The 144,179-nt window shown below is 34.1% G+C and overlaps 1 protein-coding gene, 1 non-coding gene and 1 pseudogene across 3 annotated transcripts; 1 reads left to right on the forward strand and 2 right to left on the reverse strand.

Annotated features, from left to right (window-relative positions):
- Positions 1 to 42,885: 42,885 nt before the first annotated feature.
- On the reverse strand, positions 42,886 to 42,988 carry LOC149535443 (U6 spliceosomal RNA). The gene has a single exon (XR_016358289.1). It is a non-coding gene; the product is annotated as a U6 spliceosomal RNA (small nuclear RNA).
- A 1,762-nt stretch (positions 42,989 to 44,750) lies between these two features.
- Positions 44,751 to 113,523, reverse strand: LOC149535444 (uncharacterized). 2 transcript variants are annotated; one of them, XM_089803646.1, is made up of 7 exons: positions 111,862 to 113,523; positions 49,696 to 50,006; positions 49,281 to 49,405; positions 47,866 to 47,911; positions 47,628 to 47,727; positions 47,473 to 47,541; positions 44,751 to 46,167 (listed from the first exon to the last, which is right to left on the reverse strand). In XM_089803646.1, the coding sequence occupies exons 1-7, from the start codon at positions 113,203 to 113,205 to the stop codon at positions 45,109 to 45,111; spliced, it is 3,054 nt and encodes a 1,017-aa protein (XP_089659772.1). In that variant the 5' UTR covers positions 113,206 to 113,523; the 3' UTR covers positions 44,751 to 45,108. The 2 variants fall into 2 exon arrangements, with proteins under 2 accessions (XP_089659772.1, XP_089659771.1); XM_089803645.1 differs by having other exon boundaries at positions 47,866 to 47,920.
- On the forward strand, positions 51,498 to 66,526 carry LOC149535445 (uncharacterized; annotated as a pseudogene).
- Positions 113,524 to 144,179: the final 30,656 nt, after the last annotated feature.

Genomic DNA, 144,179 nt, shown 5'->3' on the forward strand with positions numbered 1-144,179 from the left:
TTATGAAAAGTTACATTGTGTGTACTATATGCAATGTGAGGTTTACTGGTGCTGGGGTTTTGGGTATTGACTTAGCTTTGACCAAATCAGGATGTTTACCAGAGGCTTGGAAGTTTTGTTCTTTGATGATGTTATGGCTTATTTTGGTTATGATTTTTTATACCCAACCATGGTAATGTGTTATGTGTGTTCTATGATGAGTTTTATCTATTGGTGGTTATTGCTTTCTAGTGTTCTTGTGTGAAATTGAGGTGAATGGTGTGACTTATCTCATATAACCTTTGAGTCTTTGATCAGTTATCCTTGATTGCTTCCTAATTGCTTGTATAGGATTGAGGTGATTAAATGTTTTGTTTTTGGTGATGTCATATTAATATGACATGGATTTGGTTTATGTGTACTTTATTTTGGATCAATCCTATTAGGATGATCATATTGGTGGAATCTATGAATATGATCAGTAATATTTTAGTACTTTTGAATTGCTTGTTTAAGAATTGATGAGTGGTTTATAGTCATTTGAGATCTTTTTCTTTTTTTGAACTTAGGATAGGTTATATGTATGTCATGTTGGGAAGTGGCTTGCAATAGAGGTTGATGCCCTAAAGAGGCTAGTGGGTAACCCATTGTAGGTTATTTTAATAAGTGATAACAATTCATTAAATGGGTTTAAAATGAATTAATAAGATATTGGTACCATAGAAAGTCACTAGGGGGTCCAGAGTATTAAAAGACTACCAGGCTAACCTTAGAGCTGACTTGTTAGTATTCCTTGTCTGTATGAAAGGATAATAATTCTACATAGAGACACTAGGGGGTCCGGAGTCTGTAGTAGCTACCAAGGTAACCTTAGAGTTGGCTCATGCAATGACACTTGCCCACTTACATAGTAGATTTTCTATGTGTTTGTGTTTCCTCTGGGATTAGTTGATACTTGTGTCTTGGTACCCTTTGAGATAGTTTCCTTTAGGTAATTCCTTGAACCTAGATGTTGGTTTTGACTTATGTTTTGTTACCATGTTTGGGACTCTAGTTTATCCCCTTAGCATGGTGGGAGTGGGCCATGTAAGTTCCATGAGGTTAAGTGGTAGTGCATTTTCTTATACCATTGAGATCCAACCATTGGATGTCATTGTTGGATGTGTTTGTGTAGATGTTCCTTTTTATATGATCTTGTATTTCTTTAATGGATGGTTATATTCTAAGTGTATTGTATTTGATTTCATAGATCTTATGAGATGATGTAATCTATTTTATGATGTATATTCTTTCAGCCTTTCATACCCTGTGACCTGTATAGTGGATGATTGTGCATTTTGATTATTGCCAAGTGGCATTCAAGATAACTATATATTATTTAAATGGAATGTGTACTTCTACTTATTCTTTAATATGGAGGTGTTATATATTGGTTTTAGTATTAATTAAATTTAAATGTGATTCAACATCACAAAACCCTAAGAGATGTAATTTGTTTATGATGGTTGTTATGTATGTGAGTTAATGCTTTCGCAATTATTTCATCTCTTGTTGTTATCGCTTCTACTATATTATATATGTTGTTGTTAAGTTATTATCTTTTTAAAAAAATGTTTCACAAACTTAGTGAAACTCTAGGTTAATTTCTTTTGGGTTCCCTAGTGGGGCATTGCAAAACTCTCTCAAGTCTAGCTATGACTTCTCCTCTTCATAATTCTAAGAAATATTTTTAGCTCACCATTTCTTTTTGGTAAATTTTGGTTTCATGAATGCACTTGTTTTTTCTATTCTTCGACACATAATAACTCTTATATTCTTTTGGAAGCATCAACTACTACTAATGATTTACAATGAGCTATGTAGTATACTAAAATAAGTTTAGGAACATTTTTTCATAAGAGAAACAAATCCACTTCCATAACCAATTATTGTTGAAGCATCATCAAAGGAGCCAACTATTACCTTTGTTAGGGAAAGCTCTCTATCATTCATTGATTGATCAATAGTATCATATTATATATATAGTCTTGACATATTCATTATCTTCATGCACTTAGAAAATAGTGTCACATTACCCTCTTGAGTCAAGTATGTTGCATAAAAAACAAGATAATACTCTAAACTTCTATCAAAACTTTCATCAATCATTGTGAAAAAAGGACTTTTCAAAGTCTCGTCTATTTGAACTTTCTCAAGGTATCTAAAGATGAAGCCTTCTAACAAATAAAATGATTTGTGTTCATTGTGTTTATTTTTCTTTCTCTACTAGCTTCTTCAATCTCTAAAATGTATTTAGGAATAGACTTTATGCTTTACAAGTAACCAAAGCATCATATTGAAAATTATTGCATCCATTCCATATGCCCCATGGTTTTGTGTCATGTACTTCTTAAAATAATTACATTTTATTACTTTGTTACCATCATGATTAAAATAAATTGACCCAAAAAAATTCAAGCCATTAGAAATTTTCCTTTTACTATTTCCTTTCCTTGACTACTGATATTTGATATTTCTTCAAATTATTATCATGAGATTATACATTTTTATTTAGCAATAAACAACCAAAAAAGACTAGGTGTAAATTATTTCAGCTTATGCCATAATCCTAAGACACAAATGACTGCTCCAATAATGTGAATCCCTTCTATTTTGGACTCCAAGCTAACAAAAGAAGTTACATTGAAATAGAGGTTAATACTAGTTCTCACCTTCCAACCATAAGTGTTTCTCAAAATTCTATCCCTAATCTTTAAGGCCCTCCTAAAAATGAGGTTTCACATTGAAACAAGAAGTATTTACATGCTTACTTTCTTCAATCTTGTTTGCACTATTACCCATCTCCTTGTAGTTTTACATGGACAACTAACTTTGAAATTAGTAGACTCCTCTAGCTTTCCTTAATCATCCCATCTAATCATATTTAATAAATTTTTAATTTAAATTTAAATTTAACACCATATAATTTTCTAAAACATATATTTAATATTCAAACAATCTAATAAAACATATTCTCAACTAACTTATATTATTATCTATTCACTTAATCTAACAATTACAACTATAGTTGGAAATTGAAATAGAGATTCATCATGTTTGATACATTCCTCTATCTTTACTTAACCAATATATCTAATCACATTCACTATTTTTTAATAAATATTTAAATTTCCCAACATTCAAAGTAATGTTGATACTTATTTGATAGGAAGACAAGGAAAATGATTGTAGCAATGAGGAGCGATGGATGCATGCTGGGCTAGGGCTTAATCTCTAGTCCTGTGTTTATTGTTTGTCTTTTTGCTCATATTCTTGCCTATCTTTTTGGATTGATGGTTGTTGGACAAAGTTAGTGTGGGTTCTGAATTTTGGAGAGCATGTGCAAACATTTTTGGATTGGGGTTTATATTGTTTTCATGGCAAGGCCTGTGATTTCTTCTATGCTAGTGAGGACAAATGGTTCTTCTCCAATGATGCATGCAACAAGATCTAAATCATTTTATTCAACAGAGAGCTCCAAGATGAAAAATTTAATGGTTTCTTTTCGCATAGCCATGATCACCCTATTCTAGTTATTCCTCTAGCGGTAGTGATGGAGGACATTGAATATTGGACTAAGCATTCTTTGATATGAAAATTTCTTGGAATCCATATTTCATTATCTACTCTTGAGGCACGGATCCATCACTCATGGCAGGTGGATGGAGATATGGAGATCATGCTGGCTGGAAATAGCTATTCTTTTGTTGTATTCCCATGCATGTTTGATCATGATCATATTTTTGAAGGAGGGCCTTATTTCTACAACCACGTGGGGTTATTTTTCAAACCATGGCATTCAAGATTTAATTCTATTCAGGATCTCCCTTCAACAGTGCCATTTTGGGTTCACTTTCCTTAGCTTCCCCTGGAATCCTGGCGAGAAGAAATCCTCCATCAAATTGTTTCTTTGCTAGGAAAGAAAACTATGATTGCACATCAATCCCTTGATAAAAAGGTTATTTCTTTTCCTAGAATTTGTGTTGAAATTTTTTTGAATAACCCATTACCAAATTCTTTGGAAATTTGTCTTGGGGCTTCTTCCTGGGTGTAGCAGCTAGATTATGAATCCCTCCCTTTCTGATGCCAGATATGTCATGAGTATGGTCATTTACAGCATCAATGTCCTTGCAACTTAACTTCCAAAGGAGTGGATGGTTCTACAGTTGGCAATGGTGGTGGTCTGGTAGATGTTGTAGGGAAAGAACAAGCTCAAACGAATAATACAACTAATGGGAAGAATCAACCAGATACTATAGGAAAGGGAAAGGCTCAAATCCAAGATAATGATGGATTTACCCCCTGCTCACCCATGAGCTAAGAGGCGTAGTCAGAAGATGCCTTTGAAAGATTAACAATCTGATTCAAGTTTTAATCACTTTGAGGTGTTGGATAGTATGGTTGTAGAGATGGGTATTCCTCCTAATATCTCTCTAACCCAGTTTTCCTAGATGAGGGACTTTCACCTCATGATGCATGTGGGGCATCCGAGGTTGTGGTACACCAAAAATGTGAGGTCCCTATATCTCCTAACTCAAATGCTCTAGTGACACTTATGATGTTGGAGGATAATGACATTGTTTTGGTATACTTTCTTAAGGATTTTCTAGCATCTAGTAAGGGTAAGGGGTCTCCTCTCCCCTTGGAGTTGATGCATAGATCCTTTAAGTGGATCTCCTATACTCCTCTAAGGAGTGGGAACAAAATAGACCAAGAGAAGATTAAACTCATAGGAGATATATTGATAGAGTCTAGGTTAGTGAAACCATTGGATGCTCATTTTCCCCATTCTAATTTGATATTTTTTGCCACAACCAAATGAGAATAGTGTAAAATCCTCTTTTCTTATTGGTAGTCTTCAAATGTTGGTAAACCATTTATTCTTGTTAGGTATGTATGTATCTAGGTGCCAGCTACAATGAGAGACCCAATTGGACACTCAAAACTATCATCATATACTTGATGACATATCAATTTTTTCTTAGGCTCCACACATCTAGCTAGCTTATACTTAGTATATTCATCATTAACATCAAGTGTAATAACAACATAAATATGTCCTACAAGATAAGATAAATTATATAAATAATAATGACATGTGTACATAAATATATAATATATTAATGACATGTGCTTGAATTATATTAATGACATGTACATAAATAAATAATATAAATTGAAGCATGATTATAATAAAATTTACTTTAATTGTGTACACTAGGTTGTATGAGGTCTACAATACGGCCATAGTCTTATGATGCAAATGTAACATTTGGGCCCTCATTTAATATATCATCTTCAATATGTGTTTCATTAGTTGCGAATGATTTATGTTTCCAATCTTCAACCCATTACGTATTCTCACATTCTTCTCACTCACCTACAAGACAAAACTGACAAAAACAAGCAAACTGCCTAGTCCATATAGTCCAAGTGTTAGAATCCAAACTCCTAAATAAATGTCATTTAGCTGACCCACTAATTATCTCACAATCATATCTTGAAAGGATATTCTCCTCTTTAACTAGGCCAAAGAAATGTCTGATTGTAGAGTTCTAACTTGATCATGTGTATAAATATTTGTTACACCATTCCACAATGTCATATGCATTTTTGAATTTGGCTTTTTCCTCAAATTTAAATTTCTCTCCACAAAGGGTTATCTTCACACATGCACCGGGACCATCATGTTCTCCTTTACCATGTCCAGCCTCAAAAAAACTCCACATATGTTGGATATTAGTTTGACTATGTGTCCTATTCAACCGATAGAACATTCTAGCATTCTTGAATTGTCATGTACAATTATTTGACCATATCCAATGTTGTTTCATTTGAATTTTTCTCTCTTAAATTATCATAAAATACCTTGAATTAATACTCAAAAAACTTAGATGAATGAATGTTATTATCACTCATATAGAAATGGTACTCTCACAATATTTTTCAATCCTCCTCTGTACTATCAAGTGCATGCCTATAAAATATATGAACAAAAATTGCTACTTACATTGAATTGTAATATTGTGCTTGTACCTCATCTTGGGGTGCAAGTGTGTAGTTCTTTGCAAAGTCAAAAACTAAAAGTATAGTACCAAGTGGAAACATATTCTTACATATGTAAAATTTTCCATCAAGTTATCTAGCATATTGAGAGTGTTTAACATCTTTTTATATAATCACACTCTTAAACTCATCCATATATACATAAGAGTAGAAGCAAGGAGTTGGGTCTCAATTCTATGGAAGTCAGTGGATTGAGACCATGATCTTTTAAAAATGGGTACCCGTTTTTTTAAAATGGGTACCCATTTTAGGCTTAGGTGCCCGATCCGAAATTTAAAAAATGGGCACCTATTTTTTATTAAATCAGGTACCCATTTTTTATTTTCAAAAAATGAGTACCCATTTTTGAAAACATAAAAAATATGTATTTTTTAGAAACGGGTACTCGTTTCTAAAAATTTTAAATTTTGTTTTTTTGGGGGGTATTTTATATGTCAATTTAACTTTTTCAATATGAGTACCCATTTTTTGAATTTAAATAATGGGAACCCATTTCTTACAACATTGGTCAAAATTTTTTTCTCCTACCTCAAATTTTGGTTCGAGATAGGCTTGGTGAGACCAAGCCTATGCCTTAACCTCTCAAGATTTTCTAAGGCATTGATTAACAGATTCACGCCTTGCCATAATTTTTAGAGGGAAAAAATCCATTAAAACTCTCATTGTCTTGATTTCAGTAATATAAATTTTATAGTGCTATGATTTTATCTACTATTTTTGCATTATTTTTTAATGAAAGGTGGTACCTAAATGTAAAATAGTAAAGTTCACTAAAACTTAAATAATTTTTTTATTTTATAAATTTTTTTAAATTAATTTATATGTCATCAATCTACATACAATTCTTTTAAGGTTAAAAAAAAATTTGAAAAAAGTGAAATTTTGATCAAATTATGGTGTCCGTACACGAGAGGTTTTAAAATTTACCTTTGTAGCCAATTAATAATTAATAAAAAAATATTCGATTAAAAATAAAGGAAAAATATTGTCATCAATCTTAGGTGTATTAGGTAACTCCCTTTAAAAGAATTTATGAAAATTTATTTTTTTGTATCAAATTATGGTGTCCATACACGAGTGTGGTATGGTCCTGAAATAGGCATTTTCAAAAAGTGGTTTTTAAAAATTCATATCAAAAACAAAATCTATCATATGGATATACAAATAAATTACATATTCAAAAACTAGATTTCGAACACAAAAAAATTTAAGTTCTGAAGTTTCTTATATTCAATCTCTAAATGCCTCAAATTTTGACATCAATTGACAAGAAATTTCAAAAATAGGAAAAACACTTCCACTTTTTGCCCAAAAGTGAGACCCAACTTCTTGCACTTACCCATAACAACTAACTTTATCTATAAATAGATCACACCTTCTTCCAATCTTCCCATCCTTCAATGGATATTCAATAGTTTTGAATCTTTTAACATCAACTAATTGTTGTCCAAAAGTAGTCAAAGAATTTTCATGTAAACATTCATCTAAAAAAGCAAGATTTCCACACATATCACATGTACTAGAAAGACATGCATTGAAAAGAAAATATTGGTCATGAGGTGGCTTACAAAACAAACTTGTTATGAAATCCTTTGTAGTTTGAGGTAGTATTTTTATACCACATTCCTGCAACATTTCTTTACTATGCATGGTACTATGTATAGATTGAAATACATCATAATGGTAATAAAATAGAACATGAGTTTTACAACATGTGATTCTTTCCTTGTTAGTCCTTACATACCATGGTTTACACTTTTCAAAAGATCTTTGACTAATAGTAATAGTTAACACCTTATCATCTAAAAAATTTCTAAAGAATTCAGTTTGAGTCATGTCCAAAAGGTGTTTAGGATGTGGATCACATATTTTTTAGCCAACTCTCAAATTAAGAACAACTCATGAATTAGGTGACACTCTTGTATTATCATGGCAAAAAAATTCAACCAAACTTTTAACTTCACTATTAGGTTTCATATTAGATCTTAGGAGTCTACCACTAGAAGTCCACAAGCTATTTGTTGGATCACATTCAAAGTTAACCCTTCTCTTTATAGCTCTTTCTAAAGTTTTACGACACACATTAAAATATCCACTTATGTTACTAATCAATATTTTGTCAATAGTTGATTTGTTAACTAAAGATGTTATTGCTCATTATGTTGCATGCTTATCTTTACAGTGACTTCTCTTTCCAATAACATTAAAGGCAGTAGTAATAGTGGATATAAAAAAATTTAAAGACTCATTTTTATTCTTGGGTTTTGCATACATTCACAACATTTTCATTGTTTTTTGCATTTTAGACAGTTTAATTAAATGCAACATCAACTGGCATTGAAACCCAAATTTCTTATTATGAAAAAATTGTCTATATAATATATTAGCATGTGTCCTAATTTGTCTCCATGAAACCAATCCATAAAGATTAGCTAGCACATCATTAGAAAAATTAAAATTATGTTCACACACTTCAGTATCATTCAAACATGTTTGTTCTATACCTAGTGTTTCCATGTCTACATTCATATAATTGTTGTTTTCAAATGGCATTTCATTTTCAATGTTATTTAGAATTTGAATCTCATTTTCATTTTTTCTTGGTATTTCTTTTGGGGCTTGCATTTCTATCAAATTTTTTTGTGCATGATCATTTAACAATCCATTCTCATGAAGAAAACCTAAACCATTTAAATCATAACCTACTACAAAATCACCAATTTCATCATGAGAATAAACTTGAGGGTTTGGAGACACTTGTATTGAATGTTTGATTAGAATGTGCACCTAAATCTCCTTGTATTGGGTTCTCATCTTCAGCATCTCCATCCATCGTGGTATCCTCAATGTCTTTATCTTCAGAAACAATATTTAAAATCAAAGACTCAATATTGCTCAACTCTCTAATTCTTTGTCTTCTCTCTCATTGATGTTGTGCTTCATTCAATTTGTTTGTTGCAATCTCCTCATTTGTTAGAACTTTTATTTTCTTCTTTCTCCATGTTTGCACCAACTTTGAATCTAAATTAATCAAAGCTTGCAAATTGTAGAAGATGACAAGAAAACATAATAATGTGACAAAAATTTGTTGTTGTAGCTCGAAACTATCAATCAATCATTGTGTAACACCCTACTCGAAAACTCAAAAGAAATAAACCTAATATGTTACAAAGTTTACTAAACTAATTTTTTAAAGTTTAAACAACATCAAAGTAACAATAATTTGGAAGCAATATATACATACACATCAAGAACACATAATCAATTACAATTATAGTTTCAATTCCTCAAGGGTTTCTTCACGTTGAATCACATTTAAGAAAATTTTATTAATAAGTTTAAGTCTTTATTACAATTTCCATAATCATAAAATGAATAAACACATACATAGTCATATAATAAAATGCATAAGTACAACTAATAATATGAAAACGCATCTAATGAATAACATTTACTGCACACGTTACAAGGTATGTAAAAATAGGTACAACTACATCAATATACAATACAATATCTCGTAGGATCTCAAAACACATGATACTTAGATACATCAAATGAATAGAAGTCTTTAAGATAAGAGGAAGAATGATAATGGTACTATTGTATCAAGGAGCATCTAACATCTATCAATTTGAGGGCAATCCAAATGGTAAGAATACACTACCTGCCAACCACATGGTCACCTAATTAGGCTCCCACTCCCACCATGTAGGAGATAATGTATAATCCACATACAGATAATCAAATCATAAAAGAATCCTAGGCAAGGAATACTAATAGCCAAAACTACCTCAAGGGTAACACAAACTACTCAAGAAAAAGAGATAATCAAAATTGAAAGGACACCCATTCTAATACTAGCATCTCATACCAAGTCAATATACAAATACCAAGACCAAAAATATACGACCACCTCAAAATCAATGTCAAGTTTCATAAACACAATTATCAACAGATAACAATTGTCATCAATAAAAGTAGACTATTAATCACTAAGTCTAACAATAAAAACATCACTAATGAATAAGTGATCATTCATTAATAAAAGTCAATCGTCAACAGTAAATGACATCCAACCAATCAATGAGTAACAACTCACAATAAATGCACCATCAAAAGTAATATCCACAAGTACACCACTAGAGAAAAATATTTAAAAAAATATGAAAGAGACTCAAGCTACATACTATGGAGTGTCATCACATAGCCAACTCTAAGGTTACCCTGGTAGTCTCTCAAGACCCCAGCCCCCTAGTGACTCTATGTGGAACCAAAATACTCTCTCATGATGATGAGAAAATTAGTCATAACTCTCAAAGTATCATCTTCATCTCATCCTTAGTCTATGCAAGCACTCAAGGCATGGATGAGGAAAAAGCTCTAACTTATCTTTTTAGTGTGTCTAAAGGAAAAGGGCTAGGTAAGACATTTTAATTACTATGTTATCACTTGTTACACAACTTACAATGAGTTACTCTGGTAGCCACTTTGGACCCTGGCCCTCATTGCAAGCCACTCTCATAGACATGCACCTAGACTACCTTCTCAAAAATCACAAATCAAAATAGTGTCCCATACCACAAGAGTAATATTGACCAAATTTGGTTCCTAAAAGGGCAACCCAAAAAATTAACATTGGTTCTCAAAATCCAAGTCCTCATAAATGCTCAATAGAATAAAGCTCATAAAACATAAATCTCAAATCAAATCATAAATTTTATCATGACATCCATTCAAATAATCATAAAAGAAATCTCAAAAAATGCCCCTAGTTCACATCTTAACTTGGCCAACTAAACAACCCACAAAGAAAAACCACCATGAAAACAAACATCACAAGACTATAAGTAAAATATTAGAAAACATAATTTTTAGCCACATGATTTAATTCTACCAATTTCTCTTGTCTAGTATGTGTCATAAGGATGTGTTTAGAAATAAAGTAAGAATATATATGTTCTTAGCTTTGTTTTCTGGGTAGATTGTGTTACAATTTTTGCATCAACGTTTTGGATCACACTCTGTGATCCATCAAAAATGTTGATGCAAAAATTGTAACACAATCTACCCAGAAAACACAGCTAAGAATTCTAATGGATTGTGGAAAACTACTATCTACAATATATATGTTAGTATAAATTTTTATGCTAATATACTTATATAAAACAATAAGTATTTAAATATCCAATCTTTTTGTGCATAGAAAATATCATGCAATATTATCATGTTATTAATTTAAATAATCTTAAAACATAAATAATTTAATTAATAACATAAATATGTTAGTGTAGTTTTTTATTTTTCCTATTTTGCTAGGTTTTTCCTACACTTTTAATAATCTCGCTTAGGTTAATAAAGCATGTCTTATTAGGTGAATGGTTGTGAGGTGTCACCTTCCTACATGTGAGCATCCATTAGCTATCTTGGGAAGATACTTTGCTATCTTTAGTCCGATAGATGGTTGCTCCTCATTGGTTGGTGTTGCCACCTCCTCCCTCTTCCTAGCCTATATAAGCATGCTACCTGGCTTGTATTTGTATCTCTTGTTTTTGCATCTTTTAATACTATTTTTCTTCCAGCATTTGCATTACTCTCTTAGAGACTAACTCTATGATGCTATTTTGATTTTGTATCATTTGCATTCATAGTTTAGATATTTATTCTTTGCACTAGTTTTCTGGGTTATTAATCTTATCAGATTCTAACATGGTATCAAAGCTTTTCTATGTGCAAGAGTAGATTTTAGTTTCCGTATTTGAGAGATTCAAGGGGGGGCTAATAAAATTTATTGTAGTTTTTTGAAATATGAAGTATGCTCTTCTCTTGCATCTTTGGATGATCTTGAGAATCAGAAAAGTTTTGACAAAAATGGTTTTTCTCTAAGGTTTCAATCTCAAATCTGACAACCAACTTGCATATTTGAAGTTTTCAATCAGTATTGCAGGTTTCAGCATACCATTGATGGACTTAGGAAGCTGATCTAGCATTTGCATGTCATATTTTGGTTGCTGGGGTCATTTTTTAATTTTTGGAGCCATTTTTTAGTGTTAAAGGTGTCCAATTTACACTACAGCAGCATCTTCTGTACATCAAAAAGAAAAACACTTTCTCGGATTTTGTTCGCAGCCCCAAAAAGCCATTTGGGTATCTTTTAGATGTTGCATGCAAGCTGTATATTTTACAGAATCAAGCATGTAAAGCTACAGCCATACCCCTCTTTGTTTGCAGTCGCAGATTTGAACGCAGTTTTCAAATGTCTCATTCTTGCTCATACAGACTCCGATTTTGATGATTCTTGTTATGAACTTGGCTATTTTTTTGTGCTCTATCCATTAGTGGAGTTGTTTTTTAATTTTCATGCATGAATTCTTCAAAAATTGCAGATTCTCAGCCGTGACTGTGCATAGTTCTCGTTTTGGAAACTTCGGAGGATCATAACTTTCTCATATGACCTCGTATCAAGGAGATTCTTTTTTTGAAAGTGCATGATTTTTTGAGTAGATCGCAGTGGTGCTATTTTTTTCCTTGATTATTGTGCCCAAGTTTCACTTTTAGCATATGCTCTTCATGAGGAGGCCCTGTTGGTTTTTTTCTCTGTAACTTGAGCATACAGACATATTTTTTCGATCTAAAAAATGCATCAGAAAGCTGGTTCCGAGACGAAGATGATGGTATAGGTGGTTTTTATTTTTGCTGCAATCTGGTTGCCTATTTTGGCAGTCAAAGCCAGATGTTCTATTTTGCCTTCCGAGAGCCATATCTCACTCATTTGGACTCTTTTCTGAGCTTGCCAGATATCGTTGGAAAGCTAGTTCTGTGAGTTATTCAATTGCAGAGGTCTTTTATCCAGATTTTGCTCCAGGTTCTTTCTCCTTTGAGTTTTTCACTTTCGCACTCTAGCGAATTACTTGGATTCTACAGTTCCTGGAATCTCTTCTTCTGTTCTTTTGGCTCACTCTTCTTTCTGACTTCTGAGCATTGTATGCTTCTATTTTATTGCATTCCTTTTTCTGTAAACACACTGAGATAAAGTGCCTGCTTTTGCATATCTAGGATCTTGTACACCTTGTGTTTGTTTGTACTCGCACTCAGTTATAAAGTGCCATGGGGGGTCATGATGTTTTGCCATTTTGTGCTCATCCACCTTTGTCAAGTGAATTTTTCTTCCATGACATTAGCCCATGCAGTGTGTCGGCGACACCGCCCTTTATCCTGTGTTTGTACTTCTATTGCACTATTGGTGTTCCTGATTCTTCTTCTTGCAAATGTTTTTGGCATTACGTTTCAATGTTCTTGTCATGCCTCTCCCTGTTCAGCATTATGGGGGGGTTCACCTATTGGCTCTATTACTTCTTTGGTTCGATTGAGTGATCTACGTATTCAGTTTTTGTTCCTATGTACTAGGTGGATGCAGTGGCTAGGCACCTATGCATTTCGATGAGATGGTTCATCTACTATATAGACACTCATTCATTCCTACCTTTGGAGGTCACCTCTTCGATTGATCAGCTCTTCAGACTTTGTCTTCTCTACCTGGTCATGCACTATTTCAATGGGGGTTCCAACAGTTTCTTCTAACAGTGTTTGCAGCTTCATGCTTCAGAGATCCTTCATGCTCTTTTTTGTTCCTCTCTTTGGGACATTTCCTAGATTGGAGGCTTAGTTTCTTTCATCCAGTTCTTTTTCTTGTATTGGGTACCTAATCAGGCCTTGTTGCCGAGACCCATTTTTCTGCTTTCATAGCTTTGCTAGGTTAGCATCCACCTAAGCTTCGCTTATGGGGGTGGTTAGTGTAGTTTTTTATTTTTTCTATTTTGCTAGGTTTTTCCTACACTTTTAATAATCTCGCTTAGGTTAATAAAGCATGTCTTATTAGGTGAATGGTTGTGAGGTGTCACCTTCCTACATGTGAGCATCCATTAGCTATCTTGGGAAGATACTTTGCTATCTTTAGTCTAATAGATGGTTGCTCCTCATTGGTTGGTGTTGCCACCTCCTCCCTCTTCCTAGCCTATATAAGCATGCTACATGGCTTGTATTTGTATCTCTTATTTTTGCATCCTCTTAATGTTATTTTGCTTCCAGCATTTGCGTTACTCTCTTGGAGACTAACTCTATGATGCTATTTTGATTTTGTATCATTTGCAATCATAGTTTAGATAATTATTCTTTGCACTAGTTTTCTGGGTTATTAATCTTATCAGATTCTAACAAAATATATATTATTAGATTAAATATTAATATCAATTTCATATCTAAAATATTAATTTAGTATTTATTTAATTCCAATATTAACAATTAATTTTCTTTTAATTCATAATACAAATAGAGATAAAATTATAAATTTAATTTAATTATTTATAATTTCTTTCATAAAGTCAAATAGTTATTAACTAAATGATTAAAAAGTGAGCTCTACCACTTCTCTTCAAATATAATAAAATTTTAAATATTTATTTATTAACCTCCCTCTTACATTAATAAATATAAAATCATTTATATGCAACTAAGAGTTTAATTAGACTTACATAATTACTAATGCTAACATCCACTTTAACTAAATGTATAATATTTATTTATTTATTAAAATTAATAAAAATAATAATTTTTTATTTTTTTTAAATAAATAAATCTAAAAATTATATTATATTTTTATAAAATAAAAATAAATATGTAATTAGTATTTTCTAATGTCTTTAATCTCTCAAATCATGCAACCATATTATACTTAGTTTTCTATTTTTAGCTTATTTGTTTTCACATACATGTAACCATACTATACTTACTTTCTATTTTTAGTATATTTATTTTCACATGCATGCATAAGTTTAGTTATAACATGATTTCCTCTCAATTAATCTTTTTTTTCTAATTCCAATAAATTTTGTAATTAAATTATTTTAGATGTAAGAAAAATATTCATCTATATTTAGAAAATTTATGATAATCACATAGTTCTAATGACAAAATTAAAGTTGAAACCTAAACTGTTCAATTTGTTATTTTATTCCAATTTTTTATAATTAAATTTTTCCTATATTAAAATGGAGTTTATAAGAATACAGTCACAATAATTTTCTACAGTTTTTCTATAATTTTCCTTAGCCAAGTTTTCTTGATTAATAAGTTTTTCCTTTTCAAAATCTACAACATAATTTGTTATTCAACAATCAATACAGTAAATTAATAAGCAATATGCAAACACTCGGGAAGACATGAAGTAGACAAATTTTTTTATAAAATTCTACAATGAGCTTTCAAATCCTACCTTAAAACCACAGCTAAAATCTAAAACAATCTATGAACGCGTGCAAATCTTGACCCCTTGAAACTTTCAATAATTATTTTGATCCAATTCTAAATTTTGCTCTCCAAAACCTGTGTATTTACAAAATGAGCTCTAAATCTCTGATAAAGTGTTCTCCCCTAAATTGGGGCTCTAATTATGCAATCACGAGAAGGAACTCACTGATCAATTACTATTTATTACTTTATTACCTTTTACTTTTCATGCACAACTCTTTTAGATATTTAATTACAAAATATTTTAATTTAAATAATTAGATTTCTCTTTTTAATTAATTTTTGAAGCGTTTTTAATAATATATTTATTAATCTAATTAATAACATAATTTAGAGTTTATTATTAAAATAAAATTTCTAAATAATTATCATTAAATTAAATAAATATAACTATGTCACAATTAGAACTATAACTTCTTCTTTTTTAATCAAAAAATAATTGAAGCCTAGATTAATTATTATTATTTGTTGGAATTAATTATTATTATATGTTAAGCAAAGGTAGATTCAAACCCAAGACCTCCCACATGAGAGGCTCCCAAGCTACCATTGCATTGTAGGCTTTTGCCTAATTAGAACTGTAACTTTATCTTTAAATTTCATTCTTTTATATTTTATTTTCCTCCAATTTATTAATTAGTGCAAGCACTAATTAAAGTATAGTTTATTATTTAAATTAATAATAATAATAAAAGCACATTGTTTAAATGCAACTCTAATTTAATTATTATTAAATAAATAATTATAATAAAGCAATATTTAATATTTAATATTTTTAATATTTTAATTCTCTTTTTGTCCAACTTATTAAATTAAATTTTTTTAAACTAAAGTCCATATTTAATTAATTTATAATTAATTAAATATCATCATATTCTAATTTCTTTTTAACCAATTTTCTAAATTTAGACTTCTAAATTAAGACTTTTAAATTAAAGTACATATTTAATTAGTTTTTTTAATTAATTAAATATTTTCATACTTTAACATTTTCTTTTTAATCAAATAATATATAATTATATGATTAACCCAAATATTATAATTAAATTATTTACCAAATAAATCACATAGCGAAATCCACATAAAAGAAACATTATCGAAACTCAAAATCAAACAACATAAACAAAGATAAACTCATGGGTTTAAAAAGGGCGAAAAGTCAAATACATGTCCTTCTCAAGACAAGTAATTAGGCTATGGTTGGGATTGGACCTAAACATTATCCCCCCATTCTTACCATTGAGTTATTGTGATAGAGCACACTCATCCTAGCAATTCAAGGAAGTCGATGTGTGGTACCTAAATTTTGCATAAAAGACGAGCATGTACATGTATATAAATATATCCAAACTAAACAAGAAATGGTAAGAAGTTGTACATCGTGTAGATCCTGACTAGCAAGTGACTATGACTCCCTCCCTTAACCACATCAAACACAAAAAATAGAAAGATAAAATAGACACACACACCATACACATGCAAGTATGGGATAAGTATCATAATATTTATAAGTCAAACATCAATACTCAAATAAAATAATGCATTGTTAGAAATATAAAGTAATCATCATTAAAGCATTATCTAACATTGCTATGAAAGAAATTACATTTATTAACTACAAATCATTAAAGCATCATTAATACACAGTAACCATATTCATTAAACAACACATGAAATATAGTCAACTAAGTAATTATTTATTGATATACATGTAATCCAAGTCATGAAATTATTTCATAATTATAAATCCAATACCCTTTAAACTAACACATGCATAAAATAGGCATAAAAAGAGTTTGGTAAATATAATATAGAAAAGTAAACTATAGGTGGGCACTACACATTGCAATGATTGTTAAGTCCTTTTTTGGTCATCTTTTGGGGCCCAATGGGTACTTAAGAATCAAGAGCCTAATTCCTAAATTAGGTGCCCAATTCTTACAATGGCTAAATTAGAATCGAGCACCTGATTTTTGAATTGAGAATCGGGTGCTCAATTCTAAAGCCATGGGTAGGAATTTCCCTTTGGCATCAGGTTTTGTCTTAGGGAAGGCATGGTACAAGCTTGGTGGTACCAAGTCTATGTCTTTATGTATCAAATTTTGACTAAGGCAATTATTCAACAATTTCAGGCATTATCATAATTTTTGTAGGGTCTTCCTCATTGAATTTTTTGACAAAAAAAAACTCATTATAGGTCTTACTAATCTGATTTCAAAAATGTAAACTTTATAGTGTTATGACTTCATTTTCTATTTTTGTATTATTTAGTAATCAAAAGTGTCACTTAAACATAAAATAGTGAGATTCACTAAAACTTTAATAACTTTTTTATTTTTCATATTTGTTAAATTATTTTAAATTTCATCAATCTGCACAAAATGAAGTTTTAAAAAATATCTAAAATAAATAAATTTTGATTAAATTATGGTGTCTATACATGAGAGGTTTTAGAAATGAGCTTAATCATCAATTAAAAATTAATTATAAAAAAATCACTAAAAAATTAAAGAAGAATATTCTCATCAATATTTGGTGTGTCAGGTAACTTCTTTCAAAAGGATTCACAAAAATTTATTTATTTGTGTCAAATTATAGTGTTCGTACACGAGTGTGGTATGGTCCTAAAACAAGCATTTTTTAAAAAGTGGTTTTTAAATATCCATGCCAAAAAAAAATCTATCATATGGGTATACAAATAAATGACATATTCAAAAAGGAGATTTTGAGCACTACACTTTTTATTTCTGAAGCTTTTTAATATTTAATCTCTAAATGCCTCAAATTTTGTTATCAATTGACAAGATATTTCAAAAATGGGAAAAAAAAAACTTCCACTTTTTGGCCTAAAGTGAGATCCAATTTCTTTCACTGACCCTAATACTCACCACCATTATCAAATCTAAAACATTTTAATCTCTTACTAGTCTCATTTTCAACCAAGCGTTTGCATTTCTTTAAAGTTTGAAATGCATCATATCTTTGTCTAAGGAAATAAACCCATACTTTTCTAGTTGCATCATCAATAAATATAACATAATAATGAGAGCCACCAAGGGAAGATACATGAGTTTGTTCCCATACATCTGTATGCACAAGCTCTAATTTCTCTTTTTTCTTTTCCTTCTCACTCTTCACAAAATTCACTCTCTTTTATTTTCCATGCACACAACTTTCATAGAAATCCATATTGACACATCTCAAACCTGATAAAACTTTCTTTGAAGGAAGTAATTTCATACCTTTCTCACTCATGTGCCCAAGTCTATTGTGTCATAGTGTTTAATCTGAATCTACAACAATTGTTTGTTCTCCTTGCTCAATTGTAGCAATTGTTCCTCAATGTTCATTTTTCTCTGAAACAATCAAACTAGAAGGAACAATATGACTTGTACAAAGATATAAGGTAAGTACTTTCACACCTTTTTCTACTACAAGGGACCCTTTTGAAACCTTCCAATTTTTATCATTAAAATTAACTACGCAACCCTCATCACCAAGTTTTCCTATTGAAATTAAATTCCTAGTCAGACTCGAAACATGTCTTACCTCATGTAGTAGCCAATAATTCTCATTCTACAACTTAATCTTAACTTTTTCCTTTCCATCAATCTAATAGAGTTCATTATCCCCCAAATAAACAAGCCCAAAATCCCCTTGGACATAATCAATAAAATAACCTCTATAGGGTGCAACATGAAATATAGCCCTAGAATCTAAAACCCATGAATCATCAATACTTTCTAAAGAAAGAAGAAAAGAGTCCTCTTCAAATTTGTTACTTACCACATTTGCCCCCTTGTTCCCTTCTATTTTATCTCCTTCATTTCTCTTGAATCTAGCATTTTTTCTTCTTATGCCCTAGTTTTTCACAGTACCAACAATCTCTTGGTCCTTTGGATTGAGACCCCTTCCCTTTTGATTTTCCATGATTTCCATAATTACTTCCTCTCTCATTCATTCTACCTTTTCTTTGTGCATTCAAAGCACTTCGTGATGTAAATCCACATAAAGTTTTCCTATGAGTTTCTTCACTCAAAATAACATCGATCACATCATCAAATTTTAGGGTATTATATCCATAAATAGAATTACTCAACCAATACCAAGCCATTCCATCTTTTTGAAAAAAACACAAAATCAAGTGAGCACTCATTTCTTCATCAAAATTGATGCTCATAGAAAATAACTGACTAGTAACAGTATTAAACTCATGTAATGATTTGCAAGAGATCCACCTTCTGCCATCTTCATATTAAATAAATACTTCATGAAAAATATTGTATTTGAAGTAGAGGGCTTTTCATACAATTTCCCTAGGGTTTGCATCAACTCTTTTTTCATCTTCACTTTTGTAATGTTAAATGTTACTGATGTTGTCAAGCATAATCAAACGTTTCCAAGTGCCTTTCTATCTAAAATGTTCCATTCCTCTTCTACCATAGTTCCCTATTTCTTGGTTTTTCCTTCCAATAGCTTCCATAAACCCTTCTGATAAAGATAGCCCTCCATTTGCATCTTCCATAACTAAAAGTTCTACCCATTAAACTTTGAAACCTTCATCTTACCCTCATCTTCCATTTCTCCCACTCAACTGTGAGACTTTTCTACAGAGGATAACCAAAAAAATAACCTTGCTCTGATATCACCTATTAGGATTAACCACAGATGGAAATAAAAATTACATGCAAATATAACCAATATCAAAAAATAATAAATCATAGAGGAGAGTATACAAGACACCAAGATTTAACATGGTTCACCCAATCCCTGGGCTATGTCCACCAAACAGTGAATCTAATTGATTATTACTATCCAACAACCTGATTACAATTTGTAATCCCTTACAACTCAATACCTCTACAAGAAGTAATTATTGCATCACACCTTATGAAATCCCCAACCTTAAGCCTTTTTTATACAAGATTTTTTCTTCTTTAGGGTTATAATTAATTACAACATGTCAGCCCAAAATTACCAATAAAAGTGTATAGTACAATCTTGATCAGTCACCACATATCAACAAGAAGATCTATGAGAGACAACATCAAGATGGAAAAACATTGTTAAGGACTTGTTGGACATTTTAGGATTGACAAAATGGTAAAGTTGATTTTTGATAGGTATTATTGGCCTCGTATTTACTGGAATGTGTAGAAAATGGTTAGAAGTTGTAGAATTTTTCAAACAGCAAATGGAACTAGTCAAATTTTGGGATTGTATTCGTCATTGCTTGTACCAAATAAAACCAAAGAGGTAATGATTCTATTCTAGTAATGGTTCATATATTTTCAAAAATGTGTCATTTCATACCTTTTGAGAAGATATTTGATGCAATACATGTGGCTGAATTAGTCTTTAAAGAAGTCGTGAGATTGGATGGATTGCCTAAGATTGTCACTTTAGATAGAGATACTAAGTTTACTAGTTATTTCTGGAGAACATTTTGGAATAAATTTGATACGGTTCTATAAGTTTAGTTTTTCATTTTATTTGCAGACAAATGGATAAACTAAATTTGTGAATAAATGTTTGGGTAACTTGTTGAGATGTTTTTTCAGAGATAAGCCTACTATTTGGGATTTGATTTTAGCACAAGTAGAGTTTTCATATAACAATAATGTGAATAGAAGTATCAAGAAGACACCTTTTGAAATTTTTAATGAATTAAATCATAAAGGGAATACCAAATTGACAGGTTTTAATATTCAAATAAAGAGAAGTGTTGAAGTAGAGGAATTTGTGGATTTCATGAAAATATTGCATGAGGAAGTAAAGAAGAATCTAGAAAATAGTAAACTTGAGTACAAGCAGAAAGAAGATAAAGGAAGAAGGCATAAATCTTTTAAGGTTGGAGATGAGGTTATAGTTCATTTGAAGAAGAACATATTTCCAGTTGGTACCTACAGTAAGCTAAAAATGAATAATGTTGGTCCTTGCAAGATTTTGAGGAAGTTTGACATTGAAAATGTTTTTGAAGTTGAACTACCAGAAGATATGGCTATTTTACCAATATTCAATATTGTACACATTTTTTAGTACTTTGAGTCAAATGAAGAACTAAAACATAACCTGGATTATCCCAAGAGAAAGACTCGTAGCATTGAGAAGATTTTGGATAGTTGAATAAGCAAGAGAATCAAAGGAAAAGACTACATGAAGTATCTAGTTTAGTAAAAACATAAACTAGTTTAAGATTGTTAATGGATAACAAAAGATGAGTTAGATCTTTATGATTCAAGTCAAAATATTAGGATTTCTTGATGTGGACATCAGTTCTTTACTTACTCCAAGTGTCTAATGCAGGAGCATCTCGAGTCAATGAGTAATCTTGCATCAACCAAAAACATTTTCTATTTTATGTACTAGTTCTCTATTCGTAAAGTAATTATTGCTTATTTTGGTTTCAAGTTGTGTGCAGTTGACATCAAGTTGAGGACATATTTTGGATCTTTACCCTAAGATCTCATAATCGTTTGTGCCTTGTGCCTCGAGTTCTGTGCTACTTTTTTTTATCTATGTTACTTGTGATTTTCATCCCATGTGGCATGTTATTTCTTTTACCTCAATTTTCAGTAATAAATTGGCATCTTGCATGGTTGGGAGTCAACTCATTGCTTGTTTTTGGACCTACCCTTAAGTGCACATGAACAATTGATGTCCATTACATGGGTTATGGTTTAGTCTTCTAAGGTAGGACCTATATTGTAATTAAATGCCTAACTGGCCGACTTGTATATGATGTAGAAGGGGAGATGATTAGATTGGCTAGAAAGCATAGATGGATGAAGTTGGGATGAGATAGTAGAAGCCCTAGATGGAAAGTTTTGGACTCTAATGTTGTAATTCATTGCTAGTAACCCAAAATGCCTCACAATTGGGCATGATGGATGTTGTTACATATATTTTATCATGTGAGCTATGTAATCAATCAGTAAAACTATGAAACCTACTATCACTTTGCTTCAATTTTGTATTTTCTTTTCTATGTACTCTTGGCAAGCTATTAAGTGATTGGGTCTAATCTCTAATTGGCTCCCCTTTCCTTTCCATCCTTACATCATCAAGAATTAGTCCCTAGACGTAAAGATAAGAATGTTATAGGTACAAAATTAATTTTCAAGAACAAAATGAATGAGAAAGGTGAAGTTGTAAGGAATAAAGCAAGATTGTATGTAAAGGCTATTCACAACAAGAAGGTATATATTTTGAAGTAACCTTTCCCCCTTCTAGCAAGACTAGAGGTTGTAAGAATGTTTTTGTCTTATGCATTTAACAAGAATTTCAAATTTTATTAGATAGATGTGAAATCATCATTCTTAAATGGAAAATTTGAGGAAGAGGTCTACATTGAACAACTTGATGAATTTCCATTATCTGAAGAAAAAGACATGGTATGCAAGCTAAAGAATGTAATATATGGATTGAAGCAAGCACTTAGATCCTAGTATGCTAGATTGGATAAATATTTATTGAGTTTGAGTTTCAAGAAAGGAAATGCAGATGGTAATATGTATTTGAGACCTAATTCAAATGGATTTTTAATCATTGAAGTATGTGTTAATGATATCATTTTTGGTGGTAATGATGAGGCAAGTAATAAGTTTTCTGATGAAATTAAAGATGAATTTAAGATGTCTATGATTGGTGAGATCAAATACTTTCTAGGATTGCCAATAACACAAACTAAATATGGAATTCCTATATCTCAAGCTAAGTATCTTGAAGAGTTATTGGTAAGATTTGGTATGGAAAATTACAAACATGTTGGAACAGCAATTGTAACTACATGAAAATTGTCAAACAAATTTGATTCACATAATGCTATAAATATAAGGTAAAAATCAATGATTGGTGCCTTATAATATTTGACTCATACAAGACCAGATATCACTAATGCAATTGGAATTGTAGTAAGCTTTCAAGAAGATCCTAAAGAGACACACTTTGTAGTAGTAAAAAAAATAGATATTTGAAAGGAACAATGTAATTTGGGTTATAGTATGACATCTCTAATTATTTCAAATTGTACGCATATAATAATGTTGATTGGGAAGGAAATGTTAATAACCAATAGAGCACAAGTTGAGGAGCATTCTTTCTTCAAGGAAAATTAGTATTTTGGTTAAGTAAGAAGAAAGATTGTATTTCTCAATCCACCACAAAGGAAAAATATGGTACAATAGCTATTAATTATAATTAGATAATGTAGATGAAGAAAATGTTGAAGAATATTGGTATTAGTTTTTCAGAACCTACCATTATGTATTATGATAATACAAGTACAGTTAGTATGTCCAAAATTCTTGTTCTACATTCAAAGACTAAACACATTGTTTTTTAAGAGAGAGAAGGTTACAAAGAAGGAAATCTAATTGGAGTGTGTGAGAACAAAATAATAGATAGAAGATATGTTCACTAAACTATTGGCTAAGGACATCTTTGAGTATCTCAAAGGTATGCTTGTGGTAATGTCCTAGTGTAGGGAATCTCCCCTTTTTGATGTTTTTCTGTGATTTGGGGTTGGTTTAAATGTTTGTTTGTGTGTGTTGGAATAAGATCCAGTGGTTTGGATGCAAGGGTTGTCAACTTCATGTTTGTAAGAACCCATAATGCTCACTAGGTGAAAAGTTGCTATTTTGGCTTCAAATGATGGAAAATTTATATTTTAGTGTAGAGTGGGTTTGAGGGGTGTTTTAGGACACTAAATATCCTATCTAGGGTTAGGGAAGTCAAACTCACTCATTGAGTTGCCAAAATGAGGCAAAATGCTCATAATGCCAAAAGTTGCTAGAAATTTAGAAAAGTTGCTTCAGCAACTTTGACAAATTTTGCAAGAATGGAGAAAGATGTAGTTAGACCAGTTGTAACTGCCCATGCTTGGGATATAATCATGGATTTGATTATTTGAATTAGTTAATGAGGTTTTGGATTGCAACTAAATTTTTTTGGTACTCAAGTGCGGATGACTATAACAACATTTGTGTAAACAACTGCTTTCTTGGTCCTGTATGGCCTTGTATAAATTGGTTCAAGTGATTAGGTCCCATGGGGATTTAAGGTGTTCAAATAGATTTCATTTTAATTAAGAATTTTTTTCTCTCAAGTTATTAGTGTACAAAGTTAGAAGGTTTTGAAGGTCATTGGTTTGTCAGTGACAGTCTCATCAATGATGTTTGTCTAGAAATGGCTCTAACCTAAGAACCCACAAGTGGAATTGGATAAAACCATGGGGGAAGTAGGGTTAGAGTCTATAAAAATTTTTTAAAAATTATTATTTTTTTGGCAATGGATTTCCTAGACCTGGTTGGAATCCCTATGGTTGAATGTTGAATACAGATCAGCTAGGATAGGGCTAGCAATGCTTTGGCACGGGCACCCATGGCTTTGTGCAAAGGATTTGATGGTTTTTAAAGATACTCTAGATGATTCCTTAATAAAATTCAAAGGTGTAAGGAGTTGAATCAAGGCTTGGATAATAGTTTGACGATTGTTTATGCTCACTAGTCTAGAGGCCTAATTAATACACTTAAAATTAGGGCCTAGTGGAAAATAGGCTTATGGGTGCAACAAAAAGTTAGGATTTTGGATTCTAATAGTATTCACATGTACCTTGAAGACTTTTTAGGTTTTTTTTGGTGTCATTTGGAGGATTTGGGATCTATAACCCAAAAATAGTGAAACTAGACCTACTAGGAATAAGGCAATTAGGCCTCCTAGTGAATTTGAGACCAATTAGATTGGTAAGGAGTAAGAAGTGTGAGAAAGGGTCCACAATAACCTCTAATGGACCAAGAATACTAAAAAGAGTCTAAGTGAATGTTTGGGAAGATCCTAAGCAAAGGTTTGGAATTCTAGGAGGAAAAACTTGTGAAGAAGGCTAAGTGTTTGGAGAACTAGTTGAACTAGTTAAACCTTGTGGCCTTGGAATCTCCTAAGGATAAACTATACCTTAGAGGAGAAGTTGATAGTGAGGATCTTGGAGATCCTAATTAGGGGGAAGCTCCAATTAGGACTAAACATTGGATGGTTAGGGAAAAGACAGGAGCATTAGGAGTGAGGAAGACCTAGAATACCAAAGCCTCTACATCAGAGTGGTATCAAAGCCAACTTTTAGTTTGGTTTATGTCTAACTAGGAAGGAAGTCAAGAAGCTAATAATATGCCACCCAAGGCAATGATCAAGGGTTCCATAGTAGATTTGGTCAAAGACCTTGTTGGTTCCCAAAACCACAAATTGGAAATCCAAGAGCCTGCCACTTCTCCAGTAGGATCTCTCAATCAAATTTTGGCCAACGAACGGAAATCTCTTAGATTCCCCTGCACTTTGGGCTCCGCTACACCCAGGCGGGTAAGCCTTCACCTTGAACACTAACTACTAAATTCAATGGTTTTTTATAGCGAATTTAAACTTTGCGAGTTCCTCAGCTGGCAAGGTCCTTGAACTTGATCAAAATGAAACTAAAATGCTGAATAATGGTTAAATGGTTTGAATAATTGATTAATAATAAATTTGATGCTTGGATGAGGAATATATTGATTTTTTGACTTCAACAAAAAGACCAGTGCCTTTGCTCATCTGGGCGATAGAGTCAACTTCAGATAATTTTTACATACAACTTCATAATGTTCAATGCACTTGTACTGCCAACAATTTTGATAATCTAGATGCGATAGACCAATTATGATGTAATCTTAAATTAGTCCAGATTGAATTTTAACTCTACTGAAACAAACTGGACATAGCTGTGGAAATAATTAAATATTTCACAACACCTATGATGATCAAATTTAAAATGCTAATTGACCATGTCCACTTATCTGATAACAAAATCATATATAGAACTCTAAAATATAATTATGAAGGACGATTCGCCTGTGGTTTTAAATCTCCGTGACATTAATGATAAGCAAAGAACATTTTTATTTTATTATTAAAATAAAATAATTTTATAATAATAAAATAATGAAATTTTATTATAAAATCATATTGAACCCTTATTCCTCCTTACAATATAAAATGCTTCCTCTCAATATGAATGTCCGGATATTACCCTCCCTTTTACCCCTCACCATCGTTCCATATTTATATTTGAATATACAAAAGAAAGTGACTTTAGGTATTAAGTCACGTCTCTTCATATATAATTAACATTAATTGTATATATATATATATATACTTTTTTTAAAAAAATTAACCATCCTCTTTTAGATTGCGCTTGTTGAACGATGACTTGGCATTATTATTTTTAAAACTTTCATCACTGCATGGTTCACTTTAGCTATGAGGAAATAAATTCATTAATATTATTGGCTTGTTATCGAGGGCACTTCATTCTCTGCAATTTTGACAATCATAAATTTCTTACATCTCTCTTGAGTTCAGACGCAACTACACTAAAGAAATTACAACAACTAAATGTGAAACATTCCTTGTCAATGGTTAATTTCCTTCAACAGGTTTATATTATTGCCATTATAAATGCCATGAATAATTCAGAATTTTTCAAATGTCCAAATAATTACGAAGAATAGCATCCAGGTTATGCAATATCCATCGTGCTCACTCAGAATTCCCATCTACTTGCAGTGCAGACTTAGCCACCTCTTTCCTTCATTTATGCATGTCTGGCAGCAATAGAGTTGCAAAAAATGTATTCAACGTGATCAAATCCAGAACAATAGATGGATAAGATGAGTTAGAGCTTAACAAAACAAAAATGACCGCCGATAGTTTCCAAATGATAGACTTGTCATCGGCATCATTTTTAGCACATTGGAATTACAACTTTCGACAGTAAGGTACTGGAGCTCCATCATTTGCTTAATTTTCACCTGAGATATTTATGTTATTTGCTCTGTTTGTAAACTTTATGAGATTGACCCAAGTACATGAAAGGATACCACATAGGAAGGCACCATAAACAATTATAGGGACTGTTTTAAATGAGATTCGGTGAAAGTTGAAGCTCCAATATAACCTGTATTCTAAGTATTTCTGGGAATTTTCTTCTATCTCTTTCAACCTATAGAGATAGTTCACCTTGATGCCAGCACTTTGCACATTTTTCCTTTCAGTAGATTTATAAATCAACATTTATGGCCGTAAGAATCTTCACAATGCTGGTAACTCTAGATTTGTATCAATATATAAAGAAGCTTTTTCCACCTGGTTCACGTTTGAAGGTTGACCATCTCCAACTCTCTAGAGAGATCTATGTAATACTCTTGAAGCTCATGTGCATTTGCTGATGAAAAACCTAAATTGACTTGGAAATTTGGGCTCCATAAGACCTATTGGCCAAAGCTAGGCAGATACAAAGAGAAAGAAGAAGATCATAGAATGGGGAGATGAAAGTGAGGAGGAAGATGAAGGCCTCATAGGGGAGACAGTAGAAAGTCAAGATCCTAAGGTGGATCATGATAAGAAGGTGTTTTTGGAAACCTTTAAGTCTCTTAACAAGGACAATATGGAGCACATCCCTTAATACAATGGTAGCTTGAATGGGGATGAATTGATAGATTGGTTGGAAGCTACTGGTAGCCAGTTTGATTACAAGGAGGTACAAGAGGAAAAGAGAGTCAGCTATACTAAGGCTAGGATCAAGGGATCAGCACTAGTATGGTGGAACATGATGCACGATGACAAGGCAACAGTGAGGAAGAAGAAGATAGTATCATGGGATAGAATGAAGATCATAATTAAGGCTTAGTTCTTGCCCACTAATTATGAGATCTAGATGTATAAAAAGTTGTAGAATCTAAGGTAGAGGGACTTGATAGTAAATTCTTATATTGGAGAGTTTAATAGGTTGAGTCTCATAGATAGAAGATAAGAGGAAGAGGTGGAAAAGGTAGCAAGGTACCTCAATGGCTTAAGGAAAAGGATCCAAGATGAGATCACCATGATGGCTCCTAATAGCATACATAAATACTTCCAAATGGCATCAAGAGAAGAGGATAAATCTAGAAGGAAGAATGAGTCAAGTACCAATGAGGAAGAGGCAATAACAGGGGATTTAGATGTAGAGGCAACTTTGGAAGGGGGCAAGGTCCTAACAAAACTGATGAAGTTTAGCCTACTAATAGCAATGGTAATAACCAATATAGGGGATCTTTTCAAAGAAGAGGATACCAAGGAAAGGGGACTCCTAGGGGCAAGTCTTAGTCACAAGGAAGGACTAATTTAGTCTTTATTGTTTGATGCTATAACTATAACCAAGTGGGTCACTCAATGGGTAGACATCCTAAAAGGGCTACCTCATCTTCCATGGGGGAAAGGAGAAATCAATTGGTGCAAGAGGATGACACAAAAAGTGTTACCTCCCCCATATCCAAAGTAGGGCCAGTATTGGATGGAGAAAACCTAATGCTAAGACAAACCTTGTTGAAGGTATCTAGTACTATAGAGTCATCACAAAGGAAGAATCTGTTCAAGATAACTTGTAGGTCTCATGGGAAGATTTGCAAGGTGATAGTGGAATCTCGTTCCATGGAGAATATTGTGTCTATGGAGATGATGAACAAACTAAAATTGAGGAGGATAGCCCATACTACTCTCTATAAGGTGTCTTAGTTGAATAAGGGGCAGCAAATAATGGTGGATGAACAAAGTATGGTTGAGTTTGAGATTGGTGAGTATAAGGACAATGTTCTGTGTGATATAATGACCATGGATGCATTTCATCTACTCCTAGGATGCCCATGGAAATATGATGTCAAGGCTATTCATGATGGTGAGAAGAACACCTATGTAATCACTAAACAAGGCAAGAAGATACAAATGGATCGGTTGGAAGAATCTCAAGAGGAGAAGCATGTGGGAACTAGTGTGTTGTTATTGAGTGGGAAGGAGTTTCTCAAAGATATGAACAAGGAGAAAGGGGTTTGTTGTGCATTGATAGTGAAACCAAAGAAGGAGACCAATGAGAAAGCCAATATGCCACCAGAGGTGCAAGCATTATTGGAGAGGTACCATGACATAGTGGATAATGGTTTTCCAAGTGCATTACCACCAATAAGGGATGTGAGTCATTAGATTGACCTTATACTAGGAGAAAATTCTCCAAACAAAGTAGCCTATAAGATGACACCAAGTCAAAATGTAGAAATAGAAAGGTGGATTCATTAGATAAAGGCTTGGTAAGGAAGAGTTTAAGCCCATGTTTTGTACCTATAGTACTTGCACCTAAGAAGGATGGAAAATGGAGGATGTGCACAGACTTTAGGGCTATAAACAAAATTACAATTAGATATAGATTCCCAATGCCCTGAATAAAAAATTTGGTGGATAATTTAGGAGGTTCTTGTTACTTTTCTTAGGTGGATTTGAAGTTAGGATATCTTCAAATAAGAGTAAGGCCTAGTGATGAGTGGAAAATAGCATTCAAGACAAATGAAGGGTTGTAAGAGTGGCTTGTTATGCCCTTTGACCTAACAAATGCACCTAGCACATTCATGAGGCTTTTGAATGAAGTGTTATCAGATTTCATTGGTAAGTTTGTAATTGTTTACCTTGATGACATTTTGATATTTAGCAAGTCCAACGAGGAGCACATGAAAAATTTGGAGATGGTCTTGAGGAGGCTGCTTCAAGAGAAGTTGATGATCAGTCAAGGAAAGTATGACTTCCTGAAAACTAGAATAGTTTATCTTGCTTTTGTGTTTGCTAATGGATACATAAAGATGGACTGAGTTACTGATGAAGAAGATAGGACCATTAAGATTTTTGCATAAGTATGGCAAAAATGCCTATGAGGTGAAGTTGCCTCCTAATTTGGGAATTTCACCCATGTTCAATGTTTGTGACATGCCCCTACAAGAGACCACCCTTAGACTTGGGTCAATCTACTATTGAAGCTTTGGAGGCTGATGATTGGGTGAAAGACTTGTCTACTCCAAAACCTATGAAGTTGGATAGTATATTGGATTCTAAAGTGCTCAAGAAGACAAGAAAGGTTAACTACAAGGAGTACCTCATCAAGTGGTAGGGACTACTTGAAGCTGAAGCTACTTGGATGACAAAGGCAGACATTCTAAAACATGGGGTCACCATTGAGGACCTCCTAACTTAAGGGACTTGAGTTCTTTGCCTCAGGGGAGTATGGTGGAAGGAACCTCCCCTTTTTTATACTTTGGTGTGATTTAGGGTTGGTTTATATGTTTTTTTTTGTGTTGGAATAAGATTCAATGAGTTGGATTCAAGGGTTGTTAACTTCATGTTTGTAAGAGCCCATAATGCTCACTAGGTGAAAAGTTGCTATTTTGGCTTCAAATGGTGGAAAATTTCTATTTTAGGGTAGAATGGGTTGAAGAGGTGTTTTAGGACCCTACATATCCTATCTAAGGTCAAGGAAGTCAAACTCACCCATCGAGTTACCAAAATGAGGCAAATTTCTCATAATGCAAAAAGTTGCTAGCAATTTTCAAAAGGTTCTTAAGTAACTTTGACAACTTTTACAGGATGCTTATGTGGATATAGGAAGCTGTAGTTTCTCATCTGATTTAGAGGATGTCCAAAGTATTAGTTTGGAGGGTGAAGAGAACATTACACCTACGAAGAAGGCCAAGGATTCAGACAAGAAGTCGCCTTCATCAATAAAAACCCCAAGCAGGAAGAGCCCTAGAGGACATGGGTCTAAATCATCAGGCCAGGTAGATGAAGAGTATAATGAGGAAGGAGATGATATGAAAACTGATGAAGAGGTTGAAGAGGAGGTGGGAATTAAGTCAGTGGAGTCGCTGGCTAAAAAATAGAGGTCAAAAGAGAAGGATGTAGAGGGGATTGTGGATTCTGGGCTAGAGCTTTCTACCATTCCTCTTTCCCCTATTCATCCTCGGGAACAAGACAAGGAGAAGAAAAATGGTGAGGTAGGAGAGGTAGATATTAAGGATAGGCACATGGCCTGGAGAAATTTTAATGTAAGAACTTCCAAAATGGGTATAGTAAGAGAGGCAATGAACCCACAAATTTTAGAAGAAAAATAGGGCCAGCTCTAGTTGGAGGATCTCATTGATCCAATAATGGTGGCCATAACGGATAATGCAAGGGAGACTAGCATGAATTTTCTTTATGATGCTAGGAACAACATGATTGATAATTTGAGGTCGATCAAATGGCTTTACCATGAGTTGGAGGAGTTCAGAGAAAAAAATAGGCCAACTGGAACACAAAAGGAAGATGCCAGATTGTGGTAATTCCAATGATCAAGGGGATCGACTTAGTTGGGTTGAGAAGAGAATCTAGAATTTGGAAAATTACAACCATAATCTAAAAAATTAGATGATTACCATTCTAACTTCTATCAATGATAATATCTTGTCCCTTACTGGAACGCTGAAAACAAGGGATCTTCTGGATGAAAATGAGGAAAAGGATAGAGAAAGAGCTAGGATGGAAGAGGAAGTGACTACTAATATTACCTTTAGTAGAATGGATTAGGATAGTCAAAAGAAGCAGGAACAGATGGCTAAGGAGATTAACAAAGCCTATGAAGTAGCGAAAATGATGCAAAAGCTAGAGAGAAATATAGAGGAATAACATTGGTTTTTCTTTTCCTGTCTTTTGGACTATTAGATTGTTGTAGCTTTTTGTCTAGTAGGTTTGTTAGTCTGTTGTATTGGCCTTTAGGTTGGCCTTCATTTTTTGGCTAGGCTTTATCTTCTTATTATCGGCCTTTGGCTTTTTGTCTGTCTATTGAAATGGCCCTTTGGTTGGCCTTCTTTTACTAGTTGGGCTTTAACTACTTATTATCAGCCTTATGATATGTTTTAACTCTTGGGTTTTAGAATCCCTATAAAACCTATTTTTCTTATCAAAAACTTTGACAACTTTTACAAGAATGAAGGAAGATGTAGCTAGACCAATTGTAACCACCCATGCTCAGGATATAAGCATGTATTCAATGATTTGAGGTGATTAATGAAGTTTTGGATTGCAACTAATGTTTTTGGTACTCCTGTATGGATGACTATGATAGTATTTGTGTAAATTGTGTTGCTTTCTTGTCCATGTATGGCCTTGTATAGATTGGCACAAGTGATCAAGTCCTATGGGGATATAGGGTGTTCAAATATCTTTAATTTTCATTAAGTAGTTTTCTCTCAAGTTATTAGTGTACAAACTAGAAGGTTTTGAAGGTCACTGGTTTGTAAGTGACAGTCTCAGTGATGTTTGGCTAGAAATGGCTCTAACTTAATAACCCACCGGTGGAATTGGCTAAAACCATGGAGGAAGTAGGGTTAGAGTCTATAAATAATGTTTTTGTTTTTTTTTTTTTTTTGTTGCAATGGATTTCCTAGACCTAGTTAGAATCCCTATGGATAACTATTGAATACAAGTGAGTTAGGATAGGGATAACAATGCTTTGGCACAGGCACCCATGGTTTTGTGCAAAGGATTTGATGATTTTTATAAATGCCCTAGATGATTCCCTGATAGGATTTAGAGGTGGAAGGATTTGAATCAAGGGTTGGAGAACAGTTTGACAATTGTTTATGCTCGCTGGTCTAGAGGCCTAATAAAAAAGCTTAAAATTAGGGCCTAGCAGAAAATAGGGTTTTCGGTGCAACCAGAAGTTAGGATTTTTTATTTTGATAGTATTCACATGTACCTTGAATACTTTCAAGGACTTGTATGGGATTATTTGGAGGATTTGGGAGCTATAACCCAAAAATAGTGAAACTAGACCTACTAGGAATTAGGCAATTAGGCCTCCTAGTGAATTTCATACCAACTGGATTGATAAGGAGTTAAGAAGAGTGAGAAAGGGTTTAGAATAACCTTTGATAGACCAAGAATACTAACAAGAGTCTAAGTGCATGTGTTCGAAGATCCTAAGCAGAGGTTTGAGATTCTAGGAGGAAAAACTAGCGAAGAAGGCTAAGTTTTTGGGGAACTAGTTGGACTAGTTAAACCTCATGGCCTTGGAATCTCCTAAGGACCAACTATACCTTGGAGAAGAAGTTGATAGTGAGGATCTTGGAGATCCTAATTAGGGGGAAGGTCTAGTCAGGACTAACCATTTGATGGTTAGGGCAAAGACAGGAGCATTGGGAGTGAGGAAGACCTAGAATACCAAAGCCTTTGTATCATGTCCCCACCTAGTGCAAAGTAATTGATGCAGCATTACACCAGTCTAGTATAATTAGAGCACTATTCATTCATCTAAATGTGATGCTTGTTACTTCTCCTAAGTGGGAGTGGTCGTAGTGGGAAAAGATATTCATAGATATCTTATGTAATGATAGTAATTATTGGCACTTGATACATTTTTTTGTTGTAGATTGGATTGATCCAATGCATGTACTTTGATGATGATATTCATCAAAAGTGTTTGGCTTATTGGCACCTTTGGTAGTGATGTCAAAGGGGGATAAAGTCAATGAAAACCCAGATAAAACCAAAAAAAAATGGTGAAAAGATAAAATAGAAGAACCTAATGGGGGAGAGATACAAGTAGGTAGTAGCGGTAATAAGGAAGGTTGCATATATTGAGGATATTCATAAAAAATTTAAGGTTGTATGTGTTGAGGATATTCAAAAAATTGTATTCAGGATATTATGTTTGGGTTGATGGTTTTTCATCCTATGTTGTCATCAATGCCTAAGGGGGAGATTGTAAGTACAGGTTTGATTGGAACATGAATATATTGTTTATGTGTTGTATTGATGATAGGTTTTTTCATTGATGACAACATATGTTTATATGATCATGGAAAATAGAGATTATATTACAAGGTGGATGTTGGTACAAAAAAATTGGCATATAATAGCTATGTGAAAGCTTAGATTTGTGAAGAAGAATGAGCATAGATATCATATCTATGCTCTCTGGATTTTGCATTTAGTTCTAGATGAGTTATAATACATATGGTGAAGACTAGTAGCAAACTAGTGTATAGCAAATAATGTCAAAGACATTTGGTGGCATAATTGTTATATCTAGTTATGAGTGGGGTGGAATCAATGTCAGCAAACATTGATTATGGTAAAAGAGTTGTTCATGTAGCTATGTTCATGATAGAAAGGATTAGAAACTATTCCAGAAATGTCTTTGTTGTAAAATGTGCATTACATTGTACTCACAGCCAACTATGTTAAGGAAGCATGTTTTATATCATTGGAAAATGTAATAACTATATTTTAACATGTGGGAAACATATTTTAATCATTATAACTATGCTTGTGAAGGTGTGTATGCCTTAATTTAGTCCTATGTTATTAATTGTACATTGGGGAAGCTTTAACAAGTTGACCTAATTAGTTAATTATATAGGGTATAGAGGAAAGAAGTTTTCCTTGGTTGTAAATCATCACATTTATTGTGTATCTAGTCAATGGAAGCAGTTGGTTGATCATAGTAGAGTAGAGATTGATTTGGTTGATTTTATTGGACTTCAAAGGAACTATTTTCACAAGTTGTAGATTGGTCAATCATTGTTTTGGGTATGTTAATATCCTGAAGATCAATTCTTCATATTTGTTGGAGCATTTAGGCAGTTGGTCTACTTGTTTCCTATCGGCCTTTGATAGGTTTGTAACATTCTAACAAGGTTTTAAGGTCTCCTAAAAGGGGTTTGTCTTGTAACAAGGACTATTGTATTGAATGCATTATAATTAGATCCTAGTCATGTTTTGATTAAGTAAAAACAGGTTTTGAAAGGACCCAAAACCTTTTAACAAAAGGCCGAAAAGATATAATAATGAGGATCAAAATACAACTATGGAAAACCACTCAACAAAACAAAGGGACACACCAAAGTTTCCAACAAGAGGGCAAACAGCCCAAGAAGTAATAGACCATCAAGATTTACATTTTGGTCCAGTCTTTTGAGAGCGTAAAGACATATCAAAAGAAGGAACAAAGGATTTGCCTTTTTTTCCTTTGACTGATGTCCAACCATCCTCCACCTTCCTAGCAGCCTTTTGCCAGTCCCAACTGACCCCCAACAACCCCTTATCAACAGAGTTAGCAACAGAAAAAGGGACAGCAACAACATTATGATCTAGAGCCATCAAAGGGATAGTAGTCGAATCAACAGAGACAATAGCAGGCAGTGAGTTAGAAACAACATTTTGATTTGAAATCATCGTAGAGACAATAGCAGGCAACGAGTTAGCAACAACATTCTGATTCAAAATCATCGTAGAGACAACCTTTGAATCATTAAAAATAGCAACGGAATCCTTGGCCAAAGAGAGATCAGTATGCGAAGAGCTATCCGAGCCATCCACCTCCATATAAACCTTATGAACTGTGTAGTGATCATCTGAAACCCCCAACCACCAAGAAGGAGAATTCTTCGATCTAGCCTTGTCAGAGGAGCAACTCATAGCAAGATGGTCGGTCTTATGGCATTTCCTACATCTGAAAGGAATGCCCTCATAATTAAGCAGTTGAATCCAAGAACCAGTTGGAGAAGCCAACTTCAACATTTCTGGAAGCCCCTTGGAGGTGTCCATCTCCACTAAGATGCGAGCATATGTTTTCCTATAGACATTGGAAGAAACTGAATCAACCAATATGAAATTCCTAAGAGCATCCCCTATAGCCTTCAGGACTAAATCCTACCAGAAATGAAGGGGAAGATTCGGTAACCTCACCCAAAGAGGAATCTTATTAAATGTTTCAGTAGTCAAATTAAATGTCAGAAACCAAGGTTTGGCCATTAGGGGGAACCTTTCCTCCCAAGAGAAACTGCAACCCAAGATGGCATTTCTGTCATTAGCATTAGCAAATTTCAAAATAAAAAAACCCTGTGCCATAGGGTATATCTGCATTTCATCCGAAATGATTGGTTCCCAAAATTTGGAAATCCAAGCATGCAAATCTGAAAGAGAGGGCCAAAAACCCCAAAAACAAAAAATAGCAGCCGTATTGGAGTAATCCACCACATATGAGTTGATCTCCTCAACTACATCTTGTTCAAAATGAAACACAAGGGGATTACTAGCTAGGACAGGCACAGCCAAATGATTGACTAAAGGAGCAAATGAACAGAGCCCCTTCCTCACAGGATCAGAAATAGCTACCTCATATGCGGCCACATCTGCATAAGAAAGAGCAGAATGAACAGGAGAACCCTTCACAGCAGGAGAAACATGAACACCGAGACCAAGATCACTCCTGGTCATAGCAGACGCCACAGGAGGAAACCTAGCCACAGCCATCGTAGAAGCCCCAATAACCAGCACAGGAAAAGTTAGTGGATGAGCGAGAGAAATCACAAGAACAGGAGCGGGAGTGATCTACACTGCGGGAGAGGCACCAAATCTAGCAGGAGCACCCCCTACCACAACAGGCACAGCAACATCCCTGGCAGAAGTAGTCACAGAATGAACAATAGGAGCAGAAGTTTGAATTCGCCCATGGGGGGGAGCATGGGCTAGAGCAGGAGGCATAGCAATTTGCACTCAATATTTGCTAGATTCTAGTCATGTTACATCCTTTCACAAGGAGCATATATATTAGTACACTATCTTGTGGGTGTCATCCCACCAGGGTTTTCCCTCTAATCAAGGGTTTCCCTAGTAAACAAATCTTTTTGTTATGGTGTATGGTTTCTTATTGTTGTGCATCATTGTTTCACTAGTTGGTTATCCAATTTGTAAAGTTGGATTTGAAATTATATTGGCACAACTGATTCACCCCCTCCCACTATCAATTGTGTGTGGAATTTACTTTTTAACACTTTAGGCTTGGTTTTGGATGTATTGATACTCCATTAGAAACTTCATTCGTATCTTTATTCCAAAACCTATTATTTTCCTTATTGTCATTTTTTTGTTGTTAGAATTATTGGATTTATCATTCTTCATAAGGATGAGTTATCCCTTCTTCACTTTGACATATTCAATTCTCATTGCACTTTCTACCATTTGGTGAAAGGTAGTACGTAATTTCATCTACGAGGGGCAATGTAATTCCATGACAAGGTTATTGACAAAGATGTTGATCTTTTTAGATTTTAGAATCTGTCTGGGATAGCATGAAAGCATTTTCCACCATTGCTGAATGAAGATGGTGAATGGCTTTCCAGTATGTTATTTGGTGTTACAAAGGTCTTGAAATTTATAAGAGTGCAATTAGATAAATCTTTGTACCAGTAGTTCAAAAGATTCGATGGGTGGGGTTTGTTGAGTGAAATACACCATAGTTTGACCAGTAAGACTTCAAGGGAAGACTTTCATCAATTATGTTTATTCATGCATTACCTTCATACTAAGCGCATGGAAATCCCTTTTTTGATAGTGAGGATATCCATTCCCACAACACTTATCGTACTTAGGCATTTCAACTTTCGAAGGAAATGGAGGCATATTGATAATTTTGTCAAAAAGAAAAGGACGGATAGCCTCAAGAGAGTACTTCATTTTGGGTTGTTACGTTTCCCTTTTAGTTACACTAACTCTTTGGCACATGTGTTCTACTTGTTTGTTCAAGATAGAGAGGGGAGAGGGATCCTCTTTGTGAATTAGCCATGTACGTAAAAATCAAGTGGGAACTTAACTCTGAGAGATGCAAGAAGCATGAAATATTTTTCCTTTCCCTGATTACGATTAATTTTCATGAGCTTTTGAGTTATTTTATCGTGTTAAAACCGAAGAATTTTTTCATCGGAAGGTTTTGCATCACTGTTGGAGGAAGAATCAAGAGGTTGAGATATGTGTTGAGACATTTTTTTGTCTACGGGATTCTTGTCCATGTTCTCTTTGATGTAGTTGATATTATCTCAATTTTGCAAAAAGATCATTCATGGTGTTTCTAGTGTTGGGTTCCATTGACAAGCCAGAAGGCACAATTGAATTCGACTTGGATTTGGACTTCGACTTGAAGAGAGACTCAACTAAGGGATCTTATCTCAATGATATAGGGATGTCAATGGAAAGATTCTTAGCAGCTTTAGATTTATCGTCTTGATTATTTTGGCTTCTAGTTTGTATCGGCATAGAAGTCTTCAGTTTCCAAAATTTCACGGATAACTAAAGTTACATGACTTCCATGTCTGAAAGCTAAGGTGCACACGTGTCTCTGAAAAGATATATCAAGATGGTTTGCTACAAGGTGTCGAAGCTAAGGTGTGAATGCTTGGTATTGACACTTGTGAACGAGTAAGAGGTTAAGATAGATTTGATGAAAAGAGATACAAACACAAGTGGTTTACTTTACTAGCCAAGGCCAATAATTAAGCGTCAAATAGTTGTTGATAGGATTTTCATATAGTAGAGGCGGTTTTGAAAACACTCGCCAAGTAGAATAGTTTGTCACTTCACTACAGGATCGTGTTTGCAAGTTTGGGCATGTCAGTTGTACTCGTTTTGTTTTGACTCTTACGCTACAAGATTGAATACACAGAAAAGGCACTAGTCTTAAATAATCCTACCATGAACAAGCAACTTGGTAGAGTGAGTGTGACAGGGGTATATGTAGAAATAAACTAAATAGGCACGCTTTATCCCTAGGGAATAGCCTGGTAGTCAAAATCATTGCACATCCAAATTTGACTGACAAGTTAGCCATTAATGAGTTAAATACTCTTAAGCATCACATACTAATAGGAAAATTAAGCTTGCAAAATAAGTCAACTTTAACTATTTAACACTTCTAGCTTAGGAATGAAGTCTTAGTATGTGATGTTTAAGCCATCCAAGTATACTCTCCTCTCGAGTTGTTTCACCTCAAACATGTAAAACAATCATTAATCTAAGTTTCTAATTAATATAGGTTCCTAAAATAAAACTTAATGAAGAAATAACCAATCAAAAAAATCGTCAAAATTTGAGTTAGCTATTAGAAAAGAGTACAAATGCCTATGAATCAGAATCCAAAATGAAAATTTTGAAATTTTTACTTCTAGGAGGTCAAATTCATGTGTTGTTTCTAGTGTGATGAAACAAAGAGAGGTATACTTTTCACCATATTATCGCGTGATACGTCGCAATGAACAATGTGATAAAATATGTTGGTACAATACAAATCTACATAATTGTGCAATAAAACTTAACAAAGAGCATGATGAAGTACAAAGTAGCGATGTGATAAAACTATAATAAAGTTTATCGGACGATTCAATCGCATGATAAGTCATACCTATATGGTAAAAAATGACTTAAATTTTTCAATAGTGAAGCTAGAAACTCATTATGAGCCCCAGAATGGGCGTAAAAAATGTGTGTGAAATACGATTATTAGTTTCTATCACCTGCACTGCTATAGATCATTGTTTCTAAGGGTGAATAGATTTAAACAAACCAATGATAAAACCCTCAGAAGTCAATCTATAGCTTTCTATCTAAAGTGTACAAGGTCTATGCAATAGTGCTCTCAGATTTGCAATAAAGAGACCTTACAAGTACACTCTAGAATGGAAGATTCAAGAGAAGATATGCAATGAGGATGCAAACTCCCAAGATCTTCTCATTGAATGCAATGCAAAGCTACATTTAATGATAAAGATTAAGCTAAAGATGCATGCAGAAACAAAAGCTGACAAGAATTAGATAATAAACTATGAAAGTAAATGTTATAAACTCTAAATGCAAACTGAAAGAATGGTGACACAAAATAGTTAGGTTCCTTTGAGCTAAGGAAGAGGCTTCATTTCATAGATTTATTGAAGTTGAACAAGTGGTTCAAATGCAAATTTGAACAAAAATGGAGTGGAGATGTTTCGTTGTTTGATGCATGTGCTCTCATTTTTAGAAACTTCCAAAATGATGTGCTCTTTCGCTTTAGTGATTTCTTTTAATTTAATTTAGAAAAGTATTTTATGTGTGCACATAAGTGGGGGCTTTTTGTCTAATTAAAGGTGGGGTTTTGTTTTAATTAAATGAGCTAGAAGATGTTGAAGACTTAGGAGGTTGAAACTTAGGATAGCAATTGATTTTCAAATTAAATCATGAAATAGTTATGCAGAATTTTTTTTTATGCATGATTAGGTCCAAAATAAGATTAAAGTTGATTATTTGAGAATCAGGTAACATAGTTTGCTAGACCAACAGTAGGTTTACAAGAAATTGTTACTTCATGTTAAAGAATCAATGCTAATTAATTGAGTTGATTATAATCTTGAGAATTAATGAATAGCCATTTTATGGAGGCTTCCATTTCAATAGTTATATGACAATCTAAGTAAGATTATGATGCATAAATTATGCTAAACTATTTCAAGTTTACCCCTCAAATTGATAAGTTGAATATAAACCATTTTCAGAAGAGCTTGCTTAAGTATAGAATTTACTTAGAGATGATAGACAACTAGCTAACCAATTATGATTGGTTAATGAATCTCTACGTTTTTGGCAAGATTAGCTTCCTACATCTTGACAACTAGGGTTGTCACCTTCTAAAGTAAAAAGATTTTTATAGAATCCCAAGAAGAGGATCTTAATTCCCTCCTAGTTTTTAACTATCTTTTCCTTAATCCATGCTTACATCAAAATTTTCCTTATTATATAGTTGTTTAAGAATCTAAAGGACTTTGATTCTTAATCACCATTTTTTAGCCAATTCATTTTCGCCTTTATTCTAAGACCTTGGGTTTCCCTGGCATGCATTATGTTCAAAGCATTTTTTGTCATTCATAGTTTCTCCTTTAAAATCAAATTAGTAGGGTTGTTTTGTAAGCTCAATTTAGCACCCAGTAGCTTCTCACTCATCTTCTACTCTTTTACTATTTATTGTTATTTTTCCTAGCTATTTGGTAGATCTTTTTTTACATGCTAACATGTTTTTATCTCTTGATGTTAGATTTATCTTTTTCATACATTTATTAATCCGCTTGAGCATAAAAATAACATTGTTGCAGTCTTCATCTTGTAGAAGATTAGTGGTTGAGCATGAAGTTGTTTTTCTACTATGATCATCATTCTCATTAACATTGTTCATGATAATGTTGCCTTGGATAGGATAATGATCCAAAGAGAGTGTAAGGGTATACCTTCACTTCTCAACCATCCTCAGATTTTTCAGATTGAAGTAATCCTTATTGCCATGGAATCTACCTAACCTGCAATAGATTACTTTATTCTCTTGTTGAAAATTGTACCATGTAAACCAATGACTTTGTGATCATCATTATGGTTTTCAGTCACACTGAATTTTCCACCTAGGATCCTAGAATGTCTTCAAGATTTTATAGCATTTTGAAATATTCATCTTATCCTTTTAATCATTTGGCGCATAATCTAAGCATAAATCTAGTCTCAAGTTGTCTTTGTCCAAGGTAAGCTATACTACATTGTTACAAGGAGATCAACTTTTTTCTTTAATGTGAATAGTCCACTTACTAGAGTTTAGGATAGCGGATCCACCCTTGTGTCTCTTATGATTAGTGGAGACAATGCATTTTTCAAATAATTCACAATTGAAAAAACATAACTAAAATTATTTGTTTTAAATTATTAAATATAAAATCAAAAAATATATATATTATTCCATTATTTTCTTATAAACTATTCTATTAATTTTTAAATAATGTAACTAAAACAATCTTTAGGCTTCACTCTATCATTACAAAAATAATTGTATCAAAGAGGACATTAAAAATGTCAAATAACATGAATCAAATCATGTTTAGGGAAGAGTTTCTTGGATCGTATAGAGAGTAACATGATATGATAAGAAATTAGAAAAAAAAAAATTTCATGTTAAAGAGTATAGTTTGCCAACATAATGAAAAATTATCTTTTTGTGAAGTAGCAAGCAGGCATGCAAAACGAATAGGTTGAGGATCTAATAATTGAGAACCCTAACAGTAAGATTCTAAAAATTCTAGGTAGAAATTTTTTACAGCAGCTTAATTAAAAAGTCCCCCACTTGTAACTAAGGTTTTAGGACCTTAGCATGCTTTTCAACGAGGTGTCCAAAAAGGTCCAAAAGAAAGTGAGACTAATACTGAGTCATGTTTTATCACTACACTAATGTTGCATCACATTACTTACAGTTCTTTTGATCTAAGGAATGCAATTCATTCAATGATGGTTAATCAACACCACTAGCAAACTTAAAGTCGCAAGTGCTCGTTAAATATTGCAAAAAATATTAGCCATTAAATCAGCAAGTGACATAAAAGCTATTAGAATGTGTTCTCAGATAGTGAGTTTTCACCCCAATATGATCATACTTTTAAAAAGTCCTAATGACAAAAACATGGGTGATATTAAAGCCAATAAATTCATTGCTATAAGACCAAAATATAATTAACCACAATTGCACATAAGCAATTTCTATAATTTATCCCAGTATTGACATGATATAATGGTTAAGTTATGGAGGTGGAGGTGTTCTTCCAATCAAGGTTCAAATCCCAACCCATAAACTAATATTTTATTAGAATTCTAAATTTATTTTATTAAATGTATTCAATTTCTCTTTATGGAGAAAAACACAATATTATTTTTAGGTATGTAGTGTTCTTTTGTTTTTCACATCTTTTTTCCTCTTGTTATGCAAATTACTTCTAATTATTTTATTTTGATTGTTTTTGGAGAAGTATCCAATCTTTTTATATGTTCTTGATTTATGTGTAGCATCCTTACATATGGGTCATGCTAAATTTCTTTATATCATTCTAATTTTTTCGGATGTCTCCCAAGAGACAATCTTTTTATATGTTATAATGGTACGAGTCACAAGATTTATACTTGTCTGTATCATAGACTTTAAAGTAATTCGACTTAATTCTTTTAAAATAATGTGATATTGGTCTTTCTCCACCCATAAAGGTTGTGTACCCACAAATTTAGAATGTGATAAGACAAGTACATAAAAGGTTTAGGGTTATAATATTGTAGTTAATTTAGTTCAAGTCATCAGGTTGCGAAATCATTTTCCTTTTTTTTTTTGAAGAAGAAGAATTGAACGTGGCATTATATAGGTACGTACAACACGACTTTTACCATTACACCAAATGTCTTTTGGCTGCAAAATTAAAATTGAAAAGAGCTGTAAATTGTGTGATATATATTTTCTAAAAGTGAATGCCCCCAGAACTCTTAAGAGAAATACATGAATATTTTTCTTGTACTCATATCTTGACATGCTATTAGCCATCCGTATCCAACGGAGTCACAATGGCAATAAGTTGTGTGATATATATTTTCTAAAAGTGAATGTGCCCAGAACTCTTAAGTGACTGTGTATCTTGCATGTGCTGATATTGACATGCTATTAGATATCCAATCACACCAGTAAATTGTGTAATAGATATTTACTACAATTGAATGTGCCCAGCACTCTTAAGAGAACTACATGAATATTTTGCATGTGCTGATATGTTAACATGCTATTCGACATCCCAATTCAACGAGTCCACAAAATCAAATATTTCTCATCTTATGCATGCATGTTTCAAAATTTGAAGCTTGAACAACTCTCTGATAAACCAAGTTGGATACATGGCATGATTGAATTTACTCCAAAATTAAAACCATGGTTATGAAGATGGGGCTAGAGTTATTGATTAGGGATTTCAGTCATTTAATTTACCTAACATAGATATATGACTATATACCCAAGATGTGATTTAAACCCTATTTGGGTGAAGAGCAACATGTATATTAAAACCTTAAAGTATTAACCATGTTATAACCAATTGATCATTCCAAGACATAACTTAAACCATAATTGGGTGAATGCAAATATATATATTGGAATCCATCATCATTTCATTATAATCAATTGATCATCATACATGACAAGTCTAGAACTGAAAAAACTTTGAACCTTAATTACATAAAAGAATGAGAATGTCAATAACATGATCATAATAAACCTGAAACTCTTATGCACTCTATGGATTATCGTGCTAAATATTTTAACTTGTGGTAAAGTTTTGTCAGGTGTAAACAACTGACTTTTTCCTTTTTACAAGGAGCTGAATGGACTTAGGATTTCTGCAAACCTTCTTGGCAATGGCAACAAAACATGAATTGGCCAGCTTTCTTAAGCATCCCCTGCAAACCTCCTTGACAATGATGGTAATACATGAATTGGAGAGTTTTCTTAAGCATCCTCTGTAAACCTTCTTGACAATGGTAATAATACATGAATTGGTGAGCTTTCTTAAGCATCACTGCAATGATATGCACGCACTTGATAGCTCTCAGCGAAATTTGACAGAAAGAAGCTTATTTGTACTCAATGCACAATTTGATACAGATGCAAATTTTAAGATGGAACGAGGCAAGACACATCAATTCTGGAAGCAAAAAGTTCCACTTCAATGCACCAACAAATGATGTCTCGCAAGTTCATTCACAAATCCCCCATTAATAACTACATAACCATCAAAGACAGTATACGTGAAAACAAGCACAGAAAATGCAAGTGTGCCAAAGAATAATAGTGTGAATCTGGTGAATTCCTGGCCAATGTAGCATAGAGTATCAAATTAATATTAAATCGCAGTCAAGCAAAAACATATATGGTACACACTACTTTCCACCATGGAGAATGATGTTATAGTTTGTACATGAATTAAAACACCAAAGATCATACAAGATCAGACATACAATTAAATATATTACAGATTCATTAATTTTAACAAAATTTGAATGTAAAATGCAACCCTTTCTATTATTTTCATAAGAAAATGGATTTGCCAATTGTCCATTAGATTCCCAAAAAATTAGAGAATTTCCCAAATTGGCAATAGCAAGACTAGAAATGTTCTTGCCCACTTTATGGTATTAAGCATCGACCTATCTTTCTCAGTGATATTATACAATCTCCCCTTCCTCTATCTCTCCTTCCTCAAGGTTGTCATCTCTTCTCTCTATCTCTCCTATAGAAACCTTCCCTTTAGCATCGACTTCATCTAAATCTGTATCAATAATATCATCTCCACTTTTCCCTATCTCACCCATGGGAACCTTCTCTTCAGCATCAACTTCATCTAAATCTGTATCAAAATCATCATCTCTGCTGCTTTCCATCTCACACATGGCAACCTCCTTTGTCATGGCATCTTCATTTAAATTTTCCTGCTCTTCGCTAATACTATAAGTTGATTTCAAATTTGACAAATATTGTCTTTCATCCTGCTGTTCTGGATTGGCATCTGGTGCTTCCCGAGTCCAGTGAAAGAATTTCAAGGGCTTATTTGACCATTCAGTGAAAAACTTGTTGTTAACCATAAACCTGAATACCTGCAGTAGGTGGCTCTTTTCCTTCTTAATTTCTCCACTAAGCAGTTTCTCAAGAAGTGTAGGTTTCCTTTTCGGAAGCTTTGAAGTTACAGTAGTTCTCGTTGAAGGCTCACAAGCCACAGTAGTTCCTTTACGAGTAGCATTTGATCCACGGACATGAAGGTATGTACAGCGTTTACCTTTCAAGCAACGTCCCCGTTGGAAGAATATACAGACTTTTTGGCCTTTCTCAGCCTTGAGAACCTCATCAACTAATATGTCCTCTGTTTTGATATTTAGCTGTGAAGCATTGTCTTTGGTCTTGCAATTCTCATCAGCTCTGGCTGGAATAAGAGACAAGGAATTATCTTCCGAGCACAAAACTTCAGGACTGTGATCATCTGTATTACCTCCTTCTTGAGTTTGGTCTGTCTTGAAGCTTCTTACATCATTTAGAACGGACCTTGGCGATGTCAAATCATTTATTCTGGGTATCTTCATGGATGAGTTTTCTGATCTGTTTGGCTTACCGAAATTGTTACGATTTACCCCTGTGCCACCTTTTTGCAGGGCATCTGAGAGATAATGAAATGGAACTTCAGCTACTGGAAAACCTAACTCTGCCTGTCTAGCAAGAATCTCCTTCATGCGCTGGAAATGTAACAATAAAGGCATGTCATAAACTATATCGATAAATTACATTCATGATATAAGCATTTGATGGCCATACTTCGTGCAAAAAGGAATAGTGTGTAAGCAATATAACAATTATTTTGTAGGTGCATGTAACAGGGATTCCTCAAATTTGAACCTCAATCGGAATAAGAGAAATAATATATTTTCAAATTGACAGCTAACAATACCCTCCCCATTTTTGTGCAGCACTTAAGAAGAAACCCAGATCTCTAAAAGAACAAGTATAAATGATGAATATATGTTGAGCAATAAAGAAGATCTACTAAAACTACTACAAGTTATGCAGCACGTTTCTTGACATAATGCATGATAAACATTTCTCATATAAAGAAATGAAGCCCATCCAGTAAGGACCTTAAATATTGAGGAGGAAATTAATGAAGCCCATCCATTTGCAACTGCAATGACACAATCAGGTATACATATCTATGTCATAATTAAAAGGACTCAACTCCTACAGTGAATGAACAACCTAACAAATAGAATGTTTGTCTGTAGCAAAAGACCCACACACTGTAATAAGGCAAAATATCACAATAACAACAAATCCACTTTATAAGAAATTTATTGCAATTTTAGAGTAAACCAATTCATGATTCACAGCAAAAGGGTAGCCAGACTTCTCATTTAAAATCTGAAAAGGATCATCATGCTGAAATAAGGTCTATTCTGAATCAGATTATATGTCTCTGATTTGGCAATTATCTGGTATTTCTTGGGAAAATAAGTTTTGTAGGAGCTCCAAAGTGCAAAAGGGAGGATCCATACAGCACACAATAAGTTGCCAGAGGCCACATACTAGAAAGATTTAAGGAAATCTCCACATATCATATACAGAGGAGCAAAACACAAACTTATTTGACAGTCACTAAACTTATTTGATTCTAGTTCCAAAATATTTCTGTTTATATATGTACAGAAACTGCATGGTAGAGCAGCTAGGTGAATAGGTAGGATAAGGCTAGTGGTTGATACATCTTAATGATTAGACTTCTACTGTTAATCTATATCTTTGCTTGTATAAATAGCCTATGTTTCAATAGTACAAGTATCTTTACTTAACAAACAATATATAAATAAATGACAATAAGAATGTAATTTATCAGTGTCTCAAATACATACATCACAGACCCTCTAAACATAACAAAACATGGAATCAAATGTTAAATGCCCATCTGTCTAAACTTTAATGCTTTCTTGCTTGCAAATTGAACAGCTTTTTATAGCATTATGAGCCAGAGGTAAATTTCTTCTACTTGCCTCACGACGTATCTTTGAATCATCATCTATAAGCTCACCCCTGGCCCTTCTTTCTTGCATCTCCTGAGCCTGAACCAAGGTAATTCATGCTAAACCTGTGATTTACATAAATACAGCATACCCTAAATTATAGGAAAATTAACTTATAGCCATACCTTGCGCTTTATATTTGCTTCTATTGGATAATTTCTTTTGCGCTCATCACGCCACTGCTGGATTTCAACAATAGACTCCTTGGACTTTGGCGGAGCAGCCCTATATAGCATACATCAATCAACAGAAGAGAAATTATAAGTTGGATAAAGTCATGACAGCACACTGAAACCTGATCGAGCAAAAGATGCTACCATCAAAAGAGTGAAGTGTCATGCATCAGATCAGAAAATGGTTCACCTTTTTGAACTCTCATTCCCATGATGAACCAACTTATGCTCCTTTACTATTTTCCCTACATGCAAGATAAATGAGACTATAGTTGAAAAGCTCAAGCTCAGCAAGCCTAAAAAATTTTGAAACTCAGGGAAAAACTCAACAAACACATGAGAAATTTATTGAACATTTAGAAATACATATTTCTAAAATATTCTCCAAAATTCCAAATGCTGCACATTTTTACTAGATAAAGAAATATATGACACCATGTGGACCACAAGCCTACTCTTTCTTGTCAAATCCAAATCCAACACTCAGCTTTCCATGGATGGTTCTTCCCAAGAATATTTCAATTCTCTAATTAGACAATTCATTTACTTTATAATTTATTTTAAAATGAATTTTAAATGGATGTAAAATATTGATAACATAGATATTGACAGCATTCTAATAGATTAATTACATATTCAAACAAACATATCAAAAGATATATCCAAATTATTAAAAAGACCGCAACATGAATTAACAAATTTTTGAGAAAATTCAAAAAACTAATAAATTACAAATATTGAAATCTTAATAATTTTATCAAACAGATTATAGGACGGTACCCATGAATCACAAGTCCTTTTCCTAAAGGGTCGACCAATCATATTCAATAATGTAATTTTAAAAAAAAGTTATTATCTGCACCAATTAATCTCCAAGCCTTCAGTGATTTAAATGTGTCAAACATTGCCGTGCCTTCTTTCAATAAGCTTGAGCAATTAGCACAATATAAAAAACATGCCCAATTTCAGTTTGTAATAGGCAACTCCATTTCCTGGTTTAATTTATTCATGCCAAGGACTAGGTCGTGTGTCACAGATATGCATCTTAAAATGCATCATAACTTTGAAAAATATATGTTTTGCTTATTGCACTTTTTATACTAATTTCAGCAAGTTCTCAGGCAATTTTTGGCAATTGTTTGACAAAAATTGCAGCAAGCTTTAAATGAAATGTGGGCCAAGGCATTTGGCAATTAACTTGCCACCATTAATGGCACATGAGTACTTGCACATCCAGCAAGTAGTCAGAGAGATTTTCTACTATAAATGAAATAAAACAATCCTTGCATCAAGCTCTATATATTTGCTCTTCAACATAACAACAATATTGTTCCAAAGTAAACAATGACAGTAACAGATATAAAATAACTAAATATCAGTAATTCATTGGCAGTAGAACTGTATCTGGGGTATCCAATATATACATCAGAGTTACATTAAAAAGTGAGGCATTTATAGCATTTGGAAGCACAGACTTATTTAAAACAATAAAATCAGAAAAATTATCTAATTTTTTAAACTACCTGATTCTCTTTGTTGATACCTAAAGTACATATCTTGTCACAATATAAAATCACACTTGAATATTGAGATACAAATACTGACCAGAGGCCTCAGATGAACAATTTTCCTCATCGCATTTGAGGTGACATTTAATATGTCCTTCCATATGATTTTTACTATCAACGGTACGATCAGAATTCTTGCAGACCAGTGCAGCTGCCTGCAACCTGCCATGAGAACAAGATCAGAAGAGCAGATATTATCTCTCAATCAAATGATATTGCCACTGACATTCAGTGTCCTCAAATTTTAAACTCAATATTTATCATTTGTAGTGTCAGTTCAGTATGAATGAGACCAATATAAACCAAAAACTCCAACGAGGCGTCTAACAAGATAACAAACTCGTCTGCTTATACAGTTCACCTGGAACAGGAAAATAGGAAATGCAAAAGCAATCAAGAGATCTGACAGCAGAAAAACAATATAATGAATGGTGATCTTATGTAGCACACACCTTGGACCTCCTCCAGCATCCTTCCGAAACCTGGAAGGCCCGTGGTTAAATATCCTATTTGGAGGAAAATGTGTCATGGGAGATCCAATTTTCAATCTTCCATCAGCTTGCTCTGGGTTAAGACAAGAGGATTCAGTTTTCCATTTTGGATAAGATTCTCCAGCTTCTGTCCATCTACCACAATGTGGGCTCACCCTGCTACCACCTATCCTAGAGGAGTTCCCTCTATCACACACCCCATTTTGGAACTGCTGAATATCATTTCTAGTACAGGAATTTCTCTTCATGCCACCATGCTCGCTGGAATTGCTCTGCAACATGATCAACATCCAAAATAAACCAAGGAAAATTTCAGCCCTTAAATTACTCTAACAAAAATAGACCCTCAATATAATAATATGATATTTATTGTATGAAACCTGAACATTCTACAGATGCACTAATGAAATCGATACATATGAGCTGCCAAAAACAACTTGCGACAGTTTTCCAGCATTTGTAATAACACTGAAACTTCAGGCTCACAATTTTGCACCTAGAAACAAATTCAACTAAAAATATTATGCAATATGCATCTTAAATCAATTCTAATTACAAATCAAATCACTTGACACACAGCATTACCAAATTACAAGTAATATGCACTTCAATTTATTAAAAAAACTCAATAAGCTCAAGCATCATTATCTTCCTGCTAAAATTTCTCTGAGTGACATTATTCATTATAGGAATTGGGTTATGGACATCAGCTCCGTTTCCCAATTTAGAGAAATAAAATGTGTACTTAAGAATAAAGCAGTTAAATTAGAGTAACTTGTTGTAGGAAGCAAGACTGCTATATCAGGTCAATGGTATGCAATGAGGATCAAAAAGAACAATACCAAATCTAGGCAAGCAATGAGGATCACAAGAGTTGGATCCTTATTCTTGAATATGAATTTGAATCCTTAATTTCCTTCTAATAGTATTGAAAATTTTATTCCTAAATTGCCTCTTCTTTCTGCTATCACTTAAAACAGCTACTTGTTCATTCAAAACTTCTGTGTGGTAACCCATCTTCCTACTGGTAACTTCCATCCTTCAATAACTTTGTTACCTACTTCTGTATACTTTTATTTAGTTTCATTGCTTCGATTTGCTCCAAAATTAAACATTGATGACACCCACTGTCATAGGCTATTGCAAGTCATTGCAGTTGGCTTCACCATCATATACTGGTGGTAGTCACCATAGACAATAAAGTAACATCCCATCATCAAAAATAACTATCATTAGTAGAATGGAAATTATATTACTTTATTAACTAAAACAAAAATTTCAGTTCTTTCCATCAATCTCCTAGTTTTAATTTCTTTTTCATCAGACTTTTTAGCACCATATGACCTCTACTCAGTACGATCACCAGTATCATCTACACTCAATTAATGGCTCACTAAAGTTGTCATTAAAGCTATTAGACACACTTTACACCCAATGGAATGGATTCTTTATGTTGAAGTGTAGCTTCAGTCGGAGTGAAGTACTCATTATATTGAGTATATGTATTCATGATTTTACATGAACATTTGTTTTATGTCTTATATTCTTGATAAGAATTTTATATATATATTTATTTATAAATGGCATTCTTTAACTAATCGGGCTCTTATCATAAGAAGAGACAAATTGAAAGTGTTTATTAATCCACTGAATGATTATTTGTTATGATCAAATCTTATGTCCATGTAGGGACATGACCCTACGTGGCCATTGGCCACGTAGAGTCATGTCTCTACGGGGACATAATACTTCACATATTTAATATGGAGACATCGGTGAAGTCTGATATCATTCACAAGGCATATTCAGTCTCAGCAATCACTCTCTTCAACAAACAAGGATATCGATCAAATCGTATTTGTTCATTCTCCATCACTGTCCAGTTACAAAGATCTGCACAGGAAGAACGGCACAGTACATACTATCAGATTGGTAAGTAATTCTGAGTCAATTCAATCTGTAATAACATTTCGGGTCTCCATCAGAGATCCTGATCTTTTACATGGTATCAGAGCCATCCTGATAGGGAATTCTATTCTTCAGAATTAAAATTAAAATCTCAGATTTATCAATATTTAGAATTTTATCCTCAAATTCAAAATGGTTAATCATGTAAGATTAGAGGATAGACTTGAGGGAGCATCAAATCTTTCATCATGGAAAATTTGAGTCATGATAGTACTAAGAGAAATGGAGTTAGAGGATTACATAGAATCAAACAAATCAACACCTGAAAATGATCCAGATAAAACAACATGGAAAAGGCACAACAACAAGGCCATTAAAATTATTGTAGACTCAGTAAAGGATCATATTCTTCTGTCTATATCCAGTCTTAAAACTGCCTTTGAGATGTTCTCTACTATCAAGAACACTTTTGAAATCAACAATACTAGTAGACTACTAACTTTAAAGCAAGATCTCCTATATATAAAAATGAACAATGGGGAGTCAATTATGTCCTATTTTCTAAGAATCTCTGAGTTAAAAGATCAACTTGCAACAATTGGAAGTCAAGTTGATGACAAAGAACTTAGCATCATAGCAATAAAGGACTTCCACTATCTCGGGAAACCTTTATTCGTAGTCTAAGCTCCCAATCTGACCTTCCTAAATTTGAATTACTCAAAAATGAATGCACTCAAGAAGAATTGAGATTAATTTCCAGAGGAATCAGCATAAATCAAGAGAGAGGTATTCAAGCTCTTCATGCTAATACAAACAATAAAGAAAAGAAAGGTAAATTCAAACGTAATAGGAAGGAATTCAACAAATCATATAAGAAACGAGATTGGTCAAAAGTACAATGTTTCAAATGTCACAAATTTGACCACACTCACAACTTCTGCCCTAAACGAAAGAAAATTCAAGCAGCCCTAGCAGAAATCAAAGAAGAGAAAGAGGAAAAAGAAGAAAACCTTGCATTTTATCTAGCTCTCTCAAGTGAATTAAACTCAAAAAAAACACCTGGATTATAGATAGTGGAGCATCACGTCATATACTCCTCTGAAGAAGTAACCATTGGAGACAATTCTACACATCTGGTTAAAGGTATTGGATCATGTTCAATTAAGCTAAATTCAGGGATTACTCTCCAACTTAAAAATGTTTTATATGTACCTGGTATAAAAAGAAATTTGGTCTCTATCTCTAATCTTGTTGATCAAGGATACAGAATCACTTTTCAAGAGGATAGAGTTCTATCTTGGCCAAAGAACTCCAACATCAAGAAAGCTATATCTATTGGATTTAGAGATGGAAGTTTATGTAAACTTTGTAACCAGCAAAATTTAGCCCTAAGTCATGAAACATCAAATTTGACCGAAATTTGGCATAGGAGACTAGGTCAACTTCATTTTTGTGCATTGTCATCAATAGAGAAAATTGTAAAAGGATTACCTAGTCTCAAAAATGATCACTTAGGCATCTGCAAAGGATGTGCCCTAGGCAAGAACACCAAGAAATCCTTTCCTAAGAGCATACACAAATCAAAATTTGTACTTGAAATTATTCACACTGACTTATGTGGTCCTATGACTATACCTTCCCTAAATGGGTGCCTCTATTATGTGATTTTTATTGATGACTATTCTAGAAGAACTTGGATCTACTTCCTCAAACAAAAGGAATCAACTGAAGTATTATCTAAATTCAAAGAATTCAAAGCACTAGTTGAAAACCAGTCTGGACAAAAAATGAAACACTAAGATCAGACAATGGAGCTGAATACATCTCTGAAATGTTCAAAGATTTTTGCATTACTGTTGGGATTAAGAGGGAGTTTTTTGTACCATATAATCCTCAACAAAATGGAGTTGCAAAATGTAAAAATGGATCAATTATTGAATCAGCCAAAGCAATGATGCATGACCAAAATCTTCATACTTCCTTTTGGGTTGAAGCTTCTACTACTACGGTTTATATTCAAAATAGATGTCCTCACTCAATATTAGAAAACACCACTCCTGAAGAAGTATTTTCGGGTATCAAACCAAATCTAAGTTACCTAATAATATTTGGGTGTCCTGTTTATATTCATATTCCTAAAGAGAAAAGAACAAAATTAGAACCCTCTAGAAAGAAGGGAATACTCATTGGATACAGTGATGTCTTGTTTTGTTTCATCTTAGTCACTGTTTGGTGCTCCTGCTTTTGCTGGCTCTTTTGTCTGTATGCTCAATCCCATAAACCCTTTGTGGTTTTTTTTGTTGATGTTAATATTATTATCTTATCTTATCAAACAAACCTTGGAAAGAAGCAATGATTGAAGAATATCAATAAATACTAAAAAAAGATATGTGGGATGTTGTACCCAGACCTCAGAACAAATCAGTTGTCTCTTCTAAGTGGCTATACAAAATCAAGCATGCACCTGACAGCAGCATTAAAAAATACAAAGCCAGATTTGTGGCGCACGGGTTATCACAAAAAGAAGGAATCAATTATGAAAAAACTTTTGCTCCAGTTGAGAGGTACACATTTGTTAGGACTATCTTAGCAATTGTAGCATCCAAAGGATGGAAAATTCATCAAATGGATGTTAAACAAGCATTTTTAAATGGTGAAATTGAAGAAGTTTATATTGAGCAACCAGAAGGGTTCATCACTCATGACAAAAATTCCCACGATGGCCTTAAACATGCACCCAAGGCATGGTATGAAAGAATACACAACTACCTAACAAAGTTAGGATATTCTAAGAAACAAAGTTAGGATATTCTAGGAACAAAGCTGATCCAAACATATACTTCAAAATAAATGGTGATGACATGATTAGTCTTGTGTTATATGTTGATGATTTGTTAATAACAGCTGAAGAACATCTTATAAACAAGTGCAAACAAGAACTAACGGCAAAGTTTGATATGAAAGATCTAGCTAGGTTTTCTTCACTACTTCCTAGGACTAGAAGTTTGGCAAAAGGGGAACTACATTTCCCTAAATCAAGGAAAATACACTATTGATATCTTAATGAAATTTGGAATGATGTATCATAAACCAGGTACTACTCCTATGGAAGTCAACTTACATAAGCTGAAGGGTGATATGATCAAATCTGAATCTACCGATCCTACTTACTATAGGCAAATCATTGGATCATTAATGTATTTGGTGAACACTTGTCCTGATATATGTTATGCTACTAATACCTTAAGTCAATTAATATGTGAACCAAAGAGGATACATCTAATGGCAGCCAAATATATCTTAAGATATCTAAGAGGTACAATTGATATGGGACTCAAATATGATCAAGTCGAAATCAATCTTCATGGATATTCAAATTCTGATTGAGCAAGCAGCTCTACTAAACATAAAAGTACTATAGGATGTTGCTTCAGTCTCAGATCTGGGATGATTTCTTGGTTCAACAGAAAACAATCCTCAGTTGCATTAAGCTCCACTGAAGCAGACTATATAGCATCCTCCATGGGAGCCAGAGAAGTTGTATGGTTACGAAAATTGCTATTTGGATTTTAAGAAGCCCTTGAAGCCAACAATCATTCACTGCAATAATCAGAATTGTATCAAGCTTTCAGCTAATCCAGTTTTTCACAATTGATCTAAGCATATTGAAATACCTTATCATTACATTAGGGATAGGATATGGTAGATCGAGGTGTTATCAAACTGGATTACATAAGTATAAATGAACAAACTGCGGATGTCTTTACCAAACCTCTTGCCAAAGTAAAATTGGAATACTTCAAAGAAAAACTTGGTTTGATTAAATTGTAATGTTAAATATTGAATTTAAGTTCCAATTTTATATTTGTTTATGCTTCTAAAGTTGTCTAGTTGCATCAAATATGTAATGAAAGGTGACAATCTTTCATGGACATATATATTCAGAAGGTAATCTTTGTAAGGTGACGATCTTACAAATGATAGGCCTATTATTATGACAGTTTTGTTTCGGATACGCCAGAAGCCATTGATAGCAAAAGTATTATGATTACTCTAGATATTGTTTTGGACAATTAGAGATCATAATACATGTTATGATAGTGTTCGTAACATTGTAATTATAATTATTTGACAAGTCACTATTTCAGAGTGTTAAAGTCAGATAAAGTGTTGTGTATAGATATCTTTGATACTGATATCATGTATGATTTTTATCACTTCTCCCTTGCTAAGAGGGAGTGTTGAAGTGTAGCTTTAGTCAAAGTAAAGTACTCAGTATATTGAGTACATGTATTCATGATTTAACATGAACATTTGTTTTGTCTTATATTCTTGATAAGAATTATATATATACACATGTTTATTTATATATATATATATATATATGACATTCCTTAACTGATTGGACTCTTAGCATAAGAAGAGACAAACTGAATGTGTTTATTAATCCATCGAATGATTATCGATTATGTTATGATCAAATGTTATGTCCACATAGGGACATGACCCTACGTGGCCATTGGCCACGTAGAGTCACGTCTCTACGGGGACATAATACTTTACATATTCAATATGGAGACATCGGCGTAGTCTGATATCATTCACAAGGCATATTCAGTCTCAGCAATCACTCTCTTCAACAAACAAGGATATCGATAAAATCATATTTGTTCATTCTCCATTACTGTCCAATTACAAAGATCTGCATAGGAAGAACAACACAGTACATACTATCAGATTGGTAAGTAATTCTGAGTCAATTCAATCTATAATAACATTTCGTGTCTCTATCAGAGATCCGGATCTTTTACACCTTAGAATGAAGTCTTAGCAGTGCTTTTTAATATTTGTTGCCTCTTTACCACATCTACATGACAACAACACAAAATTGTAGTAAGATAAGGAGGCAGAAGGATAAGAGACCAAAAGAATAACTAGATAGTCCTAAAATTAATGAACACGGATAAATATTAAAAACACATTTAAACTAAGGAACAGATAAGATCTGAACTATCTGTGACAAATTATAGAATGAAAAATTACTTGATCATAGATGATCATAGATCTTCCCCAGAGTCAAAATGCTTGGCCATAAAAACTTCTTGATTACAACAAAGGCATGATTGATATTATAAATTCACTATTTCAACAGAAAGTCCATAGAAAATCACTCTGTCCCATACCTCTCTAACTGGAAACACAAAAATCTTGTTTGCTCATCCTCCTCCCTCACCCTTCTATTAGAATATATAGTCCACCAATATAACTGAAGGTGGGGGTGAATCAATTATCAAATTAATATCACTATTATCAACCTTATTAACCATATGAGCAATACAATCAAAAACCATAACAAGATACTCCTGCACAATAACAACAGATATGTTAACTAGGGAAACCCTTGATCAAAGGGAAAACCCCAGTGGAGATGGTACCCACAAGATGGTGTACTAATATAAATATTCCTTGTTAGAGGATGGACCATGTTAGGAGTCAATAACAACATTTAGTACATATCAGTCCCTGTTAGGAGACTTTGAATCCCTATTAGGAGATTCCAACCCTGTTAGGAGTTGTGGAAGACAGTTGGACTCACTGCCCAAACAACTTCAAGGGCAAGATCAATGAAGCCAATGTCCAAATGATCTTTGTATTATTCCTTGCAGAATAATAGAAATGAATAGTATAGCTCCTTCCCCTTTCTGTCCTATCAACCGGACTTTTGCTCCTTCAAATCTTGTAATCAAATCGATCTCTGTATTATTCCTTGCAGAATAATAGAAATGAATAGTATTGCTCTTTCCCCTTTCTGTCCTATCAACTGGACTTTTGCTCCTTCAGATCTTGTAATCAAATCACAAATCTCACATCCAATAATCTCTTGGATCGCTTACTCGCATTCAGTAAACACTCTACTCCTTTTCGCACCTCACATACACTTCAATCTTACAATCATGTTATAAACAAGGAAAACATCTTTCCTTTATACCATATCTTCAAAATAATTCATCCATATTGCCTGCCCAATCTGCATGAGTATATGCACATAGAGTGCAATCACTCAATCTATCATACCAAATTCCATAGTCAAATCTTCCTTTCAAATATCTAAATATCCTCTTTACTACTGCATAATGATACTCTTTAGGATCAGCTTGAAATCCAGCTACGATCCCAACTACATTTGCTATATCTAGTCTGGTGTGAATCAGATATTGCAAACCCCCAATCATGGATCTGTATTTCTTCTACTCAACTCTAGGTGTCTCATCCTTGCTAGATAACTTGTGACCAATTATCATAGGTGTACCAACAGGTTTATAACTTTCCAATCCAAATCTCTTCAACAAATTTTTCCAGTACTTAGCTTGTAAAATGAAAATACCATCATTGTTTTGCACAATCTACAATTCTAGGAAAAACTTCATTTCTCCTATCATACTCATTTCAAACTCATTCTTCATCTCTTCAACAAATTTATCACTTGCTTCATCATTACCTCCAAATATTATGTCATCAACAAATATTACTATTATCAACAAACCATTTTCAATTTCTCTCAAATACAAGTTACTCTCTATCGTACCTTTAACAAATCCAAGCTTTGTCAAATACTTGCCCAACCTTGCACACCAGGTTCTAGGTGCTTGCTTCAGACCATATAGAGCTTTCTTCAGTCTACATACCATCTCTTTATCTTCTATCAGAGGAAAACCTTCAGGCTGCTCAATGTATACCTCTTCTTCAAGTTCTCCATTCAGGAAAGCTGATTTAACATCCATCTGATATACTTTGAACTTCTTATTTACTGCATAAGCCAAGAACATTCTTACTGCTTCCATCCTAGCTACAGGGGTATATGTCTCCTCATAGTCTATGCCCTCTTGCTGTGAGTAATCTTTGCATACAAGTCTGGCCTTGTTTCTCACAACTTCATGTTGTTCATTCATCTTATTTTTTAATACCCATTTGGTTTCTATCACATTCTTGTCTTTAGGTCTAGAAACTAACTCCCATGTTTCATTCTTCACAATCTGATCCAGTTCTTCTTTCATTACTTGAATCCAATGACCATCTTTACATGCTTCATCTGCACTTTTAGGTTCAACTTGAGAACTCAAACGTAATTCCTCATTACCTCTGTTTCTTGTCATCACACCTTTGTCTTTACTTTCAATTATCTACTCTGGAGGGTAATTCTTTGTCATGTTTCTGTTAGAGGTAGGAGTTGACATCTCTAACTATTATCTCATCTCTAGGTTCAGTCCTCTATTCTCCTCTTTGCTCAACAGTTTGTACATCATTTTGCAAATCATTGTTAGTCTCAAAGAAAACTTCAATATTCTTTCTAACAATTCCAGAATTATCTTCTTCATCAAAATTGTAATCTAACATCCTTTCCTTAGTTCCAAACTTTTCATCAATCTTTACATTTGTGCACTCAACTATTGTCTTGGTTCTGAGATTAAAAAATCTCTCTGTCTTACTTTTCAATGAATAGCCAAGAAACATACCTTCATCGCTTCTTGGATCAAACTTACCAATATCATCATCTCTCTTAATATAACACTTGCTTCCAAATATTCTGAAATACTTAATTGATGGTGAATGACCAAACCATAATTCATAAGGGGTCTTGCTCATACCTTTTCTAATCTGTGTACACTGTTGTATTGATTGCTTCTCTCAAAATGTCTTGGATACATCGTTCTCAAACAACATCGTTCTTGCTGCCTCTAAAACTGATTTGTTCATTCTTTCTGCAATCCCATTTTGCTCAAGAGTCTTGGGTGAAGATAACTGTCTTTTTATTCCATTCTCTTTGCAAAACATGTTAAACTCTCTAGAGGTAAATTCTCCTCCTCTATCAGATCTCAAACACTTTATCTTAACACCAAATTCATTCTCAACTCTATTCTTAAATATCTTAAACTTCTCAAAAGCTTCAGATTTTTCTATAAGAAATGCTACCCACATCATTCTAGTGAAATCATCAACAAAAATCATGAAATACCTTTCACCATAGAATCCTCTTGTTCTATTAAGACCACTCAAATCTGTATGAACAATTTCCAGCTTCTCTATCGTAGTGAACTTCTTGCTGGGAAAAGATACTTTCTTTTGTTTAGCCAAAATACAGTCTTTACAAATAACATTAGTAGGCTTTATTATCTTAGGCAAGTCTCTAACTACAAACGTGCTACTAACTTTCACAATATTATCAAAGTTTATATAACAAAATCTCCTATTCCATAACCAACTATTTATCCACTTTAGCAACCAAACATGTCATTTCAGTGGGATTCAACTGAAATACATTACCTTTGGACCTAGTTCCAGGTCCAATCATCTTACCATCTTTATCCTTGATAGTGCAAGACTTTTCTATGAATTGCAATTGATATCCTTTGTCCACCAACTGTCCAACACTAAAAACAAATTATGCTTTAATCCATCAACAAAATAAGCATCCTCAGTGTTAGTTCTTCCATCTAAAGTGATAGATCCAATCCCTGTAATATGACAAGCTGCATTGTTACCAACTCTAACAATACCTCCATCATAGTTCCTGACTTTAACAAACTTATTCATATCACCAGTCATGTGATGTGAACCACTGTCTATTATACAATCACATTTCTTTTCAACTTAGGAAACTAGAGCCTTTTCTTCTCTAGTTTCTCTATCAGGATCATCTTCATTAATAGCTACAAATCCTAGCTCATCATCACTTTCACTCTGAACTTTTTCATCCGATTCTTCTTCTTCTTCATTAGCATACAAGTAATTCCTAGGTCTCCTAGGATCGAACTTTCCTTTATATTTTTTCTCTTTTAGGACATTTAGATGCATAATGACCAAACTCATTACATGTCCAACATTTAAAGATATTCTAACCATCTTTTTCTCTTCTCACAAGAAGTGCTATACCTTGTTCAATCTTCTTGTCTTCATTAGATTTGATTCTGCTGCTACTAGCAAAATCTCCATGTGTACTTGTGCTTCTAGGTAGGCTTGGCCGAACATTTAGGGCACTGAAGGTTGTCTCAACTCTAGTCAAATCTCCAGATTATCTCAGTCCTACTTCTATTGCTTCCAATCTTCCAAGCAATGTCTCCCTGGGAAACTCCTTAGTACAAGGGATTAGTAGTTCAATCATCTAAGCTACTTGCTTGAATGGTGATGTTAAAGTTTTTAAAATCTTCCACACCACTTCATCTTCTTCCTTGGTTCCACCATATGACTTGATTCTTCAACAATTTCAAATATCCTACCAATATAGCTTCTTGCAAATTCATCTTCCAACATTTTAGCATCTTGAAATGCACATATCCAATTCTGCAATCTTACTCTTTTTGTATGTGTATCACCTTCAAAAATAGATTCTAAAGTTATCCAAAACTTATGAGATGTTTGAAATGACTTTACTTGACTGTATTCATTCTCTGGAACAGCTAATAGTAAAGCTTCTCTAACTCTCATGTTGCACATGAATAGATCTCTCTCTGCTTCACTGCATTCTTCAAGTTTCCCTTCTACAATTTCCTTTTCACTCTTTGTCAAGAGCCAATAACTTGGACCCATGCATAACAGATGAGTCTTCATCTTCTCCTTCCAACTATCATAGTTGGCCCCATCAAATCTAGGACTATCCTTTCTAAAAAGATTTGTCATCGATCTCTCAAAGATGTTAAGCTTATCCTTCAAGGACCTAATGCTCTGATACTAATTGTTAGAATATATAGTCTGCTAATATAACTAGGGGAGGTGAATCAGTTATCCAGTTAATATCACAATTATCAACCTTATTAAACTTCAACCATATGAGCAATATAATCAAAAACCACAACAAGATACTCATGCACAATAACACCAACTATGTTAACTAGGGAAACCCTTGATCAAAAGGAAAACCCCGATGGGGAGAGTACCCGTAAGATGATGTACTAATATAAATATTTCTTGTTAGAGGATGGACCCTGTTAGGAGTCAATAACAACATTCAGTACATATCAATCCCTGTTAGGAGATTCCAACCCTATTAGGAGTTGTGGAAGACAGTTGGATCCACTGCCCAAACAGCTTCAAGGGCAAGATCAATAAACCCATTGTCCAAATGATCTTTGTATTATTCCTTGCAGAATAATAGAAATGAATAGTACTACTCCTTCCTCTTTCTGTCATGTCAATCGGACTTCTACTCCTTCTGATATTGTAATCATATCACAAATCTCGCATCCAATAATCCCTTGAATCGCTTACTCGCATTTAGTAAGCACTCTACTCCTTTTCACACTTTACATACACTTCAATCTTACAATCATGTTATAAACAAGGAAAACATCTTTCCTTTATACCGTATCTTCAAAATTATTCCTTGAGTCGACCTTGAGGCTTGATAATTAATTAATTTACAATTACAATAGCATTGTCGGCTCACAGTCTACACAACTTCTCACACGTGCGACACTAGGGCTTGCGCATCTACTGACATCATCATCAGACTATCATAAGTCACTGGCTGACCGCACATCAATAGATTATCATTGCCAAAGGATATAATGCAAACATCAAAAACCGCTTCTCAGGTACTATGACTTTGTACTGCTCTCTATAAATCAAGTACAACTTTCGTACATCTTTTACTTACGTGCTGCGCATTGAACCATGTCATCAGGACATAGTGAAGAACATGTCCATGAATGCACATCACCAAACAATCAAGACATTGCCCATACAATTAAGATCTTTATCTGCTACTCTGTCAATCTTCACAGACTTACTGCTATGTTGACATCAATGACAAACACAGTCATGAATGCAACATGTCAATACTCTCCAATGCTTAGGATACTCCCCCAAAGGAATATCATCAGCATTCATGCTAAAACCTTCTCCAAGACTCATTTGGGAATAATTACTGTAAAGAATGGTTATCCAATTCAATGAAGGAAAATCCCACAATCCGCTTGAGTTCCAAGTGCTTCCTGAGAATTACATTTCCAGGATGTTTCACAAAGGGGCCTAGTAGCAAGCCTAAGCAGACTCATGCCTAACCCTCTTTCTCATATCCTCCCAGGAATACCCAAACCCTTCTACATCTGGAACCAACAGACAAAACAAAAAGAGTAAACTAATACTCAGATCTCATTTTGTTCACCCTTCAAATTGGTTTGCACTAAAGCTAATTGCAAGTATTTCAAGGGAGCCCTTCATACACAATTCCTAGGCCATTTCTATGTCATTAAATTTATCTTTTCCTGAAAAGGAGATTTTGTTTACTTCTTTATCTAATAAAACTAGTGCTTAAATAAAAGAATATAAATAACAGTGCATAGTAAATAGAGTAATAGAAGTATCTTTATTCATGTGAAGTTTTTACACATAAGTAGACCAAGGATAATCAGCCAAAGAACAAACAACCTTCTTTGACAATGAGAAGCCTAATTTAAGAATGTGACATCACCAAGCAAAAGACAACTGTCAATAGCTACTAAAATTAACTCCTAAGAACTACCCACAAGTTGTCAAGTAAATAATACGTGGTTAAGTACACTATACAAATTAACAAAACACTGCAAAGTTTTTCTACACTAACTACATCATCCCAAAAAAGAAAATCCAAACCAATGAATAGGGAACAAGAGATTGAGTACTATCTGATAAGATTTTCCAAACTCATGATGGCACTTGATAGGTAGAACCAAGAATTGATGATTCCCTCATACAGCTAGAATGACCCAATCAAAACCTAAGCTTTCCATGAGTGAACATACCATAACGAAGAAGGGACAAAGGTCCTAGAAATGTTATGCTTCTAGCACCACTAATTATAAATCAACAATGGCAAGAGAGGAAAACTTAAGCATACATATCTAAATGCAAAGCATGGTATGGATAATGTAGTTAACTACCATATTATTCAATGAACTATTTCAGAGGACCAAACAAACAAGAAGTGGTCAAATCTCAATATGCATTGGACACTTGAAATGTTGCATCATGTTCATCAGTAAACCCAAACAATACTTCAGGCACTATAAAAATAATCCCATCAAGAAAACAATAAATCTTCTTTAGTCGTCCCAAAGACAAGGCAAAGGCCTTCTCCCGACTTGCCAACATGTTGAAATAACTCCCTATTGTTATCAAGTCCAGAGTCTAAGGAAGAGCCAAGGGCAAAAGGCTACAAGAATGCCACAAAAGATGCAATGAGTGTTTTAGCAACAGAATGGAAGGAACCAGAGTAGACAAGAGAAACTAGAGATTGGTCAGGGTAAACCTAAGTCATAGGGTTAGCCAAATTTTCAGCTCCAGGTTTGAAATTTGGTGAAACCATAAAAAATGCAAAAAATTCACTCAAATTCGTCCTAAATTCGTACGGAAATAATTTTTCCAGTTTTCTGGGGAAAAAACTTGTAAAATCATGCCCTTTGTCTACTAAAACTCAACCCACTAAAGCTCACTAGGGCAAAACGATTGTGCTCCATTTCTTGGTGTTTGCTGCTTGAATTTTGTCAGCTGAAGGTCGCACCTCCATGCTCCATTTTCGACTATCTCCATGCTCACATGTCTCCATCTTGCTGCAGCAATGACCAACGATTGCTCCAGCATGGTCAACGATCGATGACATACAAAACGTAGATGGCCTTGTAATCTTTATTGTTTGGACTTTAATACTTACGGTTTGCACATGGATTTGGTTTGAATATTTTACTATAAATACAAGTCCAAGACCAATTACGGTATACGGTTTGAAGTTTTTGACAACATTATTATAATAATAAAATATGACTTCTTTTATTAGATTTTAATATTTGATAAAATTATAGTAATACATATTAAATGTTATTTTTATTCTTTTTAATCAAAGAAAACATTAATAATAAATAGTATAATAATAATAAAATTATAAATATGCGCATATACATGATAATAATAAATAGACTCATAAACATATAATAATAATAGATAAACTTATAAACATATAATAATAAATAGTATGTATTTAAATATTTTTTGAAATTAAATTTGTGAATTTAATGTCAATTTTTTTTTGAATTTTTTGACTTGTCGAATTTCATTCTAACTTCATAGTTGTCAAACTTGAACCCAAACCTTGTGACTTAGGGGTAAATAATGGTAGACCAAAGGATAGATGACCATATATTAGTAACAAAAGAGCAGAAATGACTAGATCATACAGAGGCCACAAATTGAACAATTGGCTAACAGTTAGAAGGTCATAGAATAGAGTAAGGGAAGACTGTGAGGTAAAGAAGTTTCTGAAGAAATTGTATGGTTTTGTAACTTGCAAGCATCGTATGGTCCGAGATGGAATTGTCTATAGCTGTCATATGATGACGAGTATTTCATGCATGTCAACATATGATTATCATACATTCGAATCCATCTTTTCTTTGAGTGTTGTAAATCAACATACAAGGATTCGGCTGGGTGGTTGAGTAAAGAGATTTATCATCATGAAGATTTAATATGACTACCCCTCAAATGTCATATGGTGGGGTCTTTTTCAACCATTTTACAATGAAAAAAATGAGAACTCAATCAAGTTTATTTTGGTTTTCTTTTCTTACCCATTTTTAAATCGCTTTTACCTTCAACAATTTGTTATGAATCAATGGGCCCTTGGTTTGCTGGTGAAGTTGAATGGTCCACAGAGTAGCCCACTAAAGATCAAGTCTTGTTGAGTGCAAAGCCCTAAAACTATAAGGGATGAAGCTGGAATTGCGCACCACACCAGGCAGATTTTGTAGAATGGATTCCTCTCAATCATTGGCTCTTAGCTGAAGAGGTTTCAACCTAAGACTTGTGCTCCCATATCGACGAGCAAAAACGTGTTGTGGATAATACAAAAGCTTCCATCACCTTATTTTCCTCTGAATTTATTATTTTCTCTTTGACCCACTCTAAGGTACTTTTCCTATTTTTGTCGTCTTCTTGTGAAGTCCACTCCAATTTAACTTCAATGTCATTTCAAAAGTATACAACACAAATATGGTCCTCCTTACCATTCATTAGAACCAATGTTGCCTGGGGACACTTCCCCGCCTACATAAACATCATCCTAGTAACAAAAATGGTGCAAGGACTCAAGGACAGCCAAGGGGTGTCCCCCTCGGGCCCTCCCTCTCCTCCTCCCTATTTTCTGCAAAACTATGGGAAACATTTCCAAAAATTTGGGTACCCACCTCCCCCTGCCTGGGACATTTGAGACATTACTCGACCATCCAGGGGACGGTTGGGTGCCACTTAAAAACACAAAAAAATACTCTTTTTTTGCTGCATTGTATGGCTCTGAGTTTAGTTTTTGAAAAGCATACAAGGCAGTAAAAACAGAGCCCAAGTAATAATATTATGGCTTTGTGTTTTAGTTTTGAGTTTTGTGATCTTTGGAGGTATTGTAGTGCAGTTAGCATGGATCGCCTATCACCCCCACAAGCCAATATACAGTGTAGATTAGGCCTCTCTTTCCAACCTCAGCATTTCATGTATTACTGAATATAAGGATGAGTTTCAACATCACAGCCCACAACACAAATGACTGCAATGGGATATATTATGCTAAGAGTACCAAAGGATCACAAGGGCTTATGTTGCTCCATTTTATCAGGGGCTCAAGAATATATTCCAAGGCCTATTTTGACTGGGCATTATGTTTCTTGGAGGAGGAAGATTGGAGAGATTTGATACAAGAGAGTTTCTTTAGAGTTGGGGAATCGGGGCTAAAATTATTTGCTAGAACTAGGCACACAATTAGCAGTCTGCTCCTTATAATATGATAATCAGCTGTCATTGTAAGGTTCAGATGAATGGTGGATCTGGTTCCTTCTTAAAGATGCAGTGTATACTTCTGACGTAGTGAGTTTTTATGTAAAAAACAAGCCATATGTTTGGTTACATATTGATATTGTTAAAACGACAGAATAGAAAAAAGAGTTTTGCAGCCATAATTTTAATGTAATGATAGGATGCTATTTGAATCAATAAACTTATTTTTTTTAATTTATAGTAATAATTCTTACAAACTTCAATCAATATTGATAAGAAAATGTTAAAGTTCTATAATGTATATCCATGTTTTCATATGAATATAATGTATATGTGCATGCTCTATCCATGTTTTATATGAACATTCAAAATTTCCCTAAATATTTAAAATTTTCCCTATATTTAAATTTGTTAGAACCGTAAATTAAAATCTCTCCGAGAAGTGGCAGATATCTCTACTTCTCACAAGAACTTTTCCAAAATGAGAAAACTTAAAGTTTTGTAGCGACAAATTCAAGCCGAGAAGACCTTAAATTCTCACTGAAAAGTTGGCCACTTCTCTGTGATAAATTGCAAACTTCTCACGATAACTTGACCACTTCTCTTGGGTGGCACCAGTAAAACTGCGAAACCCAGCGACTTGCCCATTCATTGGTTGTTTTGCAATCTTGAGTGTTTTGACAAGAGGAGGGTGGTTTCGGCAGAGAAATATAGTTTTTGGCAGCCTTGTAGATAGATCACAAGTTGATTCGAAGCAGATTCCGGATTCCCAAGTAAGTTTTCTAAAAAAAAATCTTTTAGTGGGTAGGGGAAGAGGAAGATGTAGATTAGTGTATATTTTACTTAACATTTGTATTTGCTTACCTTTTTACAAAGACAATTTTCCATTTCTAGTTTGCTTTAGAGTTCAAAGTCTCTGAATATAGCCGCCAGCCATTGACATTCCACATTAGGATGCAACTTTGTTACATATTGCATTTATATATATCTAGATCAGTTTGTTTGATTTGTTTACTCATTTACTGACAATTATATGCATATCCTTATTGTAAATTGCAAAAAAATGCATTTCTAATTAAATTTACGTCATTTTTAAATTCCCAATATTTCCCTGAGAAGTTGTCAATTTATCTCTGATATTTGCCAAGAACTTTAACTTTTGCCTCGCAAATAAATGGCAGAGAACAAGATTTTGAACTATGGTTAGAACAATGGTGGATAGAGGACAGTTTGGAGGGTTCCAAGATGTTCTCCTTTGTTTAATTCTGAAATGGAATAAAGAACACTTCAAAAATATTTTTGAGGAAAAACTTAAAGTGGAAATGATAATCCAGAACCTAAATTATGGAGTTATAAGATCGGGAGAATGGATAGTGAAATCTATCACAAGGAAAACATTTGTTATTTAAATATGAAAGTTTATTAGCTAAAGAAGAAACATTCAGGAGGCAAATATCAAGATAATCTTGGCTATCAGATAGCGAAAAAAAAAAACCAAATTCTTTCATAACAGTACTAAGAACAGAAGAAACGTAAACAGAATTCTGAAAATTATAAATACATGAGGTGAGATCATAGATGAACCTCAAAACTTAACCAAGGAATTTGTTGATTTCTATGCAAAGCAAACACTCTCAATAACTGGGAGGGTTCTAATATCCAGCCCCAACAACTACTCAATGCTATCCCTAAACTTATAACTGATAAAAACAACTGGCTCCTCAATACTAAGCTCGCCTTTAAAGAAATCAAAACTGTTATATTCTAACTCCACCCTGACAAAGCATCTAGCCCAGATGGCTTTCAGGAAGCCTTTTCCAGAAACGTTGGGTCTTTCTAGGATAGGAACTTTGGGAAGCCATTGAAGCCACGAAAAATTCAGATTGGTTGCTCAAAAATTCAGATTGGTTGCTCAAAGGGATTAATAATACCTTCTTGACACTTATTCCCAAGAAAGCTAACTATGAGGAATTGGGAGACTTTATAGCCACATCCTTGTGTAATACAATCTATAAGATCCTTAGTTTTGCCCAAAATTATCTCTAAGGAACAAGTTGGCTTTGTTCTAGGGAGATCAATCTTTGATGGTATCATTATAGTTCAAACAATCTTTGATGGTATCATTATAGTTCAAGAAATCATCCACTCTGCCCAACACAACAAGGAGCCATATGTGCTTATCAAGTTAGACATGCAGAAGGCTTATGAAAAAGTTGACTGGAGGTTTTGATGTGAATGTCTTAAAGCCTTTGGCTTCGCCAAACAATGGATTAGTCTCATTTTTAGTAGCATATCTAAACCGAAAATCTCCCTTCTTTTCAATGGGACCCCTGAAGGTTTTTCCCCCTTTTTAGTCATCATCATGGTTGAAGCCTTCTCTAGAGTTGTTGAACAGGCTCATCAAGAAGGCCTTATCTCAGGAACAACAATCATAGCAGAGGTTCCAAATGCTACTCATCAGCAATTTAAGACACTATTCTCCCAGGAAAAAGCACAAATGAATCCAGAAATTACAAATATATTTTAACTTCATATATGTAGGCTTCAAGACAAAAAGTTAATGCTTATAAATTGGAAATCTTCTTTTCTAAACACAAAGGCACACTTAGAAAATGAAATCTGCAGAATCCTGGGTTTGAGGAAAGGTGTGTTCCCTTGCAAGTATTTAGGTATTCCCATAGAAGAAGGCACTCGAGTCAACAAATTATGAGAACCTATTTCCTGAAAAATGAATCAAAAAATGGATGATCAAATCAGTCCTATCATCCATCCCCACCTATCAAATGTACTGCTTACATCTTTCCCAAGGGGCTAATAAAAGGCTTGAGAGTAAATTAAGAACTTCCTTTTGGCAAGTTGTCTCAGAAAATAATAAAATGGCCTTGATTAAATGGGAAAATATTTGTAAACCAATTTCAGTCAGTGATCTTGGCATCAAAAACCTTAAATGGCAAAACAAGGCTTTAGGGGCAAAGCTAGTCTGGAGAATGTTTCAAGAAGCTGATAGGAAATGGCCTATAATCCTTTACAATAAATATCTCCAGAATGAAGATCTTATCAACCTTTTTAGGGTCAAAAATTCTCCAGACAGTTCTAGAGTATGGAAGTTTATGCTGGAATGTAGGAACATTATTAGAAATCAGTTAAATTGGGATATGGGAACAGGGGCTTCGGTCTTATTTTGGGAAGACTATTGGGCAGGGAACTCTCCTCTAGACAGCCTTGGTCTCCCCCCAGAATCAAAGAAGTGTTGACCAACTACTAGGGCACAAAGCTAAAAAGCTATATTGAGATCCAATCTGGAAACCCAAGTCTAGGGTGGAATTGGAAATCTCTTGATAACCTCCCCCTCTCACCAAATGAAAAATCTGACTTTTATAACATTATTAAATCAAGGCAACTAGTAATTAAAAAAAGATCCAATAAGCTCATATGGGGGGTCTCAAATGATGGCAATTACAGAGTAAAGGATGGTTATGAGTCTATCATAAAGGCCCAACAAATGCTAAATTCCGAGCACCCTCTTCAACTATGCTGGGATAAATCTTGCCTTCCCAAAGCTGGCACTTTCCTTTGGACAGCTATGCAAAAAAGGATCATTACTGCTGACTGGTATAGGGAAGGTGGAATTTGAAGGCCCATCTAGGTTCTCATTATGTGAATACCAAAAAGAATTTGTGGATCATATCTTGTTTAATTGCTCGTGCCATGGATTGTTGGCAGTGGTTGTGCAAGAAACTTAGCTGGTAAAGTCTTACCTAATAACCTATTGGACCACTTAAAAGCTTCACCCATCAGCCATAGAAAAACTTGTATAATAACCTATGGACTGTGGCCCCTTCCATTATTGTTTGGGAACTATGGAAGGAACAGAACATAGGCTCTTCCAAAACAAGAAAATGGAAAGGTAATCCCTAGAGAACAAAATAGAAGCCAACATTGTTGAAAATGTCAACAACGGACTTAGGAATTCTCCACATGTGGAAGGTAGTTTCTCTCAATGGGACAACCACATGAGGATAAAATGGTTTAGCCTGATAATTCCACCACAATTTGGGAAAGGGGGAATCAAGGCAAATTGGACAGAGCTGATAGTAAATGGTAAGGCCCTCCATATGGTTGGTACAAATTTAATTTCAATGGGGCCTCGAGAGGAAACCCTGTGACTGCAGGTATTGAATGTGTTTTACACCATTGGGATGGAAATATCTGTGCTAAGCTAGCAAAACCTCTACAGATATCTACCAACAACATAGCTGAGATTGAAGCTTTAGTGGAAGGAATACTTCTTTGCAAGGACTTGGGAATTGAAGAATTAGAAATTAAAGGGGATACTCAGATAGTAATAAATGCACTACGATCTGGGACAGCATTAAATTGGAAACTTAACACAAGATCAGAAAGAGCTATAAGTTTATAGGAATTCTTTAAAGAAAAGAAGTTCTCTCATATTTTCAGGGAAGGCAACAAAGCTGCTGATGAAAAGGCCAATTTAGGGGCCAATGATTTCCATATAGGTAAGACTGGAGATCTGCCTAATCAAGGTAAGTAATCACATCTACCAACTAGACCATTCTTTACTTACACGCCTGGCAGGTTTGCATATGTGTACGTATAACTTTGAAGATATTATGCAGTTATGCATGCACATATAGTTTTGTAGTGTATGCAAATAAAACATGGCATATCAGGTAGGTATGGTTTCATCTTTTATTATGGTCCCTCCTTGTTTCCTTTGGGTCATTTTACCTCTCTCCCCTTTCATTTCCTTCCCTTGTTCTTTTTTATTTTCCTCTTCTCGTAGTTTCTTGCTTTCCCTTTCCTTTGCCATGCTGGCAATGGGAGGGCCAGACTTACTTTTGATTGTTCCTTTTCTCTGTTTTTTGGGTCACCTTTTGGTCCAGTTTCTCCTCATGACCTTTTTGCTCACAAGCTTTACTTGTCTTGTTTTTCCTTCCAGCTTCCCCCTTTTTTGCCTGTTTGTGCTTTTTTGGGCATTATCTTTTTTGGTGCTTCCTTCTTCCTTTTCTTGGTGTCTTCATTCTCTTGTTCATTGGTGGCTTCCCATTCCCTCTTTCTTCGCTTTGGTTTATCCTCTGCCCGTATACCCTTTAGCCATCCATGAGGTTGGTTATGCTGTCTGAAAATGACAATGTATATATTTCCCTAACGTTAGAGTTATAGGTACATTTTCATTTAAAGGGGTATTGTGATTGGCTATCTAGCGATGCTAGTAGCCGCTGCTTCTTAGTATTCGTCTCTTCCTGATTTGGGTGTTGTCATATCTTTATTTTTCTTCTGGTTCCTTTTTTATCCTTTCTTTGTTTCTTCACATTTCTTTTAGAACTTTCCATGTCACCTCATATCAGATCGAGCAAATTTTTGAATTCACACAGTAATGGTATAAATTGAGATGGATTGTTCAGCAAAACAGCAGTCATCCTTGTAGTAGTTTACTTATAAAGTTATATCCTACTAATTTCTCAAGGCAGGATAATAATGGAGATAATTGTCTCAGTGTTATTTTTTTATCGTCTTCAGTATTGGAATATCCCATTATGAGTTGAATGCACTCTCACTGGTTATTTCTGTGATGGAATACAATACACTAAGGGCATTTTTGGCTTTAAAATTTAAAGGATATTACACTGTGTATATAAAAATCCATGCTTAAGATATCTATACGCAGAAGTGCTGCTTATGGTTCATTTTGAAAATAATTGAGAAATTTATACACATTATTTCCTCATTCTGTATTAAAGTGATTCATTCACAGGATTGTTGGATGAACATGATCTTGTTATATTCCTTGATCTATTTTCGTTTTAGATCTCTGCTTCTTTTAAGATTGTTAACATCGGTAAGGATAATAAGGGATACCCTGTTAATAATGAGGTGTCCCATGTTAATTTTGGCTCAGTTATGTGCTAATAGGATTACAACTCCACCTCTTTTAGCATCATAGCTATCACAGTTTGGTTAGCATTACACAGCTCAATCATAAATATGTATTTATACATATATCTATGACACACATATATTTCTTTGTTTCAATCTATTGTAATTATTTGGATATTTGTCAAGATAGCTTGAGTTTTGTAAACAGCTTGGCTGATATCGAATTGAAGAGTGACAGAATACAGTGTTAATGTTTTTTAAATCAGCAGCACTAATATGTAGTTTGGCAATACTATATGAGTCTACCTCTGGTCGATCATGTTAAATGTATCATATGGGCGGAATTAAATTTGGAATAAAAGTTTGATTTGATAAGGAAAGAAAAAGCTATAAGCAGGGATATGCATGGATATTAATGCCCCCATATATATGTGGGTACATATTAGTTTAGCCAATTCACACCTACACATGTAACTATGAGGATGCAATCATGCACATCCTACACATGTGGGCATTTACTATTTTAAGGTAACAATTATGTACTTACACATATCTATGAGAGCATTGGTATGTATGCACTAATGCTGATGCAGCAATGCTACAGTGATGTGAAACAAATATTTGGAATTGGTCTTTCTTTAGATTGGGCAAAGATATAACAAATCATGTAATGGTGTTAAATGATTAATTGCCTTCATAACATCTTTGTACATAGCCCTGATTAGTTTGCTGGTTGGTTCAAATTAAGTCTTTGATGTAAGCTAACATCCTAACAGATCTACCTGTGCAAGTTGCTACCATTGGTGTTTGGTTGTGTTTCTTGTGTTTGTAGGTAGCAGGGAAGGAGTGATGACAAGAGATAGACTAACGATGAGAATGTGAAAGTAGCATTAGAGTTCTTGTATTATAGATGATCACAGAGATTTTAGTAGGCTGATTTCCATTACAGTATAAGATTATTTTGTGATTACTGACTCTTGATGCAGAAAGTTGTATGTAGAATGGTGTCACAACTAACATTCGATTCATGGAAGTCAGATTATCGTTACAAGTTTTTCTAGTTTAACATGGCTGATTGATTGTTAGGATTTGGGATAAGTTACAGCTTGGAATTTTGACAGAATACTGGTCACTGGTTATATGGGAGTCCAAGATCAATCAGTAATGGTGGCAGGCTCCAGATTTGATTGTAATTTGATCTCATTTCCCTCCTAGAAAAGTAAAGTGACATTGATATTGCAGGAAGTAGAGTAATCTAATCCCGTACTTTTGCTAGGCACTATTGTTTGTTTTGGAACTTTGGAAGTCTGGATGCAGGGTTTGGATTGACAGATTTAGATGGTATGAAGACGGGAAAGTTCTCAGGCTACAACCTGATTCAGAATTTTATATCTAGACTGCCCTGAAGATACGATATTTAAGATGTATTTTGTAATGCATCCTATGTAAATTACCAAATGATCTTGTAAAACATGTAATATAGATTACACAAATGTAACAATCAAGCTCCAATTAGTAAGATGCTTGATTGAGGGTCCGTCATACAAATGCATCTCTAATATTGAAACTGAAGATACTATGTCTTTAGAATGTTCCCGTTTAATAAACCACGGGATTGTAAGGTTTAGGGCTGAATAAGCCCCAGGTAAGACTGGAGGTTTTCTTATCCATTCTTTCATACCGGTGCCCACATCAGCGGATATATGTAATTAATTATTATTATTAATAAAATATTTGGTTTCTGTCATTTATTGATTTAAAAAAACCTATATTTTATGTTATAGTAAATAGATGTTTAAATAGAGGAGATGAAAGCTCCTTATATAGATTTACAAAGACAATGTTTCTATTATGAAACAATCGTGAACTAAAGACGAAAAATAGAAATTACCTACTAAACTTAAGACTAACTAAGATGAGAATTCTAGAAACGTTACAAATTTACAATATTGTAATACCCTCTAGAAGATTGTACGTCTTGTGGTCAAAAATTCTTCAAAACATTATGTTGTTGTTGAGTCCTCCCTAGATCTGCAAAGTGTTAACGACTAAGAATAGCCAAAATCCATCCAGAAAAGGTAGAGAAGGCTGCCCCCTTCTTCAAAATGCTCTACAACAAAAACAAGTCTACTACTGAGATGAGTTTGCCACTAACCCTCCCAAAATTTGCAAAACTTTTGACCAAAAATCATCACAAAATGTCAAGAGTTGTCGCTCCCTATAGCCAAAGACACACCAATAACAACTTCCATGAATTTGAGGAAAATATTGGCAAACCCTCCAAACTTTTGCAGAAATGCACGACGCCCCAAAACAAATGGGGTTGCAAACTTTGGGTTTAACAATGGAGGAAACTCTGTAGTTAAGCACGCTCAAGCTGGAGTAGTACTAGAATGGGTGACCTCCCGGGAAGTCCTGGTGCTTCACCCCTACGAGCATCACCTGGATCAAATGAGTGCTAAGTGTTCCATTTATTCTCATGAGAGATGGATTCATGTTGAATCACTACTCATGAAACATGGGTTAATGAATTTGACTCAAAATCACATAGTTAAATCCTGATAGCAATATCACAGCCCCAAAACAAACTGCAGAAGATCACAATTGTTGAGGAAAAAATCGCCAAACCCAAGATTACAAATCATTGTTTTCTATTTTGGAAAAAATGGTAAAAAACTCACAAAGGAATCCCCCACAACCTTGTGTATTATAGATCTAGAAACGAACTTTGAGGATAAAATTGAAAAAACAAATAGATAGTTGAGTCACTGACACAATATCCAAGCCATGAATCAGCATAAAAACATTATTTTTATGGAAAAAATGGTAAAACCTTTCTAGAAACCATAAAGCCTTCCCTAATAGGAGAAAACTCTTAATTTTTGAAAAAAAAATTACTAACCCAAAATAATATTTTTATTTTTTTTCAAGGGACAAAATTATAACCTGCCTAAAAAAAAGAAGGGTAAAAAATTACAAAAACCTATCAGAAAGTTTTTGAGGGAAAAAATAATGAAAATCCATCAAAAATTTTTGAAGGGAAAATTTAGGAAACCCCATAAGGGAAACCTTCGTGCAACACAACATGAGACTTTGCATGGTAAACAACACATGCAACTCACAAAAAACACATCCAAATAGATACAACAACACACATGCAAGGACATGCGACCCTTGAAAATCAAATACTTTCACTCAAACCAAGAAATCACATAATAAAACCCTTAACTAGGCTTGTGAATTTCAGCAAAAATCTTTGAAGACAAGCCACAAAATTTTCATAGAATACCTCCAACAATTTTTATTTTAAAAAATCAAAAATAAATTTCTAGAAAAAAATATCCAAATCAGAATGGGGTCAACTTTTTCTTTAAAAAATTGCCAAAATTTATGAAATCCCATCGACCCACTTAATTACCATGTTATGGTAAATCAGTGTTGTTTAAATAGAGGAGATGAAAGCTCCTTATATAGATTTACAAAGATAGTGTTTCTATTACGAAACAATTGTGAACTAAAGACAAAAATAGAAACTACCTAATATACTAAAGATTCACTAAGATGACCATTAAAGAAACATTACAATATTCTAATATTTTATATAGCCATCCCCTTTATTTTCCCCTAGCTATCCCCAAAATGGACAAAAACAAAGAACCGTCTTGGAAGCTCATTCTCTCATCCCCTGTCGACCCCATCCTGAAAAGTCACTCCCATCACCCATCATCCCCTTTTCAGAAACTTGAGGTAACCTTGTTTAGCACAAGTAGTTCTAGGCTCCAAAAGAATATTTTTGTAATTTTACATTGAATCATACCGATATTAATTTTGTGGTCCTCAATTGCATTTGGTGTCATTGCTTGAACATTGAAGCACATCTTTTTAGAGCATTTAGCCTTTAAGAATAAATTGTTCCACACACTTAAGAAATTTTCAACTTTCCAAAATCATTTACTCCTTGTCATCTTGTTATCTTTGCTTCTCTTCAGTATTCTTTGTAACTTCAAAGAAATTCTACTTACATGGAAATACTTCAGAGTCCTCCATTTACTAGTGAAACTGCTATGCCCTTAATCTCATAGTGTGTACAAGGAGACAAGTAGTTAACTTGTGAACCATAACTCTTAATGAAGTTATAAGATCATTAATATAGTCTTATATAGATGGTTAAGCCCACTTGGGTGGCATACATGGCACAAGTATGAAATATATAAAAGGCAGTGCTTAGTTTATTAGCATCCTATTGCAAATTGTGTTCATATTGCAGAGTTTTCAAGGTTTCACCACTCAAAGTGACTTATTATTTTCAAGCATTATCAAGTATTTGCAGCATATTTTTTATTAGATTATTATAATAGGAAAAAACCATTAAGGGAGTTTGTTTCATCTTCTAAACTACAATTCTAAGACTCCTTTAGCATTAGACTCCATGGAATTCTTCTCATACTTTTTCATTCACTCCTCTTGGAGTTAGAAGTTGATGAATCTCAAGAATACAAAAAAGTTGCTTCCTCACTTATTACTTAATTGTTCATATCAATTATATACATATGACTTATTCCACTAAAGAGCATTTGTTTTCATGTGTTAGTTGACTTTGGCTGCTATTAATTGTCCTTGAACAAAAAATGCATTGTATGCTTTGTTATGTAATGAGATGATTAAAAGATTTACTAAAAATATTTTAATTCCAATAACTGATTTTTGAAAGATTAGTTATCTTTTTTCAATAGAGAGTATATCACTGAATTTTGAGCGATTAGTTGAGCAATAAGTAATAAAAATTATCAATTATATACATATGACTTATTTTGATAGAGAGTATTTGTTTTCATGTTTTAGTTAACTTTGGCTGCTATTAATTGTCCTTGACCAAAAAATACATTGAATGCTTTCTTATGTGATGAGATGACTACAAGATTTTAATTCCAAGTACTGATTTTTTAATGATTAGAACTCCAACACTTTGATTCCTTGTTCTTCTACACCCAACAATCAAAATGTTTTAGGTCAACTGGTTGGCTTGCTCAGACTTCTCCAAGTGTGTTTGTGAAGTATATTTATCCTAAACCCACCATTATTAATTGTATTAGTGACATTATTTCCATGCATTATAAATTACGATAATAGATAGTTTCTATTATCTTTGTAATCTAATGGTTATCTATTGTAATCTCCTATAAATATTAGAATTTTTCTAATATTTAGTTATTAACTTTTTTGTTTCTAGAATGGAATGTTTCTATTCTTTACAATTGTTTCTTAAGGAAACATCATTTAATCTCTTGTATAAATTGATCTCTTGATCACTGTTAATATCAAGCAAATATTTTCCAATTACTTTGTTAAATGGTATCAGAGCCAATACTCTAAAAAATTTCGAAAATAATTATATTTTCTTAATTGAAATTATCTACCTTTTATTTTTGAAATTATTTTCATGCATATTTGTTTCCAAAACCTTTGGTTCGACTAGGGTTTTCTGCCAAAAACAAATATCGCACCATTTTGTCTGTAACTCCCACGATTTTTTCTGGTCTATGAACTCGCACCCTTCTATCTGCAACTAGCGAGACTGAATCCTTTTAAAATTTAGGGTCATTCTTTGTTGTTCACGTGGAGGTCTGTTGGGTGCCATTTCTCTGCAACTCACGCCCATATTTTTCTGCCACTCCAAATTTCTCTGAAAATCGCATCTATTTCATGGCCCATTTTTTCCATTTTTTAAAAAAAAGTGGTTTTTTTCCTATTTGAAGGCATCCAGGTTTTGTTGTCCTACATTTTGTCACCACAAAATGTACGTAACAGTACGAAACTTTTTCAAACTAGTTTCATTTTCTCTAAACTTATTTCATTATTTAATTAGTTTGTATTGATCGATCAAACAAGAACGATTGATAAAATGAATCTTTTTACTCAAGGCTTTCATCAAATTTTTTTCGTTTTTCTTCTTGTCGGGCCTATGCTTGATTTTTGAGGCCTTCATCATCATTTCTTTTGTTTTTGAGTGTGTTTCTTGGTTTTTAGTCATTTGGTTTTGCTCATGTCATTGCTTTTGGTTTTCCCTTCGATTTGATCTATCTCAGGGCTTAATCGGAGTTGGCAATCAAAAGATATGACCAATTTAGTGCCGAAAAAGTGAACCTTTTTTATGCAACTGCACGAATTAAAGTAATCATGTTATTTTTTTAATTTCACATTCACTTTTTGAAAAATATAACTTAAATTCACTTTATGTTATTAAGTTACTTTATTATTTAAATTTGCACTTAAAGTAACTATAGTGCACTTTATGTTATATTTTTAAGTTGAGTTTGCTTTTCGATTTTTCACTTAAGTGACTATATTAACTATATAGTTCAGTTTAATTTTTTTTATTTAAATCAAATGCTCTAATACATATTACTTATTAAATGATATTTGCATATTATATTATTAATATGATAATGTAAATACAATTTATGTCCCACTTAAGTAATATTTTATCTAAATTAAATTGACATGTGCTTAAATCGATCACTTAAGATGTGTGTAACATGTAAATGAGAAAAATATGCAATAGCATCAAAAAAGTGCATTTTTTATGCAAATGCATGTAAACTCAACTTAAATGTGCAATGACATCAAAAAGTTGAGTTACATATGTTATATGCATATGCAACAAAAAAGTGCATTTTTGCCTTAGGTAGCATATGCAAGTAACTAAAACATGTAATTACACCAAAAAGGTGCATTTTGCACTAAAGACATGTAAACGCATTTCTAAAACCCGTTTTTGGGCAAAAAGCATGTTTTTTAAAAACGTGTATGCACTAAAAAGATGTGTTTTTTCCTTGGGAGAGCACATTACATGTTTTGAAAACATGTAATGGCCTATAAAAGGTGCATTTGAGTCTATGTTGCATTTTTAAAAACATGCAAACACCTCCAAAAGGTGCATTTTGCATTCAAACATATGCATTTGCCCTTCATAAACCCGTTTTTGAAGATTTGAAGCAAAGTTTCATGGATGTGCCCACCAAGAACCGTTTTTTATCGGAATCTCCAAATCTCTTCAAACCAAAACAATGAGATCTTTACTATAGGGTCGTTTTTGCATTTCGATGCATTTCCATGCATTTGGTGTCCTTATACACATCAAAAATGATTCTTTTTAACCTATTTTGGACCCACATTTTGGTGAAAATGTTCAGATTTAGGGGTTTAGCAAGCACGTTTTGTCTTCAATAGAAGTCATTTTGGCATTTCATAGTGTAAACAATGCACTAAGGATCACATTTTTGCATTCTAAAGTGAAAAACGTTACATGTAATGCACTTGGAAATCCATGTTTTTTCCCAAAAATGTAAGAACTTGCATTTAACAAAAACGTTGGAAGCTTGAGCATTTTTAGGGCACGATTTTGGCATTGTGCATAGAAAACGCATCACTGGATGCTCTATTCGAATTCCTCTTTTCAAGGTTGAAAAGATCCAAGTTTGTTTGAGAATTTTTCAACATTGGAGCTTCTTTCTCCTTAATTTTTGGCACACAATCATCATGTAAGTGGACATTTTCCTTCTTGCTAATTAATATGTGCTTATCTTGTTGATTTTGTGCATGTTTTAACTTGATGATTTACATTGGTTGATTTTGATGCCATGGAAAATGCATTTTTCCTTTAAAAATGATGAAATGGTTCATTTTCGTGTTTTTGGTTTTTTCCCAAACTCCAAATTCGAATTTGCATTTTGAAGTGGCTTGCTTGTTGACATATTTGAGTCTTTTGCCAAAGGTACGTTTAAATTTTGAGTTTGTTTTTGTGTTTTGTGTGTTTGTATTTTGGTTTTTCTTCATTTTGAAGAAGTTGCAAGTTCTTTCCGAAGAACTTGAACATGTTTCATTTCACTCCACCTTCCATTTCATGCAAGAGTATCATTTCATCCCATTTCCATCTTTTCATTTCAAACAATTCGCATCTCATTCTTCATATGTGATTACATGTATTTCCATCCATCATTCGCACGTACATGTAATCTCACTTTCCATTTCCATTTTCATCCATCTCACTTTCCATATTCAATCGCATGACATGTTTACATGAAAAGTCTTGCATGTAATTGCATTTCTAAAACTTGTTTTTGACTAGAAGTCACTTTTTAAAGGCCAAAAATGTCATGTGCATGTTTTCCCATGTACTTTGACTTCACTTTTCCTCAAAGACGTCTATAAAGTTCACTTCGCCTTAAGTTACATTGCAATTCCATCTTTCCATATGGCTTACACTTCATGAGAAAATGTCATGTCATTTCACTTCCTATGCAATTATGCATTTCATCTCATCCACCATCCGCACTTACATGTAAGCTCATTCTCCATCCGCATTCGCATGTCACTTCACTTTCCATTCCTCATTACATGTTGCATTTACATGTAATCCATTTTCCATGTAATGACATCTTGAAAATCCAAAGTCACTTTTTTTAATAAAAAAAGGTCAAGAGTTTTCATTCACACGCATTCCCATGCGTTCCACCTTTATGTCTTATAACATATCCATCTCCTTCCATTTTCTACTTTCATAATTTTTCACTCCACCTTCCATTTTCATCCACTGCATATGTATTATGTCTCTTTTGAGATCATCTCATCGGGTCTACAAAGTATCTAATCCATACTCGAACCTTTGTTGTTGATTGAGAATCAACCTTTTATGGCAATATCCTTTGATGATGTGTTCACCTTTTGGAATTTTTGTGTTGTAGCACAAGCACAAGAGATGCCCTCACCATCAAAATCTAAGGGCAAAATGAAATAACAATTTGATAAAGAGTTAGCTCATGCAGCTCAATCTCATGTCACATCCATTCTTGACAATGTGTTAGACACAAAGATCGAACATGTAGATATGACTAATTTTCTATGAAGAGTAGAAACTCCTGTCGGTCATGAAATGAAACGTATCAAGAGAAGTCATATTCACTTAGTGTCTACGTTTCCCATGGCTGCCATGGAACCAAAGTTTGTTCTTGGATGCGGGAAGCATTTCAGCCCAAAGTCAGACAATCAAGGATGTTGATGGCAAAGTTATTATTAGTCCTGATCAAAAAGTTATCGAGCAAATTTTCAAAGTGCCACATAAAGCAAAATGCGTAGATCTGACCAAAGAATCATCTTTAGAAATATGGAATGAGAATAAGGGAGCTTATCAAAAGTATGTGAATCTATATTGGTAGAGGTAGAGGTCGAAAAACAGTCGCGACTTAGCTGCTTACAGGATGCTCAAGATGCACTTGGCAATGTATCAAAGAGCAACCATGAATTATGGGAAAAGAAAAATCAGCTCAAGCATGAAGTTATTCGGCAACAATCTTCTCAAAATGTTTTTGTTATGTCTCAGACATCCAAGGAAAGAAAGTTTGAAGCTGCCAAGTCTTGGATAGGAGAGGTCATTTCTGAAGGAGTCCAAGCTATTATAGATACAGTTAAAGTCCTTAAACATATCAAAGATATGAATGAAATGGAGCAAAGCTTGATTTCCTCTTACTCAAGAAGCAAATGATTTGAAAAAGATTCTCAAAGACTGGGATGAGATTGTTAAATTTGATTTAGATGCCATGGTTTCATGTGAAATGTTCTTCAAATATCAAGGACTTATGGGCTACAAAGAAGAAACGTTGAGAAAACTGATAACAAAGTTGCAGGCAACCCTTGGAGATTGCCAAGCAATAAAAACAGAATTCACATGTGACTTAGAGAAAATGGGATGACAAATTATTGATGAACACAGTAATCTGATTGCAGTTAAAAGAATGACTTCAGAATATACAATCAGGATCAATGCTGATATAGATTTTGAAGATTTTGATTCTCACACAATGACCAAGTTTGCTTCACATAAATCTTTGACAAAACACTTACAAGATTCTCTGGTGGCAAATTCCAAGGTTGTGCAATCAACATATTCAAATGTAGTAAGGATAGAGGCAATATCAAAGACAATGGAGATTTCTGATCTTTCTACATTGTGTGATGTTATCATCAAATTCAAGGCACTAAAGAACAATCTTTAAGATTGTTATTTTTCTTTTATTTATGTTTGTAGATCAAAGAGGATGCATTGCATGAAAACATGTAATTACATATAATGCGACCTGCATGTGCAGTTGCATGTAACCCAGTAATTTCTCTTCTAGTTAGACCTGGTCAAAATTGGTTGACTTGCTCCCACTTTTTCCTCCATCTTTTTCTCAACTCCTTTGCCTATATAAAGGAGTGCCCTCTTATTGTAAAATCATCTTTTATTGTATGCAAGAGAGCTCTGTAGAAATTGTGCCAGCAGGACTTTGTTTGTGTAGCACTAGTTTGATAGAAAAGTGAGTACAAAGGAGCAATTGAAACTGAACTTTGATTGAGTGCAATTGTTACTTGTGCGAATTGAAAGCTTTTTCTGTGATTTGCATATGTTATCTTTGGTACATGTAATCTTGTGTTCTTGATATTTGAGTATAAAATGAGTGAAGAAGCAATTGGAGCTGGAGCTTTGACTAGGAGCAATTGTAGAGATACACAGACTAGAAGCTTTGTCTGTAGCTTATATCTCTTTCTTGATTTACAAAATAATTAGGATACTTTTACTTTTGGAAGTCTTTCTGCCCTATTAGTAAAGCTTATTCATATAGAAATACAACCGGACTTAGAGCCAAATTGGTACACTTTCAACTAGCATTTGAGTTAGTGTTGGTTTATCGATATCACCGTTTTCAACTTTTAGATAGAAGTGTGTTGATGTCAATTTTGTACCACTACATAACATATAGCAATTGTATATTTGATATGGAATATCAAACACTCAATCCCTCTCTTGAAAAGTAAATACTCATGAAGAACATGAGAAAAACTCCAAAGTTCCTTACACCTATGGATACTAACTCAGTTATATTAATGTGATTTGCTAGTTAATCACGTAGGCGGGCTTACGTTATTCATTCGAAGATAACTTGGACTTTTGTTGTGATGGTGATGAATCTAACTTTGCAATGTATACTAGTGTCAAATAATGTTGATGGTAATGATGAAGGGTATGTCTGCCAATGATGCTTCTCCTTTTCTAACTTTCTTCTTGAATGAACTCCAACTACTGAACTACTTGCTGCTTTACTTCTACTCCTATGGATGGAAAGATTAGCAAATGGACAGGGATCAAATCTGATGAAAGCTTACCAGCGGCTCTACCTCCATAAATGCAATGATTCAAGGGGAAAAAGACTAGATTACCACGCAAGGCTTCCTAACCAGCCGCTAGGATGCTAGTGGCCTAGTTTATAGATCCCTATCAAACATCCACTAATATCACCATACAACTATCCATCTACTATTACCCTTACTTAACAACTTTCTTGAAATGAAATCTACTTTAACAATGTTAATGAAATTAACTCTAATTATTGGAAGTAGAAACCATGCAATAACACCAAGTGTTCTTATCACCATGCAAGACACAACAATGATAAGAGAAGCAATTTTGGTATTATCTTAAGCAACAATTTTCTTCAACCCTTTTTAACTTTCTATTGGAAGTAGAAACCATGCATCAACACCAAGTGTCCCTAATCACCATGCAAGTCACAACAATGATAAGAGAAGCAGTTTTGGTATTATCTTAAGCAACAATTTTCTTCAACCCTTTACAAATGAGAGCAAATGGCCTTATATAGGAGCCAAAATTACAACCAACGGTAGAGATTAAGAGGCAAAATCAGCGATTCACATTAGATCCCAGAAACCCTAATTAGGGTTGCCACCCCATCGGCCAATGAGAAGACACCACCTCATCAATGGATGAATGAAAAAAAAGGAAAAGTGGCAACCAATGAGAAGGCACCAAAATGGTAGCCAATCAGAATCAGACACCTATCCTACCCAAAAAAAGGAGAATTTGCCACTTGGGCTTACATCAAATAATCCTCTAATATAATTCTAACCTTTTCTTTCATCTTTTTAGCCAAGGCAATGAACTTGGCTAGCCTGTCGTTGACTTCCTTCATGGGAGGGCAAAGCGTATGCTTCATCTTGAGCTCAACTAAATCCATCATGTTGCTCGCTGCTTGCAATGTCTTCTCATGATCCTTCTCATATTCCTTCGCATATCCGATAAAGGCATTGACAGAGGCAAGGGTGCCCAAATGCTTCATCTTGATGGCAACCTTCCCCAACTCATCCAATCTCAACCCAAACTCTATCTCATTGACATTCTCCTCTTTGATATCTTCAAAATCAAGCATAACCCCAACATTGCCCAACATGGTCTAAATGGAGTTTCAACGCCTGGGTTGTGTTGTGCAATCTCATTCTGTATCTCTTCAAGTATCCTCAATCTAATGGTCAAGGCAACATACCAAGACTCCATCGTACTCATTCCTTTTTCATCCGCCAACTTGGTTCTCTCCAAATATCTCTCTAGTAGCTCAGTAAATGCCTGTAGCCTGGGTATGGCTAAGTCATTGCCTAGAAGGAAATCCTTCCACTCCCCTTCAAATGTTCTAAATTTGTCTCTAATGGCCACCGATGACCTAAATGTCGAGATAAATGAAGGCAAGAAATTTCGCCCATCTTGAATTATATCATTGATCCAATATTTGATTTTGTGCAGCTAAGCTGATATCTCTTCTATGTTGCTCTCGTTGTCTTGCGGACAGGTTGCTTAATGCAACTGTTGAATAAGCTAGCAATCTCTCCAATATTTATTTTCGGCCTCCAACTTTACAATCCTTTCGTTTGCCTTTCTCAATCTTTCTCTAATTGAAACCATGTCTTCCTAGATCTCCTCACACTCCATGTCATCTATAATTCTTCCCAAGTTATGCTCTATTATTTCATACTCTTGGGCTACAATCTCATCCATTGCCTTGCTAACAGTTGTATAGCAATCTGAATTTTTCGGTGACCCTCGTCATCGCTCCTAATTACCTTTGCCACCGTTTTTGCAATTTGTCTCTGTTTCTCGATATCTTCCTTTTCCACTAACCCTTGAATATCTTCAACTGTTCGAACAATCACCACCTTGCCTCTTGGCATAAGCATTTGCCTTAACCATAGTGGTGCAATGCATCTCCCCAAATCTAGATTTGGTTCGACTAGCAAAGCATCACCAACAGCCTCGGACGCTTGGCTTATTTCCTCAATATCAATTGGCCTATCCTCTTCTTCACTAGTGATTGTCATATCATCTCCATGTTGGTTCTCCAAGAGAGGAGAGTACTCAATACTGTCGTTGTAACCAATTGATTTTGAATCAAAGCTCACTTCTATTGTGACCCCTTGTCCACTTGTATTATCCCCTTGGCTTCTAGCCTTAATTATGCTCTCCCTTAACGGTGTTGCATTTTGTCTCATTATTGGAGGCTCTTGGTGTTCTTTACTTTTCTCAACCTCCAAATTTCTCTTCTTGCCCTTAACTACTCTTTGTTGCCGGCTATTGCCCCTACCTTTTTGTCTGACTAACTTTGTTGGACCTTCTTCCTCCGATTTCATCTTCTCATAAGTAAGGCGTACCTTTCGACTTTGTAACTCCTAAACTTCTCATTGTACCATGACTCAGCGTTAGATCAACTGTCCTTGTAACTGCCTCTAAGGAAGGATCCTAATGATCATCCCAATCCATTGGACCCATCTTTGTTCCATCCACTGTATCATTATCTTCTCTTAGCACATTTTCATCATTTTCCAGTTGATCAGGAATATCAAGGCCTCTCCATCTAATTGCCCTCGTCATGCCCACTGACAACCTTGAGAAAGCTAGCTTCCTCACATGAAAGTCATCTTATGCATTGGCCCAAAAATCTTCTATAGTAGGAATGTTTGAATGTGTTTTCATGAAATGCCTTGATAAGACCATTAGGATCGAATCCCTGTCTTGCTCTATACCATTCTAGATGATACCACTCTAACCCCTCCATAGCTACAAAGGCGACAGGATGGGGCAAGTGTCATTGCCTATTCCAAATGAGAGGGTAATCCTTGTCTCACCTTTAAGTTTCATCATCTTGTCATAATGCTCAAGTTGCCTAGCCAACTCCATCAAAACTATCTTGTCGGGTGGGTACCTTGGAAGTCTCTTGGGACAAACTATACTTCCTGATACTCTGATATATGTGAATTGTGGAAATTAGATGAACCAACTCCCATACTTCTTAACTTTTGCTCCCACTTCCAATGAGAGCCTCCTAGCAAGTGTCCCTTGTAGTATCCTTATGAAGACGTCATAAAACCTCTTATAATCTTTGGTGTTGTGAAAATGAAGCTGTGGATAGCACTCATGCACCAAACATTGCCCCAGCACATTACCAATCACCCCTAAGGCCTTAAGTCCAGGATTTTCATATAGTCTCACAATTAGATAGAAAAGATAGGATCCCATGTAGAATTGCTTTTGATTTTGCACTGTCCTAAGTTGCAACTCAAGACTTTCACTTATGATTCTAGCCCAATCAAATTTTCTCTTTCCATTTTCAATTTCATCAATAAAGTTGTACATCCAATTCTCAATTTGCATACCTTGAGCCACGCCCATGATTTGATTGAGAAGCACAATAAGGTCGTCGTACTCCGATTTGAAATCTGAGTTGGTGAGCTTTGACAACTTGGTAACTCCCTTCTTGCCTTTGTGTAACCAATTCTGCTTTAGATGAATGAAGTAGGCCTCATGATTATCCTAAAAGAACTTGGCCGCCCGATCCATCATTACCACTATCATGCTTTTATACTAGGGAATATTAAATACTTCTTTGACCACTTGTCTGTTGATGTTAGCCAACACTCTCTTCCCTTCATCAAAAATGATGGACTTGGTCACAATATCAAACTGGGATGCACACTCCATTACCAATTCCGAACAAGGCAAGGTAGGAGGGAAAGCTGCAGCATGTACAATTCCGCTCTTGTAGATCTTCTTCGCCATGGGGGATTGTCCTTCCTTCAATCTATCCTTCAACAGTACCATGTTCACCGTGCCGATATTGGTATCGCTTATTCGCCTCATTTTCGAGAAGAAGGCGGTCTTAAGCATCATGTCTTCCTTGTCTTTTTTGGTATTCGTTCCCTTTGGCTTCTTGCTTACACTAACATCTACCATCCTAAACACTTATTTCTGCCCCTTCGTTCTAAATGATATGGACTACACTTATCAATCTCCAACCTTCTTTCTATCGATGGAATCTAGCTTATTTCTGCCTCTCCAAGTCCTATCTCTACACTTATCAATCTCCAAACTTCTTTCCTAGGGATGGGATTACCACTTATTTCTGCCTCTTCATTGCCTTAGGATGGACTACACTTATCAATCTCCAAGCTTCAATCCTAAGGTGGTCTAGATTATGAAATCTACACTTATATCTCCCAACTTCAACCTATCAATGGAAATGATGAAGTGGTGGATGAAAAGTGCAAGAAGAAGATAAGGGAAACAAACCAAGCAAGAACAAGGAATAAAATCTGCCTTTAAAACCAATCTTCACCTCTAAAAATGAATGAGAATTTTACCTTAAAACTGCCTTTACCAATAACTAGGCCTCTTCACATTCAGATCAGATGTCAGAAATTTCAATCCTCCCAAAATATGACGCCCTAAAAAATGAATTGCTTGCAAAAATCTGCTCATGCCACTGAATTTTGACCTTCTAAATTTGCCCACAATTGCCAAAAATCAGATCTCAAATTGCCAAAGCTGGAAGAAGAAAATCCATCCTTAGGAGGAAAAATCAGACTTTCAAAATTGTTGCCAATCTCACAAAAATCAGGCCTCTTCACCACAAATTTGACCTAAGGCAGAAATCACCCAACCAAGGAAAAATCAGATCTACTCCTCCAAATCGCCCAACTTGAAGGGAAAAATCTCTACCAATCAATGGAAAAATTAGACTTCAAAATTGCTTTAGCTGGAAATTCGCCCAACTTGAAGAAGAAATTTGCACATCCAAGGAGGAGGAAGAAAAAGGAATGAGGAAATAAGAGGCGGCAAGGCCCCTCTTATACCAAACTTTTTGCCTCCAGAAGGGCCAACCTGCCTGGAGGGAAAAAAAATTAAGTTAGTCCCTCAATTAATGGACCAAATTTAAATGCAACATTAAAATTACTTAGCCCTATAGTGAAAGTAGCCCATTTAATTGCCAGTTTGATCCGAATTTGCAAAATAGAAACAAGGTAAGCCTAGGAGATGTCAAAATTTTCATTTCACAATGCTTTGGTAATTAAGATATCATTAAAATCAAATCTAGCAAGCCAAAATCGATTTTCAATTCCAAATCACCAATTTCTTTTAACATTTCTAAAATCCTCTAGGCAAAATTTCAACCAAATTAATGCGATTTTGCAATTTAATTCAATTTCAATCTTGCAATGCAATTTCAATTTTTTAACAAAATAAATCCTTTTCTTGGCAGTCTAAATTCAAACTTTAAATCCAATTTCACTATCAAAAAAAATTTTTTCACCAAAAATATTCAAGATTTTCCAAAATGACTAACAAATTCTTTTGAAAATGCTCAAGCTTATACAATTATTTCAAATCTTCAAAAAAAATCCATCTAAGTCCAAAATTTGCAAATTTATCCTGCCAGATATCGTTTTAACCATCGAAAAATGTTGTTGAATTCTGTTTGGCCTAAGGACAAAATTACATATTCCGAAAAATCAAGTTTCGCACCGGGTGAAAACAAATCAAATCAAATCCTAGCCCGAAGGCATCCAAGGTGTAAAATTGTCAATTCGAAAAAAAAAAAGCCTCTAGACCACTCCAAATTTTGCTAAGGCAACCGAAAAATTCCAAAAATCTGCAAAAATTGCCAAGGCTCACTTGAAAAAAGGGGTCCTCAAAAAATTTTGGGGTGATGATGTGAAAAACCTAACAACAAATTGTAGTTAGAGATTTCACCCTGCCCATTACTCGCTCCACAAGTAAGTGGATTCCTTCTTGAAAGATAAGAGGAAGGAATATTAGTAACACACTTTTACAAAAATCTCTCAACTTCTTGCTTACCTTGAGTTGATCCAAAGAACAGTGAGAAGGGGCAGCCTTCCCTTTAATGTAGGAGAGACTGTTTCACACGCTGTGGCTAGTCATCCTATTTTGCGACTGGATTTTACCCAAAACTGTCGCTTGCAAAATATCCACCCAACAGGTTTTACAAACCTCTACTATTTATTCACGCCCAGATTCTGCAATTTTTTTTGCGAATTTGCCATTTTTCTAAGCTTTTTTTAAGCTTTTTTTGCAGCCAAGGCTGTTCTTGTTCAAAACCCTAATTTTTCAGTACCGGATTTGAAATATTTTTTCATATTCTTGGTGGGTTTGTTGAGAGCACAATTCGGTTGTCGTCCATTTTTTCTGGGTGCCTTGATTTTTGTGCCTCAATTTTTGAGCTAACAGATCTAGAATCTGACAACACATTCTTTCTAGATTTTTTGAGCTCTATTCTGGGTACCTCTTCATTTTTTCTGGGTCTTCCACTTTTTTGCCTCAAAGTACATGCCTTCATAGATTTTCACACTTTTTCACTGAAAAATGTGCTATGACATCTTTGACTAATATTTTGCTCGAGGAAAATCAGAAGTTCAACAGTCACAATTATGGCACGTGGAAACAATAGATGCTAACCATCTTCAGATATCGTGACAGCGATAAGGTGGTTCTGGTTCATAGCAATCTTCTCAGCAGAGGTCCTCGACCTCTGCTCTAGCTTCAAAAAGCTTCAGGAAAAAGAACATTCAATGCAAATATTGCCAAAAGTATAGGCACATGAAAGTTGAACATCGGAAGCACTTAGCTTCCCTATATGAGCAATCTAATTCACAGCCCACAACGAACAATGCGGAACACTCTAAGTAGACAAAATCTGCCTTTTGCGCTTTTGATAGCTTCGTGCTCGGGATAGATTAACCATTAAGGGAGGGCATTATGATGATAGATAGTTTCTATTATTTTTGTTTAGTATCTAATGGTTATGTATTTTAATCTCCTATAAATATTAGAATGTTTCTAATATCCAGCTTTTTGTTTCTAGAATAGAATGTTTCTATTCTTTACAATTGTTTCCTGACGAAACATCGTTCTATCTCTTGTATAAATTGGTCTTGTATACTTCAGTTTAATTGGAAAATACTTGCTTGATATTAACAATGATCAAGAGATCAATTTATACAAGAGACTGAACGATGTTTCTGTAGGAAACAATCATAAAGAATAGAAACATTCTATTCTAGAAACAGAAAACTAAGTATTAGAAACATTCTAATATTTACAAGAGATTACAATAAATAACCATCAGATACTAAACAAAGATAATAGAAACTATCTAGTATCGTAATATCATATGTGTACCCAAGTCAATTTCTCTTCTATGTTGTATCCATCAATAACTTTAAAAATCACCTAGTCCCTAGATACTAGAAGTTCCATTATTAGATTTTTGTCCTCTTCTCTAAATGATACACAATCCATTTCCTTCTCTACCCCTCCACCTCTTTCTATGGTGGCAATTGGATCCCCAAGTTCTAGGATACTCTATAGTAGGCATGACATCTTCACTAGTATAGCAGTCTATAATATTATCATGCAATATTGTTGTCTAATTCTAGCCTATTAGCAGGAATACTTGCACGTTCATTGGACTACTAGCAATGCTTTGCCATCTTCTACTTCTGCTTCAACAAGACTTTCTTCTTCAATGGGTAGGTCTGGGTACACAACCTTCTTTGATTGTGCTCAAGTAATAGTTGATCCTTCATTGGTTCTCTCTGCATCAATTATTTTGATGCTTGCCTTTTACTTCAAACACCCAACATCAGCATAGTTCCCCTAACTTGCACCATTTATCAGAGTTCCCTAGGTACACATCCCTGGGTTTTGTTTCAGGCACCCTTGTCCACGAGACATCATGAGGATTTGAATCAATCACTAAGCTATGGCTAGTGCAAGATGCAAAGCATAGCCCAGAAAATAGTACATTACAAGTTAAAGCAACTAGAAGATAGGAGCGATTGTCTTAGTATTATAACTTATTTTATATACTAATTTCAATAATATTTTCACATTATTTTCTACTCCTGAGCAGGGGTCTTGTACTTGCTAAAGATAGATGTACAAGCAAGGAAAATATATATATGACATAGACTAGTTAGTAACTATTACATGCCATACATACATACATATATATATATACCTTACCTGTACTTATGTGATGTATATATACATACATATATATATACCTTACCTATACTTATGTGATGTATGTATGTTATGTATGTGATCAAATTAGCTTTGATTTGATGATGTTATAGTGCTTTTAAACTTTATTAAATAATGGGTGCATGAAACAACTTTTAAATTGATAAGAATCTCTAATTTTCAAAGGTTTCTTCATTTTGTTAAGTCAGAGCTGAGTCATAGCCGAGTCACGAGTCCGACTCATGGAACTATGGTTAAAACACATCTCCATCAATAACATCAGATTTAATGAGAAGGGCAAATTTGATGGGGTAGACAGTGGTTTTAATAAAGGAAAAGGCAGTAAACTCTTGGTAAATGACAGTCAAAAGAAAAAATGCCAAAGACCCTTTAGGGACAGCAAATACATGTTGGACTGGATAGCGAGTTACGAGCAAGGAATGCCATGATTTAATGAGTAACAAAAGATTTTCAAAAGAGGTAAGGTTACATGAAACCTATGAACCCTAGAAGAACGAATGTGTCCCTACAGTATTTCCTTCATAAGAATGATCCATCTTCCTTTAGCTACTTCTTTTCATTGTTTTCATATAGGGCAGTCCCTGCTTTGATAAATAGGAGATTCATTTTCATAAATGGGATGTTAATTGTTTGATGAGAGATCCACTATCTATTTGAAGAAGTGTGACTTTCCATAGAACCTTGTTCTTTGTTTTCCCCTTTTAGAGAGGTATAACCAAACCTTCAAGGACCAATGGCTGCACAAAGAAGAGACACTGTTATTGTCATTTAGATCAAAACCAATGCATTGTGATTAGATAATTTCACCATTATATCAGATCAACAGGCAGACAGCAGAGAGTATCATGTTTAAAGACGCTGAATGAAGAAATCAATGCTATAAAATGGAGATGAAGTCACTGTTATGGCAGTGGTATGAACAGCATTACTGACGGTGCTTTTATAACACAGAAAACATAATCAAAATAGATAGTGTTATATCAGATCAAAGGGATACAATGAAGATGAATGTCTGAAAGAGAGCATGCAGTCCATAAAGAATATAGCAGATCTCATGAAAGAAATTGTCCAAGTTAAATAGTGAAAAACATAGACCAAATCAGTGTCATGAAGTGGAAGATACAAAGCAAAGGTCAGGGCACTGTGATCAGAAAACAGTGAATATAACAGTCATAATGACAATCAAAAGTAAAGGGCAATCATACTTCTCACGAGATACCTCTGCTGTTATGAGAGGCATGACTGACCTTAGTTGCAAATTCAATATTTTGGTATAGGTTTTCACTGTGTTTTCAGAATTGTGTACACCGTCTCAATATGTTAATCATTGTTAAAGTGCTCCAAAACAGTGGTTTTAAGAAAACAGTTATAATGACAGTCAAAGAACAGTATACTATAAATACAGAGGTCAAATGATGATGAAAATAGTGATTGCTACTTATAGATAAGATGCAGAACATAGTTTATATGACAAACACTGGTTTAAAATAGTGAAAAGGTATTATTATTACAATGGTTAAAAAGAGTGATGTTATGGAGACAAAGGAGAAATCTGAGATTCACTGTCAATATATTGTCATCAAGGTTAGAAGATGAAGCCCATGATATGGAGTCTGGACAGAAGGGAAGACCAACACTAAGTAAGTGATCAGATGCAATGATATGAGAACACAGTGGTTTCACATTTCCAAACAATCACTGATCAACATTATATTGAAAGTCAAAGACCAATGGGAGGGTTCACAGCGTAAGATTAAAGGAGGAAAATAGTCATCAAATGAAAGTCAATGACAGTGAGACTGAGATTAAGAACAGTAAGGATGCATGTACTAAAGAGTGAGACCAAAAGAATATGAGCTCGGATCTGTTATGACAGTGAAATGAGGTTCTTAACAGTCATTGAAAAACGTGGAATAGGTTTTAACTAAGAATGTTTACTATCACAAATGAGTATCCAATGTCTAAGACAATGGTAACTGAAGCTTTAAAAATAAATGCAGCACAAGAGACTGTCCAATAACAGTGAAACAAGATTTTGGCCTAGAGCATAACAGTGGAAATATGATGCAAGGGCAATAATTTATATGCAAATGAAACACTGCTATCTCAGTGATTAGAGAAGCATAGTTCACCAATGATGCTAAAGGCACTGTGTTTCAGTAAAATGTAAAATAGTAGATGAAGAAGAGAGATACACTTCCATGAGAGGAGTAGCAGCACTGTTTGAAGGTGGAATAACAGTGAAAACTCATAAAGAGCAATCACCGAAGTCAACAAAGCATTAAAAGATAGTACACAGTGGCTAAATAAAGGCAGATAGGAAGACAGATCCCTTTACTGTCAAAGAGAGATGACACAAAGATGATCAGTGATTTGTTCACTGTTTTCAGAGAATAGGCACTGTCACAAGGCACAGAGGCAATGAGGTTGAACATATATATGTATAGAACTGTGATAAGAAGCAAATAAACAATGAGAACATTGACATAGATGCTTTACTTCTATGGAAGATAGAGATCAAGACATTAGTTGAGCAACAGTTGAAGCCTGACAAAGAGGAGTTTGCATGAGTTTGACTTCAGTTCAAGGACCCACATGGGTAGTCCATGAGTAAAGGACAGTTTAAGGAAAATAATCAGCATATTCCTTTCAGGTCGGACCCCTTTTTGTGGGGCTTTTCAATCTATAGATTCTATACCCATGAACATATTTTGAGCATCGAGGAGCAGCATTCAGAGTTAAAACTAAGTCAGCTTCAGATCAAGCAGATCTCAAGGGGCTTCAAGCAGTTGAACACTAGTTCTTCTTTGTTCTATCTTTCAGTTAGGTTTCGGCCTTCTTTCTATTAGGCTTTCTTCTTCTTCTTCCTTTTTCAGTTTCTTCTTGGTTTTTTGCACACAGCAAAAAGAAGACAGATTGTAGCTCATTTGAAGCATTGACAGTATTGTAATGGATTCCTTTATTTTTCAATACAGAAAGCAGCAGTCATCCTTCTTAATACTTCTTGTATTGTAATGCTAAGTAACAAGGTTCGAGTTCGATAGCTATAAAGTTTGGCAAGGGCCAAAAATCCAAGGAAAAATTCCACATTAAATTCACTTTATATTATAATATATATAAAATTGTATATATATATATATATATATATCTACAATTTGTTTTCTTTTTTTCTTTTGACTCTTAAAAATAAAAAATAATAGAAGTTTTCATTTTAAAAGCATTAAACTTTAAAAACAAAATAAATTCACTTAACTATATCTTTTAAAACAAAAATGGAAATATCTTAGATGCTTTATATTAAGGGGTGATTCTATATTTTCTAAATCTTTGTAAAGATACTTAACTGATTTAATTTTTTACATGTAAGGGAGTATGCCTTCCCAAAGACTTTTGTTAAGTCACAAAGGCAAATGTATTTGCATGCTCTTTGCCTTTTACCGATAAAAAAAAATGGAAATATATTTATTTTTTATTTTAACTTTACAAAACAAAATAATAAATAATAATATTGTATTTGATAAATTAACATAATAAAAAATAGTTTACATACCAAATATTTATGTTTTAATACAAAATAAATACATTAAACTTATAAATAAAATATAAACTTATATATTTTTTATATTAAGAATTAAATAAAAATAACATTATTAAATGTATTCTTGTCAGATTCAGAATTTTGAATGGTGAGAGAGAAATCCCCTGCCTGCGCGCCCATGATACTGGCACTGCGGTGGCTTCCTTTCCCCCACATGTGCAGCCATTACTTGTTGGACTTGGCCCTTCAATGAAGCTGGGAGTGTCTTCTGCAGAGGTTGGCCTCTTGTCTAGCCAACCTGAGTTTGTTTCAGGCACCAATGTTTCGTTGGGAGATGTTATTCGCTTGACTCTTACTTTGGTTCAGCTGGTTGGTGATGGTCACTCGATTCCTTCCCTACTTGTGGTGGCGGATACTAGGAAGGATTTTATGGTTAAAGCTCCCCTTTCTTCTGGGCATGTCTTGTCTTTGACAGAAGGGTTACGGAATGGACCTCCGACCTCTCATTCAACTGCAGATGAGACAATCATGCAGGAGGCTTTTGAGTGGAAGGAGTTTGTTGTGAGGGGCCTAGGAGGCACGAAAGGCTTGCCCATTCTAAGTGCATTGGTGAGGGTTTGGGGGTTGTAACTAAGGCCTCAATTTCCATACCCTTTCCAACCCATCCCTCTATTTCAATCAATTTGGAGGAAGATATTGTCTCGGATATTTAGCAATGAACTGCAGCCCTTGAAGTGGATGTAGTTATCTATCGTTTTAGGGGCTTTGGCCCTCCTTAAAGAAGCTCCACACTTGGATCTCCAAGCATTGGGATCCATATCTTACTATCTCTATACAGATTTTTCCTCTGGCAAGGGGCTTTTTTATTGTCAGATTTGATAATGTTGATGATAGGAGAACTATTCTATGTGATCATTTCTTCAATTGGGAAAATTGCTTCCCTCTGATGATGAAACCTTGGCATAAGGACTTTAGTCCTACAACTGAATATTTTTGCAAAATGCCTATCTGGGTAAGTCTTCCTAACCTTCCTCTTCATCTCTAACATGATTTTGTTCTTGAGGAAGTTGGTGAGGCTTCAAGAGATTTGTTAATGGTGGACTTGGAATCCTCTGACATATTGCATTCTACCTATGCACGGATTCTTGTTGATATCAATGCTTCTAAAGGTCTTTCGACAGAGATAAGACTTTGTAGTTCTATTGGCTCTTGGATCCAATCTATAGATTATGAGGGTCCTCCATTTAGATGCAAGATATGCTTCAATTCTGGACATGTTGCAGCTAAGTGTGTGGCTGAAAATTCTAAGAAACCCACCTCTTGCTGGAAGGGTGCTTTGGTGCAACATTATACAGTGGTCAAGAAGCCTACATCGGATGGGGAAGTCCCCTCAAATGATACAGTTGTTACTCAACAACAGGTTGTTGTCCCTGCTCCCATTCATGCTAGTTTTGGTTTGTTGTCTTCTATTGATACAACCTCTCCTATGGTTGGCTTTGTCTCTAGTGTTGGTAAGTCTATCTTGGCATCCAATGGAAGATCTATGGATGTTGGCCCTGCCAAAACAAGTTTTATGGAGGGTAGATCTTGTGTTGATGGTCCTGCTACTGTTGGCCTTGTCATTAGTGGTGTTGTTTCTGTTGGATCTGACTGTTTGGCTGATTCGTTGGCCTAGCAATCCGTGGCTGCCAGGATTGAAGAGGGATAGATTACGATTAAAGGGAAGCGTTCAAAAAAGTTTCCCTCGCATCCTTCCCCTGATTCCCACAAGCTGGGGGTTGAGGGGAAATCATAATTTTGTTGTCTCTTTCCTTTTGTAGGGTGATTGGATTATTAAGGATTTATTTTTTCTTGATCACTAGTTTGTCTTGGTGGGGGTTTTGTGATGTTTGGTACCCCCTTCTCTGCCTATGTTTTGTTGTGTCTTAGGCTCGTATTATTAAGATAATATCTTATACTTTCTATAATAGTCAACTACTTGTCTGTAGTCCGTCTTTCAGTCTAGATAGGAATGTTTCCTATCCTGTCTCTTTTTTCTTCAGTCCAGATAGGAATGTTTCCTATCCTGTCTCTAGTTTTGTTTCTAATTCCGTCTTCAGTCTACGTTGTTTCTTTTAGAAACAACGTCCTTGTAATTCTTTATAAGGAACACATTTGTTCCTCTGTTAATCAATGAATCATCCGGAAATCCGTTAATCTGCCAACTCTTCTTGAATCTTGTAACACGTATTTCCTTGAAGAACGTATTGTAGATCTTTTGGGTCAGTTCGCAAGTTGTTTAGTTTTGCACCTGCTTTGTTTCAGGATCCCTTTAAAACCTGGTTTACTAATCAAAAACGTTATTATAAATGTAATCTTAAACATTAAAAACTAAAAATGAAACCTAAAAAACAAAACAAAATTGAAAATTGAAAATTGTTGATGGTCTCCCTCTGTTCCATTCTTTGCATGGCGATGGAAGAGCCTAGCAAGGTGGCAACAAAAATAAATGATCATTGTCTACAAATTTGGTCACAGCTTCCGAGATGTATTGAAACCCTTTGTCATAGTGTTGAGTAGCAATCAAGAAACCATGGTCGCAGTGAAGAAATCATTGTCACAACACAAGAAGAGAAACCCTAAGCACATAACTGCACTAAACAAACTTGCAAGAGATGCCTTCAAAAGCCTACCATTTCACTAAACCAAAGGCTTTATTTACACAGAAAACTAACAGAAAACCCTAAAAAAGCTTAATAAAAGATATTTTAAAAAAGCATAAGCAACTTTTTCAATCGTATGAATTTTAGCGAAATTTATACAAATTTTTTAAATTTTTTTACATTCGCCAAATTTTGACCTTGACGCTGGAAATTCAGTGACCCTGTTGGAATATTGCTAGGATTGTTGCAAGAGATTGCATTATATCATCTGGCATTAATGTTTTGTTAGAGATGTCAACACGTTTCTTTTCTTAATAGTGTTGACAATTTATTATGTGGGGAGATTGGATTGGTATGATTTCAATATTGATAATCCAATAGTGCACAACTATAGATGGATTCATGGATGTCTATAGATGATCATTGTCGAATTGGAGGTAGTGATGTGATTTGAGTGAGTTACAATGAGTTGATAAGAATCTAGTTATTAATCTTTTCTATTTCTTTTGGTGATGATAGTGTTGCAGTATTTGAATTGGTGTGGATTGGTTATGAAATATTTCTTTTTGCTAACCTAGTGCTATACTTAGGACTTGGATGTGTTCTCTCGGTTGGAGTAGCTCATGATATAGAGATGAGCAAGCTATTTTTCTTTTATGATAGAGATTGCTAAGTGTTATTCATGATGAACAATGCAGAGTTGTTCATGGATTCAAAGACACAGATGTTGTTGTTGTGGTATTTTATGATACTTGTTGTTTCTTAATGGTGTCATATTCTTGTTGTTAGATTGCATTGATGGGATTCAGAAGAATTTATGAAGCATGTTAATGTTTTCTTGGACTTGATCAATTGGGGTGCTGCATTGGATTGCAAGCGTGATCTATGGATCATGGCGTATTGGAGATTATTTGTTTGGGTCCTAGCTATGTCCTAATTGAAATATTTTGGTTATTGTGATTAAGGTCTTAATCTTGGCCAGCCTAGTTTATGTTGTTGTATTGTATAAAGATGAAACCATTTTGTAATTGAAAGCGACGGATGATGTAATGAGTGTATGAGATGCAAAGGTGTGCAAGCATGTTATAACTGTGATAAAGAGAAGAGGTATGAGTGGAATCTAATGAGACAAAAAGTTGATGTACTTCATTGGAGCTATATTGGCATATCAAAGATGTTATTAGTCAATTCATTATTCAATGGATTGTTGTCCACAATGGATTGATTGTTGTCCATTCCAAGGTTGTTGCTCTTGTGATAATCTTAGGGATGTTCCCTCTTTTTTATTTTTAAGCAATGAGCTCTACATAGTAAGCCTACATGCATGTGCATTTCCATTGTACCTGTAACACAGTTTATGTGCTAATACATTATCTAGTGGGGTTGATCCCCAGCATAGTTTTTCCCCTAATAGGATTTCTACGTAAAATATTTGGTGTTATGTTATGTGTCATGGTGTTGTTGCTTTCTATGGCTTGATGCTTATGTTTCAAATCTAAGAAATTTTTATGGTGAATGGTTTTATGGATCAAGTTTTATCACACAACTTATTCACACCCCCCCCGCAACCCCCAATTGTGAGTGTTTGCCTTGGTATTCCTAACAATTGGTATCAAAGCCTGGTCCTCTTTTAAAAACCTAACCGCTTGAGATCTTTGATCGCAGCCTTCAAGGATAGTCCAAAGTTTGATGGAACCAGCTATGTCTTATGCAAAGGAAAGATGACTAATCATTTGATTTGCATAGCAATGGAATATTGGGAAATTACAAAGAAGAATTGCAAACCTCCTACCGATATATCTCAAGCTAGTGTTGTCGAAAAGAAGGGATTTGCAAATATCATGCGAGTTGTTGAAGCATTATACAGTGCCTTATCAAATGCTCAATACACTAATGCCATGGAATTGGTGACTCTTCATAACATATGGGTTGACACTTATGTGAAGCAAGCAAAGCTGGAAATTTTGAAAGGAAAGCTTGAATCTTTGAGGATGAGCGAAGATGAAAATATTAGCACCTATGTGCAAAAGGTGATAGAACTTGTTTGTGGAGTAAGATGCGCTAGTGGAAACATGGATGAAGATGAAATAGTCTCAAAGAGACTAAGACCCTTGCCACTTTCTTATGACGACAAAGTTGTTGCAATTGAAGAAATCGGAACTATATCTAAGGTGAACTAAAATTCATTGGTTGGTAAGTTATCTACTTGTGAAATCACTAGATTTGGTGACAATTTGTCAAAGGTAGAATTTGCATTCAAAGCTATTATTTCTAAGGATTAAAAATAGTATGAATGTGGTGAAATTCTTCAAGATGTTGTTCTTCTAAGTATGGATCTAGATATGCTAAGGATTTGGAAGAGATCAAGGAAGAGGAAAGGAAGATGGAGGAGTTGGAAACCTTGATTGCAAAAAGAGTATCTAAAGGTGCAAGTAAGTATGAAGGGAAATTGTCTTTGAAATGCTTTTAATGTAATAAGATTAGACATTTTGCCTCTAGATGTCTACAGAGAACATCGACATACAAGCCTAGAAAGCTTCAATCTAAATATCATAAAAAATGTTATGCTAGTGAAGGCGTGACTAATGATGAATCTGAGAAGAGTGAAGATGAGAATGTATTTATTGCTATTAGAGATGACAGCCCTACTTGTTTAAATAAAGAAAAAACCCTAATTACACATGTTGAAAAGGATGAATTGGTGATAAACAATGGATGTTCACATCACATGATGGGAGATAAAATTAATTGGTGAAGTTGAGAAGTATGATAGTGGTGGTGTCAGAAAAGATAAGATTATATTACTCTTGATGGTAAGAATAAAACTGATGGTGTTCTATATGTTAAAGGATTGAAGCATAATCTTTTTGAGTGTTGGACAGCCAATTAACAAAGATTACAACTTACAATTCAAGGATGGAATGTGCTCAATTGTTGATAATTCTGGAAATGAGATTGCATTAGAAACCAAGACCACAGGTAATGCTTTTCATTTGAATAGTGCAGAGAATAGATGCTTGATTGTTAAGACTGATGATGGTTGTGGCATAAGAGATTTTATCATGTAAACTTTGATAACATTGTGAAGATAAGTACTACAAATGCTGTGAGATACTTACCTAGATTGTTGAAACCTACTAATGCAATATGTACGGAATGTCAATTGGGAAAGCTAACAAGATCTACATCCAAAAGCAAGAAAAAAAAAAATCAATGGAATCCAAATTTATGTGGTCCTACAAGAAGACAGAACTACTATGGAGATAAGTATTTTATTCTTTTTGTTGATGATTATTCTAGAGTGATTTACATTTTTTTAAGAGAAATCAGAAGCTTTTGACAGATTCAAAATCTTTAGAGCTATGGCAGACTGAGACAGGATTAATGTTGAGATGGTTAAGATCGGATATAGGTGGAGAATTTACTTTCGTTGAGTTTACTGCTCAATGTGAAGAGCATGGAATAAAGAGACAAATGTCAGCTCCCTAAACCCCTCAGCAGAATGGGATTGCAGAATGAAGGAACAGAATAATCCTTGACAAAGCAAGGACTATGATGCTGGAAGGGAAGGTATCTCAAATGTACTTGAGAGAAGCAGTTAGCACTGCAGTCTACACATTGAACAGAGTTCAGATTAAGCATGAAAGTGGTAAGACACCTTACGATTTATGGTATGGTCATGTCTCCACTATAAAATATTTCAAGATCTTTGGAAGTGAATGCTATATTGAGAAAGAAGATGATATTGGATAGTTTGATCCTAGAAGTGATGAAGGAATCTTTATTGGTTATTCAACTAAGAGAAAAGCCTACAAATGTTATAACAGTAGATTAAAGAAAATTGTTAAAAAGGCTAATGTTAATGTGGATACAAACTACCAAATAAATGAAGAACTTGCAGTTAAGAAAAAGATGATGAAGAAGAGAATCAGATTGTGATTGCACAAAATCCGATTCAGAGTGCAATGGTTGAGCAGGTTGAAGAAAGTGATGACAATGAGGTTACTACAAAAGAATCTAAAATACAGAAGACCCCAAGGTATGTAAAGCTAAATCATGTAGAAAGTCAAATTATTGGTGATAAGAATCATGGCATTATGACTAGAGGAAGTATTGCAAGGAATGAAATCGGCTTAATTCCTCAAGTTGAACCTAGTAATGTTGGTGAAGCATGCAAATATGAAAGTTTGATTAAAGCTATGAAAGAAAAATTGGATCAGATTGAAAAGAACAAAACATGGATTTTAGTTCCTACACCTAAAGGCAAAAATGCAATTGGAACTAAATGGGTATTTTGGAATAAATTGAATGAAGATTGTATGGTTGTAAGGAATAAAACCAGATTGGTTTGCGAAGGATGTTCACAAATAGAAGGTACAGATTTTGAAGAGACATTTGCTCCTACTGCTAGAATTGAATCAGTTAGAGTGTTCTTCCATATATGCTACCTTAAGAGATTTCAAGCTATATCAGATGGATGTTGGGTCAGCATTCCTAAATTGTGATTTAGAAGAGAAAGTTTATGTTGAACAGCCTGATGGTTTTCCTTTCACTGATCAGAATGACACGTTTTGCCAATTGAAGAAAGTCTTGTAAGGATTAAAACAAGCCCCAAGAGCCCGGTATGCAAAGATATAAAAATATTTATTGACAGTTGGTTTTAGTGAAGGAATTGTGGACAATAATTTATACTTCCAAGGTTGATACAGACAATATCTTGATTGTTGAAGTATTTGTAAATGATATCATTTTCAGTGGAAATGACAAGATGAGCAAATAATTTTCTAATGAGATGCAAAAAGAATTTGAGATGTCTATGATAGGTGAGATGAAATTTTTCCTTGGTTTATAGATTTTACAATAAAAAACTAGAATTTTCGTATCATAGTATAAGTATGTGAAGGAGATGCTAAAGAAATTTGGCATGGATGATCCAAAGCCTCTTAGAACTCCTATAGTAACTGGTTGCAAATCGACAAAAGATGATGATTCATTGAATGCTTAATCAGACAAGATACAAGTCAATGATCAGTGGATTGCAATATCTAACACTACAGCTGGCATATCAAATGTTGTTGGAATTGTTGCACGATTTCAAGCAGAACTTAAGCAATCAGATGTTGTTGTTGTTGTTAAGAGGTTGTTCAGATATTTGAAGGGTACAGTTGACTAAGGATTTTACTTTAAAAGCTTACATTGATGTTGATTAGACAGGAAATGTGGATGACAGAAGAAATACTAGCGATGGTGCATTTTTTTTGGGAAGGAGGTTAGTTTCTTGGTTAAGTAATAAGCAAGATTGTATGTATCAATCTATTGTTGGAGTTGAATATGTGATTGCTTCTCTTAATTGTACAAAAGTTGTTTGAATGAAGCAAATGTTGAAAGATATCAAAGTATATATTAATGAGCCTATTACTATTCATTATGATAATTCTAGTGCTAATAATATTTCAAATAACTCTATGTTGCATTCAAAACCAAAGCATATATCTATCAAGTATCATTTCTTGAGAGATAAGGTGAATGGAAAGGAAGTAAAACTGGAATATGTGACTACTACCGAGAAGATTGCAGATATTTTCAAGAAGCTTTTACCAAAAGATGTCACTGAATATCGTAGAGGTATGCTTGGGGTGATAGCCCCTCTTGATCGGAGCTAGATGATGCATGCATTGCATAAGTCTAGTGATCCTAAAATAACTATCGTGCATTTAGATTGGTGTTTTTGGAACATGCTCCTTAAGGGAAAAGTTGGTCATGAGAAGCATGGTTTTCAGTATGTTTTTCACTTGATTTGAGTTATTTGACTCAGTACATACATGTGCCTTTTCCATTGATGTCAAAGGGAGAGAGATATCTATGTGAAAAACACGATGATTTGGGGAGAGATTGCTATGAAAAGTTTATCCGATTCTGAAAGATATATCCTACATTGTTGATGAGATTGATCTCTGTGCATTGATTTGTTTTTCACATCATATGTTGCCATCAATGCCAAAGGGGGACATTGTTGAGATATTCTTGGGATTGTTGCAAGAGATTGCATTATATGTTCTGGCATTAATGTTTTGTCATTAATGTTAACATATTTATTTTCTCACTAGTGTTGACAGTTTATTCTGTGGAGAGATTGGAATGGTATGATTTTTGTATTGATAATCAGAGTGCACAGTTGCAGATGGATTCATGGATGTTTGTAGATGATCATTGCTGGATCGTAGATGTTGACATTGTTGTTTGAGTGAGTTACAATGAGTTGATCAGAATATGGTTATTAGTCTTTTATGGTTATTATGGTGATAACAATGTTGCGAATTTTGGATCAGTTATGCAATATTTCTTGTTGCTAACCCGGAGGTATGCTTAGGACGTCAATATGTGTCCTCAGCTGGAGTTGTTCATGATTTAGAGACGAGCAAGTTATTTTTCTTTTATGAAAAAGATTGCTAAGTGATGTTCATGATGAACAGTGGAGAGTTGTTCACGGATTTGAAGACAAAAATATTGTTGTTGTTGTGGTATTTCATGATGCTTGTCATTGTTTCTTAATGGTGTCCTATTCTTGTTGTTGAATGGCATTGAGCTATGTGATGGTATTGTAAGAGTTTATGAAGCATGTTGATGTTTTACTGGCTAACTTGGTCAATTGGCACGTTGTGTTGGATTGCGAGTGTGATCTATGGATCATGGCGTGTTGGAAGTTATTTGTTTGAGTCCTAGCCATGTCCTAATCGGCATATCTTGGATACCACTAGTTATTGTAATGTATTGTTGTGATTAAGGTCTTAATCTCAGCCAATCTAGTTTATATTGATGTATTATATAAAGGATGAAATCATTTTGTAATTAGAAGCGATGGATGATGAGATGAGTGTATGAGATGCAAAGGTGAGTGAACGTGTTATATGTGTGATAAAGAGCGGAGTTATGAGTGGAATCTATTGAGACAAAGAGTGTATATACATCATTGGTGTTGTATTGGCATATCACAGATGTTATCAGTCAATAATTTAGTGGATTATTGTCCACAATAGATTGTTGTCCATTCCAAGGTTTGTGCCCTTGTTATAGTCTTAGGGTTGTTGCCCTCTTTTGTATCTTTGAGCAATGAGCTCTAGGCAGTGAGCCTAAATGCATGTGCATTCCTATTGTACTTTTAACAAGGTCTATGTGATAGTACATTATCTAGTAGATTTGATCCCCGTCATGGCTTTTTCCCTAACAGGGCTTCCACAAAAACAATTGGTGTATGTGTTATGGTGTTGTTTCTTTCTATGCCTTAATGCTTGTGTTTCACATCTAAGATGTTTTGGTGATAAACGGTTTTATGGATCAAGTTCTATCGCACAACTGATTCACCCCCCACCAGCAACCCCCCACCCCTCTCTATTGTAAATGTTGCCTTGGTATTCCTAACAGAACCTTGTTACATAGTTGTAATGCATGAATTTGATGATGTTTATGTGTTTCGTTTATTTGAGTCCTTTGATTTTGTCTCATTCAGGTAATATTGATGCAAGAAGATGCATGATTAATGCAGGTCACAGATTGTGCTAGCTGTTCTTTGTAGTTTTGAGTTGTGAAAATAGATTGTTCTCCTTCAAGCAAGCTCGAAAGTCGTCTTTCTCATGAAGCACTAACGTATTAGATACTTGGATGAGTTCTGAAAGATTAGGGCCTATATATCAGAATGTATTGTGAGTTAGAACAACTGTTAGACTTCTGACACATTTGGTGCAGCTACTAGGATAGTTTTAGGTCAAGAATATCTCCACCCTTTTCCCAAGAAGTCAATAGTTTTAGAAGGTATCTAAAAGGAGCTGGCCCTTTATAATCTAGAGATTGATCTTCACAATAGGAAACCCACACACTTGAAGATCATTCCATGTTTCATGGGATTGTTGAGCACCCAACTTAGCATCTGGCACAATCTCTCATGACAACAGGAACATCACACCATCCAGTTTGAAGTGCTAAGTAGAATTCAGAACTGATAACTAGGTATTGTTAGACTATTGCTGCGTAATGTTTCTTGATGTACTGACAATCAATCTCTTGATAATATTTGAATATTCTTGGGAATAATTCTTGAATGAATTTCTGGAGGTATTGTTGAGTTTATTTTTGTAATTTTGTCTTTGAATCGAATTACAACTTGATGCTTGATTGATTGTTAATTAATTGTGTTCTACTATTCTGAATTTATCTTCTGAGTTGCTGCTCTAAATTGAGGATCTAGATTGCTTCTTCTCAAATCTTTTATTCCTTAGTTTCTGCTCTGATTTATATTCTGAATTAATTGTATTTGATTGTAAACTGATGCCTCCTCAGTTGAATTGATATCCCTTTTTATATATTCCAGTGTGGGGGGTCACACCTCATCATAAGACCCTTTTCCCTTGGAAAGGGTTGCACCTTTTCAAAGCTTGGTGCTGCTTCATTTTTTTATTAATTATATTTGCATGCCATTTGAGAATTGCTGATCCCAAAGGCTTCTTAGCTGACTCCTTTATTGAATTGCTTCCTCCCTTTATTAATTAATTTATTTTGTCTTGTTCAGCCTCCTTCATCCATTAATACTAATGCCTAAACCTAGGTCAGCTCCAAATCATCAACTCAACTTGGGTCAAACCCTTTTTAGCAATGCTAAAAAAAATTGATTTGAGTGCCTAGGAATTATATTATATATGAGCAAGGGCATGACAGTCCACCCTTCCCAAGATTGCTTGTCCTCAACTAAGGATCATGGAGAAAAATATAATGATACTTCCTGAAATGGCAACTTCTTTGCTTTTCAAATTGTGTTGGGTTGTTCTATTATTATCTCAACTAGTGAATTTGATACCAAGGAATTATATTATGTAACCATTATATGCCAAAAACAACATCCATATCTCCTATATTTACCAAATCAAATTCTTTATTTATTGGTGTCTCCCCAAGGTAATGCTTAGTTGCGGAATTCTTCACATGCAAGGGGTGGTAAATCCATCCATCGTGACTACCTTGAAACCTTCAAAATCCTCAGTTTTTAATTTCATTCTTGTTACTAGACTTTCATTAATGAAGTTATGTGTAGTGTTGTTGTCAGCAAGAACAAATACTTTTTAACCTTGTAGAATACCACAATTCTACAAGGGTGATACTATGGTGGCCCTAAAAGCATAGCCAAGGTACTACTTTTGAGCTCTACTCCACCACCTTGTTTTTATTACTATAATGCAATGTTTCTTTAAAGGTCATCTTATTTGCTTTGATAAGTTTCTATATCATGCTTCTGGTCATAAATGTTTTGTTTAGAAACATCATGTAATCTTTTATGAATAAAGCCTTTCACCTCTTTTGTATATATCAATTTATAATATCATGGTATCAAAGTGGATCAAAGGGGTTTTAATAGGTTCAGTGATTTTTTTAAATAAAAATATTTGTTCATGGAAGTCCTTATAATTTCTTGAGAAATTTTTAGAAGTTTTTTGGCTTGCTTTTTTGAAAACAAACCAAACTATCTAAGGGAGAACCATGATTTCTAGAAGTTGTGTTTTTTTGTTATTTTCTTTCTCATCTAAAATTTGCAATTGTAGAAACGAAGTTTTTTGTGAAGCTATATTATCTGCAAATCATGGGTTTTTAAAGCCCACATTTTTGCATTTTTATACCCACATTTCTCAATGTCCGGTTTTACTTATTATTCAAGCCGTGTTTTTGCATTTCAATCTCTGACATGTTCATATTTGTTTTTTCTGCGCCTTTGGAGATTTTTGCGACACATTTTATCCATTCAATGATAGAAGGATTGTTTTTGGCTAACGGGTTCTCAATGTTTTTTTTGTGCCAATGCACAACCTTTTCTGCTACCTATGCCCTTTGTCTTTTGTAACCTACAACTTCATGGCAGTATGTGGATCATGGGTTTTTTATGCCACTCGGAATTCCTCTTTTTCCCTAATCATCTAAAGGTTTCAAGTTACCGTGCATGGGTTTTTTGGAAATTGGTTTCTACGGCTAGGGTTTTCTGATTTCCTCAAAACTAAGACTTGCTATTCCTTCCATGAGAAGATTTTGTTTCGAGATCTTGCTTTTATAAATTTTCCACAAAATATTATTGGGTTTTATAATTTTCATAAAAAAATATTATTCAGTTTTATTATAATTCTTTCCTAAAAAAATACTATTTGATTTTATAATTCTTTCTTTTAAAAAATTGTCAAAGTTTTCTTCAATTTTCTCCTCAAAAAAAGTTTCTAAGTTTTCTATTTTTCCCAATACAATCATGACTAGTATTGCTGGTCTCGAGGTTTTTTTAATTTTTAGAAAAAACTCATTGGATGGTTTGACGATTTTCTCCACAAAAATCATGGTTTCTCGTAGTCTATTTTGGATTGTAATGCTTATCTGCATCAATTTTTGCTGGTATTTTGAACAAAATTGCCATTGTCTTTCTAAAGCAATCAAGGGTTTTACAATTTTCTTCTCAAAATTGTAGTTTCAATTTCATACACTAACTCGGTGCCTCTAGCTACAAGGAGAGAGTTTTGTTTCCCAACATCAAGTTGGAAGTATTGCAGTTATCTTGGTCGTCTCCAAGAGTTCTACAAAATCAAGGAAGGCCTCAATAACAAGTTCTAGTCAGAGAGCCTTCTGGAGAGAAAAGAGCATCCTTTTGTGCATTCGTGACCAAAATAACTGCAAATTATAATCCCTGTAGGATAGTTAGAAGGACGACCAGTAAAGGAGGGTATTAAAATAATGTAATGTGTGTTTAATGGTCATCTTAATTGCTTTAGTAAGATTTTATTTCCTATTTTTGTTCATGAGTGCTTCATTTAGAACCATCCTCTGGTAATCTCTTTTAAATAGAGTTTTTCGTCTCTATTGTATATATCAATTTATACTAAAAAAATTCCATTTGTCTCCTTAGGTTCAAACTATTTCTCAAGTTGTTCATCTTTTATAGCTTCTATGTGGCATAATTGTCCCCTTTTGAAGCATCAATGACTCTACTTCCATGGTTCTCTAATATGGTAACATAAATTCTTCTTTTGAAGCTCTCTCACAAATTCTTCCTCCTTAGTGGATTCAAGAGGCAATGCTTCTGATTGCAAATTATGATTTATCCTATCAAAGGGTTGTTATGTGCTCCCAATTGTATCTTCTTGGTATAGGTCCTCAACTTGGTTGTAACTCCTAACCTTAATGTCTTTTTTATTGCATCTTGTAGGGATGTAGAATCAAGAGCACCCACCAAGGCATAAGGAGTCACTCTTTTAATCCTTCAATAAATAGGTATGTGAGCCTTCCCTCAAAAACACCTAACATAATGACTAAAGTTCTTTGAAATTCTACCCAATAATTTTCTACTAACCCTTGTTGTTTCAATTGTGTTAGTTCTTTGAAGTGTCTTTTGAGGTGTTTTAGGTCAAATCAATCCATGATTTTTTGTGATCATATGTTATATTACAGAACCCTTGAGTATAGTGTCACCAGTCATGTCCAACCCCCTCCAAACATAAGATGGCAAATTTGATGGCATCTTCTTCAGCCATGGGACTTAGAGATAGATATGTATCTGATTTTCGGATCAATGAATGGGCAATGACTTTTCCCAAACCATCAATATTAGGTGGTCGCTTGGCCTATTTGACGGTGTAAACCTCTATTAGGCTGACCCGTTTCTCTTCTAGGGTTACTTCTTGTTCCAACCTCACAATATTCTCTAAATGAAATATTCTTTCTTATTTCAAGGTCAAGCCTTGAGTAAGATTTTGCATACTTGAATAAGTTATTGATTAATGCATTGATTTCTTCTCCTCTCTTGGTCATTCCTCTCTAGGTAAAAAAGAGGGTCTTGTTAACCTAGATCTTGACCCTAGTGGAACAATAATGTCATTTTTTGAACAATTAGAAGTGGCATAACTTCCCCTAGTTTGGTTGGGTCTAAGAGTGCTAATTGTGTTATTCATATTTTGGAGGGTTAGAGATAGTAATTGTCTTCTCATTTTGCTCCATAAAAGTTTGAATTATTCTTTTCTCGTGTTCCATGAAAGCCGTCAACTTACCTCCCAATTGTTCATCCATTTCATTACTTTGAGTAAAGTTAATACTTGTGAGTCGTATTACCAACTTTCATCCACAAGCTGGCAAGAACAAAGCTCAAATACCAATTGCAATGTCCCCTTTTTGGGATATTCTTTAAAATTGTAGAACTCATGCAAGATGTGATGGTTTTCTCCATGATTGCAATCTATATAGCATATATTCATGTCAATACAGCATTGCACAATACCCAAGTTGATCAAATCATGAATTCCCTATAAAAGCCTTGCAAGTCTACTAAGCTAAAATAACCCATCCCTACTCAACAGTGACAAAACCAAGGACCTCATCCCTAATTTGTCCAAGGTAGGAAAAGATCTTGTCCCTCCAAACCCTGGCTCACCTAGCGACCTTGGACCCCATCCCTAGCTTGGGAATCGTAGACCTTATATACAAACCCTAAGCCAAACCTTGGGCGAATGCAGGTCTGTCCCAGCCACATATCAAGCACCAAACCTAACCCAAGGAATTGATGAGATTGAATTGTTGACTCCAACACCATAAGTTTCCCTTTCTTATTGCTTTCAAGGGTTTTGTTGGTCAATGATAAGCAAACAATACAAACTTTTTTATTGAAGTACACTATCATGTAAGTCTAAAGAATTAAAAGTGCTATTGTTTTGTTAGATGCTTGTGGAGAAGGAAAAGAGTTGTATAATGTTGAAATGGTCAATAAATGCTTTCTCTTCTAGAAGCCATAACATTTCCTTACGCTCGAAAATCAGAATCATAATTACAGGTTATATGGTTCTTTCTTGAGTGTAATGAGTGGAAATCAGATAGATGGTTATAAAACATTGCATACTTTCTTGGATGAGAATATGGAGAAATTGGGGTTGTTTTCTCATCCTTGAGATTAAGTTCATGCTAAACTTTAAAAATATAAAGTCAGAGCCATCAATATATGTTTTGTTGTATCATTTTAAATTTTGTAAATATCCTTTTCGCTGAACAGATTTTCAGATTAATACTGAGAGCTGATTTCATGATACATGGGCAGTGCCTTCGTTGTTGTACTTAAAATTCAGCTACCTAACTTTTGCATGTGGAAATTTCTTCCCTTGAGTTAATCTTGACTTCTGAAAATTAGCAGCTGTCTTTCTCCCACTATCACATATGCAGAGGAAGAAATAGTTGGCTGATTTGTGTCTAACTGAACTTTCACCTCTTTCAATCACAGCGAAATGATTTCTAAGGACATTAATGGAAGATGAGGATAGGCATTGATTTGAGAGACAAGGATGAGTACTGCAATGCCATTTCCCAATAAAAATGGGGGATTGGTACCAAGAAATGCCAGAATAATTTAAATCTAATAAACAGATTTAGAGGAAAATCAATTTAAAAAATAATACATACTATGAGAAAACAACTTTAAGGACACAGAATGCATTGAAATTCAAATTTCATTAAGTATGTATACAACGGAGATTAGGGCATGGAGGGTAGCCAATTATGGTTAGGTTGCAGAAAAACAGCCCATTTTTTGCATGTTTTTTGACCTTTTTTTTTCATTTTTTTAAATCTTATATTAAGACATTGCAATTCAACTAAAAAGACAATACAAGAGACGTAGGGGGAACTTCAAATGAAGTTTCCTAGTATTAAGAGACATCTTGGTACTACTCAAGATGCATTTCAGGTCCACATAGAACCATATTTTGCGATATTGACTATTAGTTCACACTTTCCCCCTTCCTTCACGAGATCTGACTTTGAGCCTGATTTTCTTGTGTAGTTTATCCCTCTCATATGCAGTATTTTGCATGCTTGTATCGATGGATAATTATGAGATCAGTATGTCATTTTATATAAAAGAAAAATGTACCATATGCAATATCGTGGTCTGGAGTTTCCTCCAATATAAGTTAACAATTTATCTTTAAGCATATTAATCAGCACTTAACTGTTCCATGTGCACTTCGGGCAATCATAAAGGACAGCCAAAAGAACACATGATCAATTTAAATCAGTAAAGACCATCCAAAAGTATAAACGTGAAAAACCCATGGGAACTTGAAGATCACCTTTTCTGTTTGAAGATTGCCAGGCTGCATTAAATGCTGAGCTTGCTGAAGCTGTTTGTGATTCTGATGCAATGGGGTTGGCCCACGAACCTGAAATGGTAAATTGCCTGCTGAATGTGTGGCGGCCATTCGGTGGATTTCTGCAGTACTTTGACCCACGAAATGTGCAGGAGCAAAAGGAGAGAAAAGGCCAGGGTGCTGACCAGGGGAGAAAGAAGCTGGGTTGAAATGGCCAGCGCGAAGTGTATGGTGTGAAGAAAATTGTTGGTTGGTTACCTGAGCTTGAGTTTGAGGATGTTCAAGAGCTCCAACGCTATTGTTCGATTGAGTATGAGAAGTCTGCGTACTTGGCCCAACTCCATTGCTAAACTGAGTGTTCTTCATATGCATTATAAGATTCCGAGGAGGATGGGGAGGCACTGAACATGATGGCGCACCAACATGAGAGTGTAAATTGGGACTTGAACCCTGTGGTGGCATAGTTTGATGATTGTTAGCTTGCAATGGGGACTCTGAAGCACCGAGAAAAGAATTCTGAAATCCTTGCAAACAAGAAAAAGCTTGCACTAAAGCAGGGTTATGCATGACTGCTGCTGCTGCTGCCATTAGCTGTTGTGACATAATAAATTGCTGTGTTGCAACATCCATGTTGTTGTTAGTTGACATCTGGGGTGGATTGTGCTGGAAATTGGAATGAAAAGGGGGCATTTGCCCCGGCGCAAGAGCTGAATTAGGCATAGGGATACCAAACGAAACCATCTGATTGTTGGGGACTGAGCTCGCAGATGGATTCTGCAGTGAATTGAGCTGCACTTGGCTAGGGAATTGAGGCGAATGACCAGTTCCAAGAGTTGAATCGGGAACTGGAATACCCAAAGCAACAATATGATTGCTGGGGGCATGTTCAGAAGCTGGATTCTGCATTGCGGTCGTAGATGAAACGACGTGGTTACTGGGCCTTGGTTCTGAGATTGGGTTAGACATATTATTGGACTGAAAAAACATGTGAGCATTCGGAAGCGTGCCTGAATTAGGCTGAAGCTGTGAATCTCCACCATTTCCAGTAGGAGAAGGCTGCTGTGGGGTATGATTTGGTAAGCCTAATGCAGCAAAGGGCTCAAAACGGTTGTTAAACCCGTGACCTTGCATCTGCATCTGCTGCAGACGAAATTGCATTTGCATTTGTTGGGCGGAGGGATCAGGGTTTGGGCACACAGGATTGCACTGAACCTGGGTCATACCCTGACCCATAAAACCATGAGGAAAAGGACTTGCAGGCTGCCCCTGCGGAGGAGCTACGGCCGTAGGCATAGACATGTTCTGGTGATTGGATGGTGTTGGCATATTACCAGCAATTCAAATCTTCAATGCAAACAAATAAATGGATAGCTTAAAAAAGGCTGGGAAAGTAAACTCTTACATGAAATTGGATTAATGCCAAAGATTAAGAATTGGCTTTCCCGTTACATTTCTACCAAAAACAATAACATGTAACTTCTGATACTGAAGCTGATAACTTTAAGATGTAGCGGCGCCTCTGGTTTTATCAGCATCTAAACCTCGAGGGTTTAAGGTTTTATAAAGTTTTCGGTAAAGTTAGGTCGAGGCTCTCCGCTTCGAAGGAATCTTTACGCCTTTACTCCCTTTCCCATAAAACACAGTAACAGTAAAGGTTGTCAACTTTCTTTTTTATCAATGCTTAGGTCATTGGTGCTAAAACAGTGAAGGTTGTTTCTGTTTTATCAATGACCACATCATTTATTTATATTATTAGAGAGCATTGGGAAGAGTTAAACACTAGCACTTACACCTGAAGGAGGTGCAAGGGGTAGCGGGAAACAAAGTGCAAGTTTATTTAAAGATGGTTGTATTTTGTGTGTTTAAAATCATGAAGACTCGAGACTCATTGAAAGGATTGAAATCATGCAGGTCATCGATTCTCCTACTTAGAAACCATAGTGACAAATGGATACAAATGAAGGCTGAAGGTTGATTAAGTCAACTATTCAAATGCAAGTGGGAGAAGAGAGTCATTTTGATTGCATGTTATAGTTGGTTTTATTATTTTAGGTTGCTAATAAATAAGTGGTTGTATCCTTAGCCACCCTTAGTTTCAACATATAAATCCCCATGAGAAAGCAAACAAAGTAATGTTTTTACTTCTACAAATCTAGTTTACATGGATTCTTAATGTTTTTGATTAAGTAAAATAGGTTTTTTACAAGGGTTCCTAAAACCCACCAGTAACCAACAAAAAAAAACTGAAAGTTCAAGTCTAGCAACCAAGCAACATAAAAAACAATAGGTCTAACCCGACCAATAGACAAAAGCAAAAACCAAAAGGCCAAAAGCCAAGGAATCGGCAATAACCAGGAGAAACGATCAAGGGAACATGGACTCTTCATGTTGCTTGTTTGATTTTCCTTAAACAATTTCTTTAGCGATGTGGAAACTTGTGTTGTGTCAATCAATGCAAAGTTTGATTAGTTTGAAGGGAAATAACTGAAGAGCTATAAAACTTCATTTTTTAAAACTTTCATCAGATTGCATATAATTATGTGTTGTCTCTACCATGTTGTTGATTCATGCCACTATCCAAACTTTTTTTCTTAACTTATTTCTATTCTGTTAGATTAGAGACAATTTGGTGTGTCTCAATCTGAGCCACTAAGTGAGGAATTCAAGATGATTTTGTAAGGCTTTGACAACTTCTATACATGCAAAAATTTATACCACAATTGTTTTTGGTCCCTATTGAATTCATGGATTCAATTATGTGGAAATTGATATCAAATCGATGGCCAACATGGCTAGTAATACTTTACATTTCAAACAATGAATGGTGATGATCAATCTAATTGTCAACTAAGTCCTTTTTAAGAATAAATTACACTGTTGATGTCTAATTTTTAGCTTACACACTTTCATATGGAAAACAAATGTGGAGCACAAGAATGTACCTGTGTGGGCTTTTGATGCTAGTTTAATGTTGATAGTTCATCATTGGAGGAAAATGCTAATTGAAAGGTGCACATGGTTGGTGTATTGGGCTCTAACAACTAATTTTTCTTTGGATTTGTCATTGATGTGGAAAGTGCTAAAAATACTGACAAATCAGATTCCTTCAATGGTCATCGTTCTCTTTCTGACATTATTAGTCATTGGATTAAAATTTTAGCTTCTCACTCTCATATAGGAAATGCCATCGATGTAACTAAAACTAGCAATCGCACCTTAGTAAGGTGCAATAGGTGTGTCAAAGTGATATTTAAGGTCAATTAGGGAAATAAGGTAGGTGTATCCAAATTATAAACACAACCTTAGATCTAATTGTGGCAAAAATCTACACCATTATCCTAACTCTAACCATGATGATGACTTCTTTAACCATAAATTTAGCTTTGAATCCTACCTTACCACTAACACTAACTGTAATCAAAATTGTAACCATGATTTAACCCCTTATCTTAAGGCTCGTTTGTTAGTGGGAATTCAATTAGAATAGGAGTTGAGAACTGGAATTTATTTTCAATTTTACGTCTGGTCTGCCAAATCATAATTGGAAATTGGAATTCGGCCCCAAAATGAGAATGTGTCAATTCTCCAAAATAGTAATTATTGGAATTGTCATTTCTATTCCCATTTTAACTTTTTCTTATTTGATAATATTTTTCAAGTTCGCCTAATGAGACAAATCTTTCCAAGAAAAGAAGAACAATATTTTCCTATCTTTGTCATAGTGATGCTCGTTCATCCAGACATTGAGCACTAAAACTTTGACATTTGGCCTTCAAAAGGGATCAACCCATAGAGATTCTCGTCTTGATCTACAAATAAAGATCAACCAATGAACGAAAGGAATTCCCATCTTGATTGGCAAACTAACAGAAACAAATGTCTCATGGCTATGGGCTTCAAAAGTTTGGGCTCTTCAATTGATTATGCATTATTTTTCTTCGTCATTGGGATTATCGCCAGTTACTGTACAATATATCAAAAAATTGGCTCATTTGCATTGACAACACAATGTATGTGTGTCTACACATTCTTGAGATTGTTTACTCATGTTGTGAATTGTTGAAAAGAAGGCCACTTTCACTGTGATATAAAAAACTTTGTGTTGTTCTCCCCAAATGATCTATGCCAAACACTTGCAAAATATATAACACCATCACGTATTAAAATTTGGACCCTTTTCATTGGAGTCCAAAGATATTTGACACTATTAAATTTTGACAAACTCAATAATAATCAAATTGTAAGTGCATGACCTCTCACAAGTTCTCGAGATCATCAACAACTCTTTGGAACTAAATTCCATAGGCATCAGAAAAATCTGACCTAAATGCAACAATTTTGAGACACTTGTTATTGAGAGTTTCAAGACAAGCGAGAAGATTTTATACACAACTCTAATTTTAGTTATGTAGAACCAAACAAATCGTGGAATAACAAATCCTATTCCTATTCTCAGTTCCTACTTCCAATTCTTTATTTCAATTCTTATTCTTATTTTCAATTCATATTCATATTTTTGGTTCCTATTTTAAATTCCTATCCCTATTCCTATTGTCATTTCTTATTCCTAATTTCTATTCCCATAGGCAAATGGTGATAGATGATCATTTTATAAGGAGGATATATGGAAGAGATGGGAAATCTGCCACGTTCTTCTTTTCATATCCCTAATTTTCAAAGTCTCTATTATCTTGGCATGACACACATGTCTCTTGTCTCATATCATCTACTGCTTAAATTCCTTTATAGCCACCAACATTACTTTCTCTACAAATGGGCCTTTCAAATCAAATGCCTAAATACAAAATGGAAGAGTTTATTGGGCTTATTTGGTGTAGAGAGCATTCAAACCAAATGACTAAATAAAAAATGCCATTTATTTGGTAGAGACAAGGAGAAAAATTGCCAAGTCTTTTAACATTCTAAAAAGGGAGTGGATGTAATTGCAAGAGAAGGCTTTGTCCATATTTTGTTTGGGACTGCAAGTTTTGTGATTAAATTTTTTGAAATGCATAAGACTCTTTGTGATTTTCTTAGTAGGTTATCATGGAAGCAATGCAAGTCACAACGTATGGATGTTCCTAAAGAAAAAATGTGTCATAATATTTGCAACAAGAGTCTCAAACTTATCATGTTGGTAAGACTATGAACCTTTTGTGCTTTGTGTAAGAAGAGAGACTATAAATCTTTTGCGGTTTGTGAAAATAGTGAGACTTCATTAGAAAGTGTAATGTTAAACCAGGTATCTTTAGTACTAGTTAGTTTATTCAAATGTGTGTGATTATTGTATGTAGATTTAATTGTGTCTGCTTCTTTTACATCAATATTGTTGATTTATCATGAAGATGTAAAATTTGCTCCTTTGGCTCTTACCTTGTACTCACGCTCTTTGATTTCTTACGAAGATGTAAATGTTCTCCTTTGTTTCTTATTTTGCATTCATGTTCTTTGATTTGTCATGAAGATGTAAAATTTTCTCCTTTGGTTCTTATTTTACATTTACGTTCTTTGATTCATCATGAATATGTAAAAGCTTCTCCTTCTATTCTTATTTTATTTTCACATTCTTTGATTCCTAATGGAGATGTCAAATTTTCTCCTTCGGTTCTTATTTTACATTCATGTTCTTTGATTCATCATGAAGATGTAAAATTTTCTCCTTTCGTTGTCAATTCTAACTCTAGTCATAGCATTAGTAGTTAGATACTAGTATAAAATGATCAATATTATTTTATATGAAATTTGACATAATAAATTATAGAACTTTTAAATAGATATTTAAATATTGATATAAGATAATTAAATTCCCCAAATAAGTTGCATAGAAATAATTTTTCAATATAGAAATATTGTAAAACATTTTTTTCCTATTAGTATATTTATTAAAATCTAAAATATGAATATGAATATTTATTAAAGTCTAAAATATGAAAATTTAAATTTAAAAATAAAATTAAAATTAAAAACTACAAATATAAGGGAAAAAATGGAAAATTTGAAATACGTAAATTAAAAAACATTAAATAAAGCAAAAATTAAAGAAGATAAAGCCCAAAAGAAGCTAATTAAATCGTTACATTAGTCGGCATGCATTTTGAGATCCTCACATGCAAGGTTTTCACTAGGTCATATCTGGAATTCCAATGCTGAAGCCATTGTCATTGCATTGCCAGGCTCTTCTCATCCTGTGGTGCTGCATTGAGGAGATGTCCACCTTGATCTGGTTTGAGTCACCATAAATATGTTTTGTTGAACACTCTGCCAAACACACAAACTTGCGCGACATTCTTCCATTCGGACATCTGAACAGTCATCTCCATCCAGCTCGAGCTCCTCCACAAGGCGACTTGGGTGACTTACATTTCACAGTGAGTTGGAGACATTTCAATCATTACCATTCAAATCTGTGAGCTGGCTGGCACTGTGGTTTTTATCTTCCCAGTCATAGTCAACATTCCTCGTAGATCAAAGTTTATGTAGCATTGGCATTATAAAAATCCACACTGCTTGCCTCCCGCCATGCATCGGGTTCCTTGTGAGATCTGCTCAATCACTCCACGCGACAGAGCCCTGAGATCTGCACACCCAAAAAAAAATTGCTCTATGACATTGGCGATATGATTGACGAGATGATGATGATGTCAGTAAAATGCAATGACAACTTATGCTACTACTTGAGGTGATCGTGTGAAAAAGCAAGCAGATGCTTCTGATTGTTCTGATTGTCTTGCAAGCCACAAAAATTGATTATGGACCATCTATGCAGGAATATAATAGCATTGCTACAGTTATAGGAAAAAATTACTAACACATCAAAACTCAACAAATAGACGGTAAGGCTGGAGTAGTACTGGGATGGGTGACCTTTCGGGAAGTCCCGGTGCTTCACCCCTGTGAGCATCACCTAGATTCAATGAGTGCTAAGTGTTCCATTTATTCTCATGAGAGATGGATTCATGTTGGATCACTACTTGTGAAACATGGGTCAATGAGTTTGACCCAAAAATCACACAGTTAAACCCTAATAGCAATATCACAAATAGACGGTCGTCAACAAAGAGATTTTCCTCCAAACCACTTCCTGAAAATAACTAGTTGTTTCAAAATATCGGATAGGTTTGAAGTGAGATGTCCACCTATAATAGCCTATCGGCTAATTAAGACTATCCATCATTTAATCCTCCTATTTTTGAAGCATTTTATAACTCTTATAATATTAAGAGTCAGATCCAAAAGAGGTGCAATGTTTTAGTCGATATTTAATATTATATTATATTGTATTGTATATTTTTATAAATTTTGATTTTATTGTAAATTAAATATGATTATAGTCTATTAGTATAGATATCTTAAATAAATTTATCTAAAGAAATGTCAATAGATATTCACTACAAAATTATTAAAATTTAATTTACTACACCCAAAATTGTTCATATTTACTTTAGCTCCTCTATTTTTTCCACTAACTTATGCTTTTGATTCTAATTTCTATAATAATAAAAATTGATGCTTTATATCTTCAAATATTATAATTTTAACAAATATTTTATGTAGTGTTTATTAAATTATTTTTTATTTATAACAAAATTAAAAATTTTGATATGTAGATGGTTGTCAAATTTAACCTAGAAAGATAAAAGTTAACATTAACACACTCACAACATCCCACTCCACTATTTATACCATTGTAGAACATCTATCGACATTAATTAATGAATTAGTAATCTTGCTACTAGATATATTTTTCTTAAACATAAATTTATAGTATTAATTTTTTTACATCATTTACTTTTTTACAATTTAAATAATTAATTTCTCATTTTTCATTTTCAAAATAAATAGTTTTTAAAATTTTAATCTAGCTTGAAATCAACATTTTTAAATTTTTTTAGAAATGATTTAAAATTATTTCACAAACTTTTTACTAGAGATTTTTTTAGTGGCGAATCTTCGCCAATTGGCGATTTTGCCTCCTTGGTTGATTGCCATTTGGCGAATAGAACATATATAGTTGGTCAATTGTGTCGCCAAAACTTTACAAAATTTGAGTCTAAAGCTTGAGCAGTTGCCCATTAGTTTACACGTAATTAGTTGAAAATCTTGGTCCAATCACCAATGTAATATACCTTTAGGATACAATTAATTTAAAATTGTAGTCATCATTTACCTATTGTTTTCTTATTGGACAATGTTATTTCGCCCTTAGCAAAACAAAATATTTTCCCTTGGGTTGGGCATCGCCTACCATTTTACCAACGTGTGTCACCTACCATTTTACCAACGTGTGTTGCCAACCAACCTTGTTTAGCCAACTGTTTTAAATTTTGGGCTTACATAGGAAGCGTTGTTTTCCTTACTTTTGACATTTCCACTTGGTAATCCCGTGCAATTCACCAAACTAGTTTGGTATATATATACATTCATAAGATACTATTATTCTACACAATTCACTCTTTTCTGGCATTTCATATTGTTGTCGAAGTTTCAGAGTATTAAGTGCATTGCCCATTTAGTAGTCATAAGTCATGGTTTTCCTGAAAGGTAAGTGATTTTTAATTTATTTTTTATGTGGTTATTTTTTACTGTCCAATGGGAGTGGGTAGTAGATACCCTTTGGACATCTCACATGCTCAGATAGGATTGTGAATTTTATTAGGTAGTACTGTAGTAGGTATACCCTTTTAATGTGAACGAATCATATTATTGTTATTATATGTAGTCTAAGTAGTCTATTGTCACAGTCTTTTTTCAACAAGTTAATATTTTTTTAAAGCATTTATTGGTTTGTAATGTCAAACAAGAGTGGTTTTGATAGAATCCCTGAAAGCCAAGAGAGGCCACCAAAACGTAGCACTTTATCAGCATACTTTGGTTGTGGAAATGTTGGCAACCTATAAGATTCACAACCTACATCTCTAGTGCATATTGAAAAAGGAGATTCATCACAAGTCGGAGACCATTTTGAAGAAGTTCAAGTTGGTGAACCTGATATCTCAGTCTAGGATGAACTTGAAGATGATTTTGAGGCAGTTCTCCTAAGTAGGGAGTCACAAAATGATATTATAGACTTGGGTGAGAAAATTAAAAAGTGAAGCCAAAATGATATTATAGACTTGGGTGAGAAAACCAAAAGTGACACCTTAAAAGATGTTCATGCACAGGAGAGGAAAAGAAAATTAGAATAATAAAACGATCGACCTCATTGGGATCTATCAAAAAGGAATTTTCAATTAGAATCCAGGTGGAAAATTTCTAGTTCATTGAACCAGTGCCCAATCCAATAGATGGTGAGCCTCCTATAGAATGCATATGTAAGATTTGCACGGAGATATCAAAGAAGGAAAAGAGGTTGCAGCTTAAACCTGATACCATAGAAATGCATGTTGGTAAAGTTTATAAAATAGAAACTATAGATGAAGTTAAAAATTTTGTGCTAATTTAGAAAATGAAGGACAGTTATTTGCATATCAGGAATTTCAAACTATATGAGTTACATGAGAAATTACAAGAGAATCATTCTGCAATAAAAGGTTATATTGAAGCTTTCCTTGGGAAAACAATGGAAGTGGAAAATATGGGAAATGTTATTCAGTTGAGTATCACCTTTTATATTTTGAGTAGAGGGCATCCTATGAAATACTACCCTCTAATTACCAGTCTATTGCATTTTTTGAAAGTTTGAAACTATCCAAACAATCACTAGTCAGTAAACAACAAATGGGAATGAGCCAAAATAATCTTGCACAGGTTGAAAAAGAAGATATGAAGGCAAAAATAAAATAGTCACATTTCATTGCATTGTTTCTAGATGAAGTTATAACAATTGATAATACTTCCTAGGTGTGCATTCATGTTTATACTGTAAATGATCTTTATCATCAACCCTTTCTACTATCTATTGCTAAATTGAATTGTAGTGCAATAACGAAAAATTTATATGATTTATTAAAGAGTACTCTAATTGACTATGGAGGTATGGATAACATGGAGACTGCCAAAAAGTTGGTGTGTGTTGGAGAGGATGAAGCTTCGGGTGTGCAAGTTCATAAAGGTGATCTTTGCAAAAAGATCAAGAATGATTTGGCACCCTACATTATTCTCATTCACTACATGGCCCATCGAATGAATCTAGCTTTTGGAATTGTCAATGATTTTGGTCATGTTCGTAAAGTGGAATCTTTAATCAAAGAGATTTACTAATACTTTTGTCGAAGTCCAAAATGAGTTCAAGAATTTCAACACTTTTTTGAAGGACTTACTAATGGGAGGAAGCTTCTTAAAGACAATGATACCAGATGGATCTCTTTGGATGGACCAACATATTGAGTATTTTTTAAATATTTGTCAATGCTTGGACTCTTCCACTCTATGCAAGACAAATTTCCTTGGCTCTATTCAAGGTTAACTAATGTTAAGGTACTCTTAATGTTAGCAGCTATTCTCCACATGCTGTGGGACATGAGAAATATTATGAAAAGGTGGAACAAAGAGCTATGTACATTGTAGAATATAATAAGATGCATAAAATGACATATAATAGCTTGGATACTTTGTATCGATTACAACCATTAGATGAATTAAAGTTTACAAAGTGGATAGAATCACATATTTGAACAATCTTAGGAACTTTTTACATATTGGTGCAAATGATGAGGTATGTGCCAAGGAATGTGGAGTTGACATTCCAATGTAGTAATATGCATGTGTTGACCTTGAGTCTAACCCTAATGAATCAAGAAGCAAAGCAGAACCAGAGAAGGTACTTTCATGTGTTAAAAATGAAGACTTTAAGAAGATCATTGACTTTGTTCTTGATTCTGTCAAGCGAGTTTGCTACAATCTTTCATCACAAATTAGATACAAATTCCCTCTAGAGGAACTGCTTGAGGCAATGTATATTGTTTTTCCTCAATATTGGTCTCTAAACAATCTGAATGATTTTTGAAGAAAAATGATGATTTTGATTAAGAATTTTTGCAAAACTAAAGTAATCAATAGAGTAATTATAAATGGAATTTTAGATGAATCTTGATTGAGAGATCAATCATATTGTTTTGCAAACATAATGAGGGAACAATATGATCTTATAGAGAATCCAAATGAAGAGGGAGTAGTAAAAAAAACTTTAGAAAAACCTTAGAGAAATTAGTTGAGAGAGTCAATACCAGAATATTTCAAGCTTACCAATTTATGTTTGACAATGATATTGGGTTCAATGGAAGATGAGAGAGTTTTCAGTGCTTTGGGCTTCTTGAAGTTAAAGGTTAGAAACAAATTAGATAGAAATTTGGATAATTGTTTAAGGACCTATAATTCTAGATATGAGGTAAATAGTTTCCCTTATGATAGAACTATGATCATTTGGAAAAATAAATGTCAAAGAAGAGGGATGGCCAACACTTCAAACCCAAGTGGTAGTGGTAGTGGCAATATCACAAATAATGACACTGGTAGCATTTCATGTTCGGATATTGGAAGCAATGATGATGAAGTTGACTTTGGCATGCATACTTACAGTGAATCCGAAGAAAACACAATGAACAATCAAATATTGTATGAAATATATGAAGAGGATTCTGATGATAGTAATACTGAGCTGGTCCAGTCGAAGTGGCAACTATAGTAGCTTCTCTATGAGTAAAGAAGTAGGCTAGTAGCTCTAGTCTTACCAATTTCAATTCAAATTAATTTATGTGCTCTAGTCTTACCAATGTCTAAGACTCTATCAACTAATTAATTTTGTTTGTAGAAGTCAATTTATACCCTTAATCGTGATGTTGTAGATGCTTAAATTTTTCTTAAACATGTTACATGTTGAGATTTTCATTGAAACTAGTTTTTAGAGTCTAGACATGTTGAGATTTTCATCGATTCTAGTTTTTATACACGTTGAGATTTTATTTGATTCTAGTTTCTTAAAGAAATTGTACCATAACGTATTTTACTTAATAAACTTTCTTTCAAAAATTTGTATTATAATTTATATAATTCATAAATCAATGTGTAACATAATACATAATACATTTAACTATTACAAACATAATACAATATATATTTAATAGTATTATTTGTATGTAGAAATCTTAGATAATAGAATTATAAAAATGTAGAGCCTAGAAAAGTAGAATATTTAAAACCTTTCCAAATGACTTTGAACTCCTTTTTATAGATACAAAGGAGCAACAATAGCTACAGGTCACTTTGTAATTATATATATGACATGATTACTACTACAATATGTGTGTACAATCACATTGCCAATTGTACAATTTTTTCAAGTAGGACTAGGGAAAACAATTTCATCTACTCTAGGTAGTAGGCTATCCAGCTATCCTGATAGGTTGGTTCCTAATTCTTGTACAATTAACATTAAATAAAGTTGAAATTAAATTCAAAATTCAAAATTTAAGATCAATAGTTCTAACTAAACATTTGTATTACTATCACTCACTAAAATGTTAGTTGTTAGTACTATGACTGACACTAATAGATTGAGTAGATGACCCAAGGATGTTCTTTTGGGTGCTCCATCACTACATCATTTGGGGTCAAATTGCGATGGCAATTTGTGACAATGGTGTAATTTGTGGTGATTTTCATGTTTTTTTTGCAATTGTCCTCAACATTGGCATTGTAATTGTGACACCCACGTAAGTATAAAAAAATATGACATAAACCATTCCCTATTTGTTTTGATTGTGAAAGTTACGCATGAAAAAGGGTGGAGAGCTCTGAATGAGGGTGAAGAGCTCTGAAAATTGTCATGCCCTTGTGATTAGTGCATTTTGTTGCAGTGTCCTTATGATCTCTGCATTTTTTTGTCATGACCTTGCTCTACAATTTTGTTGTTGTATCGTGCCCTAGTGATCTCCATGCCCTTGCTCTATGATTTTCTTCAAGGGGCTATGTAAATGTTCTTTTCTTTTCCTTCTAAACATGTATATCTTTATATTTCCTTCTAAACATGTATAACTTTATATAGAGAGAGAGATCTTTTTTAAGGTGCTTATTACATCTTAGCACAACAGAAAAATTGATCTAGCTGCATACATATTTTAGAATCCAACTAATAAAACAATTAAACTCACTCAACCTATGCTAAGTGGCTTACCTCAAGATCCTACATAAAAATAATGTAGACCAGGAAAAATAGGAAGAGTTCACAAGAAATTTTACAAAAACATATCATAGTAGATATTTTTAGAAAGAAACAAGCCATAACCTAGTTAAATGGGTCCACTTGTTGATTAGCTGGGTTGATTACAAATTCCTATAGAACTTTCATTAGATTAGGTATAATAAAATGAACAATCAGCTAGTCCCAGCTAGTAGGTTCAAATATAGTTTTCTAAGGTGATAAAATTGCATATGCGGATGTATCACTTGCATGTCAAGCATGAAGTGCATTCCATAATTTATAACAAATGGTTGAATATAAAGGCTCCATATGCTGGCCCAACAATGATAGCCAAGGATCTAACCATGCATGTATTAGCACACTCTCCCTAAGAGGATCCCAAGTGTCTACTGATGTTGTTAATTTGGGCATCACTACATGATCTAGAATGTTATGAAGTACTGAAGCCGGTAGTAACTTATCCCATGTCTCTAAAAAACATAGCATAAGTACAGGGTCCCTTGGCTCCCAGGAATTTGTGGTAGTTATTCTCACTGCTGGAAGAATAACTTTAGTGAAGAGTTGAGTGTAAGGAGTTGAAGAAGCAAGTTCTGCTTCTATGTAAATGCCATAATCACGAGGATCATTCCCTTGTAGAATCCTCTACCATAATGAAATTACCTCTAAACCATGCAAAGGATGTTGAAGTGGTTCCCAACCTTGAAACACTCTTATACGAAATAGATACTTGGGATCATCGTAGGGAGACTGTGCCACTACTTGAAACAGTCTTATAAGAAAATGTAGATGCAATACATGACAAATTGCACAACTTGTAGTCCTCCCAATATTTGGACTGTAAATTATCAAAGAAACTTGCAAGTGATTCCAATGTCATAGTAACCTACCACAACCCTTTCCTCTATGTTGTCTAGCTATTGTTTTTTCCATGCAGTATCTTTCTAAAGTCGTTCCTTCTCCTTTTGGTATATTGCCATAGACTCTCTCTCATGCCTTAAATTTTGATTATCAAACTTTTGAATATTTTCCTCTACCATATCTAAAATCAACTTCACATTGTGTTGTAAATATGGCATAGGTGTTTGATCATCGATAGCTTTCATTTCAGCATTCAAGTTTTCAAGATTGGTCAACACCCTCACTTGTAGAACTCTCATGTCAAGCACTTTCTATACTATTTCAACACCATAATCTTGCTTCTGAGCTAATAGTTCTTTAGGTGCAGTTTCTCATAGAACATTAGTTTTGTTGAACAATTGTAAACTCTTAGAAAGTGCATTGTTGTTTTCATGTATGTATGTATATATGTATATATGTATGTATGTATATATATATGTATGTGCATATGTATGTATGTATGTATATATATGTATGTGTATATGTAGGTATGTATGTATATATGTATGTATATATATGTGTGTGTGTGTGTATGTATATATATGTATGTGTATATGTATGTATGTATATATGTATGCATGCATGTATGTATGTATGTATGTATGTATGTATGCATATACATATATACATATGTATATGTATGTGTATGTGTATCTATACATACATACACACACATGCTTGTGTGTCTATGTATGTATGTATGTATGTATGTATACAGAGAGATCTTGTGGATTGTGGATTATGGATTATGAAAAAACATGACATTAATCATTCCCCATTTGTTTTGATTGATTGTGGAGAGCTATGTGCAAAAGAGGGTGGAGAGCTCCAAGCGAGGGTGGAGAGCTCAAAATTTTGGTGGAGATCAGTGGAGATCTAGGATTTCATTGTTGTTCCCTTGCATTGTTACATTTTGTTTTTGTACCCTTTTGATCTCTGCATTTTGTTGTCGTTCCCTTGTGATCTTTGTGCCCTTGCTCTATGAATTTTTTGCCTTGTCATGCCCTTGTGATCTCCGTGCCCTTGCTCTATGATTTAATTGTCATGTTGTGCTCTTGTGGTCTTCATGCCCTTGCTCTATGATTTTCTTCAAGGGGAGAAGAGGTACCTATGTAAATTTTCTTTTTTTTTCCTTCTAAACATGCATCTCTTTATATTTCCCTTAGTAGGTGAACAGAGAAGCTTCTCTTTATGTATATGTATGCATATATATACACACACACACACATATGTGTGTGTATATCTATGTATGTGTATACATACATACATACACACATATCTGTGTGTCTATGTATGTATGTATGTATGTATGTACAAAGAGATTTTTTTTAAGGTGCTTATTACATCTTAGCACAACAAAAAAATTGATCCAACTACATACATATTCCATAATCCAAATAATATAACAATAAAACTCACTAAACCCATGCTAAGTGACTTACCTCAAAATTTTGCACACAAATAATGCAAACCAGGAAAAATGGGCAGAGTTCACAAGAAATTTTACAAAAACATATCATAGCATATATTTTATAAAGAAACAAGCCATAACCCAGTTAAATGGGTATAGTTGCTAATTAGTTGGGTTGATTACAAATTCCTGTAGAACTTTCATTAGATTAGGTACAATAAAATGAACATTCGGTTGTTCCCAGCCAGTAGGATCAAATACAATTTTCCAAGGTGATAAAATTGCATATGTAGATGCATTACTTGCATGCCAGGAATGAAGCACATTCCCCAACTTATAATGAGTGGTTGGATATAAAAGGCTCCATACTGATGCATAGGTAAGGGTGGTGGGAGTCAAAACCAAGTTAATCCCACTTAAACCTATAAGGGAAGTACAAGGTTCCCCAAACCATCTACAAAGCCAAAAGTACACAAACAACTCCAACACCTCCCCAATGATTAGGATGGGTACCTTATGCAAAATCAAGGTGGATTCAAAAGGTTTCAACCAATTTTTGGTCCTCAAGTAACATCCAACACCCAAATTCCTCAAACTATCCTAAAGGCCTAATTGATTTCCTAGTAGCCCTGCAACGACACGAAAGTAAAATTTCCTCTCAAAATTTCCAAAACACTTCCCAAATAAATGGTGGTACAGATACCCATTAAGCCATACTACAACATATCAATAGGATTCCATGTGTTCCTTTGGACCATATCCTATTGTCACCATAATGTGGCTAAAAAATGTGTGAAAAGAGGGCAATTTAACAAAGCAACTACAAGTTTCTTGTATTCCCAAGACCCCAAACTCTAGGTAGTCTCTCCTTGTGTTGTAAATGCTCCAAATCCAAAAGGAATTAGTCCCAAAACTTCAATAACCCCAAAATCCCCAAATCAGTCTCCTACAAACCCTCAAAGGTAGGGTTTTCTAAATCTTTGCCTTCTAAGCACCTTAAGACTCAATTGAAGGTTGTTTAACCTTATCTCCAAAATACCAAAGAAATTAAAATCATTAAAAATTGACCTCTAATAGCTAGAACTCATGTTGTTGCTCCATAGCCATGAATTTAGTGCCCTTTACTACACAAACTCCAATGGTGATCACCAGTCCTTAGAAATTCCTATCAAATAATTGTTAGATATGATTTGTACATATTGTTACAAGATCATTCCATGATAATCAAACTCCTACATTCATGGAATGATCAACATTTCAAGTAGAAACTCAAACTTGTTAATGAAAATAATGAAACCCTTAAAGCAACGATAACAAACTTGAAGGGAAATGAAATTCACAAATCTCATTGCCTTAGGAATTGATCAAAAAATATACAAAAAGGCTTATTATATCATAAGACTACAAGAAATTAATGATAGTCAAGCCACCATGCACCAAATGCTTGAAAAATGAAGTTTTTATTAGCTCTCTTTACATAGTTTGTACAATTGATCAATCCCAATACTACTCTCTCCATACAGTGCCTCAAACTTGATGTAATAACATCCCTTACAACTATCCCAACCAATTTGGATTGGTTTCAATGCCTAGTTATGCCTAAAACCTCATTAAATCTAATTTCCCCTCAAAATGGAACTAGCTGTTGGGATTCAAATATTTGAATTTCCCAACTTACAATTTATGGAATAAAACAACTAATTAACCCACTAAATTTGCCTATTAAGTCTTGAAGACCAATTTAAACAATCCTAAACCTTTCTAAGACTCTTAAGGACCCAATTAATTCCAATATGCCATTATGCCCATATTTCACTATCAAAGATCCTAAGGTTCTTAACATGCCCTTTAGGATTCATTACATTTTTATCATCTTTAAAGCCTTCTAAGGCCATGATTGGCTTCACTACATGCCAATTGATTGGTTTAAACTCCTCCTTGCCTCTAATCCATATTATTTTGTCTTCTTTAGGGATCCTTGCATATTTTGGTGCTCGTGCATCACATACGTTGGCCCAACAATGGAAGCCAAGGATGTAACCATGCATGTATTGGCACAATCTCCCTACGAGGATCCCAAGTATCTACTATTGTTGTTAATTTGGGCATCACTGTATGACTAGAATGTTATTAAGTACTGAAGCTGGTAGTAACTTCTCGCATGTCTCCAGAAAATGTAGCATAGGTTCAGGGTCCCTTGGCTCCAAGGAATTTGTAGCAGTTATTCTCTATGTTGGAAGAATAACTTCAGTGAAGGTAAATGCCATAATCATGAGGCTCATTCCCTTGCAAAAGCCTCTTCCACAATGACATTACCTCTAAACCATGCAAAGGATGTTGAAGTGGTTCCCAACCTTGAAACACTCTTATAAGCAATGGCAAAGCAAATGTAGAAGTAATACATATATTAATATTGTTTATGTATATGTATGTATGTATGTATATGCATGTATGTATGTATATATGTATGTATGTATGTATATATATGTATGTATGCATATATGTATGTGTATATGTATGTGTATATGTATGTATGTATGTATATATGTATGTATATTATGTATGTATGTATGTATGTATATACATATATATACATGTGTATATGTATATATACATACACACACACTTATGTGTGTGTCTATGTATTTGTGTATGTATATATACACAAAGATCTTATGGATTGTGGATTATGGATTATTAAAAAAAAATACGACATTAATCATTCCCCATTTGTTTTCATCAATTGTAGAGAGTTGTGTGTGAAAGAGGGTGGAGAGCTATGGAGATCTAGGATATCATTGGTGTGCCCTTGTGATCTTTGCATCTCGTTGTTGTGCCCTTGTGAACTTTGTATATGTATGTATGTATATGTATATATATGTGTATATATACATACATACATATGTATCTATATGTGTGTGTGTGTGTGTGTGTGTGTGTGTATATATATATATATATATATATATATATATATATGTATGTATGTATGTATGTATGTATGTATGTATGTATGTATGTATGTATGTATGTATGTATGTATGTATGTATGTATGTATGTATGTATGTATGTATGTATGTATGTATGTATGTATGTATGTATGTATGTATGTATGTATAAATATACATACACACACACACATACGCGTGTGTCTATATATGTATGTATATAAACAGAGAGATCTTGGCACAATAGAAAACCAATAAAACTCACTCAACACGTAGCATGGCCACAGATGCGATGGCAATGCCTATTGGTAAGTAGATTCCTCTTTTTCTCTCTCATTTTTCATGTGTTTATTTTACTTGAATTATTATTTCTTAGGAAGCATTTGTAATATTGGATTCATTTTATGTTGGAGGCGATGAGGACATTCTTGGATGTACCTATGTTAGATGTATGAAACACTAAAGAATTGTGATGAATTTCTTCTGAGCAATGAAGAGGCACTTACCTTGAGTGTGGCTCAACTTCTAGGTACTTCAAAGATTGACCCTTTCTTGAATATTTTAGATGTTAATGGGGAATTTAGATGATGGGGGGGGAGTGAGCTTCCACACTCACATGGTTGGCCCTAATTAGTAGAGAATATTGAACTATTCTCAAAACCAAGTGAAGCTCAACATTAACCTATGATTGCATGACAACTAACTGTGTGAATCTCTAGGTTTCAGGCAATGCAAAAGGAAGCCATAGTTCAATATACAATCTTAATTCATATGCATACGACATTAGGTGGAGTTGATAAGTGCAACAAGTTTGCATTTTTGTTAGAGGTCTTTAATTAGGTATTTTAAGTTATAGACCATCATGAACATTGTAACTTTGACTCTTGCAGCTAGAGTTCTAATGTTCATGATGGTTTATAATTTTAAAAACTTAATAGACATATTAAATAAATAAAATTGTGCTACATTTTTTATGCTCTGCCTATTGTCCATGCATATAGAATACAATTGCACGTGCATTCTCGATTCAAAGTGGCAAAATCTTATTTTAGATGTGACAAAAAAATGACATGCACTAGAAGATGGGAAAATGATGTCACTTTTGTAAGTCTAGAACCTTTTTTGTACTTTAAAGATTGATCTTTTCTTAAAAAAATTAGATGTTAATGGGGAATTTAGATGTTGGGGGGGGGGGGGGGGAGGAGGGGGAGGGGGGGCAAATGAGCTTCCACCTTCATGTGGTTGGCCGTGATTAGTAGAGAATATTAAACTATTATCAAAACCAAGTGAAGCTCAACATTAACATATGATTGCATGACAACTAACTGTGTGAATCTAGAAAATAAAAATGGTTTAAAAATATAACACACACTTCAGGCGTAATACCCATTAATGAAATTGGGGTCAAAATGGTTGAAATGCATGTTAGGATTAGCCTATGGTAGCTGCCCAAGATAAAATCCTAAATTTTGTCTCTCCCCTATTGTTTTCCACATGCTTCACAACCCCCTTAAGAATAGACGCAATGTATCACACTACCTTCGAATAAACATTTCAATCTATGCTTTTGATTTGTCTTTCTCTAAATATAGATGGGGATAACATCTTACTCAGAGGGAAATTGTTGTGGATGACATGGGTTCTCATATACAACAATTCTCTCTGCACACACATCAATGAAAGAAGTGTTTTGGGTTTATGATTCTTGTACACCAGCTTGGAAGGAGGTAATTCTTTGAGATAATGGTATTCATTTTAATGGTCTGAATCAACTTATGTAAAGATGTGTTTCGGATGTGGTGGTTAGTTTGCAAGGAAAGGGAAAAACAAATATAGGGGCATAAGATGTTTGATAGGAACATGTGGCTTTCTAGTAGTAAGAGGACAATAGAGGGCTTGAACATGTAGCCATCTCATCACAACTATCCATTCGATTCATCAATGCCTTGATATAACTGGTCACTTCTATAACTTCTTGTTGTTTAAGATGAATTTAACTTCTTATTGCTTAACTTCTTGGTCACATCTAGTAATCAAATTGAGGGGTAAAACATGAATTTAGGATTTTTTTAAATAATTCATCTATCTGACATGATTGTGATGACACATTGACAGCTAATCATCACTTGGACAACACAGCTACCACAATTACGATAGCCAATTCCAATGGTTCTATGTCACTTCCACAACATAATTGTCACATGGATGTTGTAATTGTGATGACATCAATGTGACCTCTTGCCCCTTCCTTCTTCCGAGTTATAACAATTTTATCCATCACAATTGCAATAGATACCCTTGCCATCACAATTTGCGATGACAAAGTCTGACACCCGTTTGACGGGAGCCAATTTTTGGTTTTGTTGCTTGGGTGACGACTGACCATCACAATTCAATTCCGATTGTAGTAGTGCATTCTACATCATTTGGATTCTCTATTTTATTTAGGTTGTACATAAATAGTCATAACCACGTCAAGAGTGAATACTTTGAAGAGATATTTTTATATAAATTGAGAAATTTATCTATAACTGCATTCAATGTTGACAGTTGTTTGATGCAACTTGAAATTCTTTCTAGAATGGTTTCCTCAGGAAAGTTTCCTAAATTAGAGTTCATTGTTGTGTAACTATTGCATGTAATCTTATTTTCCAAGGAATTTGCATTCTAAGTTAGCTAGATTTAGTAATCTAACATTTAGCAAGTGGAGTATGTTGTGATTCATCTTCATCAACCCTCTAGAAGTAGATTTCATAGCTTTGTCTATTTCCATTAATTTGACATAATATTCATAGACAACTAAGGCCATTATAGAGGCATTGCAACAGTTGTTTATTCCCTGAATTTCCAATTTCTTATCACTGGATCACTATACTTTATACAAAATTTGTTTTGCAATATTTTCTCAAGAATGAGGGAAGATACTTTTTTTTATCCTTAACAATATTTTTTACATTTTCATAGACACCTCTAATATTGCTATTTTAAATCAAGTCATTCAAACAAGTTATCAATGTTCGACATTAATTTCTCCTAATTTTATTGTTTGATAAGCTTAACCATATTTCTCTTACTATCCTTGACATGACGGTCTTCAGAAGATGTAGTTGTATTTTGTGCAATTGTTTTTTCATTTTCAACATCTCCATTCACTCTTTTTTCATATTTCCTCTACTTTCGCTTTCCAATTAGTTACTTTTTTCCTCTCATCCTCCAATTCCTTCTTCAAATCCTAGATTGTCTCTATAGTAGTTACCTCTTTTTTCTTCTCATCCTCCAATTCCCTTTTCAAATCATGGATTGTCTTCACAATAGACTCCTCCTTTTTCTTTGCATTGTCCAATTCCTTCTTCGAATCATGGAGTGTGTTTGCAGTATGAGTAGAATCCTCTTTCTTTGCATTCTCTAATTCCTTCTTCAAATCAAGGATTTTCTTTGTAGTTGACTCCTCTTTTTTCTTCGCATTCACCAATTCCTTCTTGAAATCATGGATTGTGTTTGTACTAGACTCCATTGTCTTTGCATTCTCCAATTCCTTCTTCAAATCAAGGATTGTCTTTGAAATAGACTCCTCTTTTTTCTTCATATTTTCCAATTTCTTCTTCCAATTATGGATTGTGTTTGCACTGGACTCCTCTTTTTTCTTCTCATTCTCCAATTCCTTTTGCAAATTATGAATTGTCCTTGCATTAGACTTCTCATTTTTATTTTCATTCTCGAATGCCTTCTTCAAATTAATAATTGTATTTTTAGTAGATGAGTACTTTTTCCTTTTATTCTCCAATTTAATCTTCAAAATATTATTTTCCTTGATAGTAGAGTCTGAGTCATTTTTCAATTTATTTTTTACCTGTACACTATTCTTTCTAGACTTGAACAACTATGTAGTAGAGGATTTTTTATTCTCAAATCTTTAGTTTCACTTATCCAATTCTTTAGTCATATTATTCAGTTGTTCATTCATATTTTTTTGTTGCACAATTGCCTATGTAGAAGAAGAATTCTTTATCCTATTTTACAATTCTTTGAACCTATTGTCTACTGCTTTCTCCTTGGCCTTCACATTATCAAGGTATGCTTGTAACTTTTCTATTTTCTTTGCAAGCCTTCTATTTTCCCTCTCTACTTTTAGAAGTGCAGAGTATACCATTTTTGGGTCTCTTTTGATATATTGATTTTGTCAATATTTTTCTCTTTCAAGAAATCCATTTCAAGACTGGTAACTTGTATATCATTATTATTTATTATACTTTCTGGTGGATTATTATCTTGAGCTAGGGGTATAACATAAATGAAGTTTTTCATTTTGGTGTTTGGGTCATATCTTGGAAATACATTGTTAGTATTAGATGCCTGATGTTCAACAATTGCATCAATTTTCAATGTCTTCATAATTTGCCTATTTCTTTTTTTTGTCTAATCAAATTTTGTTGTAAAGCCATTTAAACTAAAATTTGGGTTTGTTGATACAATTGAGTGTTTGAAAGGTGAATTATCACTTGTATTATTGTATGTTCCTTCAACTTTAGTTACACTTACTCCACCTACAATTGTATTTTGAGGATTGCCAACAACTTGAAGATGACTCGTTCCAAATCTTGGTGTTTTAGGATAATTTTTAGGGTTTTGTCTATAAGCTAATGGTGCATACATTGGTGAAGCAACTACTGACATTTCTTTCGTTGTAATTGTCATAATTTTTTTCCTTTTTTGCACTAGGTTTACACATACGAGTGCCAGTGCTCAAACTCAGTTGGATTTGAAGATTTAACAAATGTTGTATTGGGATAACCTTTAGAAGTATAACATTTTTTTGTCGTTTCTAGATGAATATGTTGATTGATGGAGGAATAAACAGGATAAACTAGATACTAAAGGGGGAGGGGGTGAATCAAAATCTAAAACACTTTTCACTTTTCAAAAATTTACCCACATCTATCAATAACTTGTGCATGTAAAACTAGAAATGCAAATTTGTTGTAACATATAAGTCCAATCAATCGCATGCATTAAAGTAAAATACATCACACAAGATTTGTTACCCAAAAACCCTCCAAGGTGACGATAAAACTAGGGTGGGGATGACATCCACAAATCTTCACTACTACAGTAATAAAGTTAACCAGTTAAGGTTACAATGTTTGACCATAAAATGTGATCTACCCTATGAGGGGTCTACTTTGTTAAAGGCTTAAGAGATTGCTAGGTCTCACCTTGTTAGAGAATTTAACACTTACAAAAAAGTAAGGACTTTGTTAGGAGAATTATAAAGATCTATTAAGAGATTTACCTTGATTCAAGTTTGTTAAAATTGATTCAGTACTTGAATCTTGATTTTCTCTATAAGCTAATTTTGAGTCTTCTTCTTGCTAATTGATCCTCTCTTCTAATCTTATATGCTTGTCTTTCCTTTTCACTTCACTACAATGAGTAGGTCACTCAGTTTGTTAGATGATAACAAAACCCTTTAATGACTTCTAATCTGATCTCAATCCTTTTTTGTCAATAGCTTCATGCTCACACGTAAACTCTTTTCATCTCCTTCTCTACTAGCATATATGATCTAGGTTAAGATCATCACTATATAAAGATTTATGAAAAGAGTTTTCTAGATGATTCCATGTTTTGTCTTTTCATCCTGATTGTCAAACGCACAACACAGGTATTAGTGATCCACAAAGTGTAAATGTTCTGTAATGACCTCTAAAAGTATTGAATTTTCTATAATAACCTCTTCAAAAATTAAATATCCCTTCCAAGTCAGCTTGATAATCATTTTGCCTACAACTTTGTTCCATTCCTAACATTCATGTAAACTCTATGTAGCTCGGCCTTTACTATTTTCTGATGCCCAACATTGTTGTTTCTCGACCTTCACTATGCTCGATACATACTAAGTAACCCAACACATGTATTCTCAAAAACTTGCTTGATTGCTGATGACTTTCTTGATCACTGATGAGCTCGACTCGTATATAAAAATACTCTATGACCCGAAAAAATTTACTCGGCTCCTATAGAGCTAGGTATATGACCCAACCTATATAGAGTAGCCCATTCGCAATGATGACCATTTGACTCTACCTTGTAAATTACTAAGTGGTTGACCCCAATAGACAACAATGGTTAGAAATACCAACATAATCATCTTCAACCTCATCTGAGTGTCCAATGACTGATTGACTTCCACTTTTTGATGGGTATAGTACTACAATTAGATTCCAAATCCCTTCACCACTTGCACCAATGGGCCCTATACCTATATAACCCATGTTTGTATCATAGTTTCCCCTTTAGAATACATTTCATTAATAGAATCAATCATTTGAATTTTAACAATATTTCTTCAGGGCTTAGTTGACCCAAGATCTTGAGTACCTTGAATGTCTTCATCAGACTTAGAGTCATTCTGTCTTTGACTATCACTATCACTGCAAGTGCCAAATTGATATACTCCATATGGATGCTCTCTACTCCAATAATCGCTAAAATCTGCATCCTCCTCAATTTCCCCAAAAGGTTTTGAGGTCTTTGGTTGACCCATATTTTTCCTCATTTCCCAAAAAACATTTATTTTGGTTTGAGACCATAATTTAGATCTGCATGCCTCTTTAATTATTTTTGGCATAGATCTTTTAGAAGGTTCAGAGGATTTTTTGTAGAAATTGAAGTATGCCACAGGATTTGATTTGTGTGACTCTAATGTGTTCAATGTCATAATTTGGGATGACAATTCTTGCATTGAAATATTATTCTCTGTTGCATGTTTCTCCATCACATTCTTAACCTCATCCCATGAATCCATGTTTTAAAAATTTTCTATCAATGGCATCTCCTGATGTTGATACTTGCTTGCAGATTTCCCATTGAAAATAAGTATTGCTTTTATTATGGTCACTGGATCATATTTCCAATGAATAACAAGACCGAAGCTAAAAAATTCATTGATTCATTTTCCACTTTGAAAGCCTTTCTCTCAAATGTGAGGCCTTCTATTGCAAAAGGCAAGGAAGGAAATGTCATTTTCTTTTGTCGTCCACTAAAAATTTCATCTACGCTCTCCATCTGGCATATATATTCTAGTGCAAAAACCCTTTCTGTCACATGCATTGGATGTTTGCACAGTTCAATCATTGAACTGTAAAACCTTAACATAGTGTAGTCTTCCATGAAGAAACAATCAGCCAATTGAATTTGACATCCTAGTTGAGTTCAATCTTTATAAGATATGAGTAATCTAGGCACTAGAGTGCCCATAATTTTTTGGTGAATAGTGTTGGAAATCTTAATGGGAAATAAGATACTAAGAGGGAGGGTGGGGTGTGAGTCAAGATCTATACAAAATTTCTTTGATAAAAAAACTAATTATATTCATACCTAATCCATCTCATATCTTATATCTCACACCTTATAATCATAAAAATGTAACGTTGAAATGAAATATATCTAAGCATATCATCCATGAAAACATAAACTCATAAAACAATGATTTTGGTAACCTAGAAACACTTCAAGATGAAGGTAAAATTGGGGTCGGAATGAAACCCACAAATCTTTACTATTGCAACTGCTGGAAATCTTAATTGAGAAACTAAGATACTAAGGAGGGGGGTGAATCAAGATCTATAACATTTTTCCTTTTAACAATTCTTTAGTGCATTCACCATATTTTCCATTTCATATCTAATGCATGCATAACATATCTTATAAAATCAAACTGTAGTAACATATAGATCTAATCTATCATTCACATGCATGAAATGTAAGCACATAACACAAAGATTTGGTTACCTAGAAACACTTCAATTTGAAGGTAAAACTAGTGGGGGGGGATGACATGCACAAATCTTCACTATTGCAATAATAAAGTTAATCAATTGATAAGTAGGATATATTTTCCATAGCAAGTCAAATTGTGATATTGCTATAAGGATTTAATTGTGTAGGTTTTTAGCCAAACTCATTGACCCATGTTTCATGAGTAGTGATTCACACATGAATCCATCTCTCATTAGAATAAATGGAACACTTAGCACTCATTGGATCTAGGTGATGCACCATCTTGTTCAACTTCTTTTACCTTTACTATTCTTCTCCTCTTTGGATGGCTCACAGAGGCTTGTGATTTGTTCTTCTCTATACTTGAGTTGCTTGGTTTAGTAATTTTTACTACTCCTTTCTTTGGAGATGACTCAGCTCTTGCTACTACATCCTTGATCCTTGGTTTGGTTGGTGATAGAGGAGAGAGGGGTGCCACCACTATCTTTTTTGTAGTTCCCTTTGCTTTAGGGTTGACAGATTTAGCCTTCTTTGTGGGTGATGAAATAACAACTAGGGCTTTACCCTAATCTTCTTCCTCTTCCTTGTCACCACTATCTCTTCCTTCATCTTCTCCAAGATCTTGTGTGAGCTACAAAGGTTCCTTTTCTTTTCCTTGTGTACCTAGTTTAGCCTCTAGGTTGTCAATCACTTTCTTTCTTTTCTTGTCCTTAGAAGCTATTTTGATGTCAACAGTAATTCTTTCCTTAGCTTCTTCACACTTTCTAAAAGATTCTACATCAACATCAATCTCTTCTTTTAATAGTGCAACAATATTTGCACTCACTGTATCATTATCAATTTCATACTCAAATGTGTGTAGCCATGCCTTCCTTGCCTTTACTACCCACAAAAATGTATTATCTGTGTCCACTAAAAGGCATACATCATTGTAATGTTTCATTACAAACTCTTTTAATATTCTCATCCTTATTTGCACTCTTTGTTTGAATTCCTCAAAATATGTATCTAGGACATTCTCAAAATTCTTTCCTAATTGAGTTATGTATTAAATGATTTTATTTATCACTAGTTTTCCTTGTTCCCAAACAAAATTGCCAATACCAAGAAAATACTTCTGAACATAAAAGAAAATACACGTGATAAGTAATCCAAACTCACATGTAGAATTCTTTGCATTCCTAATAGATATAAGGTTTTTTGCTAATTGAATTTTTTGCAACTTGTTAAGATCATATTCATGATCTTTCATGACAATCTTCCATGCCTATTTGATTGCCATACACAGTACACTATTTAATGTTCTTGATTAATAGAATTTGTGAGAAATTATTTTCACTAAAAATTCAATTAATGGATTATATATGTTTGAGATGGGAAACCCTCATCCATTCCACTCAGTTCTTGTGTTCACCTTAACTTCCTCTCAACTCAAACATCACATACTATTCTTCTTGTCTAGAATGGGATAACCTATAACCTTGTGAATCATTTTCTTGGTTATCTCAACTGGTTCATTGTCTCACCATATCTTCATGTCATGAATCTTTCTAAGTACTACCATGATCCATTTGATCTTAAAATTCCTTGGAAACTCTAGGGCATGAGTTAACCCTTTCTTCTCAACAATTTCAAATTTGTGTTTCAGAACTTCTTCATCACACAGTTTCTTACATGCCTCTCGAATCTCATAGTCTCCAACTTCTCTAATCTTATGGATGTAGAAAATTTGTACATCATGTATCATTATTACCTTAGGTGGTATCAAGGATAACACACCCATTGAGTCACCTTTCTTTGCAATCTTTGGAATAACATGAAACGTAGGTGGATGACAAGTGTCAATTCTCACCAATTGAATGTTACTAACCTCTACTCCTTGGCTCTATCTCGTGGACAATGAAGCTACAATGTTTCTCTATTAGGGTTTGGAACTTCTTCTTTCTACATATCTCAACACCACTCAAATCTTCACTCGATCACACTTGTATTCCAAATTTGATTTTAATCTCCTTACGATCTCTTTCACAAATCGATGAAATGCTTTGTGTTCTCATAATCTCTATGCAAGGTGTGAAACAATGTCTTCAAATCTTGATATATACGTATTTTACTTGAAATAGGGTCTCCATTAATGTCATGTACTCAAGTAGGTGGAAGCCAATATCTCAGTCAATATTGCACCTTTTGAACTAGGTCTTCACTATACAACTTGGTCTCTTCCATCTAACTCAGCCTATACACTAGTTAAGTATTTGAAGTACTCGATCCATATTGCAATGCTTGGTCAATATAGACAATTTTACTAATGTCTGACATTGACTTTGTAAATAATTCTTTTGCACTAATTTTCATAGATTTGTTCCTATGCATCTTTACTTATGCAAATATGAACTTTAGCACATTTTATGTTAGCAACTGATGTAAGATATATCATTAAATATAAAATTCCTTACATATCTTTCTTGATTAGTTTGAGATGATATGATCATCTCCTCCATTGGATTGGGTGATCTCAACTCCATCTATTCCATTGTTTCCATCTTCTACCTTTTTCTTCCATGTTTGTTTCATCTCCTTCTTTGATTGATCAATGTCTACTTTTCCTTTATGCTTGGTGTTATTATGATTTTCTATTGGTATTTGGGTTCTGCAGTTTTTACTTGAATGTCCAAACTTGTGACATTTGGAATATACATTGTTAGGTGCATAATTTTGTCTTTGATTAGTCCCATAGGGCCTTGTCTAAGATCTACATTCATATTCTCTATGTCCATACTTTTTACAATTGTAACAATAGCCTTAAAATCTAGGTCTAGTAGGTATGTTCTTCATCCTTGATCTATATTCATGCATTTGATCTCCTTGCTTCTTGTAGTAAAAATAGTAACTAGTAAAATTAGGCTTAGGGTTTTGCATACCATTTTTGCTTCTATAGATGTTTGCAGTATGACTAAGTTTTTCATAATGATAACATGTTGGTTTGCCTTTTGGCTTTGCATTTCTTAGTTATCCACTCTTCGATGACTCTCTTTTCTTGGTAGATGAATGATTTGCTCCAGAGGTGCTGCTAGATGATGTCATTAGTTCTTCAAAGTATTTTATTGCTTCATTAGGCTTGTTCAATCTTTCCATAAGTTCTTTCTTAGTGTTCAGTTCATTCCTCAATAGATCATTTTGTGATCTCAGATTTTCTATGTCCACATCCTTTCTATTCAATTCTTGATTTGCAAGCATCAGTTTATTCATCATTTCTAGTTGAGTGTTTGTAGGCTTTTGTACATTAGATGACCTTTCCTCAAGTATAATTGTCATTTTCCATTTTTCTTCCTTAGCGATAACCTTGTCTTCCTTAGCTTTCTTCTTTTGCTTCATTACTTTGTATAGACTCACTGACTGGATCTTATGTTCTCTTTTTAGTCCTATGACTTCTTCATTTAGGATTTTTTTCTTTCCTAGAAGATCTACAACAATTGCATCACAGTTACTTGAATTTCCATTTTCAAATAGTCCTTGCATGTCAACTTCTTCATAATTGTATTATTTTAGCTATATGGCCAACTCCTTTCTCCATTTTAGGGATTTCCTTAGTTCCTGTCTTGCTACCTCAAGTTTTTACAGTATGAGTTGGATGTCAATCACTTGATTGTGTATAACCTTTCCCATTTTATAAGCCTCCAGTTCCATGATATGATCTCTCTTGTTGTTAGACTTCTTCAAGAGAACTAAGCTCTTATACCAATTGTTGGAAGTCTTAATTGGGAAACTAAGATACTTGGGGCGGGGTGCGAGGTGTGGGGGTGTGAATCAGGATCTACAACACTTTTTCCTTTTAAATAATTATTTAGTGTATTCACCATATTTTCCATTTCATATCTAATGCATGCATAACATATCTTGTAAAATCAAACTGTAGTAACATATATATATATATATCATTCACATGCATGAAATGTAAGCACATAACACAAAGATTTGGTTACATAGAAATACTTCAATATGAAGGTAAAAGTAGGGTGGGGATGACACCCACAAATATTCACTACTGTAGTAATAAAGTTGACTTGTTAGGGTTACAATTTCTTACCACTTCTGATGATCTACCTTATGAGGGGTCTACCCTGTTAAAGGTTGTTAAGACTATTAGGTCTTACTTTATGCGAGGATTTTACACTTACAACAAAGTAAAGACTCGGTTAAGAGATTTATAAAGATTTGTTCAGAGATTATCCTAGACTCAATCTATTAAAATTGATTCAGTAGCTGATCCTTAGTCTGCTTTGATAAGCTAGTTTTGGATCTCCTCTCTTCAATCTGATTTAATCTCCGATATGATATAACTTTATTGTCCTTCACTACTTTAACAAAGTTTCTTGCTCTAATATGTAATAACAAAACTTAACTCTTCTACCTTCTTTACAAAGTTTGCACATTCATACTTGATCTTTGTGATCACAAGAATAGCTCACTTCTTTTGCATATCTCAAATAGGTTTAGATCTTCTCCATTTAAAGATTGCATAAAGAATTTTCTAGATGCTTCCTTATTTCACCTCTTCATTTGATTGGTTGATCACAACAAATAGGGATATGTGATCCATGTCATAAAATGCATAATAATCTATGTAACAACCTCTACAAGTATTAAATATCTTGTCCATGTCGGCTTGAAATAGTTTACCTCAAAGTTTGTATCATTCCTAACTTGAATGTCAATTCTGCATTGCTCGACACTTACTAAACCTTTGATACTTGACATTCACTGTACACGATACTAACGCTCAATCTTTATTGTACTCGACACCTCTATAACTTGACACCAATATGCTCAAACTTCTTGGTAAACATTAGACTCAACTTATACTAGAAATACTTAGTGCCCAAAGATTCACTTGGCTCCTATTGAGCTCAATATACTCATGTTTATTTACAATTCCTTATATGACTCGACCTATATAGAGTAGCTCATTCGTAGTGATGATCTTCGAACTATACCTAGTATATGACTAAGTTTCTGACACTAATGGACAATAATAGTTAGAGATACCAACAAAAAAAAAAAAGTTTTCCTATTAGGGCTACAATTTGATCATATCTAATGATCAACCCTATGAGGGGTCTGCCCTGCTAAGAGTGTTCAAGATTTTTAGGTATTACCTTGTTAAAGGATTTTACACTTACAATAAAGTAAGGACTCTATTAGAAGATTTAAATAAGGTCTTTTAAAACCAATTTGTTAAGAGATTTTCCCTGACTCAATCTGCCATAACTAATTCAATACTTAATCCTTTGGTTTGCTCTGAAAGCTATTTACAAATCTCCTCTCTTCAAAATCTGATCTCCTTATTTGATATCTCTATTATGTCCTTCACTACTCTAGTTTCTTTGTCTAACCTTAGCCTCTTGACTCCTTCATGCTCATTCACCATCATATTAATCTTAGGGTTGGTACCCTTATTAAATACATAATTGTAGAAATTTTTAGGTTAGGATCAACGATCCATATCTCATCCTTTTGTCATTTTACCCTTTAGATTTTTTGATTAGTTAATCTACTTTTTTGGGATTAATGTCATCTAATAAAATGCATAATCATCTCCTTAATTGTCTTTACAATCTTTAAATATCATGTAGAAGTTGGCTAAAATGATTTACACAAGTGTTTGTGCAATTACAAACTCATATGTCAAAATTGGTTTACTCAACACTTAAATATTCTGACACTTGGTCATAACTAACATTCATGTTGTCACTTGGCTTCCATATGTTTGACATATATTGACTCACTCAACATTAATAGACTTTCCAAATGTTTGGTCTCTTCTATGTTATATGACTTGTATGCTGACTCGATCTCTACTAGGGTGCTCAGCAAACTTTGACTTGCTCAGCCTATTATAAAATATAAACAAGTCCTCTATAGCTCAGCTTTCTCTAGATGGTTCGGTTGTAGTGATGACTATCTAATACTACCTTGGAAATGACTAAGCATTAGACACTAATAGGAAACTTAGGCTTAGAGATCAACAATCTCCCCCTTTGACATTAGTGGCAAAAACATTTTTTCATGACTTAACTTTCCGTGCAAAAATAATGCTCCCCTTGAGACTGTAACATGATCTTCAAAATT

The sequence above is a fragment of the Cupressus sempervirens genome, chromosome 10, assembly GCF_028749045.1.
Source record: "Cupressus sempervirens isolate cs-2001-9-10 chromosome 10, ASM2874904v1, whole genome shotgun sequence".
In the NCBI taxonomy this organism is placed as follows: Eukaryota; Viridiplantae; Streptophyta; class Pinopsida; order Cupressales; family Cupressaceae; genus Cupressus; species Cupressus sempervirens.

What these genes read in the sequence shown, in the direction of transcription:
- LOC149535444 (XM_089803645.1), bottom strand. Translation starts at nt 113,205, where the DNA reads ATGCCAACACCATCCAATCACCAGAACATGTCTATGCCTACGGCCGTA. An exon ending in GCAATCTTCAAACAGAAAAG is followed by an intron (nt 50,007 to 111,861) that starts GTGATCTTCAAG and finishes ATCATGTTGCAG; the next exon opens with AGCAATTCCAGCGAGCATGG. An exon ending in AAGCAAATATAAAGCGCAAG is followed by an intron (nt 47,542 to 47,627) that starts GTATGGCTATAA and finishes ACCTTGGTTCAG; the next exon opens with GCTCAGGAGATGCAAGAAAG.